Below are 144,179 nucleotides of genomic sequence, written 5' to 3' on the forward strand. Positions count from 1 at the left end.
CGCACAGTGGAACAAGACCTTAAACATTAAATGCATGAAATATGCTCTGATTTGAAACAATGGCGAAATATACATATAATAACATCAATGAATAACAATGGAATATAAATTATCATTTAAACTGTTGTATATTTTATAAAATATAGCCGTTCTGCATTGTACAAAACATATACAGGCTTATAATTTGTTAAATATGTTAGATATAGCACAGTATTACTGCTTTGTTCGTTCGTGTGTATTAAGAATAAGCTTTAAAAGAATTGCCTTTGAAAATACGCCCACGTCTTGTGCGATGCAGTCAAGTTGCGACAGGTCCTCCACAGCTCAAAAAGTAATTAACATTCAAATTGTAAACGTGAACTATTGTGACTATCTTCACATTAATGGGTACTTCTCATTTACACTCAAATTTGATGGTCACACAATAATAGTTCATAAACGGTATAACTTAGAACAATAACTTTGAAATCAGATAATAAAATATCTATTTAGCTACATATAAAATAAATTTTATCGTAATAGAAGCAAAAATAATATGAAAAAATCACATGAAACGATAAAAAACGGGGTGATTTTTCGCGTTCTCATCGTGTCACACCTTCGGTTGCAATGAAACATTTGGTTACTGCATTCACAATTTTCATTCAATTTGTGTGTAGCATATACTAAAATCATCGTAATTAAATATACTTTCCACATAATAGTCAAAAAAATATCTTCTTATAATTATTTTGAATTGAGAAAGCGAAATACGTTGGTCACACGATTTTAGGTACCTAAAATTTTGAGTAATAATACAAGATTGTCGTTAAACCGAACATCAGCAACCAATCACAGCGTTCTATTCGGTTAACGTCAGTCGCGCTTCGACCATTGGGGAGGTGAGACAGGTCGATCGTCGCTCCGCGAAAAAAATACGTAACTTTTTGTGATTATCCTTAAACATACCGTCGCTTGCTTGAACAATAATTTCTACCTCTAAAATTTAATCAATTTAATTGAAACTTTGCCATTGAAAACTTAACATGTTAGACTTATTTGTGTAGTATTCGACTTGAACCGTTAAATTCAAATTTAAGGATAATTCATAAAAAACTAAAATTTTCGTCACCTTCGTGGCATCACCTTCGTGGTGTTTTATACACGAAGGTGATTTTAGGCCACGAAAGTGATTTCTTGCTTTGGTTTATTTTAAAATTTAGTGACTGGTGTTTATGTTTTTACAATAATTTAATAACTAATAAATTATACGTGGTAAGTAGAGATCAGTAGGTACATCAATAAATAAATAAGGGTATTTTTTNTCAACAAAAGACGAAGTTATTATAAAAGAAGACAGAAGCGTACGGGAGCAAGGATGGAGTCCAGGGTATAGCCCGGCCCAGTTCCAGAGGTGTCCAGGGATATCCCGGCCCAAGAAGAGTTCGCGAAGAAGAAAAATGAAGTCGGAGTCCAGAATGCAAGCCGGACTACTCGTCGCAGTTGCAGCAGTCGTCATCATCTTCGCTGCCACGATGCTGTATATATCCTTTTTATTTAAAAACTAACTTTCTTTAATATTAAGTATTTTTAGTAGTGCTATATAATTTCTCATTTATTGATATATAGATAATTTAAAGCCAATTAGTTTAACAATAATAATTTTATTAGTTATTAATTTAGAACAATTAGTTAATCATGGGTACTACAAACACTAAAGAGGACACTATAATCGCTCAAACAGCGTCAGGTGATGCACAAGCAACCCAAAAAATTTCTCAGGGGCTTAGTACATCAGAAATTTTATTAGTTACTATCGTTTTGATTTTGTTAGGTTGTATCTGCTACTATATTGTAAAGAAATATAGGAAAAACAACATTAAGACACTCAGACGAGAATTGAATGCCATAGCTCTTCAAGCTGCATCCAACAAAGACCTTCAGTCTATTGTGTAGACTAATTTTGAATATGTTATGGAACCTGTTACAAAATTAACAGAATTAAATAACAAACTTCTTTCAATATGGGAATATATTCGTAAATTAGGACCAGAAAGAAGACAGACCGATCTAGGAATTAGAAAATTTAGGGAAGCTCATTTAGAATACGAGAAATTGGACTGTATTTTGTCTCACTTGAAAGGTTGTATTGAGAACTCAGAAGTAAGCACCAGCGACTTAACAAAAATTAACAACTTAGTCAGTCAAATTCATAGCATATATAATAAAATTATAACCTTATCGTATCCAAGTTCAATTAACTTAGAAAAAACCTCCAAAATGGCAACTGAAAAATTTGACTTAAAAACGGCCATTTCCTTGTTACCCGTGATGACGGGACAAGAACACGTCTCCAAGAGTTTAATCGATGGTATTGAGTTATATAGTAGTATGATTGCGACTGATACGCACCCACAACTTATTAATTTTGTCCTTAAAACTAGACTCTCATCAAGCGCGAAGTTAAGGCTAAAAACCACGTATGATAGCGTAGATAGTTTATTGTCTGACCTAAATAAATATATCTTGCCTAAAAAGTCACCAGTTGCTATGCAATCGAAATTACAAATTTGCAAACAAGGCAGTCGTTCTATTGAGGCTTTCGGGTCAGAGTTGGAAGACCTTTTTGTTAATTTGACATTAAGCCAATCGGACGGTGACAGNTAACATCCCGAAATTTGAAACCGATCAGCCAAGTAGTTTTTTTTGTAGACACAAAAAACCGGTTCCAAAACTTCAAAACGCTCTCCTGGAAACTTAACATTTTGCAGATACGTCGTTGTTCGACGACGCCGACGAGTTATAGATTATCGACAGTTAAATAATCGCATTCAAGATGATAAATTCCCGTTACCTAATATCACAGATATTTTAGATTCTCTTTCTGGCAGCATTTATTTTTCAAAATTAGACCTTACACAAAGTTATTATCAGCTCAATTTAGATGAAAATTCTAGGAAATATACTGCATTTAGCGTTGATAAAATATATCAACTTTCTTTAGATCAGGACTCACGTAAAGTAACTGCATTTACAGCGAATACTAAAATGTATCAAATGAAACGCTGTCCGATGGGATTAAAAACTTCACCAAGTGTTTTCTCACGTTTAATGACTATAGCTATGTCAGGCATTAATTATAATCAGGCTTTTATTTACTTAGATGATTGTATCGTTTTAGGAAAGTCAAAGGAAAACCACAATAAAAATCTGATAAGTGTATTAGAACGCTTAAGAAAAGTTCATCTAAAGCTAAATCCCTTAAAATGTGAGTTTTTACGCACAGAGATAGTTTATTTAGGACACAAAATAACATCCGAAGGTATTTTACCTGACGACAGTAAAATAAAGACGTTGCAGAATTATCCGCCACCAGCAAATTGCGATGACGTCAAACGTTTTGTCGCGTTTGCTAATTATTACAGACGATTCATACCGAATTTTGCTAATATTGTTTTTCCATTAAATAAACTATGTAAGAAAAATATACAATTTACATGGACCAATGAGCACGAGTCAGCTTTTCAAACATTAAAATCAGCCTTGATGAACCCTCCAATTTTACAGTATCCCGATTTCTCGGAAGAAAACATCTTCAGATTACAAACAGATGCTAGTAAAACATGCATAGGCGTAGTTTTATCAAACCAGAACGGCCAGGTTATTGCTTATGCTAGTCGTAATTTAAAACCTGCAGAAACTAGATATCCTATTATTGAGTTAGAACTTTTAGCAATTGTTTGCGGAGTACGGCATTTTCGACCATATTTACGAGGGCGGCACTGAAAATTTCGGGAATCAAGGAAGTGAAACAACATTTCCATTTAAAAATGTATTTATTGCTTTTTAAAGTATTCTCCGCGAAATTTGACACATTTTTCCATACACGAAACCAATCATTGAAGCAACCATTGCATTCGGAAGTTTGGGTCTCCAAAATGGCCGTTTTGTAGGCTTCCACAGCTTTTTCAGGTGATGAAAATCTCTGACCACGCAATTTATTCTTTATTTTNCTAACCGTGAAAAATATAAAAATCTGCGAAATCGCTGCAATACTATGTGTAGAGACGCTCAAAGACGCCATATCCACAAGTCTGTAGAAAATGGAGAAGCTGAGCACCTAGCCTATCTTTAAAAAGCGTCTGACTTGAAAATATTATGCAAGTACTTGCCCAGATTATTATTTGCTTTATTGTTATTTTCGTTTGAAGTAGTATCACAACAAACATTTTTATCCATTTGTAGCGGTAAATCTAAAATTATTTTCTTTCTTGATGATGCAGACATCGTAAAACATATACTGTGACACTGAATTTACACTTTTTATCATTAATATGACTCAGAATAAAGAAATAGTTTTAACCTCCAAAATCGACCGTCACTGCGGAGTACAAACTCGTGTCTGATGTTACGAGATTGTTCGTCGGAATATATTTCAGATAAGGTGATGTTCAATTAGTTATTTCATAAAGTAAAAATGATATTTAAAAAATAATTACACATATATATAGCTACTGTGATACTTATTACATTTGATCAAAAAACTATAAACTATATGTTCTACGGACCCGTCGAAATATATCTTGCCTAAAAAGTCACCAGTTGCTATGCAATCGAAATTAAAAATTTGCAAACAAGGCGGTCGTTCTATTGAGGCTTTCGGGTCAGAGTTGGAAGACCTTTTTGTTAATTTGACATTAAGCCAATCGGACGGTGACAGTACAAAGTACGATATTTTGCGCCCTATTAACGAGAAGGTCGCTATTAAGCGTTTTGCCGATGGGTTATCTGACCCACGTCTCAGCACTATCATTGCATCTCGCCAATTTGACTCACTTTCAGAAGCTATCAGAACTGCCATGGACGAACATTCAATGTCCACTGATAACCATGTCATGTCGTTTACGCGACCATTCCCACAACGTTCGAATTTTCCCAGGGATAACTAATTTTAAAAATAACTACAATCGTAGTAATATTCGCGGCAATTACTCTAGGCCATATTACTCATCGTGGCATAATCAAAATAACACGAGACCGACACCGACACGGTCAGAAGGTAACCAAAGTCACGTGAATAGGGGTCGCGGCGGGCGCGGCCAATATCGCGGTAAACGGGGTTTCCACCATGTTCAACATGCGACCGTTGACCACGACCACGAAGAGATAGTAGAAGACACACCGGCCACTGATGAGAAGGATGACTTATTAGATGAGTTTTTTCGTACCTAAAGTTGAGGATAAAAGTTTTTATATTCTTAATTACACATATATTATATTTCCAGACAAACGATCACGGGGGTAGGTAGGTCACCGATCATCGTATTTAGGAAAGTAGTAGCTTGACTTGATTTGACTTCTCATAGAACTGACTCTCTCCTCTCGACATAGCATTTAAGCACCACTATGATTGTATACAATTAATTGACATCGTAATAACAACTACCTGACATGATTATATTTTTAAATATGCGTAAATGAATTTTATATAATTAATTTGATCTGACACTGATGTATTTTATTTTGTTTATTTATTATTTTTGTATTGTGGGTATGCGACTAAAGCGCTCAAGATTATGGGCCAAACTGATTTAACTGATGCTATGAATAGCCACAACCACGCAGAATGGTTCGATCGATCGAGACTGTTTTGCGGACGCCGAGACACACACAATCACAGTATACACAAACGCACTTTAATACATTACAATTTATTATTATTATTATGTACACACACACAGTTTTGTTTTTTAAATATTATCTTTTTATTTATAAATATCTTATCACATCTTTTCTACTTCGTCTATATCGTATATTATTATTTTCTACTACGTCTGTATATACATTTAAAATTTATACGCGCACTATTATTATTATTTATGTATGTATATTTTATGCAGTATAGGTTAGTGTCCGTGACTCTCACTCGGCATGGGGCACACTGAAAACCAGCGTCGTGGCTTCCCTCACCGGGGGCCACGGCATATGCTGAGTGAGGTCCCATTGCGATGGGCATCGCTGTGCGACAGGGTGGCACTGCTTAGTTTATTCATTCATTTATTGTATGTTTTATGTCACCTCTGTCTTATTTGCTTTTTTTTTNTAGCGTTGATAAAATGTATCAACTTTCTTTAGATCAGGACTCACGTAAAGTAACTGCATTTACAGCGAATACTAAAATGTATCAAATGAAACGCTGTCCGATGGGATTAAAAACTTCACCAAGTGTTTTCTCACGTTTAATGACTATAGCTATGTCAGGCATTAATTATAATCAGGCTTTTATTTACTTAGATGATTGTATCGTTTTAGGAAAGTCAAAGGAAAACCACAATAAAAATCTGATAAGTGTATTAGAACGCTTAAGAAAAGTTAATCTAAAGCTAAATCCCTTAAAATGTGAGTTTTTACGCACAGAGATAGTTTATTTAGGACACAAAATAACATCCGAAGGTATTTTACCTGACGACAGTAAAATAAAGACGTTGCAGAATTATCCGCCACCAGCAAATTGCGATGACGTCAAACGTTTTGTCGCGTTTGCTAATTATTACAGACGATTCATACCGAATTTTGCTAATATTGTTTTTCCATTAAATAAACTATGTAAGAAAAATATACAATTTGCATGGACCAATGAGCACGAGTCAGCTTTTCAAACATTAAAATCAGCCTTGATGAACCCTCCAATTTTACAGTATCCCGATTTCTCGGAAGAAAACATCTTCAGATTACAAACAGATGCTAGTAAAACAGGTATAGGCGCAGTTTTATCAAACCAGAACGGCCAGGTTATCGCTTATGCTAGTCGTAATTTAAAACCTGCAGAAACTAGATATCCTATTATTGAGTTAGAACTTTTAGCAATTGTTTGGGGAGTACGGCATTTTCGACCATATTTATATGGCAGGAAGTTCAAAATCATCACTGACCATAAACCTCTTATTTATCTATTTAGTCTGAAAGATCCCTCTAGCCGACTTACTAAATTTAGACTATATTTAGAAGAATACGATTTTGAAGTCGAATACGTCCCGGGTCGAGACAATGCACCAGCAGACGCATTGAGTCGATTGCCTATGACGTGTACTGATTTAAAATCTATACAAGAACAAGTAGTTTCAGTATTAACACGCGCACAGAGTAGAAAAGTTAATAGTCATTCTCCCAACTTGCCTAACTCTTCTGAGAACTCTATCAACCGCGGGCCGGCTGACCAACCTGCAGTTGTAGAAGTACTCAAAAAACCCAAAGATGTGGTAGAATTATTACTGACATGTGACATAAATAGTCTTAAATATTGCGAAAATATTGTTTCCAAAGCGGGTTATTGTGTATATGTGCCGTCGAAGGCCGCGATCTATCTATGTTCCCGATCGTTATCGACCCCAGAGGTGTTAGCGAGGGACTTAGAAGCCTTGTGTATTAGGTTGAGTATCGCAGAACTATTAATAGTGAAATCAAATCATGTTTTAAATAAAATAAAACATCTTATAAGTGAAAAGAAAAGATTAAAAGTTGATTTCCCGCGCTTTCTTATTACAAAGAATGTAAGAAAAATTACGGATCGAGATGAAATAAGAGTTTTACTGAACGATTTTCACTTGTTGCCCACAAGTGGACACGCAGGCGCTAATAGAATGTTTAACAACATTAAAAAATATTTTTACTGGCCAGGAATAAGTAATGACGTCATAGATTTCGTAAAGAAGTGTAAACAATGTCAAGTTTACAAACATACCAACAGGAAAATAAAAGAGCCAATGGTGATAACCAGCACGGCCACCTCGGCTTTTGATAAAATTAGTTTAGATATTATGGGACCATTAGATGTAGATGATTATAACAATAAGTACGTATTAACATTGCAGTGTAATTTAAGTAAGTTCGTAGAGGCTTATCCTTTGTCATCTAAAGATGCTGTAACGGTATCTCAAAGTTTTGTAAATAATTTTCTCCTGAGATATGGAATTCCAAGTGAAATCTTGACGGACCGAGGTACAGAATTTCTTTCTTCAGTCTTAACCGAAGTATGTAAATTATTAAAAATCAAAAAGTTACATTCAACAGCGTACCACCATGAAACGCTTGGTTCTCTAGAAAATACACATAAATCATTAGGTGATTTTCTTAGAATACAATGTCAGGAAAACAGGTCAAACTGGAGTAGTTGGCTACCCTACTGGTGTTTTTCTTTCAATACTACGGTTCATTCTGAGACGAAATACAGCCCATTTGAATTAGTTTTTGGAAAAAATTGCACTTTGCCAAGTAACTTACAAAGTAGTGTGATTGATCCACTTTATAACTACGACAGCTATCCTAAAGAACTTAAATATAGGTTACAAAGAGCTCAGGCAGATGCAAGAAATAATTTGATTAACAATAAGTTACATAGAAAAGTATTGTATGACACTAAGTTAAATCCTATTGTATATCAGAGAGATGATCTTGTACTTTTGAAAAATCAGACAGGAGATAAACTAGATTGTATTTATCATGGACCTTACCCAGTAGTGGAAGATATTTCCCCAAATGTTAAGATATTGAGAAATGGTAAAGAATATGTTACTCATAAAAATAATACAAAATTGTTTTTTAATTAGTTAAGTCATGCTTATGTATTATTTGTAATCATTTTTTACAATAATCATTTAAAATTATGTGTATAATTATATTTCCTTTTAAATAATTAGTTATTATTGAACAAAAAAAAAATAGATATTTTTTTTTTCTTTTTCTAAGGGGGTTATGTAGTATAGTATGTAAGTAATTATAAGAATATTTTAATATCATAGTTTAGTGTACACCGCATGAGCGTATCTAGGTCGATGACATACGCGACCTCAGCGTGTGACGTAGTTTAAGTTAGAATATAATATTTTGTAATGCACTTTTGAATCCAATTTATTACACGACTATCATTGAGACAACATCTTTCATTCACCTATTCGATCCCGTTACTACAGTTTCTTTAACTTAATTCAAATTACTTATGACTTTAATACAATCATAATATATCTGCGTACAAAATAATAATTGATTATTGGAAAATAAGTGCTTTATTTCTCTGCTAGACCCTATAGGTCTTTTCGTTTACGCGCGACCGCTGCCGTTACAAAAGACCGCGCGCCCGCTTGAAGGTTAAACAAAAATGTACTAATGTATTTTGGCCGAAGGAGTTTTTTTTATGTATTTACACTACCTTATCCTTTAAGCAAAGAATTTAAAAACATTAAGCTTTTTTTTCGTCCCTTTACTAACCAAAAATTCTGATATAAAATACCAGCTTTCATACATTTTAAATGTACAAATGCAGCAATTATGACTAAGGTACTTATATCATCCAGGATATTCTCCTGTTTGCCTTTCGCATAATTTTCTTTATTATTGTTAAATGGAGTGTGTCTTTAGTGCCAAATAAAATAGTTTTCTTCTTCTATCTTTTTTTTTCTCTTAAATTTTTGTTGTAATTTAATGCCACAGTTTTTTGTTCAGTGTGATGATGTCCATTGATTGATGCGACCAGTCAATCAAGACGAACGAATATAATAGAGCAGCCTTGGAGTATCTTATTATCTACGAGCTGCCATCGGTAAATATATTGATCATTATTTTTCTAACAGGCTCTATTGGCAGCAAAAACTGCATTATTTCTGTTGACCCAATTATGGCCCATATATTACGTAGGCCATAATTTTTCTTTGACGGGTCATTACTGACATGGTCCTTAGCAGCAATCGTTATAGTAAGTTAACTAATAAATTATCTGTGTATCAATAATGAGCATTTGATTTGTTAGGGCTGTGTAGGACTCAAGATTCTGAAGTGATATAAAATACCTACTATTTTTGGATATTACATTTAAAATGACCGAATACTTGTAACACGAAGTAAAAATGTGTATAATGTTACATCTATTTTTGTGGTAATAAAATCTTTAATATAAAAATTAATCGCAAAATGTGTTGGTAAGCGCATTACTCAACAACGCCTGGACCAATTTTACCAATTCTTTTTCGTAAATGTTCTTTGAAGTTCAAGGATGGTTTATACGGCGAGAAAAATTCCGATTTTTATATATTTTATAAGGATAAACTTCAATTACTTATTTTATTCGTATACAAAACCCTGTAAATATAATCTTACCGTATTCTTGGTCGTGTTTAATATTATTTATTAGTTATTCCTAAGCGCATGCTTACTTTTAAATAAATAGTTAGCGTAGGTACTTAGCTTAAAGTTAACTAAGCAAAAAAGTGGATCTACTATAACTTGTGGACTTGGAAATAGAGGTCAATATCGCATGATAAGTTGGAACTAGCTAATGAGACAATGTACCGATTCTCAAACTGTAGCATAGATTCACCCAAAATTATTTAATAGATCATTTTTAATTCTTTTTAGGATTTCAAACTGGATACAGACCGTAGATTTTAATGTACCTACCTAATTCATTCACCACCAAGTTGTTTTACAAAAAATATCATTTTATCTACTATAATTTTTAAAGTTTATTTAACAGGAAAACCATTTTATTAATAATTTAGAACACATTAAATTAGTAAAACAACAATATTACAAAATGAAAGTGGTACGCAGTAAGATGCACCTAGTACGATTAAACATCGCGCTAGATAAGTCAGCTACGCCGGCTCTGTGCCAAAAGCGAGCCTTTATACCTATTTCCAAAGTGGTGCTTTCATACTAAAGTTTGAGAACCAGCGTGCCATACAGTTAGCATTAATTGGAGTAGATCAGCCAGAGATAATGACGTCTAATGAGCCTCAAGTAATGGATATCTTGATCGCAACCAGGGCTTGAGGTTCCATTACAATGTTTAGTTGCATTTAAAATAGATTATGAACTAATGTAGCTAGTACACATTACAGAATACACATTATTATTGAAAAATGGCATTTATGACAAACTTATAAGATACTTAAGTGTTCATGTTAAGGCTGGCATGCACTTAACGACCAACTTTGATAGCTGCATAATAGTAATTAATACAGCGACTTTATAGCGGTAACAATTAATGGATTTTATTAATTGTTATTATATTAGGTAGGTAACTGTGTGTCTGCGGTTTGTTTTGGCTCCAGATGCTGTTAAATAAAAACTTTGGACCAAGCTTCTTCTTAGTCTTCGTCAAATATTATCCTATGTTACTCATAATAAGTCGGCCGTTTGGTGTAGTGGTTCGAAACGGACTACTATTCCGGAGGTTGCGTATAATATGTATGTATTTACAAAAAAAAATTAAATATTTTTATATCCGTTGTCTAGTACCCATAGTACAAGGTTTGCTTAGTTTGGGACTAGAAGCGCAGTGTAAAATGTCCAAGGTTTTTTTTTATAATTTAGCTTTATAACAAACAGGTGATATAATTACCCAACTGCGCCAGAAGGAGGGTTATGTTTTTTCTAAATTGGTTTAATCGTTCCAGAGTTCTTGTAAAGTTGGACTAGCAAACCTGTAAACTACTCCTTTTATTAGCGAACAAAAGTTTTAGAATAGATGAACAAAACACGACGTGAATCTGCGGGCAATTCAATACTACTCACAAAACAAAAATATACTGAAAAGCTAGCAACCGTTACACGCCACTTTATGTCACTTCTATAGAAATTTGCAAGACTACCTACATTGTTATTTCGAGACCTCGTGCAGTCTTTGAATAATTTCAAAGGAGTGCATTGAGAAGTAACACTAACCTCCCATAAAAGGTGATCTCATTTTATTGTATGCCCGTTCGCTTCTCGGTTTTTATTTTTGCAATTTTTGGTTGAAGTGGCAAGTCGATTGTATACTACACTCCAAAGTTAATGTCTGTACTTTTCTTTTATGACAATAACATGTCAGAAAACCACTTTCTAAGGCAATAAACTACTTTATGGCAAGGACTTAGTGTTGTGGAATTTAAGACTGTCTAATTATGTTTTAGATGCCTCTCTGATACTTAATATTTCTTGTTCTATATACGTTTACTGCATTCTAAAAAGTTACTCATTAGTTGAAATAGGTATTGTGATGACAAAAAAAACATTGTTCTTTCGGTAAAAAATTAATTACGTAAACTTCAATTGGCGTATTGTTATGGCAGCAAACCCTCCTATAAGATTAATATGAATTACGCGCTAAAGTGCCGTTTTTTATGTGACAGGAGGCAAACGAGGAGACGGATTACCTGATGGTAAGTGATTACCGTCGCCCATAGACTCCCGCAGTCCCAGGGGCGTTACAGGTGCGGTGCCGGCCTTTAAGGTGAAGATACGCTCTCTTTTTGAAAGCTTACAGGTCGTATCGGTCCGGAAACACCGCAGACGACAGGAAGTTTCTAGAGAAAAGTACTGTTGTGGACTGCCAACCATCTAAGTGATGGTGATGAAAGTGCTGTCGGGTAGATCGATGGCGAAAAGTGGCAACATCAATAAGTCCGAACAATGCTTCGTTTCAAAGCCTAATTACCAAACATACATAGGTATATGTTTTTTACTTTTCGTACCTATTCGAAAATATCTGCAACAAACATCATCTAAACAAGCGGAACCGCATCATCATCGTTGATGAGAAGCAACTCATCAACTACTTAACTAGACAATGTCATAGTTTCCTCGTCATGTGACATCAATCATGATCATTGTGATCCATGGATCATTAGCATACTATACCACACTATACTGTAGCGAATCGCGTGATCTAACGTGGCGGGGTATTGTTTCGATGGCTATGAAATATGGGTTCCGTTGTGGTTTAATTTTAGTAATTAGGGTAATTTATTATGTAGGTACATAACAAAGCGGAAGGCTGATACTGAAGGATGTTTTCAATTGTCTAATGTATTTCAGTTGACGGCAAATCAAGCAAAAGACCTACAAACTGGAGCTATTGTATGTACAATTATGGTTCAGATTGAGGGTATTTTAAGAGGTAAAACTCGTCAGCAACCAATGTTAAATGTCAAAGATATGAACAAAGTCATGAACGTTTATGACGATTATAATAATCATTCTAGAAATCTATTTATGTAGTTATTTTATCCATTACCTAACTAACCTAGTCACCAAAGCACAAGCGTGGATTAAAAATCAACTATTTAGGTACCACTTTACATTTAAATAAGAGTGTGCAATCTGCCCTTTAAAATATAAAACAGTTCCTTAATCCATACGAACATTACTTCATAATCAGGTGATTAATTAACCACAAAGAAAAACTAGATACTTACGTAATTTATAATACGCATAGTATGGCGGGTTTCCTATTAATAAGCGCGTGTCCATTACACATCATCATGTGATCTCAACCGGTATTTTATCGGAAGGTCATTGATTACTCATTCGGCAATGAAAGGTCAGCTGACAGTCAATGAGTGCAGCTGGACAATGCAGTTGTAAAATCGTATACCTTTGCAAACTAGAGAGGTTAACAATTTTTAAGCAAGATGTATCGATGTCACATTATGATGTATGTAACATGACATTATTTCATCTATCAAATTTTTCATTTCATTTTTTTCCACAACGAGAAAGCTCTTGGCCTGCATTTCACCCGATGGTAAGTGATGATCAGTCTGAAGGTAGAAGCGAGCGTTACCAATGCTCGACCACAGAGGAACTGGCTATCTTACCTCTAACAGCATGCATACACACTAAACTTCTATATGTAAGATTTTCATGTAATAACTTTGTATGTAATGTTGTTGGTATACCGTAATAAATAAATAAATAAATAAACAGCCGGAACACAACAATGCTATTAACATTGTTGTTGTTTTTTTTATGTGACAGGAGGCAAACGACCAGATGGATCACCTGATGGTAAGTGAGTGAGACTTAAGTAAGATGGTGGTAGCTAGCCAGGCGGACTTAGGACAAACCCTATCACTAACTAAACAAAACAGAAAATAATCTGCCTCCACTGGGAATTAACCCGAACAATGTCAATGGAACGGCGTCAACTAGAGATGTCAATATTTTATGAAAAAGATGACGTAACAAAACATCTGGCTAGTTACATGTCTAGCGTCACGTATCCCGGGGTATTTGTCCTTGCCCCTAACAATTGACTATTTTGAACAATCATCACCAATATCTTTTCTCAGAACAGTGAATACAGTGATGCATTTTTTTAGACTGCGTATTTCCCGAGTCACGCTAGGTATGCGTTTAATTTACCAAGAATTGGTTTATCAATTTGTAGGTACGTTGCGGAAATGTCATCAAAAACTTCTCCGGGCGTGTAATTGTATACTAATTACTGGTTTCAACAATAAAACGAGTCTACTGGCATCAATGGATATCATTGGCTCGTGGCTGAGTACTTAGTGTAAGCGGAAAACGGTTATTATCTGTCAAATTGAATCACGTGCACGATGTACAGTTGACAGTGCATCAAACTACGCAAAATTACATCACTTTAGCTGCCATAGTGTTTAGCTTAACATGACGTCTGTACCATGATATATTTATAGGTATAATATGAAGGGACCTGTAGGTTCCCACTAAAACAGAACCTAAATCGCTATTTCCCGTCACTCAATTTTTCTCGATTACTGAAACAATTTATTATCATTATACCCATGGAGGCGTTCGTTTTTAAGAGTTTTAGGTCCGATTTTCAGCCTATTTTCTTATGTTTAAATATTTATTTTCTAGTTTGTTTAGGACATGGCCCACTGGCCCATTTACTGTCCCAAAACAGTGGCAGGGTAAATACTGGGACGTGTAAAAGTGCTTTTTAAAAGCCTACTTGCAAAAAAGGGGTTTTACGGGTTTACATTTTAGGCTTTTCCGGAAAAATATGGTTCCGTGCTCCGAGAGCACAAATTAAGCCGATTAGACCATAATCAGACACTAATATTAGTTTTTATAAGTGACACAATGGGTCAGTCAGTATGACTCATCCAATACAGGATACCAAACAAACATAATTCGTTCGTTTCAGCCGAAAGACGTCCACTGCTGGACAAAGGCCTCCCCCAAGGATTTCCACAAAGACTGGTCCTGCGCCGCTCGCATCCAGGCACCTCCCGCGACCTTCACCAGATCGTCGGTCCACCTAGTGGGAGGCCTGCCCACGCTACGTCTTCCGGCTCGTAACATAACAAACGTAATTATCGATGGTATATCAACTCGAGCAACACTAGCAGTCATGTGATGACTGCAACCGCACGCGACGAGTGAAAGCAACCCGATGCATTCTGATCTAATGCGCCGCTGCCCGTCACGTGATACGGAGCTGTGATTATATCACGTGACTGCTCCATTGATACAGTTCAACAGATCAGCAGTGATGGGGAGATAATAAATTAAATACGATATTTGTATGAATGCTCGTCACGTGATACGGAGCTGTGATTAATATCACGTAACTGCTCCATTGAGCCGAGTTTAACAGATCAGCAGTGATGGGCAGATAACAAATGAAATACGATATTAGTATGAATTTTCCCACGACTGTAAAAAACATAATTGAATTAAATTAGCAATGAATTAGGTATTATTGTTGAGTAGCTTATCTAATAGGTAGAGGGACATAGTTGTAAATATCGCAAGATGCATAATAATTTAAATTGAATAAATTATTATACCAAATTGATCAGACAAAGAGTTTTCATACTGAAAAAACTTTATTTATAAAGAAAGGTACACCAAAGACATTCGAAATAACATTAAAAGGGTTTTAGTTAAACCAAGGAAAATAACTAGAATTTGACTTTCTTAGTACAAATTAATCAATAAAGAATTTGAACTTGAAAACTATTAATTTTTAAATAATTTTTAAATTCTGTCCCAATCCAAGACAAATAATAATAGACAAATAGAATTATGTTAAATACTAGTGTGGACATAGGAGTTCCTGTGACTTGTTACATACCCAACACTATGATAGTAGTAGAGTGCATTAAATTAACCTAGTACGAAAGTACTCGACGGTGCTAGTGAGGTAACTAGGAAGGTGGGTTACGTAACGAAAAGGAGGATAACGTTCTACGAAAGTACCTTACCATTTGTTTCGATACAATTAATTGTTCTATAACTGGCATTGTAGATAACTATTTTATTGAATTTATCTAGTCCTACAATTTCTAAAGTTGATACTTAAAAGTAATTAAAGATAAGAGATAAGAACAGCTAAAGATCGATCGTTTCCAAACGACTTTTGCAAATGCCAGTGGATTTCGTCTGAGGCCCATGGCCCTACTCAAATTTTCTGTTTGACCTAAAGATTAAATGGTAAAGAATGTCACTCGGCTTTAAGTTCAATTCAATCATAATCATGCTCATAGTAGAGAAAAGTTAGTTACGAAGTATAACCGTTCTCTTTCTGGAAAAGAGTTTTAAATGCATATTTTACTTATTCATTTTCTTTCTTATCACAGTGGTATTGATGTGTATAAAAAATATAAGTTGACATCCATTTAGTATGTTATTGTATCAAATTAATAATGCATGATAGTCGTAGTCAAACGTCAAGTTTATTGCGTAGATATATCAGCATTTTCCTGTTTTTAATAATTACATGCAATTTATCCTATTGCAAACTCACATTTTATAATTTATTTAATACTCTGTGAATGAGGATGAGGATATTTATTTAATAGTTGATTTTAATATCGACTGGGAATTAAAATCATTAATTCGCTTTATGTACTGTGTAAAGAAAAATGAAAATATTTGGCGTTTTGTTGACTTGTGGTAATAAACAGAGTTTTTTTTCAATGCATTTTAACATCAATGACAGAAAAGTAATCTAACTCGATCTTATATTGATAGAACGTGTAAGAATCACTTAAAATTCTGAGCAGGCTATGTAAAAACGTGATTCGAGTTCGCAACTACTCTTTACAAAACATTTTTCAAAAATACAGATAATTTTATTAATTCTCTTCAATCACTAATATCCAAATTTTCATCTTTCAAAAATGTCATAGTGGTGGGGGATATAAATATTAATCTGTTAGATCCGGCTTCACCCACCACGACAAATTATATAGAAAGCCTTGCTTATCACGGTCTTTTGCCTGCTTATGATCTTCCAACTCGTGCTGGCAACTGTATCGACCACGTTATACTTAGGTCTAAGGCAGTATCAATGTCCCTGGTGCTAGACTCTACTGTAACGGACCACAATGCAGTACTTTTTTGTTTGGAACAATGTAGTTCAAATCCGTCCAAAATTAACAGGTTTAGACCAAAAATAGATTATGACGGTATTCTGCAAGAATGTCAATCGATTGACTTCTCGGATGTATATAATACCACGGATATTGACTGTGCCACTGAAAAATTGATCATCAGCTTACAAAGTTTAGTTTCTAGAAATACAGTCCAAATTAAAATGTCTAGAACACGTGCGCCTTTAAAACCATGGCTAACACCTGGTCTGGTCAAATGTATTAGGAACAGAGATCGAATGCATGCCAGATTGAGAAAAGATCCTTTAAATGAAATATTAACACAAACTTATAAAAGGTATAGGAATTTCTGCAACGATTTACTCAAAAAGGTTAAGGTAGAATATGATAGGCAACAATTTAACTCAGTTAAAGGTAACAATAAACTACTATGGAATACTATTAAGAATATTGCTAATCTACGTAATAAGACTCATTCAAACGATGAACTGCTGGCTAACAGTGAGAACAATCTTCAAACGTTGAATAATATTAATACCTTTTTTGCAACTATTGGATCAGAACTGTATAATAAAATCCCTAAAAACATAGCTTCTCTACCTTCATGTTCTGCAGGTCCTAAAGACTCTTTTGCCCTGTACGAAACGACTTTGAGCGAAGTTGAGAGTATAATATTAGCACTGAAATCTGATTGCTCTCCGGGCTGGGATGGCCTGACATCTAAGGTTCTAAAGTGCGTTAGATCTGTTCTGGTCCCTGTGCTGACCAATTTATTCAACCGTTGCTTCTTGGAGGGTGTGTTTCCGACTGCCTTGAAGAAATCCATAGTGATCCCTATTCATAAGGGCGGGGAGCGAGACTGTGTCAATAATTACCGTCCAATTTCTATCCTTCCGGTTCTGTCAAAAATTTTGGAAAAAATCATTAACAAACGCTTGACTCGATTTCTTGAACACAATAATCTTTTGTCGGCCTCGCAGTACGGTTTTAGGTCAGGTAAATCGACAAGTGATGCCATCCATGATCTGACTGATTTCATTGTAGATAAACTGGACAAAAAGTTGAAATGCTTGACAATTTTTATTGATTTGGCCAAGGCGTTTGACACAGTCTCGTTTCCCAAGCTTCTGGAGAAGCTAGAGACTGGTTTTGGGGTTCGAGGAGCTCAATTACATCTTCTAAAGGACTATCTTCTCAATCGCAACCAGTGCGTCAGAATAGGAGACTGCCTGAGCTCTGAGAGACCCATTGTTTGTGGCGTCCCGCAGGGCAGTATATTGGGGCCTACTCTGTTTTTGACTTACATAAATGAGTTAAGTGGCCTTAATATATCGAACTGCAAGATCACTTCTTATGCAGACGATACTGCGCTCACTTTCTTTGGGAATTCCTGGCAGGAAGTTTTCGATGCTGCACAACGTGGTTTCAACAGGATATGTCACTGGCTTGCAGCAAATCATCTGACTCTAAACGCTGCTAAAACCAAATTTATGCCTTTCTCTGTTGGGGGACATCCCCCTGATTGCGATGGCAAGATTGTGGCTCATTCTTGCGCGTTTCCGCCACCTACAGCATGTGCTTGTCCTACTCTAGCTAGAACTGACACTATTAGATACCTTGGTGTGATTATCGATGACAGACTGACATTCGAGCCGCATATTGTGGGTGTTTCTCAGAAGGTTAGGAAGCTAACATATATTTTTAAACAATTAAGACAAGCTGTCGACAAAAATCTTATGAGAAACATTTACTTGGCGCTCTGTCACTCGGTCGTTTCGTATGGTATTACGGTGTGGGGATGTGCAGCTAAGTCGCACTTGATAACTCTAGAGAGAGCCCAAAGGCTAATTTTGAAGGTCAGCCATAACAAACCCCGATTATTCCCAACAAAGGAGCTGTACAAGGAATGTAATGTCCTAACAGTGCGACAAGCCTACTTACTAGCCACTATAATGAAGCAACATGGTCTTCTGCATTATCACGAGGATCATGTACGTGCTAATACTAGGAGACATTACATGGTATGTGATCCAGCGACGGGCAGGACTAATTTATTTAGAAGGTCTTTTACTTATCAAGGAGGAAGGCGTCTGTATGACTGTATGTATGTCTGTATATGTGACTGTGTATCTGTTTGTAAGATAAATTTAATCTGAAGTTTGAATTAAAAGTTGTACAACAAAAATACGAGGCCCTCTGGCCTTAATAAAAAAAAATGTTGAGGGACTGATAATCAGTTAGAGTTCTTTTTATTGAGGTACTGATAATCCGTTTTTTGCTTCTTTAGCATTTCAGAATGCCACCAGTGTCACCCTTAAAACCAATTGCGTAGAATCTTGTAACTTAGTAGGCGATGTAATCGGTAAAATTTTATCTTGTATTTAAGTAGGTACCTATTTATATTATGTTATTGCTATTTATCTATGAAAATAAGACAAAATATATGTTTTGTAAACACTTAAGAGTCATTTACAGTAATAAAGTTTGAAAAAAATATTGTTGTGAAGTACAGAATCACTTTCGTGGCATCAAAAAATTCAAAACGTTAAAGCTCCCAAACGAGACTCACTATTTGACTGATTTACTGAGAATACAATCTTCACATCAAGCGCTACAATTTTTGTTTACAAAAAGTTGAAATAAGTTAGAAATAAAATTCGCCACGAAGGTGACGATGAGAACCGTGGCGATGAGAAATACCCTAATAAACCTACATTAATTAATCAGGTACAAATGCATGATATTGCCTCAAATATTTGATTTCCTGGAAGCTGGATTGTAAACTAAATAAACCATCGAATCGACTAGTGTCTACAAATACAGTAAGCGGTGAGATGTCACGGACCATTAACACCAATTAAATTGCAATATAGAGTTTGTGAAAATCTATATACATACATACATACATACATATATATAAAAGAAAGTCGTGTTAGTTACTCCACTTATAACTCAAGAACGGCTGAATCGATTTAGCTGAAAATTGTCAGGGAGGTAGTTTAGAGCCAGGAGAAGGACATAGGATACTTTTTATCCCGCTCGAAATAAAAAAAAAAGTCTGCTTGTTTATTGCCATTAAGGCGGAACAAAGTTCGCCGGGTCAGCTAGTATACATTAAAAATCATAACCGCCAAAGGAATATCATAAGGATTTATCTGCTTTTTATTCTAAGGCGTTAAATGGTGTGTTATAACATTGATAAGTACAAGACTATTCTCTACTCGCGTTCCCACCACTGCAACTCCTGTGCAACTAGGATCTGGAGCTTCACTGCCAATAAAAACCTAACCAGTGAAGGTCAAGTTTGACATTGACATCCTTTTGTAAACAAAATAAGTCTGCATGTTTTAAGTCCCTAGCCCTAGTCGGTTCGTTAAAAAGATAACCAGAGGATAATCCACAAGGGAGCGACATCTAGTGGACTGAAGATATAACTTATATGCAATGCATATGACTGTGTTGATTGATGTGTTTGCGTGATATAAAGGCCATTTTTGTTGATTCATCTTATTATTGATATTCATTCAGACTGAATAATTTTGTAGTTGAAGAGATCCTCACATGATTGTAAAACTCAAAGTCACATGATTTGAAAAGGCATACTTAATCACGATAGAAAGCTCTTCAGTTCTTTATCAGGAATTTTACTTTTCTGGCATAATGTCATCGTAGATTTAACCTCTAGAATGCCTTAATACACTGAACAGCGCATTTAACTATATTTTGCTGCAAAAAAGCATTAGATGGTACGGTTTGGCTTGATGCAGCTCGTCACGCTAATAGACGTTGATGATGACATGACGAGCGCTTTCAGCGAAGTTCTTGTTTTAGCGAGCTAGTGAAAAGTGACGGATGTACAGTCGCAGAATGAAAAGGTTCGTCACCTTAGTGTCGGTTTTCGCTTGCACTAGGTACTGTAAGAGTCAAACCTGCCAACATAACAGTGCCAGAAACAGTGCTGCTAACTAACATTTAAATAAATATGACGTTTGCTAACAAATAAGGTTTTGCTTGTTTATTTTTCTATCCCATCAGTGCAATGCAATGATGACATTGACCAATTTGACAATAGTTTTTTTTATTTAATAGAAATAATAATGGCAGGTTGAACCAACAAGAAGGTTTTAGTTTATCAATCATAATCATCTTCTTGACAAGATAAATCGTCAAACAACTTTGATCTGAATAATTTTGAACTTTACTGACGAACAGTTAAAGATTATTTTCTCTAACTCGAGATTATTCTGTAACATAGTTTCAAAAGGTAATATGTGCTCGCTGCTCGCGATTCGTTGAAGGAATCAATTTGAAAACTGACGAACCTTTTCATTCCGTGACTGTACCTACGATAAGAGATGCGTCTAAAAGGCATTCATTAATTACCATCTTCTCCCGTAATAACTGGCGCGGTTCCGCTGAAAGATTGCTTTGTTTCGAGCTATGGTTAAGTATCTCTTTCGATAGAGGGTTATTTGATATTAGAGCGAAGAAGAGAGGCATAAAAATAATCTTTTTGTAAATTGTATTTAACCTAAAGCGCAATACACACTGAGCCCGCCGGGCCGCCGACAAGGCCCGGCGACACAAGCCAGCGGCCTGTATGAAAAGAATCATGTTGGCAACATGCGTCCGCGCGTGTTACCCGCCGACGCTGTTGGCGGCTTGGGTACGCCTGCGCTCAGTTGCCCGGCGACGCTCGACCTTTGTTGACGTGCTTGTATGCTGAATGCCAAATAAATTTCTCATCTCAAGCCGCCGACATGCCGCCGACCAAATATTCCGACTTGTAATAAGTGAAGCCGCCGACAAAAAGTTGCCGACATAGAGCTACCGACTGAAGATACATATTAGATAAATATGAAAGTACCAATTTATTTGGGATATTCAAATAGTTTCCTGCGATTGTGCTTACTAATATAAATAAACAATTGTCTCGTTTGAAATTCGCATTGAATTTAAAACACACGCACTAAATAACACCCGTTACAATAGTCCGTAATTATTCAAATTCAGAGACGAAATGTCCGTTACTTAACAACCGAGTAATTGTCAATAACATTCGTGTGAAGAACGAGAGCGCTCGGACAACACCGGACAGCGTCGGACACTTGTCCCGCGTACGATTACCGCCGGACTAGCGCTAATTGACCGGATAACTTAGACCCGGACGCCCGGTCCGGATCATATTTGATGGAGCATTTTCCGCATCTTTTTGTGAATTCGCTCAAGCCTTTTAACATTCTGAGATCAAAGCCGGCGCGAAGAATTTAGACGGTTAGCTCTTTTTAATGAAAATTAAGTTATTTTACTGCTTTAAAATGTGTGTGCATGGAGATATAATAAGTTAAAAAATATAACTTTTGGAAATGTTTAAGATGGTTTTACTCAGTTTAACTCAGTGTAACTTTTTAAATCGTAAAATGAAAATCATAATTCCGCTGAAGAGATAATGTTACTATTTCGATTACTGTTAATTTTTTTTGCATACGTCATTAATTTGAGTTTTTCTGATCACAAATTCTTTTCTTCGTGTGCTTATTTTCATTATGCGTCTGCAAGTTTAATATAGTTTATCTCTACAACCTTTGCTAGAACCATAGGAAAAACGCTTGCTTGTCTACGCTGTGTCAGCACAGGTGAATTTAGGCAGTGCAGCTCGCCCCGCACCGAGGGTGTCCGGGTGCCGAGTGGCCATCGCTGATCGGCGGACAGTCTCGTGAAACACCCGCTTTACCCGTCCGACTACCGGACAAAAATGCGTAGGGTTGCCTCAGGCTCGCCGAAAGCAAACAGCACACCAAAATCGATGTTGCAATTTTTGTCGCCAAAATACACAACAACAAGAAATGAAGGAAGTATTCGATTCTTGTTTCGGTTGCAAATAGAGGACATTTTTTGCAGAGAAATACTAGTGTGGAGTTCCATGGCGAATCGATTTTGTGACAACAACCATCACAGCACTAATGAGCTACGAATACCGTATTGAAATAAAGCAAAGTTTTTATGAAATGTATCTATTATTCATACCAATGTGATTCCACGTCACCCCAGTACCTTATAAGTCTTAAATTATTCAGTTTCTTTTGCAAGGACTATATGCTTATGCTTTTAGTCCCTGACAGCTGTGACAACAACGTCAGACGGCGAGTGCAGAGGGCTCTAAGATAAGCAGTAAAATTGCAACTGTCTGAACCAACCGTACCAAAGATATCTGCCATTTTTTGACAAAGCTAATTTCGTGGGCAATAGGAAAGGTGTGCCGTTGATATCTTAGTGTCACAACAAGTATGAATCTAATAAATAACCGTATTATGTGGACAGTACAATGCTACCACATAGACCAGCAGTTAAATTAGTTGCCAGAAGTTGCGGACGAAATGACCGCTCCATCTTACGAAATGTATCAAAAATGTCGTCTTATTACTTGTGGCATTAACGGGACTATTCCCACCTCTCGTTCCCACTGCTGCAACTCCTGTGTAGCCAGGATCTACAGCTTGACCGCCATAAAAACCCCCCAACCAATGAAGGTCAAGTTTGTCCCGGGGAAAGTTAAACTGTCAGTGGACCCGCAACGAAATAAATCAGCAGAACATAGGAGGAGTTCGAAATTAAGGTTCTACTTCCCTCCATTGCAAAGCAGATGACAGGTGACAAACAAAGGTTTAATAACCTTTAAGAAAAGATATGCACCACGGACAATAAATATAAATTAAGTGGGCCTATCTTATGAGCAATGGTAGCTAACCTGCCAATAATAAAAGTTTTGGTTTTGTTTTAAAAGACTAACCAATCGGACCAAGTCATTGTATTTAAATCTTAGTTGAGGAATCACTGGCTACTAAGATACAGGTTGTAACCTAGTTTAGTAGTCATGGGACCCCCGATTATCATGCCACTTTTTGTAACTTTCGCATAGTAATACATGCATAATGTAACTTTTGGTTCAAATAAACGTTTTTTTTTTATATTTACTTATGGCATTAGCAGCACTTGTGGCCTAATGTTCGATTGTCCTATGTCCAAACTGTGGCGAAAACCCTAGACTGGCGTGGGCGCGCGCGACACGACCCGCCGACTACCGGAATCGCTCGTGAACTCCCGCGCACGATCGGCTTGTACATGATTTTTTCGTGATCGCGACAGTCATTGTTCAGTAGCATTTTATTGGAATGAAATTGCGACTGGGTGAAGCGGAATTCGCCTCACGTCCATTGACGTTACACCGAATGCGTGGTCCACGACTATTGGTTTCGATCGGTTAATTATTGCCTTTGTTTGGTGATAGATCGTTGGTGGAAACATACTTGTAGACGAATGTGGAAATCTATTTAAATCTACCAAAAATAATACCACTCCAAGTTATCCTAAAGTCATTTTGAAAATGTCGTTAAAACTTTACAAAAGTCCATAAAAAGTTGCCCTGAACAAATCTTAATCAAGATTCTCAAGAAACTAGAAATTCGAGAGTAAAGTGTTCTGATATGAGTAAACCAACAACTCTAAAGAAAGCCTAAACTAACGAGTAATAGTTCAGACAGTCATTGCTACTAACTTGAACATCATAACTCCCAGTCGCTTCATAATACAAGTATCACAGAACTCTTAACGAGAATCCTTATACATATTCCCCGAACAAAATCTTGTGGAAACTTGCCCACACTGTTATGTTCAACGGGACTGTCACAGTAACATGTTAAAAAAACTATTAGATAAAAACTCGAAGTTTGACATCAAAAATCCGGTCCGATTTGTACAAACTTCTCCGCCCGATAGTCACCAATGCAGACCTTCCTTTATTGTTAACTAGCGACCCGACGGACTTCGTACATTATCATCGTCTATTTCTGAAAACTGCATTAAAATCCGTTGCGTAGTTGAAAAAATCTAAGCGAACAGACAGCGAGCGACTTTTTGTTATAACTATGTAAACTTAAATTCTTGCTTCATAGAAACTTTTTGAAAATAAATATTGTTAGAACCTTGAGGTTAGATCAAGATTTGGAATCTCGTTTCCCAAATCTAAATTTCGCAAGACCCTGATCAATATAGGGTGTATTTATAGACGGCTGCCAGTAACTCCACAACAAACTTTACAGTTTGCAAAAAGAAAAGCAAAGTTATTCTCAGCTTCAACTGTTGATTATAGTTCTGCTTAATTGATATCAGGATTAAGTTCAAATTGACCTCTCTCAGAGGTTTGTGAGGTTTTTAAAAGTTTTAGAATACATATATACTGTTGGAGTTTCTATAAACAAGTAGGATGCCTTGGTATGTAATTACGAGGTAACCTTCGGAGGCTGCTGCGCTTGAAGGTAATACGTTCCCCTGCGGGGTCTAATAAGATTTTTTGCTGTGGCTGTGGTTGGTTTCCACACTCGATTGGATGTATCGGTTTGCTGAGACACCTTTGAACTTCTTTCGTTGAACGTAGATTAACTGAAGCAATTTTATTGGATGCTGAAACTGATTGACCTAATTTGACTAAGTACTTTTTTTTACTCTAAAACATCATTAAAGAAAGACCTCATTGTTATTTGGGGCTTAGGACTGAACACTTTAATACAATTTATAGTTAAATTTTGTTTGATAAATTAACTGCCATTGAAGATTTTTAGCAACAATCGAACAGGGGGTTTGATAATAACTAAATAATTAGAATTTCTGAAATAATAATAATTTTAAGTAGGTATTTTTGACTATTTACATTAATACTTTGTTTGCTTCTCCTTCAGTAACTTGAGCTCTTGACATGACTGCACGTCATAGATTGCCTTCGGCATCGACATCATAGGCTAGGCACTTGCCACTTGTATATTGGCTCCATAATGCGTTTGTAAGTGTCTCGTTTATTGATGTCGAGTGTAAAACTATTAACCTTTCGACGCTGGTAGTGTTGTGCACCGCTTTTCGCGACAATTGCGGTGTTCTCTAATCTGCTGACATTCGATATTTTAGGGATGGCGCAAGTGGACGGTACTTTTCTGATAAATCTGGGACACCTGAGGCAAAAGAAATGAATAACCATTAATTTCAATGTATTAAAATGGATAAAGCAAAAGTGAAACAGTTCCATCTGTTTTTGCTTAACCCTTAATTGGTCGCGTGGGGTGTCATGCACCCCAGAGCAGGTTTCCAGCCTCACAACTTTTTAAAATTTGAATTTAGCGCGCTGGCCTTCTAGGTAGCTTCGTAAACACGTAGAACGTACACGATTCAGTTGCGAGCGGCGCTCTGTTGTGGACGGTTGGGCTCGTAGAGCGTGTTTGGGGTGCACGACACCCCAGGTGACTGTTTGTGTGGTCTAAATTTCGAGCTAGTGGATGATGTTAATTTCATTATTTCTGTTTTAAAACATTGTAGTAGAGAAAAGAAAGCCCGAAATTATTTATTTTTACAATAAAACGAAAGGGGGAGTTGATACAAACGACCAAATATGCGCCAGTAATAATGTAGGAAGACGCACCAAAAGATGGCTGATGGTGATATTTTTTCATCTTTTCAATATCACAGGTATCAATATTCCTATGTGATATACAAATCTAAAGTTGACTCTAATATATCCCGAAGAGTTTTTTTAAAGGGACTAGCTGTTGATTTTGTCAAACCTCACCAAATATCAAGAGCCAGCATACCCACACTACCACGACCGCTGCAAAAACGACTAAAAACACAACATGGAATTCAGGACCAAGAATCATTTCTGAAGCAGGCCGATCGCAATCATACAACAGTCTAAAGGTGTCATGTATGTCCAAGAAGTAAGGACAGGAAGACTAAATGTTCGAAATGCCAAAAACATGTGTGCAATGACCATATGAATATAGTCTGTGAAAACTGTGATGATTAAAACTAGGATTAGTAAAAAAAATTTTTTCATATTAAAAAAAAGGTTAATTTTGTTAAAAATACGTTCAAAAGTTGATTAATACGTAAGTTCAAATGTCCTAATTAATAAAAGTCTGATTTTGCATGTATTTCGTATTTTATTTAATATCCTAATTCTGGGGTGCCAAACACCCCACGCGACCGCTTATGCAACTTTTTAGGCGCGCCCAATTGAGGGTTAATTTGCAATAAGTACAATATATTTTTTAGAGAAATTCTTATACGGTTACCATCTCAAAAATAATCTTCTTCTGTATTTTCATTCATTTTTAATTTATTTTAAACGTTAAAGTATTCTTTAGAGTTTTAATGTTCAGTTCATTAAAATAACGCTCTTACTTATTATCTGGGTTAGCAGTACGGTGTATTCTAATAAAAGTTTTTCTGTCACAACGTTTAGATATTTTATAGAACAGGTAAAACAGTTTAAGTACATCCATACCGCGACCCATAGTGTTGTTACGCGCGCTCTTACGCAAATCCGCCCTTTGTTCCGCGCTTGGGACAGTTCAATCGTGTTCGCTCTTTGTACAAAAATCTCTCGCGGGACATCTGTTCCTGCGCAACACTACAACAACACTATGAATGAAACTCGAGTATGATAACTTGTGACGAACCGGTTAATGTCTACCCCTTTGTCAGGGCTATCTCTAGGGATTTTTTATGAAATTCCATTTAATAAATCTACATAAACTTATAAGAAGCCGCAAGGAAGATATAAATTCGCGCGGCCATTCCACGCTATGGAGGCGTATTTTTGAATCATTCGAGTTCTAAATCACAAACGAAGTCCTACAATCGTATCCTTATCGAATGCTTCTACCGGAATATGTACGTGTAATGGTCAGAAAATGACGTTAAAGCGATGTCATGAAAAGGCTGTGCTGTTTTACGGCGAATTTCATTAATGGTCTTATGGCTATGGCTGTGCTTTGTGCCATGGTGCTACGGGAGTTTTTAAATAACCGAACGTTTCCAATATGTATGAAATTTGATATCATCGCTCTGCCGTCGCCGGTCCGCACTAATGGAAAACGCCCTTTCCCTGTAATTACTTTATTTTCCCGTAGCTTTCCACTTAGCCATGTAAAAATGTGTAGTTTAATTGATCGCACTCACAAAGTTTAAAAGAGATACTTCCGTGTGCTGGTTAGTCAAAAGAGCAAGTAATTTGCTTGCTTTTTTACAGGATATTGGTTAATTGTTTCAAAGCCTTCCGTAGTAGAAAATACGATTAAGTTTCAGATACATAGGTAGGTAGTGTAAAAAGCAATACTGAGAATTTGGAGGCTCATAACGGCACAGTATTAATAGTCAAAGCATAATTCACTTCAGTGAGATACAATGACACTTGTAATATGCATGGTCAAAATGAGGCCCATGTTAACAACCCGATCCCAACTTTAAGAGCGGTTGGTAACCTAACGTTAACTCCTGTATCCTGAGTGCTGGCCTAGTTCAAACGCACGCATTAAAACACTCGGCAAGTGGATTGTTAGTTCGCAGTTCAGCTAACTGTGTGTTATCTTCATGAGCTTTTAACTAAATTCAAAATTGGCACTTTTAAAATTTTCTGCTGCTGCTTCTTTGCTGGAAAATTTCATTACTTATTTTAATGGAGTCAAAGTCTTAATTTGAAAAATAGCTTTAACCCTCCGTGTACGAGGTGACTAAAAGTTACGTCCCGTACCAGGTGGGGTATGACACACCCCAATATACAAAGTGATTAAATTTTCATTCAACATTTTTTTAGGTGGAATTTAATATTTAATATTGATTATTTACGTATGCTAATTAGGTTTAAGAAATGCTCTGTGCTGAAAATATGTATTATAACATTTTTATCATAAAAAAACAAAAAGACACAATTTCCGTTGTTCTTGTAATTTAGGAATCAGTTTCCTATGTATAATTTTTAATTAGTGCCTTTAATTATGCCAACCGTTTTTATTTAACAAAGTACAAGTATTTACTTATAATTTAAAAGTAAATTAAAAACTGGAAGGGTATAAATTTGTTTTGATCATCGGTTTTCAATTTACCACAATTCTGATGAAAGAAAATGAGTATGCTCAATGCATAAAATGGGAGCGTAACAATTTTATTTATTTATAAATAAGTTATTCCATTTCAGTAGCCCATAAATTGTTTCACCAAGTATAAATTGTAGCCCATAAGTGTATGTTCACATACATCTTCGGATCTCAGTACTAAACTTCCAAATTCGCACTAAAAGTCATCTCATTTGACTAAAAGTGCTTGAAAATTTCAGATACCTTAAAAATCACGAAAAATAATATTTGTATGGAATTTTATTCAATTGACAAAGCTAAAAATATATAAATTACACCAAAATTGTTAGATTTTTTTTTAACTTTTTAACAACGTCCCGTACCAGGTGGGGTGTGTGACACCCACACGCACTTTAAAGGCATGTAACTCAGTTGGTAGTCACCGCTGGACTGATTTTGCAACGCTGATCGAAGCAGCAGTGTCATAATTCCAGCTACTGAGAATTTCAAATTCAGCACTTGCAAATTTTTAAAATTGTGGCTATTTTTAATGGACTGGGGTGTGTCACACCCCACCTCGTACAGCGAGGGTTAACCAAAACGAGCCCTGGGGCGTTTCAATGGCTTATAATAACTGACTCAATTATCCAAGTTCGTTTAGTATGGAAACGTGGCTCTTATTTATAATGCCATCGACATCATCAGTCATCGTGAGACTATGATCATCTTCGAGTCTGGAACCTGTACAACTAACCCTCTACAGGCAAATGTTTTTAATGTTTTTGATTAGTTTCGACTTTATGATTACGCAATAAGGTTCAAATTATAGTGGCAGTATGAGACAGTGAGTAAAGAGTTAAATCAACTCACCCAAAGAATGCGGTCGGAAAATATTGCATACGGAACTCCTCGTATTCCTAGTCTAGCAACCATACTTCATTCAGTTTATAATCGCTGTCGGTTTATTAATAAATGCATTTGATTGGTCCCTCATTCGAGCGTTCAACTGGTGGTGGGTGTGAGTTATAAATACGGCTATTGAAGAACAAAGCCCGGACTATAAATAAGGCAGCCTGTGACGATTTGCATTTGATGTGTGTGGAAAGGATTTTATTTTATTTGTTCACTTAATAACAATGTTTACTCATTTCAGTAGGTAAATGGTTGTGGTCTATAAAATATTACAGTCAGCGTCAAAACAACCTTATTCCCTAGCCTATTAGGCTAGATGACAAAATTTCGATTATTTCATGCTTGAGTAGATTTTTTACTCAAGAGTGACGTCACGCGACATTTCAACTCAATATAATACCTACTGTAATTATTTGAATATGTAAAAATTTAAAAATATGTGTCCAATTTTTTTTTATTATCAGTCTGACGGACTAAATAGAATTTAAATTTCATTACCCAGTCATCATAACTATTGTAACAACGTGTTGCGAACTTTTTGACTACTTTGGCTGTCACGAAGTATTTGAAGCTAATGTAGTGAATAGTTATGTTGATGTCGCGCTCGCACACTCAATGCAGGCGCCCACAGATATGGATAGATGCAGCATGGGGTCCGTGGCCGAGTCCCCCAGTTTTCGACGCACCCGTGGTCGACGCCCCCGGTCAGTTAAATTAGATTTGAAGCAATTTTTAATCAAATGTACAGTCAGGCACAAAAATGTTTATAAACGAATAAATATTTATTAGGCCAGTAGAATTAAACACAAAAATGAATCTAATGAAATGAAAATAATTCCTACAAAAGTTTTTTGTTTCTTACTACTGCTAGTTTTGGGTTAAAATTTTGCTCCCAGATTGCATAAATAGCGTCAAACGTGCATAGTTTAGTATAATAATTAGCTTGTGAAACTTTTCTCGTTGACTGTACTTAGTGCAAAAGCCGAAAAAAATATGATATTAAATTTATTTAAATCGGGGGCGTCCACCACGGGTGCGTCAAATACTGGGGGACTCGGCCACGGACCCGCAGCATGTGTCAAAACTTGTATGAAGCCGAGCGTGCCACTTTTTAAACGTCATTAGTGTCATTTTAGCGAATTTTAGTGATTGCCGCAACGTAAAAGTAATCGTATCATCGTACTGCATTTGCATAGTCATCGAATGATATCGTGTGACTCGATTCGAAAATTAATTAATTCCGATAAAACTGATAATTTGTTAAATACAAAACCAAAAACATCTTTATTTACCTTTTTAAAATAAATTAATTCTTACAAATCGTCAAATCTCGTTATTTTTTTTACCCTACCAGCGTTTCAAGACATACATTTGTCAAGTGCATGAATACATGCATCAGTGTGTGTCTTATTATTATGAGTAAGTACGGTTCCTTGGGATCGGTATGAGTGCACCACATACAGGGACCATGGCTTTAACTCTTAAGAGTACATCGCAGGATATGTATTAAAAACAATGCTACTTTATACTTCTTCTACTGCTACTTTATTCTAATTAATTATTTGTTACTTGTGCTGTTTATTATAATTCTCAATCCGTAAATAATTTCTTCTTTCTACCGTGTTCGTACTACTGTCCTCGTAAAATCATCGTATCCGATTGTTGTAATCGGATTACATGAACATCACTCGACCATGTATGTCCATTTGGACATATCGGAATGGCACGCTTTGACGATCAACTTGCTGTATCTACTCTAATCCATATCTGTGCAGGCGCCCGTCGCACAGTCGAGACAGCAATATAATTACGCGCGAGCGATAAGGATGGGTAGCTTGGGGTCATTGGACAAAATTCTACGTGCTCACGGACCAGGCTTTACCTACATGTGGTAGAAGATTACTTTATTCCTTAAGTTTGAACAGTACACAATATCATTAACAGGGTAATTAAAAAACTGTGTAATGTAACCGTTTGTTGATGACCTCCTATCTAAGTGATATTCGAAAAAAAAAGGTTTAATTACATAATAGGTGTGTTTTTAGCATCGTGAAATTTAATTATGTTGCTTTACCAAAGCTTCTAAATGTCAATTATCAAAAAAACTACGTATAATAGTTTCAATTTGCAATTTATTGTAATAAAAACTAAATTGAAAACTGTTTAAGTAATAACTACATTGCATAATTACCAGAACGCCGCTCTATCTATACAGGGTGTCTATGAAATGGTGTTATTCTGTTAAAGTAATTTTCTGCAGTAAATGCGCACCTACAAGGAATTACACAATTTGAACATACCCTGTAGTTTAATACTGCAACAAGTTTAGTTATTAAAAATGCGGGTTATTATGAAACATATTATGTACTTGGTTTTTATTAAATTCTCAATAGCTTATTTATAATTTTGTATTATGAAAATGCCAACGATTCTTATTATGAAGCAATAAGCACCGAACGTACTCTAGTGTGATAGAAGCCTGTTGCATTTATAGACTAGTTTTATAAAGGTATTAAGTAAATGGACTAGCTAGGCTGTTATTACGCATTTAAACTTGTGAATAGCATTCCCCTTGTTATTTAAAATAACAAACATAAATAGTTTTATCTACTTTTTACCGTATTTATTTTACATAAAATATTGTAAATAGAGTGATAATTTGCCTGAAAACCTTAGTGTAATTTAATATACAAGCTAGCTGTAATATGAAAATTGAAAACGAATAAGAATTTAAGTATAATTCATAGTAATAATTTATTATTTTAGCCATTTTATATGCAATTTCAGACAAAATTATTGTGATCCGTAAACAAATTCGCGTAATGCATTTACGAGAGTGCACACTAAATTGTGTTAAAGGCGGCAGGTCGCGAAAGCTGGTATATTGGGATAGACGTGCTCTAAGGGGCTGAGTAATTGTATAAAATATACAGGTGAAGTGAAGTGGCAGCGGGCTGGACTTATTTGCTTTAAATCTAAAGGCTAGATCATTGGTTCCCAAAGGGGGGGCGCAAAGACCTATAAAGGGGGGCGCGGGCCATCTGTGTACTTGAGTATAAAAACCTGCGACCGCTGAGAGAATGCATTCCAGACTGCTCGATACAACCAATAAATAATCCTGACTGGAGGAGGCGCGGAATTTTTTGAATGGTCGAAAGGGGGCGCGACTCAAATAAGTTTGGGAACCAATGGGCTAGATGGTATAGTAGCGGCGCGGCGCCAGCGTCTTTCTAAGAGCACAACAACGCCCCTTGACAGGGTGTAGAATAGTCCAAGATTAAAGTGTGCAAACACACTTTAGATAATTTTATACAATATACAGGGTGAAGCGAAATGGCAGTGGTCTGGTCTCATTTGCCTTAAATCTAGAAAGCTGGATAGTTAAGCACCGGCGCCAGAGTCTGAGAAAGAACAATGAGCCACGCCCCCTGGCAAGATGCAGTCGAAGATTGAGGTGTACTTACGAGGCAGGTTTTAGTTTATTTTAGCTAGTCAAATAATTTTAAACTACAGATGTTCATCAATAAAATACAACTCAAAGCACTCTGTAATTACATACATGCACCGCACACTCCGTCCAATAGTCATGAGAATCATTTGCCTGTAATGTGATAACTACGCGATAAATGTTTGATACTATCTTAGAGGGATTAAATAGTAACATATTTTATAGTTTTGTATAACCGAACTCCACCCGCAGTGGAAAACCTGCACCCAAAATAATATTGCAAACCCTAGAACAAAGTTTAACACTTGACACACATTACGGTCGCATAGACCACCGGAGGCGGAAACTATATTTTTTGAATAAAAAAAATGTAAGTCACATTGAAACTAGTGAACACAAACGGCAATTATAAATATTGAAATGTATTTACAGAACAAAATACCATACGTCATCGCCTCCATGGCGCCTCTAACAATAGTCGGCACAGATCAAAGCCGGCCGTGTTTATGCTTGCCGGCGAGCGGCCAATCAACCGACTGATTAATTTAATTAAACATTACGAGAAAGTTCTGTTTATTTTACGTTTCCTCGGGCCCACATGCGAGTTCAAAGGAAACTCGGCAACGTAAACAAAACTCTATTGTGTCGGAGCCGGAGACAATTCTTCCGTTTAGAAATCTTTTGTCTAGATTTGTAATTTGAATCAATCTAATCTATGTTCGACAAATTGTAAACAACGCGTCAGCGGTGGCAGTGCATCTTGGCTTTAAGAAACGCGTGTTTTTAACAGCTGAAGATCCTACATCGGAAATACGAGTCCAACTGTAGAGTCAAAAAAGGCGTAATCTTTTGTAGGGTTATTGAGTACTTATTAGCAGCCGTTGCCTCTTCGATACACACCAAGTACGGCAACCCTTTAATGGAATCAACTGTGTTCTGATTCACTGTCAAAATATAGCTTTTTCTCATTACTCTACAACTTACTACACCATTGGAAACGATTTGGGACCCGTTTAAGTTCCCAAAATAGCATACCATTTCATAATGGATTATCAAATCAAATCTACTACTTACAAATTTCTTTTCTATAACTTAACGGCACACAAAAAAATATGAACGCAAAAACCTGTAAGAATGTTTCAGCAATTCCGTAACTAAGCATCTGATATTAGCTTTGCTCTATACGCAATAATCTGTTTAGTGGTAATATGGTCTGATTGTGTAGAATTCAATTAGGTGGTTACACATAATTTATCCGAAAACATCACGGCTCTTGAACTGATTCCCGACTCCAATTAAATCCAGCCCATCAATAGAATTGGAAACCACCTCTCAAAATCTCTAACACAATAACTGAATCATATTAAATTAGTATTTACGTTGTAAATTCACGGAATATTTGCGAATATGTAGCCAATTTGTTTGCGGCATATTTGATCGAAGATTTTAAGCGCTATTGATTGTAACTATTAACCAATAATGTGGTGTGATATAACGCTGAAGAGAATCTCCAATGTTCAGCTCACGCGCTACGTTTGTATTGTTTTAGTAAATTTAGCGAACCACGTACATGAACGTAAATTACAGTTGTCTACGGTTTGACTTTTCGTCTCGACATATAAACTGATTGATTCGCATCTATCCTTATGTTAGTTTCGTGAAATTAATAGAAATCCAATTTAAATGCAGAGCTAAATGAGCTCTTCCTATGTAAGACGAGAGTTTGGAAAATTAGCGACTTATGGCTTTTCCAACGGTACCTAATGGTGTTGCTGCGATACCAGTCACGACTCTGATCCGGTCGGAACCTGTTTAAACCGGTTGGAACTAGCTAAAACAACGGACACACCGCCCCTTAACCCTAATTAACCTGCTAAAGCGAAAGTGCAAAAAACAACGAGTTTTAATTCGTCAAAGCCAGTTACCCCTACGAACTGGCTCTTGCGTTTTGTTTTTAATTAGTTGCCTGTTAAACTTCTGCGCGTTTCCTTGCCTTTTTAACCCCTTTTAGCCATAAAGGACAGTGTTCAGTGGTGTTGCGTTATGCGAATTCGCGGTCGCGCGTCGCGGTTGTCTTTTACTGACTGACACTTGACGTCTATTTCAAAGTTCTGTAACACTTTTAGAGTGGGGTCTTCAATAGGTACGTGTCAAGTGTGGATTAAGTAGGTACTTATTATTTTCCTTTTTAAATGAAAACTTAGACGTATAGTAGGTAACATGTTTTATTTATGCTACAATTTGTAAGTTAGTAGATATTCATAAACGTTCTTAGTAGACGGTTGATATTCAAGATTGCTTTCTTTAAATCTATATTAATTAAATAAAACATAACAGCGTCTGTGTACATACATTCGCGAGAATGTAATGTAATCACAATGATTTTATAATAACACATGGCACCCCCAGTTATGTGGAATCAAAACATGATTCGTTCTGAGCTAGCATTTGATTAATTATAAACAGGCTTCTTTGCTGGAGATAACTGCTGATGTTATGCTTTAATTTCAGTTGTTGATGTACGTTTCTTGGTGTTTAACATTTTAGGGTTATTTTTATTTTATTTGATTATTGCATATCCATTGAGATACAGTTTAAAAAAAATACTAAGTAAAAGTTGGTAAATTTCTATTAACGCTACCTTAATTTTAGAACAGACACCTTTTTTACCTTTTCCGCCATTAAAAAAGGTAACGTAATATCTGCATTTTAAGGAAAATTACACGCTATGTCATTTTCGATCACGCGACTATTTCAGGGTTAACTCAATATATCTCCGGGCGCATTCTCATAAAAGTAATAAGGGAAAGCTACGTTAAACATTGTGTATTAATATTTTGCAACAAGGTGTAGCTAAGAATGCTTAGTTTATTTTTATTCCAGCTCGCACTTACCTCTGCTTGCTCATTGGAGGAAATCATTATTTTATTTCGCATTTTATCGAAGTACTGAACAACTACTACAGAACAAAATCACCCTTAAAACACCAAGAATAAAGTTCAGTACGTTTTGCAACCTGCATCGCTACTATGTTATGTATTGAATTTATTAAAATTTCTCTTCGATAATTTTGTGTAAATTGCTATTACTGGAACCTATGTAGGAAACGCCCTCTTTGATTGAAAAAGGAAATTAATGGATATTAATTCGAAGGGCGCTCGTACTCGTCTGATAAAATTATGACATTTAAAATTAATTCAATTTTGTTCTGTCATCTTTGGATGGAGATAATTCTAACTTATTAAAAAATTATAAACGATATTTGATGTTGTTATTACAGAGATAATAAATTTACTTTTAAACTTCATTCATTTCCTAACATAATTTAACTAAGTTAGGAGTTAAGTCCTAACAACATCACACACCTTGCCAGCGATTGCGACATACAACATAATAATCTTATAATAATAATCTTTGGACAATTTCACACAGCGCCAGCTAGCCCCAAAGTAAGCAACTTAATGCTTGTGTTATGGGTGCTAGCTTAACGGATATACTACTTATATACTTTTTTTTTTTTTAATACATAAATATTATACATAGTCACACCCAGACCCGTCACAGAAATTAAAATTCATCATTTCAATTTCTGCCCGGCCGGGAATCGAACCCGGGACCTCTCGGCATAGTAGTCCGTTCTGAACCACTACACCAAACGGCCGACAACATCAACATATAAAAATCTATTTAAAACAAAAAAATGGATCAACTTCCACCGCATTGTTCAAAACTCGCAAATAATTCTGTGCCACAGAATTTATCGTTTCATTTTTCCAACCGGCACATATGGATTGTAAATCTGACCAGTTAGGCTAAAGTTTAACAAAACGACATCGCTTCGATATAGCGATCGTGCAAAAAGTGAGCAAACCAACACCCCGCCTGATTGGAATGACGTTTCGCACTCTCGAGCGCGGGACGCGTTGACATTTATAAATCAAGATCCTAATCCTCCATTTTTTAGACTTTTCGATTTTGAATGTATCCGCGCGATTTTGCGCGTCTTGCAAGCGCAACTTAGGGGTTTTCTAATAAATTTGCTAAACTTTCGTATATTACTTTCAGTGAATTCGAGTCTTGTCTAATTCTTTTAAACAGGATCTTGCTCTGTAGTATACATTTACTGTTAGGTTAAGACACCCCGCAGGCCTTTAGTCGGCCGATAGTTGGATAGTTTGCGGGAAGCCTGACACATACACGATAGAGTCAAGTATACAAATACAAATATTTTATTATGAAACACATGTTACATTGTCATTACAAATTAGCCTTATCACACCACTACCATCATGTTATCTGTTAAACTTTACAAGAACACCAACATCTATCTTCGTTCGCTACAACGAATTTATTTTATGTACCTAAGTTTAGGTACAACTGTCTCCAACTCAGCGCCTACTTAACAAAACTTACCACTACTGTACCGCTATTACAACTTTACAAACTTCTCTGAACACTTTTCAAAGGAATAATGTCTCATTTTTATAGGTACTTCAGATTGTTTCAAAGTTAGTTTAATATCTTGCCAAAACTTTAACTTTAACATTCTACGAAATATTAAGTCTGTGAATAATGTAACAAAAAACTAAAGATTTGTTTTAAATTTTACAATACCTTCATTGGGTGGTGTAAACTGGCTTAAAAACATCTGTTTAGTTTACGTTGGCTGATTCAATTCAATACCAAAAATAATAAGTCTTTATTATTGCTCGAAATTTAAATAAGTTAGGTACATTCTTTAAAACTATAATTACAATAGCTTCATTGGGTGGTGTAAACTGTCTTAAAAACTTCTGTTTAGTTTACGTTGGCTGATTTAATTCAATATCAAAAATAATAAGTCTATTTTTACTCGTAGTTTAAATTAAGTTACATTCTTTTAAACTATAAAAAGTACATAATTAATACTCACATCTTAGGAACTTCGTTACTTCACAAGTGTCGTTACCATAATAATATATCTTAAAACTGTTCCACGCTTTGCCTTTCTTCGGCTAGCATCGCTATCTCCCAATTTGTGCACTGAACATTAACTGAAGTTGCAACGAAATTAGGTCCATGTTAGGTTCAGAATAATCCGATTGACCCGAGCAATGATGCCGGTGGGATTTAGTAATGATTTCATTCGCGGGAATATTGTTTTAATGTAATACGCGATCGTCTGAACCAACGGTGTATCACATGCTACTAATAATGACAATGATCAAATACTGGCAGTGTAGACAAAATAAGTTATTAAAAAATAAAGTACAAGTTTTAACTGTCACATGTACGATTAAATCGTTCTAAAACAAAAAACAAACGCGATCGCAACAAAATACTTCTTCAATTGTAATCTAATATGGCGCTTACACACTGTAATTATTTATAAAGCGACGTACACTCCGCGCATTTATTATACACACAAAACGTGTAAAACGGCTACACTGCCGGGGAATAACGGATTATAATATAAATAATATAATAACGAATGCCTCCGCCCGACGCCCTTGCCCGTATAAATATTTCACGGAGACATTATATGAAACTACAATTAATAATTCCACAGGCTGTCTACAGGAAGTTACGTGGTTTAGGCTAGCGCATGAATAATATAATCGTTTTTGTAATTTGTGATGTTGTACGTAAAAGTGGTATTAAAAATAAATGTTCCCCGTTAGTAATTCAGTGGGGGGAGGCCTCCTTGATAATTGGGAGTGTTAGAGATCGTTCCCATTTTTTTTGGGAACCGTTTAAAAGTCGGGTTCCTATGCTTGCTAGCTATGGTATAATGCCTTTAGGTCCTATAAGCTGCAAAATATTGTTTAACTGTCTCTTTATTGTATCAGCATCCATGAAAAAGTTAGAGATAAAGCTAAAGCATAAAAAGAAATCGTTTTGCTGAGAATAACAGTAGCAATATTAAAAGGCTTTTGCATATGACTCACAGAGCAAACTCTTATGTCTTTCCTTTTTGGGCAGATAGAGCCAGTATCGGTTGCCATGGATACGTGAATCACCCAAACCTTCACCCTGCCGGCTTTTTACCGTCTCCAACATCCGAAGATGGGAACAGGGTCGCGGGGTGTGGGGCGAAAATTAACATGTTTGCCTTGCTTACATCGTCGCTGTGCTAACTACGCCGAAGTCAAATAAATTCCGTGCCGTTTTGCATAAGTACATGTACTAATGTTGAAGTTACGGCGCCGAGTGTACCGTTTGTTCGTACCAATTAATGCTAAGAATTTAAAGTTTAACGTCATATTACTTCGCGCTGGCTTAAGGAGACGCCAGAGATGGTGCTCTACATACTGGCAAAAAGTGTGGCCATGACCGTAACATAAAATAGAAATTGAATACAAAGGTCGCGGGATCGATACAGACATTATAAACGGTTTGTATTGATCTAGGTGGTTTCTATTATTTATGGATGCAATTAGATAGATAGATAAATCGGTTATTTACTAACACTTTAACCCACATTATGTATAGTTGCAACAATACAAAAGTGACAAAATAGCATTTCTCAAAAAGTATGTATATTTTTGCATTATGCAGTGCCCATAATTAGCGAGACTAGATGGCACTGTACTACGTCATAATATTATTATCCAAGACGAATGTAGGCACCTGAAAATTTTTCAGCGGCATAAATTCCAAATCTCATGACCCATTTCCACCACGGTAAAACTGAATCAGTTTCCGTTTCCTGTTTTGCGTTATTGAAAAAAATGTGTGGCACTTATCGCCGCACACATTGTACGTAACAATAAGAATTTACAATCGCAAAAACCTACATTGCGTCGACGGCGAACCAATTACAAAATTACATGTAATCTGCGAATACATGCTGGGAATGAAGGAGAGCACGCAGCACGGCAACATTTTTCCTTAATGGTGGTTGCCCAGCGGTGGTGCTAGTGTACAACCCTACGATGGCAAGGTGTGCATGGGAAAATGAAAGCTATTTTACAGGCAATAGCATCGTTTATTGAGATTCAAGTTAAGCTATATTTGAACCTAGTTGAACCTGGGTGGGCATACATTTCTAGGGGGTATATAAAGCCAGGAAAAAAACAAATGTTAGCGCGAGCTAAAGGAGCACAGCGCCATCTGTTATCCCAAATATAGACTATGTTTTACTTACCCATTGTTCTTGGTGGACTTGCTTTTTACTTGACACTCAAACTTATACAGCTAGGCGAGGCGAAAGCTTGGGCTGGTCCTTAGTGACCTGCCACACTGGCGGATTGCGAGCGTTTTCAAAGCGGAGCGACTTCGCGGCGAACACGAGGTGTAAACGCTACGACGACGATTGCGACGTCTCTGCGGACACGCAGCGTGTTCGCCGCGTCGCCGCTCCGCTTTGAAAACGCTTGTAATCCGTCAGTGTGGAAAGGCCCTTAACAAAATTTTTAAGTTGTAAACTGCTAAATAGACTAGCTTTTCAGAGCATTGTGAGGGGAGCAGATATGCCGCGAGGCTAAGGTTGTATTTTACAAACTACTTAGTGCCTGTAACCAATAAAATGTTGTAATTAATTACTTACGTGCACAATTCCTTTACATAATTACTTACATAAATTAAACTTGATGAAAAAGGATAGCTGCTGATATTAGTTAATCGAAAACTAACCAAATAATGCAACTTTCAATGACATACATTTCAACATACAGTTCAATTACAGAGTTAGCATAGCTTTGCCACTGGACACAAGTCTAATAAATAGTGGTGACGTTTCAGTCTATTTAGATTAATCTTTACTTAATTAATTCAACAATAGGTGATTACAATGTGATTATTGATATAAAAATTTCAAGTTTTTACAAAAAAGAAGACTCGAGCGAAGTTGTGGATTTTTACGGATATTTACTAAATGTATATGTTAAGCTTGACTATACTTCCGACTATATATGCACGTAGGCTGTACTTAGTTGAGCTTCATTGCTTCTTAATGAAATTCACTCGGACGAAATTACGGGCAGCTAAGTGGTCACATACACTTAATGGAATCAAGCCTAAAGCTCAATAGCGATACAATATTCAAAAACCTTGGAATTTAATTGGTTTTTCCAATCCAGCTAACATATAGCCTAGTGTGAAAGGGCAGACTTCCTTCATGCAAAATAGTGCAATTCCTTTGTTGATGCAAATACAATATTCAAAAACCTTGGAATTTAATTGGTTTTTCCAATCCAGCTAACATATAGCCTAGTGTGAAAGGGCAGCAGCCTTCCTACATGCAGATTAGTGCAATTCCGTTGTTAATGCAACTTATTTCGCATTTCGCGGCCTCTAATCAAAACATGCGCGCGCGTCCCTTCCGCATCGGCCGCAATTACGCGTAATGCGGGTAATATAGTAATAAGTTGATATCCGCAAGTACTTACGGTGCATTACAATTGGAATTACAATTGTAATTTCAACTGGGTTTTACAAACATGTGTATTTTTTTTCGATTTGTACAACCCTTTAGCTTTTGATATTGTGACGTTCGAATTTGACAACTGTGAAAATGTATGCGCCTGGGCATTAGTAACGTACCCAAGAATTCCCATTTTAAGCAATTAGATTTATCCAAGTTATTTAAAAGACTGAGACGCACTCTTATTGTTAGAAAGTTTTAATAACTAAGTTCACACAGAGTTTATGCCCGCTGCGTGCGTAAGAATATAATCCTGTAATTTACACAACAATATTACAAAGGAGAAGTCGGTTAATGAAAGAAACTTTTACTTATTTAGAAAAGTTATAGTAACTTTAGTTGAACAATGTTTTCCCTTCTTTTACCTACTAATTATGAAAGGACATCATCCACGTTTCATATATTTTTGGTCCAAAATCAAAAGTGCCGGCCAACAAAAAAAAGTGCTGTATTCTGACAGAATACGTCTGCCTTAGCATTTGTTACTATGGCACCAAAGCCGTAGCTCCACTGTGCGTCGAGTATTTGAGATCTAAAGTCATCGATTATTTATTCATACATTTTTTGTTCAAAATCAAAAGTGTCGGCCAATAAAAAAAAAGTGCTGTGTTCTGACAGAATACGTCCGCCTTAGCATTTGTTACTATGACACCAAAGCTGTAGCACCACTATGAATCGAGTATTTGAGCTCTAAAAATATATGAAACGACTGACTTTGATCTCAAATACTACGATGCACAGTGGTGCTACAGCTTTGGTGTCATAGTTATTTTTTGGCCGGCACTTTTGATTTTGGACCAAAATGGATGATGTCCTTTGTCTTTCAGCCATAACATTTGTGAACAGAAGGCTTATCAATAGTTTGCGCAACTAACTTAACGGCCTGTTTATAAACTCGGCTAAGTATTATCCCAACTGGAAACAAATTTGGAAATTGGTTCAACAAAAGATGTTTCGAAAAACTCAGTACAATGTACCTATTGTTACTTAATTAGTAATAATTCAGGCGAACAATTACACAAACATGGTTTTCTTCGTTTTATTGGTTTCTTTTGAGATTCTTTGTAAAAAGAATTTCACAATATCAGAAGTAGATCTATACCAAATAATGGGTACCACGAGTACCGTTCATTATGCAATCAAATTCCAATTCTTTCATATTTCTTAAGACTTCTTAAGCTCTTACGTCATAGAATGTGGACCGACGTGGACCGACGACTTTATAAAGGTAGCAGGAAGGCGCTGGATGCAGGCCGCTACCAACCGTGCGATGTGGAAGTCATTGGGGGAGGACTATGTTCAACAGTGGACGTCCTGTGGCTGGAATGATGATGATGATGATGTAATATGTAGAGCTCAGTAAAGTATTTAAAGTAAGACTCGAAATTTGACGTAACTTTTACGTATGTACAGTCACGGAATGAAAAGGTTCGTCAGTTTTCAAATTGATTCCTTCAACGAATCGCGAGCACATATTACCTTTTGAAACTATGTTACAGAATAATCTCGAGTTAGAGAAAATAATCTTTAACTGTTCGTCAGTAAAGTTCAAAATTATTAAGATCAAAGTTGTTTGACTATTTATCTTGTCAAGAAGATTATTATGATTGATGAACTAAATAAAACCTTCTTGTTGGTTCAAGCTGCCATTATTATTTCTATTGAATAAAAAAACTATCGTCAATTGGTCAATGTCATCATTGCATTGCATTGATGGGATAGAAAAATAAACAAGCAAAACCTTATTCGTTAGCAAACGTCATATTTATTTAAATGTTAGCAGCACTGTTTCTTGCACTGTTATGTTGGCAGGTTTGACTCTTACAGTACCTAGTGCAAGCGAAAACCGACACTAAGGTGACGAACCTTTTCATTCCGCGACTGTACTAGTATTTATTCTATGACTTTAGTTCTTTCTCTCTGCCTAAAATGGACTGCCAAAATGTTATTTATTATTCTCAAAGTAAATTTTAATATTTTCTCGTGGACACCAACATCACACGTCGGGACTCACATTTAAAACCACAAGTCACATTAACGTATAGTTATTGATTCCAATTGGCCGGAGGGCTTTGCTATTTTCCTTTTAATAAAGACAAACTGAGTCATTTGTTTGCGCATTGAGCCATTGAAGAATAGAGGGGAGGGTGGAGGGACGAAGGATAAAACTAATCACACATCCTCTTCACGAGGGCTCAGGGTGGGGGCTTGTGTACGAGAGCAGCGGGGGCGGTCTCATAGTCCAGTCATTATAGTAAGTTCACCTCACCTAAAGCTTATTTACAACAAGTAANTTATTTTCCCGACATCACAAATGAATTGTCCGCTATTGATAATATCGTTACATAATTAAGCAACGAACTGCCTTCGCTGTCCTTTAATATTGATCGCAGTCTTACACGCTTCGTCTCACCCAATGTTATTTACAAATATGAATTTTTTATTTAGTTTGCATAAGGACGGCGCCTAGCGGGCCTCCCCACCACCCCCTATTAATAACCTAAACGTCTACTAAATGATACCCCCATATAATAACGGCGCTTGGAACGACCTCCGCCGACGAAACAACCTACTTACAAACAACAGGGACGGACTTAGGCTGCACCAAATAACGCTGCTCAAGAGTATTTTATTTCAGGAATTCAAATTCAGGGAAGAAAAATTTAAAACACGGTTTTAGTTGATTGTGTTAGTATTTGTTTTGTTCTGTCTGTCGATATTTTTGCAGAACTCCCTTTAATTTTTGTTTACTAAATAATAATTTTCTATATTTAGGGACCTTTTTAATTCAAATTTCAATTCAATCAAGTTAAAAAAAAACTCAGTATCTTTTTGATTTAAGCACATTGCGGCATGTAGATCGTTTCATCCACGAAGACGCGCCCCAGCATTCTTCCGCTAATGTTTGAGTGTTATCGGTACACGCTATATTAACAGTGCTAACACGCACACTACAATAATGGCGCTCGGATCAAACTGCCCGCGCCCCGCACCCCGCGCTTCGCTCGACCAGAAATTGGTATGGCGCGTCTTCGTGTATGAAACGATCTATAATATTGAATTTCGTAATACACTCGTTACACTCGTACTACCTATCCGTCATTAAATTATTTATGTACGGTATGAATAGGTGGCCAATATTTTACTTGATCCAGTTCCGTAGTACGGCCCTGTGTATTAATATACTTTGAATATATTTTTACTGACACAACTCTGCGACGAATTGTTTGCTGACGTAAAAAGCCTCTGCCTAATTTATTTCGTTCTGCGCACTTTTTTGTAAATTAACGGAATAGTATTTGTTGTTATACAAACTCTTGTTGTCAGTTTGTCCGAGTTATGTCCAACTATTTTAAAAAAGGCCTAGGGGCTTTAGGGGGAGGCCTATGTTCAGCAGTGGACGTCCTGTGGCTGAAATGATGATGATGATGATTTTAAAAAAATGTTCATAATATAGTAGTATACAGTGTATACCCTAGAATTAAAAAAAAAAGTATTAACGTTACTTTAAATGTAAATCCAAATGAAACAACTGCCTTCTTTTTTTAGTAACTTTATCCTTTTTCAATTAATATTAAATCTATACTTATAATAAATCTGTAGAGAGGTCAATTCTGTACATGAAATATATTTTCAAAATAACTATCAGGGGGTGATTAGTGATCGATACTGATGCCAAAAATGCAATCAGTAAAATTTTTGTCTGTCTGTCTGTCTGTCTGTCTGTCTGTCTGTCTGTCTGTCTGTCTGTCTGTATGTTCCTTATAGAAACAAAAACTACTCGACGGATTTTAACGAAACTTGGTACAATTATTCTTCATACTCCTGGGCAGGTTATAGGATACTTAGGAATTCCCACGGGAATGGGAATTAGCGGGAAAATCGTTTTGTATGAAAAATCTGAACCGCTTAAGTTAGACGCTTGAAATTCGGCATGCAGGTACCTTAGTAAACTTAAAGCTTAGTTACAATAGGATATTGCAAAATTCCCACGGGAACGGGAGTTAGCGGGAAAAAACATTTGTATGAAAAATCTAAACCGCTTAAGTTAGACGCTTGAAATTTGGCATGCAGGTACCTTAGTAAACTTGAAGCTTAGTTACAAAAGGATATTGCAAAATTCCCACGGGAACGGGAGTTAGCGGAAAAAAACATTTGTATGAAAAAATCTAAACCGCGTAAGATAGATGAAGGGAGTAAAACGGGATCTACGCGTACGAAGTCGCGGGCGGCCGCTAGTACTAAAATAAAGGCAAGGTTTATCCAACAAACCCGTTTTTGTTTAAAAAATTAACAAAGTATTGAGAAATTGTTCATTAAAATTTGTCACACACTCTATGTAGCAGACATTGTCATAAATTGTAAATTCCAATACTATCCCCCTAAGGAGGGGGACGATGCATCGAATAGGTATTCTTCTAGTGTAACCTGTAATCCAAAGAAAATACAGGTTTACTCCACTGAAAGGAAAATAGCTGCAACAGCGAGTTGAAAGTACCTATTGTCGGTTGAACCGCCCCCTAACCAAGGGAAAGCAGCCACTCCATTTCAATAGAGTTCTCCGCCTCCGCTAAGAATGGCCACACGGAAATGGAACGCATATTGTGCGTTGACTGTTCCTGGGAACTTTAGTACCGGTAGCTTTGACATGGGTGGGTAAATTGCCATACAGTGTTTATTTTTCTAACCCTGAGTTGCATCATCTTACATCAACTATCAAGTCAAGTCTGTAACACTTTATACAAAAACACCATTTAAAGTTATAGTTTGGGTTAAAGTTAAGGTGTTGCAACTGAGGCTAAGTTACGATACTTGATTACCATCAAAAGAAAATCGAGTTAGAAATTAAACAATAAATTCAATAAAAAATGTCGAGAAAAACTTTGAAGACGGTGTGTGAATGTGACACAAATGACATCATTTTTTTTAAACTATCCAAGTTTTATATGTCGTAATTTGTCAATGCCAGCTAGGTATGTTGGCATTGACATGTAGGTATGTTGGTAGGCTGGCTGATCTATTTGCCTGTATCGTTGACTGTTTTTAATAATAGGAATCGCAACGTGGCCCGCCTCTAATCGATGGGGCTTTACTGGCAATTAGTCAATAGCTACAATTCACTCTATATTGTTTAATTTAAATAGGTAGCGTTTGTTGATAATGTTAGTACTGACCTAGATGTTTAAGAAAAAGATTCGGCAATAAATTTTAATTAATCACCGTTAAAAACAGACAAGTGTCTGTCAAAACTTGACAAAAGTATTTATCGAAATATTATGTTGTGTGATGATGGGATTTTCTAATATTCAACTTGTTATTTTGAACTAATTTGATAAAGCAATATTAGTAAAGTTAGCGGGGAAGCGCTGGACGCAGGCCGCTACCAATCGATCAACGTGGAAAGCATTGGGGGAGGCCTATGTTGAGCAGTGGACGTCCTGTGGCTGAAATGATGATGATGATGATGAATATTAGTCTAAAAAACACTTGATGCGCTACATCATTCAGCGATTCTGATATAGAGTACGTCGACAAATTGACTGCTTTGCTACGTTCATCATCACGTCAGCCTTTAGACAAAGCCTTTGTTTTCTATCAAGAACGATTCGATTTGCTTCGCCGGTTTTCATTTCACTGCCCAATCGACTTGCATCGACAAATATACCTAACTTTTCTTTAGCCATTTTTAATGAGCTGCCAAAACCGATACTGTATGAGTGGACGTGCTAAAGTCGGCCATCTGCAAGGTCCATTTGAAGCCTCTATAAAATAGCTAATCAACTTTCTATCGAAGTTTTTAATTGCTCGAACCGTTCATTTTGCAGTAGAGTCGCGGAACAAGTTAGAAATGCTCCTGTCGGTAAATAATTGTTGTTTATAACGCTTGTGTTTGCCGCCTATCGGCATTATCACGCTTATGACATTTTCAAACAATTAATTAAAAATTAAATAATTATCCAATGATCATTTCTTGACATTATTTTACCTTCAAAGACTGACATAAAACATGCCCTTTTTCAATTGCGAAGAGATTATTGTCCATCGATCATAACATAAATAGTCAATTATCATTAATTTAGCCTTTAAAGACGTCACTCCCAAGTATTTTTATATTGTCTAGTAAAATTAATAGATAATTGGTATCACTATTCTGAGCATTGTTACGTCTTGTTTGAATAGTGTAATTGGTACTACCGTTCTATTCATGAATAAATAAATAAATAAATAAATCTTTTCTAACTCAAATTACCAAGATAGAGACTAAGGCTGAATGGCACCACCTAACTTTGGCGATTACCGGTGCTTTTTGTATGGAGTTTGACAGATTTTTTACGTTTGTCAAAGTTAAAGTAAGATAGTGCAACCCAGCCTAAGCCTGAGTTGCACCCCCTAACTTTGACCGTAACTATAACGATAACCGGTGTATTTTTGTATGGAAATTTGACAGATATTTGACGTTTTTCAATTTTAAACTAAGATGGTGCAGCCGAATTCAACCGATGTTACGTAGCTTGGATATTCGCGTTAACTTGCGCTGGGTCCAGCCACATGGAGTGCACCGCGAATGGCTTAGCATTCTTCATTGCTAAGTGCGCCTATTATTATGACGCCCCACGCCCGGCCCCTCCCACGCGTACATAAATCTATTTTATCGTACCGGCAATAAATTTTATTTTGGGATCTTTAATTCTTTGTTATTGAATTGGATTTTAGTGTTTTATTCGGGTAAACAAACAATACATCGGCGTTCAACGGTACTTAGCGCACGTGCGCGCAGTAAACACGACAAGCGGCGCGCGCGGCGACGCCCGCCGACTTAATAAAACAATTTTATTTGTAGATTGGCCTGCGTTGCATTATAGCGCCGTAAACCCGGCTTTTGTCTGTACAATTAAACCTTCGATAAAGTTTAGTTGTAACGAACAAAGAATGCCGCTCGAACAATCCGAACGTAAATACGGCGCGCGCGCGTGATCCACAGTAGCGATCGATAAAATATGCAACCGTAAACTTCCTGCATGGATGGGGAAATGTAAATTTACTGACGAATTGTTCTTTTTATCTGACCGTTATAACTATACGGCTGCTCGACCGCCTGCGAAATTAATCGCCCTATCAATATAAGCTCGACAATGTTTCATTAAATACAGAATATCGCCGGAGCCGGACTGATTGACGTTTACATCGTTTTATAGCATTTTCAATAGTTTTATTACTCTGTTTGCTTTGTCTTTACGAATAGCGCACGGCTAATATAAAATCTGTTTGGTTTGAACTATCTGATGTTATTTTTGATGCTTTTGTGGGACCGGTTCCTAAATGGGCGCTAGTTACACTGAAGGCGGCGCCCACAAAGCTTCAAATTTACTGCAAAGCAAACCGGAAAATGTAGACAAAACTCGCAAAACATTTGCAAACAACCTGTCGAAACTCACAAATTAACTTGTAACCGCAAACAATTCGGCATCACGATTTTTCTGACACTAAACGAATTTATAGCAAAGCGCATTCCGAAAAAACGGTACAAAGCTCTACGCTCGTTTAGCGAAAGGTTCCGTGCAGTTAATACAATTAGTTATTTGTGTCTGCAGTATTTAACTTATAGGTTCTCAGTTTACATCTTTGTTCGAATTTATTTATTTAATTTTAAGAGCTCCGCTGCTAAAAGTGACGTGACGCATGAATGGTCCGCTTCAGACACTGGCTACGGGCCCCTGAAAGGCGTCGGCCCACACGTCGGGAACACTCGTTATAATATTGAAGGTAGATATTCTGTGGTGGGTAACCGCTGGAATACAAAAATACTGTCACATTCCGCGTGTTGCGGGGACATCTTGGCGCGCCGGCGTGGCGGGAAAAAAGCTGCCGGAAAAAATACCCCCTTTTGAAGTTAACATTTACCCCGAAATTGAAACCCTGAGTTCGGCGATACAAAGGATGTCATATCGTTTGGCGTGCTTGCGCTCTGTTTTAAGCAAAGGAATACAGTTCCACTATGCTAGTGTTGCAATGGACAGTGATATTGCAGAAAATGCAGAATCTTTAAGCAACTGACAACGCCTGAAATAAAAAATTCTCTTACCTCTTTCGATTTGAGTGGCCGTCATTTTAATTAAAGATGTAGAGTTAAAACATGGCTTCCGTTTTAAGAGTTATTTTACGCTCTAAAATGGAAATCTGATTCAATTCCTTTTTTAACCTTAAAATGGGAAACTAAAATCAGATTTTTCTTTTTGTGATTCGAGCCGTTAAAAGGATTTATGCTACAAACAACAAAAATGACAGATTTGGTACGAAATGCTTGTATCCTTTTTTTAAGCTCGCGTTTCGCTTACTCTGTTGTTTTATTATTTAAAATAACAGTTGGAGTTTGTCAAAATAGTGCGGATTTTTGGCGCCATCTGCTTACCGAGCTAACAGTTGTGGGTTCAAATCCAGCAAGGGGTAAATGTTTATGTGATGAGCACGAGCATTTGTGCTTGAGTCATGACCGTTTATTATGTGTAATGTATGTTTATCCTTTGTTTAATCGCCACAGAATGGGCTCTGCTTAGTTTGGGCTAGGAAGTGTGTGGTAGTTGGAGTAATCCATAATTTATAAGCTGTTTCGGAGACTTACTCATATCTTTTTCATTTTATAAGCATACATCACTAAAAACAAATGTATATCAACTACTTACCAAAAATCAGTTCACGATGTAACCATTGTTCTTGAATTATTTATAGATATAGGTTACGATTATTAACAAATTCCATTTCTTCTTGTTACAGGCAAAGCTTCTGGAGAATTCTCATGCTTGGCTGGGCGCATCCACCTCTTCTATTGCAGGTCAGTTGATGAGGTTCCTCCTCGTGTTCTCATTATTCGTGCACCTTTTTTTTTTAAATCACCGCTTAAATTAATCACATTGACGTTACGTATATTGACGACATTCTACTGGCATTTTTTTTCTTCCTTATAGATGGTTTATTGCTTTATAGGAAAGTCGATCAAGATGGCTCTTAACTTTATTAAAGTCGTAGGAAGACCTAATTATAGTGTATTAAAATATTTTCACGAAGAACCTGGACTTTTTGATGTAACCTTTATTATTTGTCTTACGTTTTTCAATAGGTTATAATTTTCCCTGTACTTTAAAGTACCTAAGCAGCAGTTTTAAAACTCTATTGGGCTTTAAGTTATTGTTATTGGTCCGTTTGTCCGTTGCAAACGCGCCTTTATTCCAGTGCACCAAGAGTTGTCTCAATTTTGATAACTTTATTTTTTATCTCATTACAATCAAATTTTCCACTTAACGTTTATATTGTTACATGCCATAGGATAATAATAACCTTCCCACGTTTCCCCGCATTGCAGTTGCCTTAATATACTACATCGCTAAATGCAGTATTGAAAATTAGATTTTCGCAATAAGCTACAAAAGACTGTCTCACGTTTAGCATTGCAACAATAAATATACTAAAACACCTGTAGAATGTCAGTATGTGTTGCGTCATGTGAAATTTCACATTGTTTGATACCGCGCTATAACATTGTATGTGGATGTGTGCATGGTTATACTACCGTACCGATGGCTTAGACGAGATGCCGACGATGTGTGACTCTTCTCTTATCGTTATAGACTGCGCGAAGTCACGTGACATTTCTATTTCAATGTTAATGAACGTGGAATTTTAATTTCAATATATGAAATTTTGGCATTCGTGTTGAATTTTTAAGTAGACAATTTATTGGACATGACTGATTCATAGCAGAGAGCAATCAATAATAAAATGGATTTTATCAATTGTAGTTTCTACAATCATCTATTGCTTTCTTTTAAGGAACTTTTTAATGGAGGATTCCAACGCCACATATTTTTCGTTTGATCATTTTCACAACCCGACATTACTGTGCTTTCTTCCAAATTATTAAGAGTAATATTTCTGATTTTGCTTTAAATTATCAAGTCAATTGGATGATTCCTAGTAGTCGAGTAGTTCTGAAAAAGTTGGCAACTAAACGATTTAAATTAACTACATCGCGATTCTATTGACTTTAACGATATACGAAAGCATCTCGTCTAAGGGCTATAGTGATGCAATATCTACGTATTATTCATATTCAATGATAAGTAGGTATGCTAGTCGAGCTGATTATGTCGTGGGAAACGCATTGCGAGGAAATAAGCCGGCGCGTAACGTAACGGCAGATACGAAAGTATCTATGGCTGAATGATGGGGTACAGACGAAAGCACATCAAGCTGCACTGAAACATCTTATGTAGTTATAATAGGTGTCATTTTTCCATAAAAATGTGTAGTCTGATGTGCTGTCGATTGAAATAATCGCAATGACCAAAACTTCTTTCAATAATAATCAGTCTCAAACCTATTTTTCTTTTAATTTTCATCTTCCTGCCACGCTAATGAAGAGTTACAAAGTATATATTGCATCACACAATGCGCGAGCTTTGTAGTATAAGTACTTTACGTTAGTGTTGTTAATTTTATCTATAGAATTCCACGGTCATGCACTGAAGTTGAAAGCACCAACGTGGACACAAAGCCAACTTCAAGAAGCGATTCAAGCAGTGGTCACCCAACGGATGAGGTTCACGCAAGCATCGACGCATTTCGGCATACCTAAGGGAACGTTGTACGATAATATATTAGGAAAATCTAAAAGAATGGCCGTCTTAGACGACGCAGACCTACTAACAAGTGAAGAAAGAGCAGTGCTAGATTTTTGCTGTGAAACTAGTGTTTCCCCATATAATAGAAGAACCAAAAAGTCATTGGCAGAGGTCTTAACATTTGTAGAGAAATTAAGAAAAAATAGAGATCCCAATTTCGCATTTGTAGGTCTAACAGGGTTCAGGTGGTGGTGGGCGTTCTGTAAGAAGCATTCGATAGTGTCGCTTTACTACGAAGGCGCCGGTAAAAGCAAAAATGCAAAATTTAAAGCTGAACATCCTACAGATGATGAATCTTAACACGAATTTATCAAACTAACTCAAGTAAAGCCATTGCCTTCAATATAATAATATTCACGGACTGCCGCAAGGGAGCCAACCTGTGCCCTATTTTAATAACATCCTTGTTTCAAAGAATAAAGTAATAAAGTCAATTATAGTCTTATAATGACAGGATTTAATACTCTATTCGTTTTTATAAACCATTGTTAATAATCCATTTAATTAGTGCCATGTGTATAGACTCCGATACATAAAAAATGTACGACCCTTCATCATTGATTTTTATAATTCCCTTTTAAAATGAAATCACATTGAATTATTTATTAAGTAAATGTGTTTCACGGCGATATTATCCAATTAGTGAAAAAGAGTTTGGATAGTAAAATTAGATAATTAATATTTCTTATTGCATTTATACGGTGACGACGTGGTTTCGTATTTTTGTAAGTTTATTAATGTACATGTACATTTTCTATATTAGTATTAGGTACTTAGATTTAAAATTGTTAGTGATGTAATAAATGTACTGAATGAATTAAATACTGTTGAATGTATGTTAGAACATGTGAAATTGGGAGAATATAACGTCACAAAAAAGGTCGCACATGCTCTTTAGATACAATAAATTCTTCCTCTCGTATTAAGTTACGAGGAACGATAAATATTGTAGACATGCGCAATGTTCCGCTGTTAACGTTTTAATAAGTTTTCCACTCAAAAGAGGAAAAGACTGAACAAAACTGAACTCTTGCTAAAATTTTAATAAATACTTTAACGACGAATATGGCTTGGTACTTAATTAGAATAAAATCAATAGTAATTATTACGGATATAAGTACGGAAGGTCGAGGTGCCTTAAAGCTATTGTGATAGATAGGTACAATCAGGTACATATCGTTATAATGAAATATAAGTGTGAATTTTAGTGTTTTAATGCAAATTTTTGGATTACTTTTGGAGTTACGTTAACTGTTAGGAATTCTGCTCGAAAAGTGATCTAATACACCATGTCTGGTGGAACATAGGACATGATTTTACGAGGTGTTAACTCTATTATGGGACCCATAGCGACAGCCGGAGAGAAAATCAGGCGAACATTTTGTTTGATCGACTAGAAAACTTGATGCCCCACTATCGACATTATTGCACTCGTAGATGCTACTTTTAGCTTAATTTTAATAAACTTTAAGCTTGTTCCCAAATTATGTGATCTTAGTGTGAGTTTACATCAAACAAAACTGAAAGTATCCGCTAGGGACACTGTACAATCTGTCACACATTTCGCACCTTCGGTAGAACAAGGGCACAATTGCACTTTTTGCAATTTTACAGGAGAGCTATTTTAAGATTTTTATTGGATTGAATATGGTCTAGCTCTGATAATATTCCTGTAAGGACCACTTTACAGGAATATTATCAGAGCTAGACCATATTCCTGTAAGGACCACTTTACAGGAATATTGTGCAATTGTGCCCTTGTTCTACCGAAGGTGCGATTTAATGTCATTTTTTTTCGCAGTCGCTAGTGAAGACCTTTGATGTAAACTCACACTAAGCCCTATGGCTATAAGAAAAAAAACGAAAGAGGTTGAAGTAATATTTTCAAAAGCTAGCGTTAATTTCAAAAGTTTATGTTTTTTTTTTTTTTAAATAACTGGCACATTTTCTAGTTGACTCACTTTTTCGGCGTGCGTGGTGGCATTTTTAAGTATAAGAAAATTATCTCTTTATTTTTGTATTCCTTTTTGCAGTGTTCTTGGCATATTTGAGGCTGTAAGCAGTATGATTTGCTTTAAAAATCACCACCAGATAAGTTCGTATTTCCTTCACGAATAAACTTGTTATTACAAAAACAATAAAAAGTGTTAATTGCCTTAAATATTATAGACAGGACGAAAGTAGTAAACTTCATACAATGTTACTTTTTAATATCATAAGAGTATCATGTCGCAATTTTTTATGATTCATACACGGTTCTTTGATAAATCGATTTCCTCAATTATGGAACATCGATACGATGGTTTATACACAAAAGCGGCATTTAAACATTTCGATTACAAAAAAGGGCATGGAACACTTTATCACAATAATTATTGAACTTGCTTACATGAACCTACTGGTATCTTGTAAGTTCCGTCCATTTAAATATAGTACAATTTATTATTATTTATTGTAGAGATAGTCTTTGTAGATAAATTTGCTGTTAACCTATGCCAAATTAGTAATCCACTTTCAATTACTTATTTGTTTTAATAACAAGATGTGCACCGGCAGATCTATAGTACCTTTGATAACAGAATAGAATACAATTTTAAAATTGTGTATAGTAATCTACCAACCTGTATAAAATAAAGTTGTAAAAGCTGTTTGCAACAGAAATGTTGAGTCTTCAGTTCTCGACTGTACAACATTTGGTGTCAGATTTAAGCCGCCATCAGCGTCTGACATGGCTAAATTGGAGCGATGAATAACTTGCTTTCAATGGAATCATATAAAATTTTCCTCGATTTTTCATAGGATATCACACCAGAGAATAAAATCAAGCACCCTAGAGCTGAAAGAGTCTCATTTCCAATTTATTGAATTGAGCTATAGAGCCTTTTACTAGTCATAATCATCGAAGACTAAAGTGTTTCCATTTTTATAATACTATCTGATGACCAGTTGACAAGATATACTCACAATTTCATTAAACTTCAGAGTATAAAATAGCGATCTTATTGAGGTTGTATCGTGTTTTAAATGTACTTAATTCCCGTCCTTAAACGAATTATCTCGTGAGGCGACTACCGAACGACTGACATTTAGATTTCACTTAGTAATTGCATGGTAGCCTTTGCGGCGATTTTTCAGCCGATTTTTAAAGCAAAAAATATCGATTTATTATTAAAATTAGGTATATTACTAAGTACGGCGCAAAAAAGAAAGCTCAATGGACTTTAGACCGTATCTTTTGTCTTTATTCCGCCATTACTCAGGACTCACATTAGACAGGAGCAGCCTACTGCATAAATAAGCGACACTAGCAGACGCCCGCGGTTTCGGTCACGCGATGAATAAAATATAGTACGCTGTTAACGGTTGCGGTTTGATGTTTGTATAATTTGCGACAATCGAGCTAAATCACAAATTGTTATTCATTAGTGATTGACGCACAAACGTATATTAAATATAAGTATGTCACCCCTCCTTCGTCACCGGGGTGGCATTTGACCCCATGTTTTGTAGAAAGAAGTCTTTTTAGAAAAATGTCAGTGCTAACAATGGTTGGCAATTCTGAAAGTATTAATAAGGTAGTATGTTTATATCAGCATCAGTCAGTTAAACTAAGATGTATAATATGTCATTCCGCTGACGAAGACGGACTGACATAAAGGACTATTAAGCGGAAGGAAAAAGTGTGTCAACTCAAAAAAAAATCGCGCCTTCCACCTTAAATTTTGTAAATATTAAATCGTAACAATTCATTACTTGAGTACTTATATCATTCCTCTTATAAAATGATGAGTAATTAATATATTATTTTGGATAAAAACCTACCACCCTGTATAAAATAAAATTGTATATCACGTATTACTTTACTTGAAAACTGCTTCATTTCATTAAGTACTGGACTCTGTACAGGCCTAGAATACAAAGTTGGTACAAGTTGAATTTTCTTGTTTGCATTAAAACGTCATTAATGTAATGGACAAATTATTCAACGCAATATTTCTACATGAAACACTGATATTTATGGCACTCAAATGTAATTAAAATTCTTTATCTTTGTGTTGATTGATTCTTTAGATATCAGCTCCAGTAATTATTTTCTTATGCAAAACCGTTGTTCGGTATTAAATTTATATTCCTTTTAGAATATACAGTGTTATTTTTATTAATATGTAAACGTGCCCTATTGAATAATAGTGGGTATTAGGTATTAGCTCTGATCAACTTCGTTTGGAATTTAATCATAAATTAAAATAATTAAGTATTTGTTTTTATCGCAATTTTTTTATCGCAATATGACGTACTTAATATCAACAATGAAACTCGTTCGCGAATTATAATTTGTTATAGAACACAATGCATCTGCCAAAAAAATCTCTAAACACAGAGAGGGTTGATCTTATACCTACGTTTTGACCAGCACAAGAACTTGCAATGAAATAATAAATAGCAGTTAATTTTGAACTATTACTTAAAGTTACAAAGTTCAAAATCGATTAGGCAATATCTCAACGTTGAGATAATTTGACCAGACGACTGTACGTTTTGTACAGTTTGCACACAGGCTCCTGTTCAATCCTACTAATATTACAAATGCGAAAGTTTGGATGTTTCTTTGGATGTTTGTTGTTTGATGTTACTCTTTCACGCGAAAACTACTGAACGGATTTTGGTTATTGTTTATAACCCAGAATAACATATAGGCTATAATTTATGACGATCTGTGACAAACGAAATTTCACGCGGGTGAAGCCGCGGGCAAAAGCTAGTGACATAATAAAAACAAGACGCCTCCCTCATGTCCGCCGTTTGCCTGGGGCTCTCTTTAAAACGAAAACTGTGTAATTAGCTATCTTATCGTTATAAATTCAATGCAACACTACGCATTTTGTTCTTTTGTAAACACTTAGGGCACCTGCTATAACGCACAAAAACCTTGGGCAGCTCTGTTACGAATACTTTAATAAGGGAAATTGCTGCCTCTCGACGTCTATAATTGGTGTCAATATATACCTACTTCAAGTGGCTAATTAATTAAATAAAAAAGCATTCAGGTCTAGCCACATTGTGGCGATATAGCATGCGAGTTATAACATTGTAAGAACGCAAAAACTCCTTATAAGGTACAATCATATGCATCGCGTACACGCTCCGTCTTCACACTAAGTACGTTTATAATATTATCATAAATGATAAAAAGTCGAAAGGTGTTTGAAATGTAGAACTATGTATGTTATGCGCAAACGCAAATGACAGTGCAGGGTTGTCATTATTTTGTTTTAGGAATATTCATTTCGTTTTGTTTATTTTTAATACTTTTGTCTCGTACAGCTCAAGATAGAAACTACTAAAATAGCTCTCCGATAGTTGGAATTAATTTGGAGGTCTACAATAGACGAGTGAACGGGAAAGTTCATTTTAGTATAAACTCTTGACTGTTCGGAAATTAAGCTTGTCTTCAGAATATTTTAAACGCCGTATCAGCCCTTACAATGTCCAGTTAGAAATAACTTATGACTGACATTTTAATTATGTGTCTATTTCTTTACTTATGGGCTCTACTTCATGTCTAATTCATTTGCGACTCTTCATTCATTGGCATATACTAATTTGAGTTCTTATCACAAACATTTTCATTTATGATAAGAAGTTTTCATTGTAACCACATAATTTCAACTTAAAATGTTCGTTATCATTCGGATGTGACAGCTAGATTCCGTAATACTTACCGTTGCCTGTATAGTATGGTAATTGCTTATTATCATAAATACTCTGCCTTTTCACATTTAAATATTTAACATAGATAATGGTAATGCAAAAACCAGAACTTTCGATGCCAGAACGCGAGCGACACAAGTATAAAATGCTAAATAATATCATTACTTACATGTTCAGTAATATTACAAGACCGTTTAGCATTACTGCACATATTCCTGTGTCCCGATGTGTCTGGCCCCCGTGGTGGACGGACCCGATTTCATTTCAGTGGTATCTGGTACAAATTACTTTTATTTCGACGATCAGCTATTATAACTCAATTCAAATCAGTGTGCTTACCATGAGTTTACGTTAGCTGTGCTCGGTAGTGACTGCGTCAAAAAATCTATGAAGATTTTAGTTCTTGAAAGTAGCCGCTAGGGGCGCTGTACAATTTGTCATTCATATAACGCACGCTTGGTACAATAACGTCACAGGTACAATAAATGTTTTTTCGTATTTCTGACGTTATTGCACCAAAATAACGTCACAAGTGCAATAAATGTTTTTTCGTATTTCTGACGTTATTGCACCAAGTGTGCGATAATGTCATTTTTTTAACTAGTCGCTAGCGAGCACACCTAACGTAAACTTATGGTAACACAGGAGCGTCCACCACGGGGCAAGACACATCGGGGGCGTACCACAGAACCATCTTCTCGTTTCTCTGAAACTAGTCTTAGCAAATGTTTGGCTGCCCATACCATAAAGTTAGCAAGTTTGCACCCTTTAGTATTATTCCAATCAAGGAGTGCCAATCTGAAAGCGTTCTGTGCTCCCGAATTTATACAACTCAAAGGCTATCAGTGCAAGAGTGAGTACACGTATCTTGGGCAAACTCATGCATCATAGATTAATTTAAACACATCACTGTATGCGATTCTAGCAATATCTTAGCAGTCACAATATTTACTTCTTTCAAACTAAGCTTAAAAGCTTGTGTAGGTACAGGGTGCATTCACTTCATATGTCTATGTACCACTGTTATAAAAAAAAGTGCCTGGAAATACATATTTTCATATCGATACACATCACTAATTATTTTTAATGCATCACTAAGTATTTGAACAATATTAAGTCATAAGAATATAACAATCTTTAAAAGTTTATTGTATTAAATACCTATAAGATAGAACTATTTTTATAAATGCCTACATTTTTGTAATTGAACTGCCATATCGATTAAGTTAAAATGTTGTTATAATGTAAGTTACAATTAAGAATAAGATACTTAATAATACCGTTCCCATTTTTCGGATAAGAGTTCATCAAACCATAATTTTATAAGCTTTTTTCGCATTAGTACCCATTTCTGATACTTGCCGATTCTTAACAACATATAAAACACGCTGTTAGTTCCTAAGTCAGCAGTTAAGATGGGACATTTTGTTATGCGATCGGCGAAATCAGAAACTGGATCTTTAAAGACCTAATTTTGGAATTTAAATTTCACATGCGATCAGTGGGAACGGGTCTGATGTAGCATTAATATTGTAATTAATTACTTTTTAACTTAAACTAATTCGTAAACTTGTGACTTGCGTAAGACTGTGAACATTTATTTAATAAAAAACTTTAATAAAAGTTGTTCATTTATTTTGCTAATGATGTTGATGTTTTCTTCTGTTTTTATAATAGGTAGCTACAGGAGGTCAGTATGTAGTATTTATATCTTATAATATTGGCTTGTTTGTGTCTATACTTATGCATAATGTGGTGAAACCGTCCTATGTCAAGCACCAGATATCAGTAATAACATGCAAGAACTTATTATGTACTTTATTTAATAATATGCAAGTAGCTTGATGTAGAACGAGCTCATCAGCTCAACGAGCGTTAATTTTATATTAATATTAAATGCCTGTGTATGTTCGGGAGCGTAGTGTAATTTTATTCATAAACATCTTAATTTGCTACATTATTGAATATTCGCAAAAAATATTATAAAACGTGTATGTTTCATTGCATGGCGCTTAGATTTTTAATAATTATCACGACCCAACTTTAATTTTGATTTTTAATCAGCGCCCATGATCATTACTGGATGACAAAGTGTAAATCGGTTCAAATCCGAGTATTCTTCTTCTTATGGGTACGAACTCTACAGAGAGCCATCAATATAGTAATTTTCCGTTTCCCAGTTCATAATGGACAGATCAGACATGGTGAGCATTTGTTTGAAGCAACGGTTGATCACCATCATTTATTCGACATCATTAGTTCGTTCGTTCATCATTCTGCATAACTTTCGTTTGGACATCACTATCGTGTGAATTCCAAAACGTATCCTTGTTGATGCAACCTTGTTTACTAACAAAGCTTATCAATATCTGATACTTTTGCCAATGTGGAGCTTTTAACTTTGTCTCAAGTTTTTGGAACTGTCTCTCCCTCTCAAATCTTTGAGCTCTTGAGCGATAGCAACAGATGGACCCGAAATTACTAAAGCAGCGTTAGGGAATATCCCCGCTGACTCCATCCGAGATTGCAAGCAAAAATACTAATGCATGTCGTTTCTCTTTTCAGCAGACAGCTACCAATACCAGCTGCAATCCATGTGGCAGAAGTGCTGGAACACCAACCAGAGTTTGGTCCACAACCTGCGTTTCCGCGAGCGCGGCCCGCTGAAGTCCTGGCGCCCAGAGACCATGGCCGAGGCCATCTTCTCTGTGCTGAAAGAGGGACTCTCGCTGTCCCAGGCTGCTAGGAAGTACGACATCCCGTACCCGACCTTCGTGCTGTATGCCAACCGCGTCCACAACATGCTGGGGCCCAGCGCCGATGGTGGTGCAGGTATGTTACAATTACTTCTGTGGTTACAATAGGGTTGCAGGTTTCTGGTTGTGTAACTCTTCGATCGAGGTTGTGAAAGGATACCAAGTACAGTTTGCCATTGCTGCTGTTTTAAAAACTCTACCTAATTATACTTAGGTAATCTGTATTTTTTTCTAAAATTGGGAAGTTTTTTGGAATACTTAGTTTGGATTGACTTCATGAATTTTCTAAGAAAATATACAGATAATAATAATGAATTTCAACTGAAGACTTCTTATTCTATCGTATCCTAAACTGACTTGCCGGAAGACTATTAGTTTACTATTAGAAGACCTTAGCTGTGTTTTCTAATACTATAATAATCTGTACACTACATAAGGGAGAGTCCGCTAATTTGGACCAGTTTTTTTCAATCCCATTTTACACACAGTTTTCTTTTGTTTTTGCTAATGTCCATGGTATATAATAAAAGGTACATTATTCAACTTACTATTTCATAAGTATTAATTAACATGATTGTTGTATATTTAGCACAAATCAACAAAGTACGAGTTCAGAGCTTCGGTCCAATTTACCCAACCGGTTGGATAATTTGTACCACAGGGTTACTAAATTGAATTTCAATAAATTTCAAGCCTATAAAAAAACTATGGCAAAATATTATACGATACATTCTTAACAAATTAGGAAACGAAAAGGAACAGTAGTTAATAACATAGACAATCGATATTATTTTACACGTTATCACGATTTTGAGTACAAGTTTTGTAATTCCAATTATCGTAACGCACACTTGTACCTAATCTACTTTGCCAGTCTTTTGCTTTCATTTATTGTTAGTCAAACATAACTACGCTATTATAACTTCAAAATATGATTTACTAAAAAAAATTTCAAAATCCTTTGGTAAAGTTCCATACAACTTGGTGTGGTCCAATTTAGCCGACTAGGTGATAGTGCTTTTAAAAAATCGGTAAAAAATATAGCTTATAAATACCGAAAAATGTTTCAAATAATTGTAATCCACACTAATTTACGCTTCTAAATAATATATTAGAAACACCCTGTGATTAAATTTAACAAAATTACAAACTAAACATGTATTGTCAAAAGTTACTTGAAAACAATGAAAAAATACTTTTCAAAATAAAACACACGTGTTTGTTGTCACGGCAAAAACCACATGGCCGATATTAATTGATTTTAGTTGTGTATCGCTGAGTGTTGCAATTACAGACATTCAATAAATACTTTACGAGATATGAGGGTGGTACAATTTACCCGGCGGTACAATATACCGAACTCTCCCCTATATCAGATAATTTAATCTATCATTAAAATTTGGGATATCATATACTGGTCATCACAAAAATCTACATACCTACGTTTTACAGGAAAACTCGTTTCTACTGACACAATCATGGTGCCCCAACAATATTGGTGTTACAAATAACATAATAATAATTTGAAAGCCCAATAAATATCCTTAAAGAAAAACACATTTAATTTCTTAATAAACGATTAACATAAACGACTTGAAAAAAGACCTCACTTTGGGCTCACCTCTGGGATCAATTAGACCAATTTTTATGGTTATAAAACCAAATAGTCATCTCACGTGTCCTCTTTAACAGATGGATAGCGATTAATTCCAACTTAACAGTTTTATAGCCATAAAAGTTGGCTCAAGCGTAACTACCTATTTTTTAAAGAAGTGACTCTGGATTCTTCTACAGACACATTTTTGGGGTAAAAACCTTTCCTTTAATGAAATGAAGTTTAGAACTAGGCTTTTAAATGGTGCCAATATTAGTGGGAAGTGGGGATGCATACCTTTGAAAGTGCTTGTCGCGGGAGGGTCGATTTTTTTGATGACCAGTGTACTAGGGCACTATTTAAGTTGTGAGCCTCGACAACATAACGTGTTGTTAGACAATATCTGATACTTTTAATGAAAAGTTTGACATTTTTGACTACAACCTTATTCAAAACTTTTTATCATTTGAGCACGTTTTGTATTATCAACATTATATTGAAAATTATCCTGACTACAATAACATGGAATTGACTTGCGGAAATTTTCGCGCGAAGATTTATTATGACTTTCGACGTGGTTATTCAATACAAAACTGAAGCGGTCAGCTAAATTTCACTTTAGGTGATAAAGATCTGTCCTTTACTATTGTAAAACGCTAATTTAAGAAGTATTATATTGTATGTCATTGGCTCACCAGTGAACTTTGCGAAAGTCGTCCAAAATGACTAATAGTGGCGGAAAACATTGACGTTGTCAGAAAACTGGAAGAGAAACCTTGTCATGTGATATATCGTAGGACTGAGATAATCCTAGGCATTAATTCCACTAGCAGTAATAAAATATTGTATGACCTTATAATGGTTAATACGTTTTTTTCTCGCTGGATGCACAAAATTTTTCAAACGCTCAATAGGACGCTTGTGTAGTTATAGTCCTTGGAAATGTTTGATAAATACGTTTAAAAAGCTTTACAAGCCGTTTTTAAAATTGTGACAGTTGACGAATTAAGGATTTATGCATAATGATCCTGAAAATAAACAGCTATCGACTATGGAGGTGTTTTAAGATGAACCAATTCCAACAAAAGTCCCATGCGCTCGGAACACTTTGAAACTTACGGTCGCCTATTTTTCCGTAATATCCGATTATATGACAGAAACGTTACTAGAAAAATTTAGAATGGTTAATTCTTAATAGTAAACAGCCACTGTTTTTCCAAAAGTCTTCAGATTAATAAGGGAAACTGACCAGCATAGTCGAATCGCCATTCGTGACGAAAATGTGAGCTTTTACACGTCTCGTCAAACAACTGACTATTTGAACACTCAAAATATAAAATAAACAGGTCCAACGCTACAAAATTGTTGCTTGGAATCTAAACACTTCTTTTGGTACCCATATATTAAAATTAAATGTGTTAAAAGCGATTTAGGTAGCCAGAAGCAACTGTCGGTGCGGTCAAAAACCTTGCTTTGGAGGTGCCTCAAGCTGAGTGGAAAAAATGCTATGAAAAGTGTTTCGGACACATTAAAAAGTATATAAATCATGAAAGACAATACCAATAAACGCAATCAATACCATTTTAATAATAAACTACTTTGTTTTCATAGTTAGGCTCACAACTTAAATAGTGTCCATTTGATTGTTTACGATTAAATGACACTTTATTCGTAACAGTGTTACTTAAGTTAATATTGCCCAATATTAAATTGCTACTTCAATTATGTAATCTCAACACAGCCCATGATAGCAGTATTTAATTTTACGACCAGAAACCTACGATCCTCACACTGTCATCATAATTAAACTTATTTAAAATATGCTTAAGTATGTGGACTTAGTATTAAGTTACTTTTAAGCAAAGCGAATACGTTTGCCTCGCGAACTTTTACTTAAGTTAATTTTAATTTATTGTTATTATGATCTTTCGGTGTGGCTGGTGTAAGTAATCTAAATATATAAAAGGAGAAACTGACTGACTGACTGACAGATCAACGCACAGCCTAAACGGCTAAACGTAGGCACTTGAAATTTGGAAGGGACGTAGCTTAGGTACCGTAGAGGTGCACTAAGAAAGGAATTCCCGAAATTACCACGGGAACGGGAATTAGCAGGAAAAACGGGATTCACGCGTACGAAGTCGCGGGCGGCCGCTAGTATTAAATGTGCGTGAATGTAAACCAATTTAATTTTGTTACTATAAAATTAGTTTATATTCACGACAATGCCACGGTAGTTTATTTGACTCATTTTAAAATAGCATTTACTTACCATACTTTAAAATTACTAACAAGAAACAATAAATTAATAATTATTAAATACTAATTTAGCGTCTGACTTTTTCTTTGTATGTATGTAATTGGGGTAATTATGGGACAATTGAAGTTGTAAATGCCAATAGAATTTACAACAAAGTCGGATACTTAATTTATAATTATTCTTAATTGTTGTGAAGTTGTGAATAGGGTAGCCAATATTTAGGATATTTTATTAATTTCTTCCCGTTTTGAGTTGATGATTTTGTTTTTACGTCTTAAATATAACTATGTACAAACCTAAATCATAAGGGCGCTTGTTCACTTATCAACAAGGGGTGGCAACGGAAAAACTCGCCTCTTCAGTTTTCAGGGTATTCCGTGTTCTGGCCGCGATGCGAGTAAATTCAGGTACAGGCATGTAAAACAATCAAGTAAATCTTCTTCTGGTTTGGCACAAAAATGGTCACAACCCTCGTGTTAGAGGTTATGGTGACTGATGATTGTTAAGTCTACCTACCCATTACAGAGAACTATTTACGCCTAGTACATTTCCATCCATTTGTCCATCAAACAGTCAGATCTTTCACACAATTTACAAAATAATGGCAAAGTGCCAAACTTTCAAAATTTTAGGGATGAAAATTATAAAATCACCTTTTTCAAAATTATAAATATAAACGTACTACGTCATAAAATGACGTAGGTCTGGCGTTCACTAGCTCTTAGTCTAATGGTTTCTTATTTAATTAATTTTCTTGACGGTCACTAGGTCACCTGCGCGGCGCACGCGCACCCTAGTATTTTGTCAATAGTTAACTGACCGAATCAATCCCGCTTTGTTATGCCATCTTACTTATTCGTCTTTGCCAAATTTTGGGTAAGTCTGGAAAATTGGAAGACGTCCAAAAACCTTTACCTTTTATTTATTACCTTTCAGATTCTGATTTAGAGGTTCTACGAGCTAAATCGGTCAACATTAAATATTGATTAATTAAGTATACTTACCCGTAGAGTTCATTCAGAAGATAACCTTCATGTATTAGTAAACAATTATACCGTGACACAGCCGTAAATGCCGTGAAGGGATTCGATCGGGACACGGTGATTTAATCTACCCTGAAGAGCTAAAGAGGGAAAGGCAAGCCGTACCTGATCCCATATTGAGATGATAAGTGTGCAACAACCCTTAATCGGCAGATTAAGTCAGCTTCGTTTAAGAATGTTTATTAAAATTATTATTTCTCACAAGTACTGTATTAATAAGTAACACGAGATGTCGCGTGTTGTTCTTTGTCCACAACAAAGTATACGTGGAAAGTAAGTGTAACGATTTACTTTAATTGAGCTAGATTGGCTTTTGGAAAGTTTGCTCAATTCTGCATTGCGGCGGATCACCTTTGGCTCTCCCGTTGGCTCTTACATTAAGATGCCAGGTAAGCATAGAAGCAACGACCATGAAGGGAATAGAGAAAGGGATTGCCAATACGCTGCCGAATTGATTGTAGTAAAGTTTGGCAAACACTATCCAGTATCTTCATAATTCTGGTTTGTTTCACGGAGTTCACGGAGTTCACGGTCTCACTAACCTAGAATTTGTTGTACCCATTCTGTCCAGGCTGTCGCTCGACTTCAGTTTGCCGTTAGCCGATCTAGCTCAGTTGCCCAAAAACCGTTTGCCATGGTGTGTGTGTTCACGTTTTACTATTGTGTGACGTTCCAGATTTGAGGCCGAAGGGGCGCGGGCGGCCGCAGCGCATCCTGCTGGGCGTGTGGCCCGACGAGCACATCCGCGGCGTCATCCGCGCCGTGGTGTTCCGCGACACGCACGCGCCGCACGCCTCGCACCACATCAAGGAGGAAGTGCTCCCCTACCCCTCGATCACGGTCAGTATCGGGACTTCCTATCGCTCTGCGAACACCCCTGCTCCGCGACTCCTTGGCTGGCGACTCGTGATCTAACCGTACTTCTGTCCTCACGGGTATTGTATTCGGCGGTTACCTGTTTCAGGACGGCATGAACGTGCCCAACGCGTACGGCAACGTCGCGTGCGGCAACGGACGCGAGGGCGGCGTGTCGCCGAACGCCGCCGCCGCCGCCGCCGTCGCCGCCGTGGCGCACGGGCTGCGCCGTCAGATGTGCAACATGGTGGTGGCGGCGCAGCGCCCGCCCGACCACCCGCCGCACCTGGGCCTGCCGCCGCTGCCGCTGCAGTCGCCGCGGCTGCCGTCGCCGCTCTCCGCCGGCCTGGAGTCGCCGCTCTGCTCGCCGCCGCCGCCCGGCCACGCTCTCGAGCCGCCGAAGCCCGCCGACCCGTTCCGCCCCTTCGCCTCCCCCCGCCCCGACAGCCGCTACGGTGAGCGCGACGTCGTCGCCGAGATGACCGAGATGGGCCCGCCCAAGACGCCGGTGTCGGTGGCCAAGAACGGCAAGGAGATGTCGTCGCCGGTGCCGGTGAAGATGGAGCCGCCGCCGGCGGAGGCGCGCGCCGAGAACATCTGAAGCGAGGCCGCGGGCGTGGCGCTGGCGCCCGGCGTGCCCGCGCACGCGCCGCACGCGCTGGCCCACGCGCCGCACGCGCCGCTCGCCGCGCCCGCGCCGCCGATGCCCGCCTACCCCTACTTCGTGCCCAACCGCAACTCCGTCGGCTACTTCTGAGCCGGCAGCGGACGACGGGTGAATGAATGTATTTATTTACCTAATTATCATAATTTCTATTGGCATTATTTTATTCATATTTAATTATTTAAAGTGGACTCGCTGTGCAATAAAATGCTTGTTGTTTAGTTATCAGTTTTGTATGATTATAAAAGAATATTTTTAATTTAATTATTATATTTTTTGTATACATTGACGTTTATGTATGTGTGCCGAGAGCACGTGGGAGTATTTTGTTAGTAGCGTAAGCGTAGGCGCGGAGCGCGGGCCCGGCGTCGGCGAGCCCGGCGGCGCCGGCGGCGTGCCGGCGGCGTGCCCGGCGCTCCGGCGCGTAGCATGTCAAACATAATGTAAGCTTATATTATACATCTTAGATCCATCTGTGAACGTAGGGATATCAAAATTAAAACATTTGGCCCGATTCAAAAGACTGTTCGGTATACCTATTCATTGTAATTCAGCAAATTATTCGTGTAAGACAAGATAGTCTAGATGTTAAAATAGATGTCTATCGTTTTATTTGTCGTCAAATCGATGTCAATTTCTCTACTAGCGGTAATAGTGGATGTTGCTTGCGCGCCACGCCTCTAGTTCACGACCGGCAGCGTTCACGTACGAGTAGACTTAGTGGTCGCCAAATGTAATATAGATTGTATCATTAGCCAGTAGTGATTGTTCCAAATGTTAGGTTAACTTAGATCGAGACTCGCCCGCCCTCTCGTTAACGCCCGCTTGCACGCGCTGCGGCGCCCTCATGCAGTAACCACTTGATCAAATTTAGATTATCGGTAAACAAAATATTAGTTCGGTGTCTAAACTAGATTATATTATTCATCAAAGTATAGTTATATTATCTCATTCAGTGTTAGTAATAAGGGACATATTATAAACTAAATGGATGTTCATCGTCTTTTATTTAGGCTCGCCTGAACCTATGTGTCTATGTTGTAAATAAGTACTGTCTTCTTGTCGGACGGACGTGCATCCTCGCATGCTATTTTCTTGTCTCTTCATGACTATTCAGATAATTCGTAGCTTCAGATCATACCACCGGGAGCAGACGAAAAAGTTGAACAACTTTTTTCCGGAAAAAAGTTTAATGGCAGCTTCTGATTTTCCGTAAGCTATTCGAGTTGCATTTGGAAAGTTCAGTTTCCTCAGTTAATGTTGGAGGGATAACCGGCGGGTCCATAATAGGTTTAGTAGCACTAAAATCGCCAAGCATTGAACGTACATCGTTGGAGAGTCTGCTAACCACTACCGTAGCTAGAATACTTCGGCGTAGATAGATGTAACTACGACGGCACCGGGCTGCGGCCTGCAGGTGTTGTACAAATTTGTTTTAAACTTCCCGATTGTTTCGTTACTAGTTTCGGCAGGAAATTCTCGTTAGGACGGCCTTCTTGCCGCAAGGGTATACCATTAGAGTGTTGGCGGACCTTCTCGGCGACCCGGGGGAGCCCTGTCGTCGCAACTCGCTCGCGAATGATTTTAAAATAAGTCTCCAAGTGGCCTTGATACTTCACTATTATTTGGTATTTGGATTATCCGTTTCGGTTCAAGTTTGGAATTAGTGTATAAAAAAGACCAAATTATTAAAAAAAAAATAACATTTGCATTCAGATCTAGTGTTGAAACTATTTGGCTATCCTTTTGGAATTAAAGTTAATATAGGGTGAGGAAAATTAAATTTAAAAAAAAGTTATATATTGGCCTATACGTTTCGGAAAGAATTGCGTAATTTTGGTAAATGTTACTACGCATATTTTCTATTGTATAAGTCTAGGCTAATGTGTTCAAAAAAAGTAATTTAAAATTTAAAATTTTTGAAAAAAGTAGAAAGTGCCTTCCAAATTTTTGACCACAGTAAGTGTTGGGATGGGCGCGGCGACGATGGCACGCGCGGGGCCCCGCGCCCGCGCCCGCGCCGTCGAGCGTGCTTAACTATAAAACGTTAGAATAATGAAAATTCAAAATTATTATATAAAAAATTAAATACATATGACTATATATAGGAAAAAATATACATAAAATTATATATTTGGCCGATGTGGTTATACCCTGACAGGCAAGCGTTAGCTGTGTATTCGGCGTCAAAATTGATTATCTATTATTTTCCCAGTGACTAATAAATCCATTACAATGCGACGTGCAAAGTGCCATTAAGTTTGAACTGAATTACGTGCGGTTCATTTTGTATCACACCGTGGATTTCGTAGTTATAATTAAACAATTAATTATTAATTTATTGTATCGAAGAATATACATTTCGGACTACATAATTAAGTACCTATGTTATTTTCGTGATAGTTAAGGAATGGACTTGTAGTATTATACCTATACACCTACAGAGGCGGTTTCGGTTGATAATTTATGTAATAGATTTTAATTTATGATTTTATAGTTTTTGAATCACTGGCGACTCGCACTTGTGTTTATTACTGCATGACAATTTCATAGGTATCTCTTTAGTTTTGCTATGTGATAAAATGTTTGTATTGTGTATAAGAACAATATTTTTTTCTCAAAATATCCTTATAGTTACTGTAAACCGTATTTATTTATTTTTTGTAGAGTAAAGTCTTACCGCCGCGTTGGGCTCAAAGTAAATGTAATTATGATACCTACCTTCGAAAGACATCTCGTGTACCAAATAATCTTCTTTTTTCAAAAGTATTAATTATTCTGTGTAATGACAAGTGACTGTTTAGTTAATAAGATTAAGCGCATAGCCGTACGGTAGGTATCAGCTAAGGTATAATAATACCGTCGCTTATGGCTCTATGGATATACTTTTAATTGCATATCATTAGCATTGAAACTCGTTTTATTTGTTGAATAAAACGGAACGTTCGTTGTTGTTACCATCGCGTAGGTCAATTTTAGTTTGAAGACTTATTTTTGTGATGTCTAACGATTTGTAATTGTTTTTCATTTGTTTTGCCCACTTGCTTATGAGTACCCCCTATGTATGTACCCTACGCCCTGGTAACAATAACGATTTAACCAAATTCATGTTTCCATGAAATGTTTAGTTCATCACATGTAAATTATAGTAACTAATCAACTAATCGTTAATAATTACCTAATTATGATTATGTTACTGATTCTTATTGTTGTTAAGATGTATGTCTTATTTTCCGTACCCTGTGTTCCTGTATATGTGTAATTGTATGACATTAAAACACTTATTTTCTGTTAATGTAAGCAGACGTATATTACATAATTAATCGCGTAGTTGTTTGTATGGACAAACGTTATCTAAATAATTTGTATGATTTCTCGAGTTTTATGTCTGTCGGAGACCTTTTGCGCGACTGCATTTTTTAAAGGGATAGGTTAGTTGTCGCGCATAAAATAAGATATTAAATAACATACAAATTAGATGATGACGGTTTGTCCAGTCAATTTAGTTACGCAATATCAGTGTTTATGTCAAGTACAATATTATCGAAATTGGTGTGTTTCTGTAATTATCTAAATGCATGTAGATGACAATACCCGATAAAACATAAAGATGTTAAATGTCTATCCATCTGATAGCTGTAGTCAGTCTCAACAGAATTCGGTAATATTTAAGTTCGTTATTGTCACAGTGTACCGTTGTCTGAATGAATATACAAAATAGAGAAAATATTTGCGTTTTATTTAACCTTATCCTGCATCCCCGATAGGTATCAAATAAATAGGTGTTGTTTTGTACGCCCGCGTTAGATTTCAGTTTTCTTTCTAAAATATAAACATAATATTGGCGCTATTGTTAGTCAAAACATGAAAAATACATTAATATTTTTCGCTCAAAAATATTTGCTTTATGCATTTTGAAAAATATTTTTTTTTTGTTCAATTATGAATTCGTACGTTTATTAGTTTTCATGGTTCTGAAAACTTTTTAAGCGCCATCTATCAGACGTCAAATGATACTTTGTATCATGGAGGAAGCAGTTCGTTCTCATTTCAACAGATGTCGTTATTTGGCTTTCGGAATTAGTGACATCTACAGATTTACGTAAGAACTAGATCGTAGAGGAGGGAGAAGGACGAGTGGTAGATAGGACAAATTTCGACCACCAGTTGCAATTTTGGTTAATGTAAATCACAACCAATAGATGAAAGCACTTTCGCTATTACTTTTCTGTGATAATTTGGTTGAAAGAAAATAAGATGTCCAACAAAAAACTGAACCACCCCAGCACTCCTAGCCAGTGGCGGCGTAGCATGGCTTATAGGCGAGCCCCCCTGCCCCCCATATGGTTGGGGGCTAAAGCACCCCAGAATGGTCTGGTCTGGTGCCCCCCAGGATTTTAGGGTTACCGATCAGTTACCGACGGACCGCTACCAGCTATGCCAGGAGGGCGCTACTATTAATACTGGGTTGTTAGTTTTTGATTTTTGCCACTTGATGTTTTTAAATTGTGGGACTATCTATTATCTTTGATTGATGCCACTAACTTGACGTTTCTGAAGCGTTGAACTTAAAAGGACTGCCTCGTGGTTCTCATTACAGAGCAATAGAGTATTTGGCTAAAAACAATAATTGAAAATAAGTGCTAGAATTATGAATTAGTTTAAAAATTATAATAATGGAAAGCAATTTACCGCTATTACTCCAATTTAAAAAAACAAAAACTGAAAACAATTGAATTTATTAATTAATAATCATACATTAAAAGCAAAAGGGAGTGACAAAATAATGTAACAACATTCGTGTACCACAAATCCTCGAGCTCATAAACCCAAAGAAAACTAACGTGTTACTGAAACAACCTGACTTTATTTAACCAGCCGAGTTCTGGGTCTAAAACTAACATACATATTCTTATTCGTCCCTACATCCGATCAACATTTGATTCGACCGTCTCTTTCTATCTTTGAGTATATAATTATACTTTTCCCAACCTTCACCCTGAAGAAACCTCAAAGTTTACGTTTTAGAATGCGCAAAAATAATAGTTTAGTAAAATCGGAAGACGAGAGCGGCTGAAGAATATAAAATTCGAGCATTTCTTTGAGGATTCTTACACTAACGTTTTATGGAAACGAATCAGAATATGTCTGTACAGCTCTGGATACATGGAGCCACGTAGATGGCAGTATACAAATACAACAATAATGTAATCACATACGGTACATAATACAACACAACTATATACAATTTAGACAAAATAAATTACAAATTCCAGAAATTAATTAGATGCAAAATATCGAACTGAAAATGCATTATGATTCCTAACACAATATGAATGAACAATACAGCACCTTAATCATTAGTTTAGAATACAAAACTTAATAATTAAGCAAAATACGTGTAGTGGCTCCGGCTAAATTGCGTAGTCGATTGTACATGCGTTGGTTTCTTTGATTAGTACACGACGTGTACGTTACTCCAGCTGGAAAGTAGCTCCTAGAGTGATATGAGTAGAACGTATAATTAGTTCCCAACATGGTGTAAATGTGCGCCGAGTTAGAGATTAGTGCGTGCTGTCGTTTTGGTACAAAACGAAAAAAACGATTCCTGCTGGAGTAACGTTGTTCTAGCNACGACAAGTAGGTATTGTTACAAGAAAATGCTACGATGCGCCGACGCACCTTTGTAGGGCCCATAATTTAACATGAACAGTAATAAATACGACAAACTACGTACATATGCATAACGTTTTGGCTATGCCCTAGTGCAACAGATATCTGGTTAGTACAGTAATACCCAGATTTACACCACCACATCTTACGCCAATTCCTTGAATAGTTATTGCTGGGCGTCACTACACACTCGTTTAATGTATTACTGTATTACACAAAATCAGCAGTACTACTACGAATTTGGTGCTTACGTACGATCTTACATCCTTAACAAAATGACACGGTTTTTAGTACTGGCCATTGATATTCGTTTACTCCCAGAATCATGCCTAAGCACTAAGTTTGTAGCAGCACTGTATTCTATACCAAAATTACCAAACTATTATGCAATCTTCATCAAACTCATCTGTTGCACTACACCGCACTTGTATAGCCTGCATGCTGTATTTACCGCTATTATGTTAACACGGTTGATCCAAAAAGATATCCGTTCCCACAGTGGGGCACCGTGAATCCAATTGAAAAAAAAAACTAAAATTTTATTTTACGAACGAAAATATTTTGAAAAACTAAATTTAATTTGGATAATGCCTATGAACTAAATTAAAAACTAATATTATTTAAATTCATTGACACTGTGGGCACGGACACCCAATGGGGAAAAGGAGTGGGCCCGGAAAAAGTCTACGATTAATCGTATGTTCTCTCCGTTACGACGGAGCTTATAAAGTATTGTACAAGAAAATACAGACGGAAGAATTACCCCTGCTTCCCCAGTTTGAATCCATCCCGTTGACGTGACGTATCTTAGATACGACTAAGGTTCGGAGAGCTGACGCGACGGAACGGACGCATCCGAACCAACGAAATATTGTAAGCCAACACTCGAACAACCAGCCAGCTCTCGCGACACCGCCGCCCTAGCAAGCGACCAAGAATACAGTTGATCGGGTCCCTACGAACCATAGTTTGACATAAACAACCTAACGTAAAACTAATTACAACTAAATCGTAACTAAACGGCGTGAACATTTTGCAGAAGTCGGGCCGTGGTGAAGCTGACCCGCAAGACAATACAGCGTGTGATGGTCGGTAGTACATAGTGACTACATTTTAATACTTTAAATATTACACTATACCTATTCTTCAGTCTTGGTTAATTATTTATTACAGCCATCATAGAAGAGAGGCGTGATGCGCCCTTCAATGACATTATTAATGAATAATATATACACGTTCAAACACATAAGTAGACAGATGCGGCGGGGGATGGCGCCGTGCGCACCGCTAGTTCGCTAGCAAACCAAACGAAAGACAACATTCATCGAGTATATTAACGAATAAGCGAAATACATTCGATAGTTTACACCTCGAGGGTTTACACCTCGGTTGTACACACAATAAGAAAAGTAAATTGAATCTCAATCCGTTTGCCCGTTGGATCATAATGGGTCGCAGTGAGCACGGCACGGCGCCGCCGCAGAGTAGTGGTGACAGACTGCAGTAGGTACATACTTAGTTCGCGTACTAACACCATCAAGTACTGAGGAAGATTAATCTTAATTCGGTAAAGTATTAAAATTCTGAAATGTTTACGTTATACCATTAGATATTATAGCTTAACTGACTATTTTATATGAGTTAATCGTTAAACTGCTGGCCATTTACATTTTATAAGATAATTGGACACAGTATATTCATTACAACATTAATAGCTTAACAAATAAGAAACATAACAAATTACAAATTAACTTAATACAGTTATGTGTATACAGACGAATATACACGCTGATGTGACCACTGAGTGTATAACGATATACAAATAACAATAAAACTAGTGGTCAAATTATACATAATAAATTCAAATCAAAGCAAATTGAATGAGTATATTACACATAATATTAAATAAATAAAAATGATGAATTGAAATACATAATGTCACGAAATAAATAATGAATTAAAATGAGGGGATAGCGAAATATTAGTAATTTGTACACAAATTACTAATATTTATTTTGATTAAATACATAATATAATATAATATTGAGCGAAAGTGGAGTTTATATTAAGGGGTTATCAAGTTTTCAATCTACTTTTTTTTGGTTTTTCTTAATGTTTTTTTTTTTGGTACACCGATTATATAAGTTTAAATAATGACTTATGGCTATTTCGGCTATTGACGACATTATATTAATAGAATATATGGTAAACATCCATAGTGTTTATTAATATATAAGGTATAAGCGTCATAAAGGTCGCTACGAGATATAGGTATATGCGACAGAACTACCATATTAGTACGGAGGGTCATATTTACAGGCGCGGTGCGAGGGTGCTACGCGGTGCAGCGTGACGCCAAGCGTTTGAGGACATGGAAAATATACTAACTACTAAAAACGAAAATAATCAATAATAAAAAATTAAGTACTCAAAGCAAAAAGGTAATTCAAACTGATGGATAAACTGATGAAACGTGACATTCAACAAATATTACACGCAAACAACTTTGTCAACAGAACTTATAGTATGGTGGGTCACACTGTGTGGCACAGTGACAAAACATTGTTCAGACTTGTCTCACCACCGATATTAAAGCGCGAGTTGGTCACTCTAGATATGTACTAATAATTAAATACTAACACATGAATAAAACGTGAATTTAGTATTTATTGCCATACGTGTTAGGATATACGTTACGTATTCTATACATCACTTATTATCGCAGTCGACCGAGATGGGGAAAGGCTGACAAGACCACCTCGTCACCAGCAATTTTAGATTTTACTGTTTTTGATTTGAACCAAAAATATGACCTTATATGAACTGCCAATGAAAGGTCATTTTGGCCTCCAGAGCCCCGTATTTATCTCCCACAAACTTGCCGCAGCAGTAGACGACATTGCACGTGAATTGACGTGAGGCAACATCGAGGTTTATGAAAAAGGTTGCATGACATGTTGGCGCACGATGTCGTAGACTAGCGACTTGTTAATGGAAGGCTTTAGAATCTTAAATACAAATGATAACACTATAATTTCAAATGCAAAATCAGATTAGTTATGTTTTTTAATATTTTATAAGACTCACTAGTGTGTTTTTATCTAGTGGTTGTTATGTTACTAAGCATACAGCATGCATTTCGTAAAATTTTGTAATAACTGAAATACTCTTAATAGAAGAATTTATATACAAATAACGTCATTTAGAACTTTGTGAAGCTGGTCTTGTTTCCCCCGGTCAACGGTCGACACTGAACACAAGCTTTAAAAGCTAACTCAACCCATTTGAAACATTTAAACCAAGTTGAAAACAATAACAGCTGATCAATACACACGTCACCTTAAATTACACAATAAAAGCTAAGATATTTAATTAAAGGAATGCATACATGAGTATTAGATTACTTCGCATAACCTTGTTAAATTCTGTCTTGAACGACTTCAAAATAAGCGTTCGAGCGACTTAATCTCTACGTTTCTAATAAAATTATAGACGACACTAAATACGCCAATAAAACGCTTGCAATATACGACACAGATGATATGTTGATGCTGCGATAGCCCCCCGCTAAATCACCGCTACTCGAAATAGAGTCTCGGAACACATAAATAGTAATATTGTCAACAGGTTATCAATACTTATCGTTTAAGACGCTAAATCGCTCCGACGCGATAAACTTCAAAATGTATACAAGACCATGTGAATACAGTACATCATTCAACACAGTGATTATTTATTATTACACAATATTTATAGTATAAAAGTCACACGGCAACGAGTGATTATGCTCTAATGGACAATACAAATAGTGAATAATCCAATCAAATTATAATATAAACTCCAAGAAACATCAGATAATAATAATGTCAATTATAATCGCCATATAAAATACGAAACATTACACATGTCAAGATGATAAAATGTTTATTGGAATACAAAAGATATGAATTATAATAACACAAGTCGTTGAAGGCACCTTAAAATATTAAACTTATAAGCTAAGTCCAATTGTTTCATAAATTCTTTGGAATAATGGAGCTTAAGACTCGTTACAGAAATTTGGCAATGCGAGATGGTCGGTAGCCACCATTCTATCTACAGAACAAATTTCAATAACACTATAACTATTGGTATTCGAATGTTCGTTATTAATTGTGTTCATTATTAGATTAATTAATTGCTGATGCACTTTGATATACAGATTACTATAATTATTAAAATGTCAATGTGTCCTTTCACTTTCACGTCGTACCAGCGGAGCGGTGGGTGGTTTGTGGGTTCCACTAGTACTCGCTGTCGCTGGCGCCTGCCGCTTGTGGATCGCTTGCGTTGTGGGCCGGCCCGAGCCGAGCGACCAGGCGTGTGACCGAGCCCGAGCGGATCGCCGACTTACATCTACTCGCGCCACATTGAAACCTCGCAAACATCGTTTATTGTAATAAAATCAACAGATCGCATACATAAAATTAAAATTACACGAAACGACAAACAGAACAAACTAACATAAATCAAAAATTATAGTGTGTTTGCGTCAATTTCAATTTGAATCGAGTATAAATTAATTGATATCAACATAAATAAATTTTTGGATTTGTCAAATGGTAATGAGGGTTTTCGCGTATGAAAAATCCGCCAGATGGCAATACGTAGACGCGAGGTAGGTCCAAATGCTGCATGATTGGTTATTTTTGACATGACATTGACAGATATGTCAAAATCCACCAATCACGCAACAGTCCGACCCCACATCCACGTCCCGCCATCTAGCGGATCTTTCATTCGCGAAAATCTTCATTGAATTATGTCAATAGTAAGAAATCGCTTGGCAAATGTCACACGTCTGCTCTAGTGAAGGCTGTCGCTTACGCCTGAGCTTGTGGTTCAGGCGGGCGCTCATCCGGCGCCGGCTGCTCGGCGCGCTGGCGGTGCTTCAGCATCGCCCGCTGCCTGATCTGGTGGAACAGCGTCAGCGCGTCTGGCTCGGGAGGGTCGCGGGTGGGAAACACGACTGTGAGTTGTCTGCGGCCACAGTCGCACCAGCCCACTTGCAAGCGCGAGTTTCAGCAATGCCACGGCGCGTAGAGGTTCGCGTATCGACGCAGGAGGCGCCGGTTGAGTCGATGCTATTCGTCGCACTTGCGGCACGCGCCGGGCACGTCGAAGTCGAGCACGAGGAGCTTGGTCTCCTCGGTGCCGTTGCGGGAGCCGACGGCGCAGATGAGCTTGGTGGCGGAAGCCCGGATGCGCCAGACGACGCCGCCGGTGCCGCCCGAGCTGAGCTTGACGAGGTTGCGGATGAACTCGCCGGTGCGCAGGTCCCACAGCTTGACGGTGCCGTCGTCCGACGACGTGATCACGAAGCGGTTGCTCGACTGCAGGCACGTCACCGCTGATTCGTGCTTGTTGGGACCTGGTGGAGAAATCGGTGGTTAGATTCAGCAATATTGTAGGATCTTGGAATTTGTTGTAGTGTTCCTTTTGTAACAAGCTAGAAAACTTGGTAAGGAAGGAACTTTGGTACATATTTAAACCAATTCACTTACTATACGCCAGAATCATGGCTTAGAGTAGGCGCGCACCGTTGATTTTTCGTCGGCCGATAGTTTAGTCGGGCAGTTGATCAGTATGGGCATGTATGGGAGTGCGCACACTACGCCGATTCGATTTGGCCAATTCTTCATACAATTTAAAATCGGGCACAACTATCGGCCAACTAAAAATCAACGGTGTGCGCCTACTCTTAGATAATAAAATGTCTCCGACTAGTCACAATCTGCAAATAGACTATACTAGACTACATCCGTCAACCATAATACACAGATTTAACAAAGAAATTATAAATAGACATTCATATCCCAGACTCGAAGAACTAGTAAGATCCAAAAGATAAGTAGACATGTAACCACACAAGACAACCTTTCTACATACTCTTGCCGCTCACAAATATCAAATGCTAAAAAATTTATAACCAATCTTTTTTCATACCCACCATGTTGTTACATAGAAATCATTCTCAACTCACCAGACAGTGTATGCAAGCAGTGTCCTGTAGTGATGTCCCACACCTTGACGGTGGAATCGGCGTTGCCTGACACCAGTATGTTGGAATGCAGCTCCATGCCCGAAGTCAGGGACTGATGGCCCGTCAGCGTATGCTTCAGCTGTCCCGATTCCACGTCCCAAACACGGATGGAAGTATCCAGGGATCCGCTCACTACGTGTATGCCATCAAACTGCGGATACAAAATGCCAAATTAAAATACAGATAATGGATAATATTTCTAACCACAGACAATTACGAACGCACGTAACGTGCCGATAGAAGAATCGTCTCGTTAGACTCACTATTTTTGTATCTTGGTAACACTGATCTAACGTGTCAATTTTCCCGCGCGTTTGCCATGTGTTAGGTCAACGTACCGTATAATGAAGTCAACCGTTCTCGTCGTATTTCATTTTTTTGCTCTTTAGCAGTGGCTAACCCCTGGTATCACATAAATTCTTATAAATAAATTATTCAGTTCAAATAAGTTCAGTTACATTAAAATCGACATCTATCTATCTATATCAGCCTTAGGGGTCGTTTTCGAACTTAGGCCTCCTCTTAACCTTCCACCAACTTCTGTCCCCAGCCACTTGTATCCGTTTGTTGTTGTAACAGCTTATTGCCGGATGTCATCTGTTCATCTTTTAGGTGGTCTTCCTCTGCCGCAGGTGTCATTCCAGGATCTCCACTCCAAGTCTTTCTAGCCCTTCGATCCTGAATCATCCGTGCAATGTATCTCATCATCATCATTCGGCCACAGGACGTCCACTGCTGAACATAGGCCTCCTCCAATGATTTCCATGTTGACCGGTTGGTAGCGGCCTGCGTCCAACGCCTTTCTGCTACCTTTGTAATGTGAATGAAATATACATAACTAGGTTTATATCCATACCTGAAGACTATACACCCTGTTGGTGTGTCCGGCGAGAGTATGCAGGCACTCTCCAGTCTCTGGATTCCAGACCTTCACGAAGTAGTCATAGGCTCCGGACACCACCACTTTTCCGTCGTACTGCACGCACCGGACGGCGGCCAGGTGTCCGACGAGCACGCGCAGGCAGCGCCCGTCCGGGATTGACCAGACGCGCAGCGTAGCGTCGCGGGATCCGGACACCACCCTGAAACAACCGGACGGTTACGTCTTTGCACGGCAACACGATAAGGTTATCAGTTTTGCACTGAAGCTTTCACATTCATGTTTCGATGAATACCTAAACGTGTCATGCGCTAACAATACTTTATGATAACCAGTGCCTCTAGAGACAGTATCGAATGTTGCATTGTCTACAAGCAGTTTTAAATTGGTGTTAGAAAACTGATTTCACTTGACACTTAAAACTTTCCATGACTTTTAGAAACCAAAATAAAATTAAGTATTACAATTTCATTGATATTGTCTAATTCTAATATCAGTTTACTGACCCTAATTAAAAACGGAGTACTGGAATGATGTAACTACAAACTAAGACCCAGATGCAACCAGCACGAACTAAAGAACATTCGCTTATGCACCTTAGCCAAGCATCGCAAGCAATACATACAAGTAATACTTTGAAAACCCGGCCAAAACGACCAAGTAAGACAGTGCCGTTGTTTTTGATGATACGAGTATGGTGGTACTGGTTAATTTCATGTTCAACAAAATTCTATAATTTGAACCATGAGACCGCGCAACTGTAGCATGGTCGTTTGCCACCATGTGGGCGGTCGGGGCCAAGGCTTCGCATTATCGTGGGCAATAAACAACGCCATTATCATTCGCTAAGCAAAAGTAAACAATTCGCCGTAAAGCAGGATAAAAACAAATGATACAACTGGCTATCGAGTTGGGCAATATAATTCGCAAATAAGATAACTGAGCTGTCTCGCTATCAACGTATTGACAAAGCTGAGTTACGCAAGCATTGTTGTTCAAACACTGTGTGGAAAAACGTTTTGTTGTGCGTGCAGGTGCAAGGAAAAGAATAATAGGTTATCCGTAATTACTAAACTAAATTTCCATTCCGTAGCTGATTAAAAAATTAACGGACAGGCAATGATTCTACTTATTCATAAAAAGTTAAGTGCTTTAATAAAAAGTAAACTAATGATTGCTTTGTTATTTTCTGTTAAACGTTGATGTCACTGTGATAAAAAGAGAAAAACAGTTTCAGTTGACACTACTACATGGCTCTTAGTTTATATGAATAAGAAGATAAACATTTACAAAAACAGCTACTAGTGTAATTTCTTGCCTACCTATCAAGTAAAAGCAACCTATACAGTGTGAGTCACGTTAAAGTGTACATATGAAAATAGATGAAACTAGACCTACTTTTATCGACAAAAAAGAGGTAAAAATTTTTTTGAGATTTTTTTAAAAAATTTTATAGACCTTTTTTTCTTCCAAGTACTTATTGTAAAGAAAACGTAGTAACTTTTAAACTAAGCGGTATATCCTGATAAAATAAAAACAGTAATAATGCTAAATAACAGGCGATACTAAAAAAATACATAAAATACACAAAAAATGCCAACAAATAATAAAAAATGATGCTTTTTGAAAAAAATCTGCTTTTAAATTCGTGTTTTTTTGGTTATTTGATAAATTTCTCCAAAAAATGCCCCTATAACAGGTAGTTTTTATTACTTTGTATTACTCTCTATCGTATTATCTTTGTAAAACCAAAAATTGCATGTCTCTATCCCTATCACAACATTTGCTATGATCGTTTGAACAAAGGCCTGCCACAACATTATTCTCCGCTACAGGTAGAGAAAATTTTAATTTTAACTAAAATGCTTATTTTACTTCGAAATCTTTTGTTTTTATTTGAAATCTAATTTGTCTTTATCAAAATTACAAATCTAGAAGCATTTTCAGTTTCGTTGTTAACGAAGCGTTGAATGGCGCGCCCGGAGAGGCTTAGTTCAAACGATCATTGCAAACGTTGTGATAGAGATAGAGACATGCGATTTTTGGTTTTACGAAGGTAATACGATAGAGAATGATACGAAGTAATAAAAACCACCGGTTATAGGGGCATTTTTTGGAGAAATTTATCAAATAACCAAAAAAACACGAATTTAAAAGCAGATTTTTTTCAAAAATTATTATTTTTTATTATTTGTTGGCCTTTTTTGTGTATTTTATGTATTTTTTTAGTATCGCCTGTTATTTAGCATTATTACTGTTTTTATTTTATCAGAATATAACCCTTAGTTTAAAAGTTATTACGTTTTCTTTACAATAAGTAATTGGAAGAAAAAAAATTCTATAAAAAAATTAAAATTATCTCAAAAAATTTTTGACCTCTTTTTTGTCGATAAAAATAGGTCTAGTTTCATCTATTTTCATATGTATACTTTAACGTGACTCACACTGTATAAAGTACGTAATGCAATTTGACTGTCGTAGACAAAACTGCTATAAAACAATCTAAACAAGTCTAGCGCAAAACTGATGGGAGCGACACGCGAGGGCTTTTTTGTGACGTCAATCATAATCCACCCATGCCTGTCCCATGCCTCAATCATTGATTCATGTATGCGCACTAGGCCTGTAAATACCGTCATACACATACACTGCCCTGCAAAAGTAAGCAAGTATCACCATTTTAAAGTTGAAATAACTTTTTAAGTACCCAAGATATACTTTAGAAATAGAAAGTACTAGAAAAAGAGATTACTAATTTACTACAGTTTCGAAGAAAGCTGATGAGATTTGCTATAAAATGTTTTTTATTTTAAATCTGTTCTCAAGTTTTGCAGGTCAGCGTAGCGTCAAGAAACAAACGAACGTCGTCGTGCATAAACCGTGCGTGGCTCACCTGTTTTGATAGAGGTGCATGCAGCGGACAGTCGACGTGTGTCCGGCGAGAACTTTGAGGCACTGTCCGGACTTGGCGTTCCAGACGCGTAGTGTGCGATCCGTGGAACCGCTGATCACCAGATCGCCCACCATCTGCGAGGACCAGACCCCGCCAGAGTGACCCACCAATGTACGGAGGCACTATGGAAAGAATAAACGTTAAGAACCTTAAGTGACAGCGCACACTGGGCGACAAGTCGTCGCGATTGTCAATTTCATGTACATATCAGCTTGTCGCTGCGATTTTCGCCCAATGTGCGCTGTTGCTAAATGGAAGCAACTGGCACAAAAAGTAGAAGTAGACATGTTTGTATAGTTATAGTACCGAAAAACCGGCCAAGTGCGAGTCGGGCTCGCGCACAAAGGGTTCCGTAGCAGCAAATATAATAAACTTATTATGTCAATTTAATCAACCTATCTCAAAAACTATAAGAGATACTTTGATCAAACCAAAAATCGTTGAAAGAGTTAATTAGCATGCATCACCTCTATTTTTTTTAGAATTTTATACCCCGTAGTTATAAAAATAGAGGGGGGGGGACATACTTTTTACGACTTTGAGAGCTGATATCTCAAAAACCGTTCACTTTAAGAAAAATGTTTTTTAGAAAACTTTATATCATTTTAAAAGACCTTTCCATTGATACCCCACACGGGTATGTACATCGAAAAAAAATTTTCATCCCTCAGTTACATGTATGGGGGGCCCCACCCCCAATTCTTTTTTTTACTATTTAGTGTCATAATTTTGTAGCGGTTCATACAACACATATTCCCATCAAATTTCATCACTGTAGTACTTATAGTTTCCGAGTAAATCGGCTGTGACAGACGGTCAGACGGACAGACGGACAGACGGACAGACGGACAGACGGACAGACGGACATGACGAAACTATAAGGGTTCCGTTTTTGCCATTTTGGCTACGGAACCCTAAAAATGGGACCTTCAAGACTCCACTTTCCCCGACTCAAAGGGTTCGGGCGGATATGTTCACCTCCTAACTAGTTGAAACAAAGCTACGTCAAAAATCGTGTTCCAAGCTTTTTACTCTGCATTTTGCCTGGTCTGGCCTTTACTACTATTCTACTACAAAAAAATAAAAACAATACGTAAAGTACGATCTCCTAAGATTTTGATTTTAAGAAATGAGCCAAAGAAATGTTTCGCTATAACATTCATCTATCGGCGTCATGTATTCGTCGCGTATTTCCAGCCAAACCCCATGATTAAAAAATGAGCACATCAAAGATTATAATCTACGCTGATGGGACCTGATACGAGGGCTGCACTAAAAGTATCGGGAATGGAATATTTCCACTGTTCCTGTCATATTAAAATCTATTTAATTGCAAACTCTAGGGTTTTAAAAATCGTATACCATTTATTTATTTAAAAAAAGATTCTCGGTCGTATCACAAGGTCTTGTCAAACTTGTTTAGTCGTTGAGAAAATGGAATTGACTCGAGAAAATTCAAGAGCGATGATATATTATGACTTTTGAAGTGGTTTAACACAAAAACAGTGTGTTGACCGGATGATTTCTGCATTTGGTAATGAAGCCCCATCCAAAACCACAATTTATCGCTGGTTTGCTGAATTTCAACGTGGACGTGTCAAGCTCAGTGATGATCCCCGTCAAGGTCGTCCAAAACTGTAGTCACCCAAGAAAACGTTGATGCTGTGCGTAAGCTGATTGAAGTAGATCGACATGTGACATACCGCGAAATTCAGGCAACTTTAGACATTGGCATGAGTCAAATACAAATAATCTTGCATGAACAATTAGGTGTAAAAAAGTTGTTTTCCCCATAGATACCGCATTCGCTCCGTGAAGAGCAAAAAGCGGCTCGCGTTACTTGGTGCGTCAGAACTCTCGAAAGATTACACGTAGGATCCTCAAATGCTGTATACAACATCGTATCAGGTGACGAATCCTGGATATACGCGTACGAACCCGAAACAAAAAACCAGTCACGAGTTTGGGTGTTCGAAAATGAGTTAAAGCCAACAAAAATTGTTCGTTCACGGAGTGTTGCAAAAAAAATGGTGGCCACGTTTGTCTCCAAAACCGGCCATGTTGCGACTATTCCTCTTGGGGGACAAAGAACGGTTAATGCAGAATGGTATGCTAGCATTTGTTTGCCACAGGTCGTTTCTGAACTCCGTAAAGAGAACTGCAACCGCCGCATCATCCTCCATCACGACAATGCGAGTTCTCACACCGCGCACAGAACAAAAGAGTTTTTAGAGCAAGAAACCATAGAATTATTGGACCATCCGCCGTACAGCCCCGACCTAAGCCCTAATGATTTCTATACTTTCCCTAAAATAAAGAATAAATTGCGTGGTCAGAGATTTTCATCACCTGAAGAAGCTGTGGACGCCTACAAAACGGCCATTTTGGAGACCCAAACTTCCGAATGGAATGGTTGCTTCAATGATTGGTTTCGTGTATGGAAAAATGTGTCTAATTTCGCGGAGAATACTTTAAAAAGCAATAAATACATTTTTAAATAGTATTTTTGTTTCACTTCCTTGATTCCCGAAATTTTCAGTGCCGCCCTCGTAGTAATACACAAATAGTCCAGAATTAATCGGAGAAAAAGTAAATTTATAAAAGAGATTTTACCTTGCCAGTGACAGCGGACCAGACTTTCAGCGTGGTGTCATCGCTTCCACTAAGAATGCGGTTCCCGTAGAACTGGAGGCAAGTGATGACGTGGTCATCGTGTCCTCGCATCACGATGGGGCTGGCGACTGACTTGTGCAGCCAATTGTTCTCGATCAGGTAGTGACGCATATAAGCAGCCTTCCAAGGACTGGCGCACCGCGGGAGCGATCGAGGCATCTTCTTCAGCGTGGTGATGCCAATCCGGCGGCACTGTTCCTTCCAAAGCAGGTTGTCGTCAGCTAGGAACCTGGGGAAAGGATGACCATTACATTATACGAGTTAACTGTTGTGATGCACCCGATAGGTTTCACCAGGCCTGTTCATCTCCGCGAGTTTACATCGAAAACAAAACACGCACGGTGGCCCACCTACAGGATACTATTCGACAAGGCCTCACATACGAGCGAACATTGACTCACGCACGCGTATTCGCATGTGTATGATGGAAGAAAATAAAGAAAATGGTGTACTAAATACTGTGCAGTATTTAACTGCCTAAATAATAATAAAAACAAAGAATGTACTTTTTTAAGTTGCCTCAAGACACTGAGAGATAAATAAGTAATTAATATTATTCATGATAATTCATGCTAAATCAAGTATTTCCTCCGCCATTTTCCGCAGTTTGGCACCTCACGTCACATCATTTTACCGAAGTCAGCCCTATAGCTTCGGCGCAGTGCCGATCACTGACGTTTGTCAACAAAATGGTGCTTGACTCTTGAGACAGACTAAATTACACCATATTGTTAATTACATTGAGCATACATTTTTTTAAATACCTTCGCGAAGTAAAACTTCTGTACGTAGTACTTATTATTCTGTGGTTTCACCGACAATATCAAGACACAACTCTTTATTTTAGCCCTGAAACTTTTCAAGTAACCGTGGTATTGGATCGCTTTTGAATCAGTAAGTGTTTAAATGAGACGTACAATTGAAGTTCCTATTGCCATTGATAGCCAAAGGAACAAATAAGGTATAAATAAATAACCATAACCAAACCAATGAGAGGATTGCATTTTAAGAGCTATTATGTCAATCGAAATTTTTTGAATTTGAATTTGTTCCTATGTTGGTGCAAAGCTATATCACTGAAAAATGCCAGTGATCAATCGCAAAAAATTAAACGTGATACGTTTAAAAAATCTTGCTCAAGCAGTCTGGAGTGTATTTGCATTCAAATCCAATTCGTGAACCGTATTGAATAATTTTCATATATCAATATTAGATGCAGGAAGTGGTGTGTGTGTTATTTTAAAAAGACATACGAAAAGAACAAAGACTTTCTTTATGTACTAAATTATCCTCAAAAACCATTCAATATCGAGTAGTTTGTCGATATATTCTTTCAATTGCATTCCTCAATGTCCAACTACTACACTTTCATACTATTCACTGAATGACCTACAAAAAAGACCATTTCGCAAAAATCTATCAACGTAAACATCATTGGCTATGATATATTGATACTGTGAACTTCTATTGTCGCGTGGACAATGTCCACGGCATTTCGAAGACTTTCAAGACTGCTTTGCTTTTGGACCTTTGTTTGGTGTCCGTTAACAATGCACAATATCTACCGGTCGGCAACCGTTTAATTTTTCGAATATAAACGCCATGTTGTGTGTGATAGAGTGTTTACTTGTATGTGCTAATCATGCAATATGATATTTCATTTACAGTGACTGATGTTACTGTGACCAAATGACAACGGGCTCTCCTTACGATATAGACACCGGTACGTCATCGTGAGGGCGATACGATCAACTTGATACATAGACATACATGGAAATGATAATCACTAACTGATATATCAAAAGCAAGTATCTTTATTACAGGTCAGTGTATCGATTTGAGTTCATGAACAGGCGTAGACCACGAAGGGCGTGAGACTATTTCCCGCGCGGGTTTAAAGCAAATAATCGTAGTGTGATTGCCTAAAATCAATGAATAGAAAAAATCATAGATCATATCGCACCCTTAATAATGAATGGGCACAACTCCAAAATTCAGTTTTTTGGGAAAAGCCAAAAAACCAATCGGCGGATCGCGGTTTTTTACATAATTGGCTNACGTGTAGAGTATTTTTTGATAAGTTAACTGACGGACTAATTAAAACTCTTGCTTTTAAACCCAGGCAACATCCCCATTAACGTATTTACATGATAATGATAGTATTTGTTCACTGAGTTATAGTTGTGACACAGAATACATGACTCTTCGTTTGATGTCATGGATTTATTCCAAAACAATTTAGTATGCTATTTGTAGTTTATATTCTACTTGCCAAGTATTGGGTAACTACGGGACTAACAAGTACTATGTAACTATAGGCTATTTACGATACTAGATTATACATATGATACTTTACTAGCGACCCGCCCCTGCTTCGCACGAGTGCATAAATAAACCTTCCTCTAGCTAGAATCACTATCTGTTGCTAAAAACTGCATTAAAATCCGTTGTGTAGTTTAAAAATCTAAGCGCACAGCGGGAGCGACTATCTTTTATACTATGTTTAAAATATTGTATTTTTCTTACTAGCCGTAAGTTTAAAAATGTAACTTTGCTATAAAAACTGTTATTCAACTGGTATCACATCTACAGTTCCTGGAACCAACTGGACTTCAATTCCAAACTGGTCGTGCATTGCATACCCGACGAGTCTGCTCCAATATAAGAAGTCGCCGCATAACGCCTGGTTCTGGAATATGGGAGCGCGCGCCTCCAGGAATTCTGGCGACATTCTCGTATTTACACTAATATTATAAAGACGAAATATTTTATTGTTTGTTTGTATTGATTTGGATCAATTAGAAAAAATCTTTCACTCTTAGAATTCTACGTTATCCCTGATTAACATAGGCTTTAGAATATGGATGGATAGAGTCTTGCTTGACCAAATGAATTCTACTCTGCCATCAACACGGCTTGGTGTGCCTACTCTTCCCGCGGGTGTCGTTAGAGGCGACCTCAGATCATAGAAGGGAAGAGGCGACTTAGGGACTACACATCAAACAGCGCTCTCTGAAAAACATCAATCTTTTAAACTGCGATCTCCAACCCGCCTGCCAAGCGTGGGGATTATGGCAAATCCCTCCACTATAGTGGAGGAGGCTCATAGTCCAGCAGTGGACTGTAAAGGGCTGTTGATGATGATGGTGATGAAAGTCTTGACCGAAATGAAGCAAAAGCTAGTTTTCACATAAAACATACTTTATGTATCGTATTAAATAAATAAATCCTTAAATATCCTTAGACATTTTATCGTATTACTATAACCGTGGATTCAATAACCGTTAGTGGCGTAATTTCAGTTTAGTAATAGTTACACAAATAGCCTAAAGCTGAATAGATGCAAAGAGACTGGAGCTAGTGTCTTGGAAAGACAAACTGATATGAAGTTTTGTAATACGGCAACAAATGATTTAGACCATTGCACAAATGCTGGTAAAAGTAAACGCGAGTAGATGGTTATTGTAAAAGGCATTACTTATACACTTAAACGGACCTGATAGATTAATGTTCATGAAATAAAGAAGGTTTATTCCGTTTGATACCACTTAGAGCCCGATCCCACCACAATCCAGCTTTGCGAGATTATCCATACTGAACTGTGGTGTGAACACACAAGTGTGACTGTGAAATTCGAATTCCAAATTCGAAAGGATCGGGATATTTTGCGGGACACTGCAAACGGGATGCTGGAAAAAAACAGTTCCTGCAAAAATGGGATGTCGCCCTTAATGTATAGCCTTCCTAACATAGTAAATGGTAAATAATATACAATACGATTTCGATTTCTTTTGAACACAAATGGAGCATGATTCACCAGCCAATAAAACAAAGCGAGAGGAACCAACAGTTATCTCGGGTTATCAGCCATTCGACACAATAAATAAACATTGTAACGCTACTGTTGTAAATAAAAACCAATATCGAAAATAACGCGCGGAAGCGATATGAAGGAAAAAGTAATTTGTATTGCTAAATGATTACAAATGCTAAATAAATATTGGAGGTGTTGAAGAACTTCAAATAGTACAATTAAAACATTAATATTTGAATTACGAGTAATAATTAAGTCATGTAACAATATTAAGTAATGAATAACACAATTACACGATACATTATACTAAACTATTACAACTGTATCACTTTCTAACTATCAACTGTAAATAAATAAAAGTAGATAAATAAAATACACTTCTTTTCCACTCCCAAGTATAATATTAACTCTACCAGTGCTCCGGGACAATAAGTGGGCCAGTGCTGAGAAGAAGCAGCACAGAAACTCAGTCACTTTTGTCAGCTTCTTTTTCAAAGGTTTCAGTCTCGATTTGAAAGAAAAAATCTCTGTAAAACGTTCTAATAAATTTTCTAACAAGAAGTTACGATACTCACGAAGTAGAATGTGTCAATCATAATACATACGGTGATCATTGTGACGCATGCGCCACATCGGAAGGAAAAAACAATTATGCACCTGCTAACAGTTGACTTCTAAAGAAGCACCAAGTGAATCAACCTATAATCAACTAACCAAACGCTATTCAAATCTAAACCTCACTGCTTTGAATTAAGACTCATCCAAGTGACTATAGTAAATGATTCAACAGGCTGCATACAGGATGTGCGTGGGCGCATATTGTTTCGAAAGCTGTCTAGATCTGAGCAGTATTTGCGAAAGGGACAATATTATTTGATCCTCTAAAAACTAATTGATCTTTTTTGTATGTGCACTTTTAAAAATAAATGATGTTTTTTATTATATTTTGTCCTTATATTAATTATTGGGTCTATATTAGTTGATCTACGGATAAATTATGAATGATCTTCATTAAAGGTAACATAATATTTATGTTTAACATACTCTTTTAATATTTGGTATACAAAAATAATATTTGATCCTCTTTTTTAGTTATTGATCTTTAAATTTGTTAATTTGATGATTTTTATATCAAGTTTGCCTTTTAATATTGATCACCTAATAAATACATTTCGATCTATGTATAACTTAACTTTAAAATATATTTGATCTAACAAAAAATATTATTGGATAATATTTTTAATTAAAAAATTTCTTTTAATTTACGCGGTACTTTGTGGTTGAGTGACAATCGTCCGTCATTGGTTACTGAGGTGGCCAAGGGCTTAGCGGCCAATAAGCAAGCAGAATGATACATTGCCATGTTTGTTTAAATTACAAGCTTTGCTTAGTTTGGGACTAGAGGCGCTATGTAAAGTATTTGTCGAAGAGGAATACTAAGGATTCGAACAATATTTTCATTGAATAATGTTTCCGACAAAGGTTGTCAAATTGACTGACATGTTTATCGTATAGTACAGTCCACTATGAAAATTAGCTATGGTTTGTTTCAACTACCTATTTTAAAAAATTTTGTCACTTTCTAAGTGTTGAATTTTATGGAATTGGGAAACAACTACTATACCGAGTTTGATGCGTTCATGAGCAGACATTGCAGTTGAATATTCAAGTTCTGAATTTGATTATTCATTATTAATCAAATAAATCCTACTAGCTCGATTGATGGTTTCATTTAATTTATTTAAACCAGGTTACCTATAATAATATTTTTTCGTTAATTTATGAAAATATCAAATTAGCCCGTAATCCTGAATCCTGATACATAAAGTTAGCCAATTAATTTAACACAGGTACGACTGTACTCAGTGTTGCACTATCAAATGCAATTGACGCGCCTCTATGCCAGGGTTTTTATGTTCCTGGTCAGGCTTATACATCCCAAGCTAAACGAAATCCGTAAAAAAGTACTAAAGAGGATAGTTTTAAAGATTTCATAGCCTGGATCGAATCGATCGTATTCCATCTACATTTATTTTTTCATTTTACTGTTCAGGGACTTCGTTAAACTAAACGAAATACATAATAATGGCACTAAAAAGGACACATTAAATGCAGATTAGTCCAGTCAATGAATGCTTTAACGACGGTGTAGAGAGAAATCCCTGGAACACAATTTCTGACCTCGGGACTTTATTTGGACTAGTTAGGAGGTGAACATAGCAAAAGTCCCCGCCCTTAGCCCTTGAGCCGGCGGGAAGAGGGGGGTTTAAAGGTACCACTTTTTGGTTTTTCGCTTAATCCTCGGAAACTATGTGTCCTAATGACATGTCTACTATGAACCAAAAAAAGCTTATTTAATTTACTACAGGTGAGACTGTCAAGTTTTTCTATATCTTGTATAGTTTTCGCGGTATCTGCTCTAGAAGGTCTGTAATATNACTATACTACCCACCCAGACGTGGTCACGAGAACACAGTGTCCGTGATTTTCATTTAAAATAGTGCGAAAAATGTCGAAATTCAACGTAGAAAGTGCGTTCAGTGAGTTGCTAAAGAAGATGACTACGCTCGCTGCAAAGATAACAACACAATCATCGCTAATTGAGGCGCTAACCAAGAAAATTGATAGTCAACAACAGACTATTGACAACAATACAGCCACCATAACTGAGCAGAAGAGGGTAATCCACATACTGTCAACGAAGGTGAACGATTATTGTACAAAATCTAAGAGTGAAAAAGACGTATCGGTCAACGTGTCAACCGCTAGACGTGAGAGTGCAAGTGCGAGTGAGACAACTGTAAGTAAGGAAGGACCGTCATCGCATCAGAAGCTCAGCGATCGGGCGCTCCGGGCGACTCAGCGTAAAGAACGGGTTGCAACGAAAGGTGCGGCCCCACTTCATAAGCGAGAGCGGTCGGCTGCCCGAACTGTAGCGACGACGCCTCGTACCTCACATAGCCCGGCAGGTCCCTCAGACGGTAATACAAACACACTATCGATGATCGACCAAGAAAAATGGCAACCTGTAAATTCCCGGCGAAAGCATCGCAAATCAACTAAACAGGTGATTACTGGGACAGGTGAAGAAGACGAACTACTACAGACGATAGAAAGAACTAAAAAGCTTGGTCATTCAAACCTGAAACAAGTACTGAGATGGTAATAAGTTACCTAAATAAAATAACAAAATGTGAAGATTACTACGTCGAGAAACGTCAACTAAAGACCGATCGACATGCTGCATTTATAATTGGAGTTCCCGAGAGGCTATTCGAGCAATTCAAATCGCCTGCAGTGTGGCCCCCGCGCGTTAAGGTATCCGAGTGGTTTCTTGCGCGACCCCGCAGTCAACAGCGGGGGAGCGAATGAGACGACATCAGCGGATACTGAGCCGAGCGCTCAACGAATGCGTATGCCCATTTTGGATTCATCGACGCCAGTGTTGCCGTTTTAGCGACTTTGTCGCTAGATCTAGCGGATTTTCAATGTGTTCAGCGACTTTTTTTGTGGATCTAGCGACAAAAAATAATTTAGCGACTTCTAGCGATATTTTGATTGCAAAGCTGACTTACTACCAACTTTCAATAGGTAGTTGAGTGAAATTAGAATAAAAGAACAAGCTACTGTTTCGCTATGAAAACACGATACAAAAGAATTTTAGTACAAATTTAAGTGTACCTGCTAGCAACACTACAGACATGCCATTCGGTTTTTTGGGGAATTCCCTTCCAGAATTTTGTTTGGTCTCAAGGTGCGTTCAATCACAAATTATAGCTGTTCATTTGTCATTCATTCATTCTTTCATTAGTCAAAGGAAAGGAAGGAATAGCGGACTATTGTTACTTTTTCGCAGAACAAACCTGTTTTACATAGTGTCTTTGTGTGTCTTTGTTCAATTTTCGTAATTAATATTCGAAACATATTGTGGATATGGAAATTCCTTTAAAAAAGAAGACATATGCTCAAAAGTATAGACCAGAATGGGAGCAACAAGAAGAGTTTAAAATGTGGTTAAAACCTGTCCTAACTGATCCTACTAAAGCTTTTTGCTCGTTCTGTCACAGTGAAATATTTGCAAAATTAAATGATTTAAGAAAACATGCCGATACCAAAAAACACAAACAAAAATGTGAATCAATTTCCAAAAATCAGAAAATATGTTTTGCTCCTGCTTCTAAAACAAGTAGGTAGACATTCCCAAAAAGCTGAAGGTAAGCTTGCTTTATACATAACTGAACACTGTGCAATTTCTCAAATAGACCATCTGACAGAAGTGTGCAAAGATGCGTTCGCAGACTCAAAATCTGCTGACATAAAAATGCATAGAACAAAGTGCACTCAGATTATCACCCAGGTTTTAGCGCCCCATTTTAGAGAAAACCTTGTCAAAGATATTGGTAGCCAAAAATATAGCCTGATTTTGGATGAATCTACAGATATTAGTGTGACCAAATTCATGGGCGTTATCGTGAGATATTACAGTACGTCACAAAATTCTGTCGTATCTGCTTTTCTGTCTCTGGAGCCTATAGAACGAGCTGATGCCAACGGTCTTGTCTCATCATTAGTAAAGTGTGTACAATCGCACAATTTATCTCTCAAAAATTTGGTTGGGATCGGGACTGATAACGCTGCAGTAATGACAGGGTGTCATAACAGCGTATACGAAATACTTAAGAGGCAATACAATCTACCCCATTTAATCCTTATAAGATGTATCTGCCATTCCCTACAGTTAGCCGTCAGTCACGCATCACAGAACTCTATTCCAAAACATGTTGAATTTATGTTAAGAGAAACCTACAAGTGGTTTTCAATCTCATCAAAGCGCCAGCATGAGTACAAGGAGCTATACGGCCTCATTAACTGCGGTGACGAACCTCTTAAAATTCTCAAAGTTTGTGATACTCGCTGGCTGTCGATAGAACCGACTGTTGTCAGAATTTTAACTCAGTGGGAAGAGCTGAAGTTACATTTTTCAGTTACTAAAGATAAATGCTACACTGCTGATTTATTGAGTCAAATGTTCAAAGACGAAACTAATCGCTTGTATTTCATATACCTGAAAAGTATTCTAAATGACGTACAAATGGGAATCAAGATCTTCGAAGGAGAGCATACAGATCCTGTTAAATTATTAACCTCACTTATGAATCTATTGCGATCAGTCTGCAACAGAATATTGATACCAAATTCCGCAACAACTGAAAAAGATTATTTGACAATTAAAATTGATAACCACCTAAGTCCAGTACCTCATCTAGGATATCTGTTTGAGTCCCACGTTGCTAAAGCCAATTTACCATCTGAAACAGTTGCAACTGTTAGAAAATGTTGTATTGATTTCACCGTTCGTTTGGCAAAAGAAATTCAAAACCGTTTACCCAGCAATTACGTGNTACAAAAAGTAAAAAACCAAAAATTTTGAGTTGTGCCCCTATATTATTAAGGGTGCGATATAGGGCATCTCATTCAGTCATAATAGGTTACGTATAAAGTATCTACATAAGTATATTCAGTCGAAAGAATAACCTGCTTACTTCAGAACAAGATACTTAGTACATTCGAAGAATAATTGTTATTTATAGCACTGACGGATAAGCCGTATCGTGGGATTCGTGTCACCAGGTTATTAAATACCTAGTATACAATATGACACAGTTTGTTTACGTGTTCGCACGAGTAGCTTCCAATTACGCGACTGAACGGAAAGAGGTGGGAGCCCGTGATAGCAGTAGGGGCGGGAAGTCTGAAGGTTAGCCAGGGGCGCAGGCGGCTGTGACGCCCCACGTGGCGTATACTCGGCGTCAAATAATCGCACCTCTGCCGCTACAAACTTTAAACATGTGTCACACAATCTTGGTGCACCAACAATATTGGTGTTATTTGAAAGCCCAATAAATAAACTTAAATAAAAACACATTATTTTTTTATAAACAACTAACTTTCCACCCGCGGCTTCGCCCGCGTGGAATTTTGTCTGTCACAGAAAATCTTTATCGCGCGCGTCCGTTTCAAACACCGGGATAAAACTATCCTATGTCCTTTCCCGGGACTCAAACTATCTCCCTGCCAAATTTCATCAAAATCGGTTCAGTGGTTTAGGCGTGAAAGCGAGACAGACAGACAGACAGAGTTACTTTCGCATTTATAATATTAAAGTATAGATTAACAGGTACCATAAAAGTGACTTGAAAAAAGACCTCACTTGGGGCTCTCGTCTGGGACCAATTAGACCAATTTCTGTGGTTATAAAGTAATGATCTCACGTGTCATCTTTAACAGATGGATAGCGATTAATCCCAATTTAACAGTTCTATAGCCATAAAAGTTGTCTCAAGAAGCGGAACTACCTGTCGCTTTAAGAAGAGACACTGGATCCTTCTAAAGACACATTTTTGTGGTAAAAATCTTTCCTTTAATGAAATAAAGTTTAGAAATGGTACCAATATTGGTGGGAAGTGGGGAAGCATTCGTTTCAAAATGTTTATCGCGGGAGATGCGATCTATTTGACGCCGAGTGTAGTTGTCTCGTGTCTAACATATTTGCATGTATGGTACTTGGTAATTGGTGTCGGCCGTTTGGTGTAGTGGTTCGAAACGGACTACTATTCCGGAGGTAGCGGGTTCGATTCCCGCACAGTACAAACATTTGTGTGCATGAACATATTTGTTTGTACTGGACTGGGTGTTTTCTATGTATAATAAGTATGTATTTACAAAAAAAAGTATTTAAGTATGTTTATATCCGTTGTCTAGTACCCATAGTACAAGCTTTGCTTAGTTTGGGACTAGAAGAGCAGTGTAAAATGTCTAAGGATAAAAAAAAATTGAGAAGAAGAATGACAAAATCTCTATATGAGGGTCACTTCAACAAGTGATTCGTCTTTCAATCAGTCAGAAACTTTTGTAATGAAACAATACTTAATCGATTGGTTCTCAATTGCGGCATCATTGCATTTGATTAGTAGAATTTCTTTAGACCAATCACAGGCTTGAATCTAGACTGTAAATGCATTCTACTACTAACAATATGAAATTGAACTCTACTTGGGATAAGACCTTGAAATATTGCCCTAATCAATCTAAAGGAAGTCAGAAAACAAAGTCTGAAACTAGATTGAAATTGAAACTCAAGAGTTCGATGCATTCCAAATCGAAACTAAGTTCAAAACTCGATTGAAACTGTTCAAAAATCCATTGAAACTCAATAGTTCGAACCTTTGTATCCCAATATTTAGGTCGTTTCATAATCCGCAGTCCTTGAACTACGCAGGACAACGTATCTCGTCCCACTCCATCCTTATAAGCCGAATATTTTCAGGGGCACATAATGTTACTCACCCCTTCGCCTCCGCAGTATTTTAATATCTGTGTCAAGAACACTGCCCGGGTTGGGGCCTTTGTCCTTCTACAACTCTTTAGTAGTATTTTTCGTCTCGAAATATGATAATATCGTCCTTGAACCACTACACATAATATGTTTGGTGACATTTTAGGCAACTGTCTAAGTTAGCGTCGGCTTTCTTATACTTTCTAAAGGTGCACCGAAATTGTAGAAAAAGCGACAAGTATTACTTTGAATTGTAAAATTAAAAGAATCAAAGTGATCATCATTATTTAGTCTAACTGCAGGAGGATAACGCTCTCTAATTAAAAGGTAAAAGGCCGGATGTTTGCATTATCCTGTAGTCGCTAACGACATCCACGGGAAGAACGGATATAGTTCAATACTCCACAACACCACACGGCAAAATCTAAAGTTCTAAACGGAATCACACTCAAGTGGGAGTCCACTTACCTCCAATAGCGGCAAGTCCTCGCGGCCCTGAGCAGATCCTTCGGCTGGAGATAGCCCAGCACAGCCAGCGCCAGCTCCTTAGGCAGCAGCGAGATGAAGTCCCGCTGGAACAGCGGCTCGATGGACTCCATCATATACCGCACGTTGCTGGCTGCACAGCGGCTGATCAACGCATCTATGGCCAGGTTCTTCTCATTGTTCGACCATGACTGGAACCTGCGGAGAAAAACATGTTTATGACAAATTGAGCTCGCGATGGTACACTCATGGTGATGTGAACGATAGTGCTGCAACTATTTACGTGTCCCTTTTTTATTTTATTAAGAAAGCAACGACGTAACACTAAATAAAGCTTAAAGTAAATCAACCGTTCGGATTATCGAAATGCAATCTCCAAAAGATAAAACTTAAGATATTAACAATTTTTCTTCTATCAGTATACTAGCAGTCCGTCCCAGCTTCGCCCGAGGTACTTAATAGCCTATAGCACTCAGGGATCACGTACATAACCAATGGTGAAAGAATTTTGAAATCAGTCCAGCAGTTCCTGAGATAAGCGCGTTTAAACTAACAAACTTCAGCTTTATAATAAGTATAGATTTATAGCTGAATACTCACAGATGAACTCGCATGAATGTTAAAAAAAACGCGGGAATCATGGTCACACACATGGTTACAAGTCAAAAGCGCGGCGCTTCGACAGTACGTACAGGTACACTTGGACAACGCAACATCTTACGTGGATGCAGCGCACCCTCGGGTTAACGATCGATTCGCGTCTGTCTGTCTGGCTGGGGCGGGCGTGTCTAGACATTAATTGGGCTATGATTGGATCTGTGTCAACGGGTGGTTAATCTTTGGGGGAGCCGAATTAGTTATCAGATTGAAAATATATCATTAACGTTAAACCTGAATGCTTTTTTTTTTATTAGCTGACCCAATGAATTTCGTAAATGTAGAAATTAATGTAGGAGTCTAGTGTTGAAATATTTTTTCAAATCGGTCCAGTAGATTCGGAGCGTTTCAATACAAACAATCAATCAAATCTATCCTCTTAAAATTAGTATAGGTAGATCGTCCTCATTCTTTATAATCAGGGTTCGAAAATATCCGATATTTATTATAAATATCAAAATATCGGATATTTATGATATATATCAGATATATATCAACTTTGATATACAACGTGTCCCAAAATTCAAGGATAAGCCGGCGCCGCAGTGTGGACCTAGTCATGACTGCTTTAGGAAAAATAAGAAAAAAAATCTATCTCAATTATTTTTTAAGTTACACAATAAATTATGAAATTCGTCGAAAATTGACACCCCTTATGATATTTTACATTACCACGACTACAATTTTTCAAATACTTCAGTTTTTTTGTTTGTATCGGCAACTTAAGTAGTGCTGCTGTCCACCCCAATTCTTAAAACCCTCAGAATCCTTGCAGTTTTTACACAAAAGTTAATCAAAATATGATATTTCCTTAAAATTTTGAACAATTTTTACTTACACTCGACTTTGACTCGTCGNATCTTAATTGGTTAAGGAGAACTGGTTTTAAATTCAGTTGCAAGATTTATCTCATACTAACTTACAAGCGAAATGCTTGTAAAAATGGTACGCATATCTTTTTTGCGACTAGTTTTCTTAGAGTATTATACCATTTCGGAATCTTGGATAGTTGCGTCAACTTTATAAAAAACTTGCCGCAGTAGTGTTCATACTGTTTTTTTACAAAACGACGAGTCAAAGTCGAGTGTAAGTAAAAATCGTTCAAAATTTTAAGGACATATCATATTTTGATTAACTTTTGTGTAAAAACTACAAGGATTCTGAGGGTTTTAAGAATTGTGGTGGACAGCAGCACTATTTAAGTTGCCGATACAAACAAAAAAACTGAAGTTTTTGAAAAATTGTAGTCGTGGTAATGTAAAATATCATTAGGGGTGTCAATTTTCGACGAATTTCATAATTTATTGTGTAACTTAAAAAATAATTGAGATAGATTTTTTTTCTTATTTTTCCTAAAGCAGTCATGACTATGTCCACCCTGCGGCGCCGGCTTATCCTTGAATTTTGGGACACGTTGTATATCAATTTTGTATGAAAGCCATACTATTATTTTATTGTATTATTCATGAATACTATTGCATAAGTGTTACATAAACATGTTTTTAATGTTTTTAAAACTTAAAATCAGACAAATAAAGCAAAAACATAAAATTTCTTATAAATACGACAAACTCCACTAAAAAAATAAAAATCTTATGTCAAAAAGTACAAATACAGTAACAAATTTTAAAAGTTGATATATATCATTAAAACCGGCTTGATATATATCGGATATATATCCGATATATATCAAGATATATATCCCTTGATATATATCCTCGAACACTGTTTATAATTATGTCTGATGGTACTTCTGTGGCACTATAACTAGCTAATTCTACTCTGAAACAACAAAATGTCGTCACGCGGCAGCGCGTCCAGCCAAGTTCAAATAAAAAAACCGGCCAAGTGCGAGTCGGGCTCGCGCACAAAGGGTTCCGTAGCAGCAAATATAATAAACTTATTATGTCAATTTAATCAACCTATCTCAAAAACTATAAGAGATACTTTGATCAAACCAAAAATCGTTGAAAGAGTTAATTAGCATGCATCACCTCTATTTTTTTTAGAATTTTATACCCCGTAGTTATAAAAATAGAGGGGGGGGGACATACTTTTTACGACTTTGAGAGCTGATATCTCAAAAACCGTTCACTTTAAGAAAAATGTTTTTTAGAAAACTTTATATCATTTTAAAAGACCTTTCCATTGATACCCCACACGGGTATGTACATCGAAAAAAAATTTTCATCCCTCAGTTACATGTATGGGGGGCCCCACCCCCAATTCTTTTTTTTACTATTTAGTGTCATAATTTTGTAGCGGTTCATACAACACATATTCCCATCAAATTTCATCACTGTAGTACTTATAGTTTCCGAGTAAATCGGCTGTGACAGACGGACAGACGGACAGACGGACAGACGGACAGACGGACAGACGGACAGACGGACATGACGAAACTATAAGGGTTCCGTTTTTGCCATTTTGGCTACGGAACCCTAAAAAACTGGCGACACAGCCGCCGTGTGTATTATAGGTCGCGCAACCAAAGTTGAGGCAAACACATAATACACACAGTAATGAATACAGAACACACAAGTCATTCAGAATACACAAGACGCCGACGTAAACGATACAAATCTTCGCTTCTGTTACGTAGGTAGGGCAAGCTATATTTGGGACGTGTATAAGTGCCCTACCAAGGGCCTATGTACTTAAAAACTATTTGAATTTTAATTTGATCGCCTCAATTCTTGCTACGCGAGCTATACACGAAACATTCAAGTTAGATTTCAAGACAATGCAAATCGTGCACAATGGCCCAATCAGGAGGCTAAGTGCGGTATTCGATTGCCCTGCAAAACCTACCTGCTAAGCCATTGTTCCATCTCCGGAGGTCCTTGCATGGAGCTGGTGGATGGCATGCCGGCAGCCAGGGTCCTGGACCAGGCCTCCTGGCTTTGCCTGCTGCCTTCGGAGCAGAACTTCTTGGCGCATTGCGGCGGCGGAGGTTCGTACCGTCTCTTCCTCTGCAAGAGACACTTTATAACTAGCGGCAACTTATAATAATAATTTGCATATAAGGTTTGGATTGACGTCAAACGTCAAAGTGGGTCATTGGATGGTTAAATGCTGGCTTCTGAAGCCCTGATCTAATAGATTTCTACAACAATCGCTTCTCCCACTATTTCTCACAGCAGCAAAACCTATTTGCAGGATTATTGCTACTTCAGGTCTTAAGCCAAATATCAGAGGTTCCAGACTATTCACAAAAAAAATCTTTGTCATAAGGTCTAGCAATATTGAGAATTAAATAAATTTGTCACAGCCTGATACAGTGCGCAATTCTTGATTAAAATTTCAAGAATGCCCCTAATCATAGGATTAATAAGTTACTGAGTTGCATTCTTCATATGAATCAAAGCTGGGGAACTACAGCTGTCTTGTAAAAGACCTATTAACTAATTAAGATATTGAAGTTTATGACAATTTATACAAAAGAACAATGCCTGATTAGTGAAATATTCCACAGTACCTAATTGCAAGGTTGCTATAAATAAACGAATAAGAAAACAACTATATTTTCAGTAAGTCGCTTCATAATAAATATGTCATCAAGCCTGGCACGTCTAAAAATAATCCAATTACATTAATATGATATGAGGATTACTAATTTAGTGCTCCCGTTTTTCGTTGATAATTGACTTACTACGTTAAAAATGAAGATGTTTAGAAGACTACAGTTTCAACCAAATTTTGAATTATCTATTTCCTTTCCATTTATTAAAAAGTTAAATAAAATATTACAGTTTTAAATAATTTGATTAGGCAATCAAGACGTCAAAGACGAAATAAGCAAAAGTTCGTCGAAATGTATAGAAAACAGAGTCAGCACCATTTTTTCCTGAATTTGATGATGCAGTTTCTCCTTATGCAATATCTACAATCTACACTCACTTGGTGTATGGTAACGTGGCATGTGATGTGGTATTTTCATTTTATAGATTTTTTATTTCTGCGGGGAAAAATACACTTAATCCCATTTTGTGTATCCCATCTGGAAACCAAACCTAGGGCCTACCAATACATAGACCCACAATTTCCCTATAAACCACAGAGATAAAAAAGAGATCAAGAAATAATCTAAAAAGCTATGGCCGAGTAAAATCCCCCAAATGCTAAATATGTACAATGATAAAATGCTCACTCTACTCATGGCAAACCAAAAACGTCCCACAAGTAAAACGACACAACGTAATATTACTGAAGAAAACTAATATTGTGTCCTGTCCCAACGAATCAGCATCTACCTCACGGGACAACACCAATTACCCTATTCCGTATCGAAATACAATGTTTATGTATCGGGAGAACTAAATTAATAATACATGAGACAGATACTGATTACCCGATCATATATGCAGAATTTAAATAATGTCGTAAGGCGTAACGGTTCATGAATGTTTGAGCAACCATTCACCTGGAATTTTCAATAAATTATACCGACTAAAATGTAAACAAGGTGGAAAATTGTTTACGTCAAACGATTTTCTTTCAGGATCAAACCTATTTGGTGGGATTGTTTTTATGAAGATCTATCAGTTCGAATTGAAGAAAAAATGCCTAAGTTGAAATTTGAATAAAAATATGTTCTGAGAGTTCGATGTAACTGAAAAAATTCGTTTTAAAAGAACTTTTACTAAGGGACTGTTATAAGTTATTGAACATTTGACTTACCCATAGTCTTTCCGCATCTGGATCGGGCTCATCATCGTCTTCATCATCCTGGTAAATAAAAAAACAAAGTTATTACTTTGTTCATACCAAATAGCGGTTAAAAACTTTGAAATACAAACCTCATGAGACGACAGGCAAGTGCACCAGGTATCCTCATTCATATCATCATCCGATTCATCGTCACCTTCACAGTACTGCTTGTAGTCCTAAAACAAATGTGTAGTTAAACAATAAACAAATGCTTATTAATTTACAACATTAGAAAGAAACACCAAAAAAAAAACTCACCGATGACTTTGAACTCCCCGGCTCATTCTTTCTACCGCTGTCACTGAGGCCGAGCAACTTGTCAGCGTTGGACGTTGATGGCACGCTGAAGTCTTTGGTGCTGTCCGACAGAGGGCTGTTGCTCAACGCATTGGAACTCATCCCCGCCTCGGCATCCCGACCGCATGCACCGCTTTCATTTTCGAGATCTTGGTCGGCTTTATACATTTTCCCTTTAGGGAAGTCTTTCTTCTCATGAGTATTACTGCTTAACAGCTTCTGCATAAAGTCGACTTTAGGCTCCTCCACCGCCACCACGTAAGGCTTCCGAGAGTGAATCATATTCTTAATTGTAGTATTGCTATCATCACAGTCACTGCTTTTGCTGCAGCCCGGCAAGCTGTAGTCGTTGGGCATGGGATATGTTGCGATGGCCTCCGAACTGGAAGCCAGGCTCGAGTTGCCGCTCAGGCCGCCTGAGAAGTGACCCGCAGCTGGGTTTTTCCCATCCACCAGCATGCTCGAGCATTGGTTGATGATACGATTCTCCTCCTCAAAATCCTCACGTTCTATGTCGTCGATCGGCTGCCTACTACTACTTGGACTGTTTAGTTCCTTGTCTACCATATTGGCTTGCCTATCAGTCTTATTCTCTGCATTGGAGAAGGGCGCCTGGCCGGGCCCCTCAAATATATCACACTTGGATTGTGAACATGATGGATCCATCCTGCAGTGGATATTGAACTGAAAAGATACATTTGTAAGAATACCAAATTATAACACATAAATGCACAATAAAGCGATGTATCAAAAAAACTTACTGTTACTTGTCTCGAATTTCTCGGTGCATGGGCGGGATGTCTGCAACAATGCAATAAAATAATATTAAAATAGACGCGTTCACACCACCAACACCACCAATCGACGTAGGTACTTTTTAACTGTCAAAACAAGACTCCCATAGATTTTGTATGGCAATACAAGCAAGTGACATCACTATTTTGCCAACTCAATATTTTCAATTACAAAAATGCAACGAAAAATCTTAATATACAGGTAATTTAAATTTAATTAAGTTTTTAAGACCAGAATGAAGTTCAGTGTCTTTTTTAAAAAGTTGTGATTTCGAATGATTGGGGAATGGTGTCAAATAGTCTATTGAGATAATTATGTTATCAATAAAATTATTACTAATTTTACAACCAAGATTCAGGATTACAACTGCAACATTTTATTAAATTAACTGAAATGTATTGTATTTTTTCCAATCCAGAATGTACCGGATCACTTGATTGCATACCAACACTATTCATTTACCTTGTTGAAAGTAACCCACTATTTTATGCACACTATGGTCACTGCCATGTAATAAGGTAAGCACAATTAACTGTTGACATAGTGTGTTCAAATGAAAATGCATGTTATCAGAACTATCAATTATTTACTTTGAAACATCATTTAATAACTGAGTGAATCCATTTCCAGCAAGCTAAACCTAGTATTATGACAGCCACAAGCCTAGGAAGAATTGTGGCTTTGGGACGTGTTTGAAGTTTAACACATAAGCACTTTTTAATTCAAGAATAATCTTTCTGTTAAGAATCTGCAGTTTATCACGACATCGCGGAATTTGGCGCGGAAATCACGTATTCAAGCAGAGCACAGCATGTAGTGGATAGCTTTGTGCACAAATTACAATGGATTGTTTGTAAGTGTGTAAATGGTTGGTATTTTAAGTGATAATTATTGTTTCATTTACTTTTGAAACAAAATATTTTATAAAAAATACTTTTTTTTAAATTAAATATGGTTATTTGATCAATTGACAGATTTGAGAAGTTAGTTGATGCATCTAATTTGCATACTCATAAAATTAACTGATGATTGTTAATTCTCAAATTCATGACTGAATACTTGATGGGAAATTCATCACTAATTCATAAAATGTAATTAACTTACAAATTACTCTTCACATAATATTAAAGTTTGATTTTGTCTTAACTTTATGAGATGACATTCACAGCCAATGACTGTAAATGCAAAAAGGAACAAAGAAATGAAGATGTTTTAGAATAAATAAGACTTCCAAAATTAATAGAAAGTACTGAAGAATATGATAATGCTGAATTGAAAATAACTGATTACTTGTGTTAAAAATTTAATCTAACATTAATCTGATACTAAGTTAACAGGATCACTAATTGAAGTATGGGGTGTGGGCTTATGATACAGATATTACTAATGAAACTACTGACTGAAAAACACAAACCAATGCTTCAAATTGATCAGCTAGAAAATGTTGAATGAACAAAAAGACTGCTCAGCTCCACTGCACATTTGCTGTATGCAATGCACTAGAAAATGTCCCCTTTTCTTGTTGCAATTATTGATTGATGGGCACACAACTGAGTAGCACATAATAAGCAGGCAATTGAAAGGAATTGCTGGGGCTACAGAGTAAGGTCAGAGCCGAGATCAACACCTAGCTCATTAAAACCATCTGCACCAATGTCATAATCAAGGCCAACCTAATTTATATGAGGTGCATAAAAAGTTTTCACACCACGAAAATAATACTGCACAAATTGCGACAGCTTAAGCACGCTGTAACTGCAACGAACTACATTACGAAAAACAACGACATACCTACGTGACAATAAAACGACCTCATATAATTTCCAACACGATACAGGAAGTGTACCACATGTGTCTCAAATCGTGATTTCAAAAAGAATTTCTACAAAGGACCCGCGAGCGTGAGAATATTTTTTTTTCATTCTACGCACAAGGATTCACTTGCATCTGTCCATACGAAAAAAAATGCACACTATCACACTTTATGGCGAAATTCACTAACCTTTGCATTTTTTCCAGCTCCAGCCATCCAGGCTAGCTCACTGATGACCTATACAAACTAGAGATAGCGGGATGCGCAGAAACGCATCCCAGCTAAATAGCTCTGTCTGGGATTTTGAAAGGATAGGTGTGAAAACATAAAAAGTGGGATGAGAGACCAATTACGTACTCCACGTCTGCGTCTCGTTTCACGATGACTTACCTTTGATAAGTTAGTCCGTTGAAGGTTTCATTGATTTTGCTTGATTTTATTATAGAAACATAATTTTATTATTGAAATGAACTAAAAAAATAATATTGCAATGTGCATCAATCTATTTCATTGACTTCAAACACCGTGGTCGGCCATCAGCCATAGACAATATAAAGGAGTGAATGTTGCCATCACTAAAAATAATTTTCCACCATTCGATGAGTTAGTACGTATTGTATCGAGTTGTTATCGTATCGAACGTACTGATATAACATAGAGTTCGACTCTAGCGCCATCTGCGACATCGTTTCTATTTTGAATAAATCATCGCATCTCTATGTATTGACTTTTAGGGCGCGAAAAGGATTCTCTGGAACGAAATCCTACAAGCCCACCTAACAAAACCCCACAGAAACCAGTCGATGGCTTTTTTTTTTACGTAAATTAAACATTTTGAACCTAGTTTATTTTCATCATAATCGAGAAATCTCAATATTTCAGATGCGATTTATGGTGAAGTAGGTTTGCAAGCTACGATATCAAAGATGTGTATGAATGAGAAACTTAAATGTTAAATTACCTACATTTTCAACACAGAAGAGTTAAAACTTAATAATAAAATGTTAGTTTATAACACACTGACAAGTTCCTGATAGGTGATCGTGGTCTTTAATATGATTAGTAATATGTACCCAATTCAAATTCCCATTGCTACCCATACTTAATTGCTTACCAGCTTAAAGTAATAGTAAAATTTTTGATGTGTTGAAACAAAATATAACTAACTTTTCCAAAATTTTATTAGTAATTTAACTTTTGTTCAAAGTTTCTTTTCAGTAAGCACAGGACAGTCGTTCACAATACCACACCAACGCCATAATCAAAAGGTAGCTTCAAACTCACAAATTCACCACTGTGAAAGTAAGTCAAAATCAGTTAGCCGCTGTAAAGTGAATCCCTTTTTCTTTGATTTCTTTTTTTCCTTCTCTTTTTCACTCTCTTTCGCACTTTCGTCTTTTCCCTTCTTTTTAGAGGGTTTTGATTCTGCTTCTTTGATTTTTTGTACTTCGCAGTCCATGTCGAAAGGGCATTGATCAGCAGGGTAAATGGGCATCATGATAACAGGTACATAATTCGACTTTCCTCCTTCTTTCTGCAAAATGTATAAAAAAATGATGTCAAATTTTCATTCTGGAGACGTGACTGGTTGATTCGTTTGAAAAAATAATAAAATTATTTATACCTGGCTGTCTTTAGCACACTGACAGCAATAGCTTTGAGCTGCAGACACAGCTTTTGAATTGACTAGATGTTGAACAACAGCCTTCAGACGTTCCTCATCTAGATTCCCTGGCTTAGTATTTTCCCATTTACCATCAGGGTTCATTTGTACAAGAACAGGAGCCGACATACCAAGGGCATCGAAACCAGGCTTTGCCAATGGTCTGTAAAGAAGATATCAAATAAATTATATCATCGTTTAAATTCACCACCTTTATTTCAACAACAATGCAAAACTTTGACTTACACATTGGCTAATTTTGCTAACAAATCTTTCTCGGTCATTATGATTATTAAACTTGTTTTTAATATTTTCAAATAAATAAATCACACAAAATTTTCAGACAATTTTTTTTATGTTTTGACCATTTGACACAAGTTTTTGAATTGTCACTTGAATATTTTTTTCTTTCACAAAAAAAGGAATTTGTTTTTTACAGAATCTTAAAGAGTTTACATTTACTAGACGTCAAGCCGGAAATAAAAAAAAAATAAATACCTGAGTATAGGTATGTAATCAAACTCAAGCTTATCCATTTTTTATTAAACCTACTCATGAACTGCGAGGACCCTATCTAAATAAAGCCTTTTAAAATAATACTACAAAGAAGTTAGGATTCATGATATTTATTTTTCACTATGGACGCTATAATGCTTATCATCTGATTTGAACCGAAACATTTTAATTGCACACTACCACTGTGATAGCAAGTCGAAGTCTGTATGCCTGCTGAGGAGCCAGGGCTTTGGCTTGTTCAATGGTCCTCCACCTTGCTTCAACTCTCCCTTCTTTCCTTTTTTGTCTTTCTTGCACGAATGCCATATAAATCTGAAATGGAAAATAGCCTCATAAGTTTTTGAAGTGTACAGCATTAGGACTACATGAGATAGTGTATGTTTAATATTATGTAGTTAATTTGAACTCAAAAAGTGCAAAAATAAAATATTAAATTACAGCCTGTATTCCAAAAGTAACAGTCGGCATACATACACCTTGGTGTAGTTTCAGAATGAAAATATAGATGGCGTTACTCTTTGAAATGTAAAGTACCGTATCAAAAAACTAGATGGCGCAGCAAGAGGCTACAAGATGGTTTCATTATGACAATTAGATGGCGCAGTTAGAGGCTACGAGAGAGTTCCTTCACGACAACTAGATGGCGTAACAAACATTTTATGAGCCTTGCTGTCACCAAGACAATTTTATTGAATTTCCCTGTGAGGTACCTTGGAGTTCTGATAGTTTGATTGTGCACTGGACACTGGAACTCCCAGTCTGGAAGCTGTAGAATGTAAATGATTTCTTCATCGTCATCTGCTTCTTTTCGTTTTTCTGCTTCTGTCTTTGCATACGGCTGTAAGAATAATAAGAGGAAGGTTAATAAATTCTTAAAGGTAGTTTCGAGACCTACGGATCATTTATCCTGTTTTTTTAAAAGGGGAATCGGTGACAGACCGAGATTCGCGCGGGCGAAGTCACGGGTAAAAGCTATACATATACCTGATAAACAGGATGTCCCAAAAAGTAGTGTCAAGACGAAGAAAATTCGCGGTGATTCGGGTAGCCCTAATGCTGCTCTACCTCTGGGCTTCGGCTTGACACTACTTTTTGGGACATCCTGTATATTTTATGACTACAAAGAATACTTACAAAGACGCTAGGAGCAGATATCGCCTCGCTCGGGTCCAAGAAACCGTCCAGTATCTGCTGGTTGATCTTATGACTACAAAGAATACTTACAAAGACGCTAGGAGCAGATATCGCCTCGCTCGGGTCCAAGAAACCGTCCAGTATCTGCTGGTTGATCTTGTACTTTCGGGCCAAGTTGAAGTGCTTCACGTCTTCTTGTGTCATGGGGAACGTGATGAGGGGGCGTCTGGAATACATACAATTGTCTCTGAGGTCAAGTGGTAGTAGCAGCTGAATCTAAGACCCAATCCAAGTCCTACTGTCTCAGATTCAGAGATTCCCGGGTCCTATTCCCAGTGTGGCAAAATTGGAGGACGGATCTCGCTTCTAACTTTGGTCTGATCATACTTTCCATTAGCTGAAATACAGGCCGCGAGATACCTTGTGTGAACAACCGAAATGCGAAAGTAACTCTGCTTTTCTGTTTGTCTGTCTGTGTCGCTTTCACGCCTAAACCACTGAACCGATTTTAATGTTTGGCATAGAGATAGTTTGAGTCCCGGGAAAGAACATATTATGATATTTTTTTATCCCGGCTTTTGAAACAGGGACGCGCGCGATAAAGTTTTTCTTTCACAGACAAAATACCACGCGGGCGAAGCCGCGGGCGGAAAGCTGGTGATGAAATAAATAGATCTATGCGTACCTGAATGGGTCCAAGTACAGCGAGCGCTGCGGCAGCTTGAAGTGCTTCTTGATGTAAGCCTCGTCGAGCAGCTGGAAGTCGCTTTGGGCCGTCCCCGCGGAGATCGGGCGCGGTTTGCCCGCGGGCCCGGGCCCGGCCTTGCCCGCGGCCGCCGCGTCGCGCGGCACGAGACATATCAGGGGCAAGCTCGACTGTGCGCCGCTGGATCCACCGGAACATGTACAACAACTGGAAAAGGAGATAATTAAATTATTAAAAGGGCAAAGCTCGTAGAATTGATGGCAGCAGAGGCAGAAAGAGTGGCAACCATGGCATGGACCAACCAATCAGGCCAACCACTCAATGGACAAAACAGAAAAGGTCGCGTGTAGGTAACACCTGAGCGGGCAACATAGGGCCAATCGTTATGGGAATCCGTGTAGAGCCCTTTGTCCAGCTGATAATAATGTGCTTATAAAGTTTACAATTGGTATGACTGTGGCTTGTCCCCATCCAATCTCTGTGCTTTAAACGGTTGTCAAACATGAATATCAACTTATTAAAAAAAATGCATTCGATAAAATCCATTAGTTTCACAAAACCACAATGGCCTTCTTTTTCAATCGAACACCCCACCACGCTCGATATTCGACAGTCCACAGTAGTTTTTAGAAAGGCGATACTTTTTGCCGTTGTTCACTTTGCCCTTTTGAAGTGCGTCCCCAAAAAAAGTACAGATCGTCGAATGCTTTCAGTTTCAGCCGGATTTTAGTCGGGCCGTTTAACCGTGTGATACTCGACAAACCCGAGCCGTGGCTGGTGTCTCCAAATATGCGGAACACCAAACGCTGGAATGGCATAGATAGAGGTAGAGACTACTTCTATAACTATTCTTCTATGGTTCACTCGTCATGTCTGTGAACAGGCGCTGCTTTCGGGGACTGGTCAATCCAAGTTATTCAAATTTATGTATGCGAGTCATTTCTACTAGTATCTTAATATGTAAGTCTAGATATTAGCACGTCACTACCTTGTTTAATATACCTCGCAATCTTGTATACCCATTCTTATAAGATACACCATACAAGAATGCATGGTAAATTCAGTGAACTGCTCCTGAATCGAATGTACCTACTACTACTATTTCTATTTATTTATATTAACCGGCAGACAGTGGTGACTGAGTTTGTTGCGGCGCTTCTTCTCAGCACTTGCCAAATGTTGGTCTCGAAGCGCTGGTAGGGTAAAAAGATTATGAGACATGTAGAGGCTCCTTAAGAGCAAAATGACGATTTGTAAGAACTATTTATTAGTCCAAACAAATAAAGAAATTTTGACTTTTGACTTTTATAAAGGTACCTATAGAAAGAGGTTTGCAGCGTCAACGGGTATTTATTAGAACGCTGAGCGAACCGCGGTTTTTGTTCTGTCGAAAATGCATAAAGCATCGCTCACAGTGCACGTAAATAAAAAGTAGTATCGTGATTTTCTCTATTTGTTTGGACGAATAAATCCAAGTCTAGGTATTTGTGATTTTTTAGAATTCGAACTGACTTTTTAACATCACATTTTATTGTTTGGTTAACTCATAGGAAGGGTGTTGCACGTTCAATATCGCTTTGTTTAGGGCAGCTTACTTATAGCAACATTATGACTTATCGCTTGGCAATCAGTGATTTAGTAGAAGTAACTTATCAGCAGAACTGCTTTTGGTTTGCGGTCTGTAGCTTTCGACACTTAAGCCAAAACCTAATCCCGAGAAACATTTGCATCTACATTGACTAAACCAACTGGTGTACCCGTACGAGCATGTCTTATTGATTTCAACGGCATGCAATTTTGATTTAATATATGATTTAGCTCAAGCATAGATGCAAGATTCCAATTTGCATCTAGAATATGCACCCAAATCGCAAGCTGTGCTTTCGATTAATTACGATTTTCTATTGAAATGTGATTTTAGATCTAGGATTTGATACGCATTTTTCTTTCTGACCGTACCGCTAATTGGTTAATTTTGTAGCTGAACTTTAGGCTAATATTTTTTTAAAGTTGAAATAATCGAACTTCCTAAGGCGGGAATTGAACCCACGATTTAGCAGTTCAATTTTTTCAAGTTGTTCATTTAAAAAGTTACTTAGTATTAGAATCTCAAACTAAAAAGAAAAAAGGAGCTTTTTAAGGAACTTCTTCTGGCTGTATCGAATTTAATAAGGTCATTTTACTAGTCTTTCTGATACGGAGGGTATCCAACTTATTAAACGCTAGAATATAATGTAGCTAAATGCGTTAGATCAGGGTTGGCGAACCAATGGCACGCGACATAATATTTTGGGCACGCCACCAATCACAAATTCAGTAATTCAATAGTAAATAATGTGTTTTGATTATGAGCTATCGTATTTGCCGTCATCAGTTAGTGCCACTGTAGAGTAAGGTCGTGTCACTCACCAGTGGTGCCACTTGATAGCATTAGGTGTTAATTTAATGGCACGTAGTTTCATGTAATGTCTTAAGATTCGAAATAGTGTTCAGCCCAATAACTATATGTAGCCATAGTTGAGATCTAAGCCAGTATATGCTTCGAAGCTTCTACTCACTCATGCGACCATTCAAATGAACAACTCTCTTCATGCGTACATTTCCAGGCTGTTATTACCCACCTCCGATAGTAGAATTCATACATCCTGAACGTACTTACTTCCCCTTACAGCAGAGCGAATATTGTTAATCTAACGCAGGGATGGCGAACCTTTAAGTTTGAACGTGCCACTATTTAAAAAAAAATTGAAGTAGTTATGAAACTGGTGTTCATAAAATTAGGTTTGTTGGTGAATTTAAGTATCATGGCCCTTTGTCTATTATTAACTTATTTAACTTATATTATGAACACGAAGCTGATATTTATATTGAAATCGTACCAGTACCGTGGCAAGTTAAAGGGTGAGAGGTTCCGGGTTTGATTCGCGTTCAAGTTATATTGAACCTTTGTATGAACGGAAATCGTCTCCGGTTAGCCTATACTAACTGCTTTAAGAGCATGACCATTGACCATACAGGAGTGTAGGTATATCTTAATTGATATAAACAAAGGTGCTACCAATGTAGTGGCGACAGTAAGTGTGTCATTTTCATCTATATGATCAGCAAAATCAAGCAAAATCGATATAAATGCTACAAATTATGGTAATAATACTGTAATTGACGTAATACCATACCTTGCCATTTTGCACCAATAGTGTATCTGCTTCCAGATAAAGATAAGTATGCTTAGTTTACTAGGGTATTACCATTTTTTTAATAGGTTTTTTGTGAATTTTATTACAAATAAAACATTTTAAATTTTCATTTTTGATGAAACGTCAGATGCTTTTAAAGTCTGACGTTTCACTATTTTGTTTCGACGTCAGCTGGAGACGAATATAGTTTTTTATGTCCTTTAGTCGTCATTCAAATAATGCAGATCACAAGAAGGTTCTAAGCAACGCGTAACTTATAAATTAAATAGAGAGAGTTTGGAATTGGTTGAAATAAATAAATTACCTATAGAAGATAACATTTAATTCTTCCTTCGGTAAAACTGTTCACACTTCGCTTGACTAAGCCAGTTGTAGCTGCAAAACCGTACAGTCAGAGTCAAAAAGGCACATTATGGTATTATTCTATTTTGCTTTTTAGTATTTTTTCTTAAAGCTTTAGTTTTTTTCTATTCACAAAGCATGAATGAATTGAAAATATTCTTTACGGTGTCCTTCAGGCTACATCAATTGGTTTTTGCGACTGTACAAAGGCACAGTACTTACTGCCCTCATTACAGAAGCAATAATTTAATTATTCACAAGGATGAATTTGATTTACTGATTGCCTCTACTTGACACCAGCGATTGGCATTTATTACTTTTAATCCCTTTCAACAAAATGCAATCTTGGTACGAGTAGTAGCGTGTTGTATCTATTGACTCAAAAATTACAAATAAAGGGCACGAGAGCAAATAGCTGAGTTATTAGTTATTACGCGGTATTTTATTGTGCGATTTGCTGAGGGATATTGGCCCTATGGGAGTAGTTATTAGGGTGATGGCAGATCATCGCCTGAGGGACGGAGGAACACGTTTCTGCCACGTGTCGACTCTTTGCACGGAGGAACGATTCGGAGTTCGCTGTTTAAATAAAACGGATAGTGTAGGGGATGTGAGTAGACGCAAAATATGTTTCCCAGATTAAATAAAAACAGTAAACTTTTAAGCAAATTGTCCTCTAGGTTGTTTGGAAGAGATCGTTCGTTCGTTTCAGCTAAATGACGTCCACTGCTGGACTAAGTACTCCCCCAAGGCTTTCCATAACGACCGGTCTTGCGCTGCCCGCATCCAGGTTCTTCCCGTGACCTTCACCGGATCGTCGGTCCACCTAGTGGAGGGCCTGCCCACGCTACGTCCACTCGATTGGAAGAGCTCGCTTTGTTGCAATAAGACCGTCTAAATTACATCGTCTATTTTATTTATTTCTTTCCTTTCTGTATGGTACTTCTACCCTTCTATCTATTTGCCCTTCTCTAGTCAAGCTTTCTTATAAACTTTGTAAAGCCATTTTTCCAAAAGGAGCGCAGGAGGCGCTTAAAAACTAATTCAGAGTATTTTATAGCTTTTCTGAACAAAATTTTAGTGAGGAAAGTAAAATCGTAAAGAGCGGTTTTACTCGTATAAGACCACTTACATCCTACTTCTAACGCCAAAGGACTATTTTATAGCTGACACCATTTGGCTAGAGTTTGCGATTTGCGTGCCGTGTTATTATACCTCAAAGTACTAATAAATAGCAAAAAGAAATCTTTAAACTATTATTGTGAACTAGCTTTTGCCCGCAGCATCACCCGTGTGAAACTTCAGTTTGTCACGGATCGTCATTAGTAGGGAATTTAGTGCAATGATTTGTATGAAGACCCCTCCACTTTGGTATAGAAGGCTCATTTTTGCACCAGTTGTTCTTTGGGTGCTCCTGAGTAGATTTCCGTCGGTAGACATCGGGAGCCCCCCCTGTGGTAGCAGGGGGAGGGGGGGCAAGTTTCCTTCTGCCGTGCTTCACTTTAAGGCCCATATCTTCAAAACTATGGGTATTAGGGCAAGTGTGGTGTCATTTTCGGATAATTAAAGGATGGCGAATTCATTTCTAGAACAAACTTTTTGCCTTTTCATACAAAAAAATAGAAATATGGAGTAAAATTCACAAAAACCAAAAAGTATTTTTTTATATAAACGTCGTTTACTTTTAAACCACTGGAGATAATCTAATAAAAAAAATATGTCCTGAAAGCTACATTTATCAGGATTATAAATATATACCATTGTATGGTACTTTTTTTGAAAAAAGTAGGTGAAAAAAAATTTTTCTTCAGGACACAGCGGGCGAATTTTAATGCGCGTCGGAAAAAAATATTTATCTTATCCATGAATTCATACTATTTGGTTCATAAGCAAGTAAAGATTATTATTTTAGAATTTATTTAGAGTTCCTGGCACATCATGCTACCATGATTTGTATTTTTTCTTCAATTAATTTTGAACTCTATGTGTAAGAAATAAGGTTCAAAATAGTTTAAATACATTGTATTATTGAAAATATCATAAGAAGAAAGCACTAAATAAAGAACTTGAATTTGTCTAAACGTCTAATGATGATGATTATTATTTTAATTAACATTTTTATTTCTACATACTATTGTACCAATGATAACGGAAAGGTAAGTGTGAGGAAAGAGAGGATTGATATTATCATAGTACGGGAGATTATTTTTAGCACAAAGGCTACGGCTGTGACCATTATAGTTGTTTTTTTAGACAGCACCAGCTTCTGCACTACTTCTTTCCAGGCAAGCTTCGGCAGCTACCGGCAATTGGTCCATGTAGGCTCCATGTTGCTATCGATTCTGGTCCACCCCCAACCAGTCGGGTAAAGGGAAGACTGAGTCGGTTGCTTGCAACTGACCCTATACGTGAACCCCTTGAACCAACTTAATTTTAAATAATTTGAAAAAATCATAAGGACATAATTACTGCCCTTGATATACTGATACAAAACTGCCTAGGTTGGTGGGCACTCACAGCACTCGTTCATAGTCAAGCATGTAGTAATAAACACAGTGAATGTTTAAGGAGGTTTGCTACAGTATTTCAAGCTGAATTCTACGCTATAATTATGTGTGCACTAAAAACAGGGGTGTAAGAAACGCAATATTTACATCCTTAGCCACAGCCAGGCAGCCATCGCCTCAGTGAAGGTTTAGTCTAGAATTAGGTATTCTAGATGCAATCTTAAAGATGAACAAACTCTGAAGGCATGACAAAGTGTCCCTAATGTGGGATACCTGGACATACACGGATCGAATGCAATGAGAGAGCCGACAGTCTAGCGACACAAGGGTCAGAACTGATAGTACCTTTATCTAAAAGCTTAGGTACCTCATGGCCATAATATGGCCATATCCAAGAATAACAGGGCTGAATGGGAAAGCTCCAACGATATAAGCCTCTCCAAATGATTCCTACAGGGAAATAGAGGGTCATAAAGAAAACTTTTCAAAGGTATGCCCAAGCAGTTACAGGTACGCAAACTGGGCATTATGGAACGAATCACATGTCCCACAAAATGGGCCTAACAACAGAAGCTCTCGAGCATGTGGAATACAATGTGGAGTCCATGAAACACTTATTAATATTGTAAGGATGGGTCTGCTTGGGTCAGCATATCCGGCATCAGAAGACTACTAGGTGGCTTTCACTCAGACGCTTAATTCACTTAACTAATGGACAGGATTTTTTTGGATGATAGGGAATAAAAAAGGGAGAATAAAGATCCTAATGGGTCGCTGTAGAATACGCTTAGGTGTGACCCTACATAAAATAACCCAGACAGCTTTGTATCAGCATTGGCTACTGGCAGTATATCAAGGGGTTCGCGTATAGGATCAGTTGCAAGCAACCGACTCCGTCTTCCCTTTATCCGACTGGTTGGGTGTGGACCAGAGTCGATAGCAACATGGAGCCTACATGGACCGATTTGCCCGTAGCTGCCGAAGCTTGCCTGGAAATGATGAGATGTAAGTGCAAGAAGTAGTGCAGAAGCTGGTGCTGTCTGAAAAAACAACTATAATGGTCACAGCCGTAGCCTTTGTGTTAAAAATAATCTCCCGTACTATGATAATATCAATCCTCACTTTCCACACACTTACCTTTCCGTTATCACTGGTACAATAGTATGTAGAAATAAAAATGTTAATTAAAATAATAATAATAATCATAAGACGTTTAGACAAATTCAAGTTCTTTATTTAGTGCTTTCTTCTTATGATATTTTCATTAATACAATGTAATTAAACTATTTTGAACCTTATGTCTTACACATAGAGTTCAAAATTAATTGAAAAAAAAATACAAATCATGGTAGCATGATGTGCCAGGAACTCTAAATAAATTCTAAAATAATAATCTTTACTTGCTTATGAACCAAATAGTATGAATTCATGGATAAAATAAATATTTTTTTTCGACGCGCATTAAAATTCGCCCGCTGTGTCCTGAAGAAAAATTTTTTTTCACCTACTTTTTTCAAAAAAAGTACCATACAATGGTATATATTTATAATCCTGATAAATGTAGCTTTCAGGACATATTTTTTTTATTAGATTATCTCCAGTGGTTTAAAAGTAAACTACGTTTATATAAAAAAATACTTTTTGGTTTTTGTGAATTTTACTCCATATTTCTATTTTTTTGTATGAAAAGGCAAAAAGTTTGTTTTAGAAATGAATTCGCCATCCTTTAATTATCCGAAAATGACACCACACTTGCCCTAATACCCATAGTTTTGAAGATATGGGCTTTAAAGTGAAGCGCGGCAGAAGGAAACTTGCCCCCCCTCCCCCTGCTACCACAGGGGGGGCTCCCGATGTCTACCGACGGAAATCTACTCAGGAGCACCCAAATAACAACTGGTGCAAAAATGAGCCTTCTATACCAAAGTGGAGGGGTTCTTGCACTAAATTCCCTACTACATAGATTATAGCACATGTTAGTCTGAGTTATAAACATTAATACTTTAAACTTTCATCAAAGTCCGTTCAGTAGTTTTTGCGTGAAGGGCAACAAACACTACTGACGTCTAAACAAATGTTGAATGGTTTATCGCAATTTGATTTGTAAAAAACATAACACTCCTTCTGGCGTAGTCGTGTAAAAAGAGTCTCTCGCCCGTTTTCACCCTCAAACTATAATTTTTAAGTGATCCTATGAAAACAAAATTCCTGTTATGTGTTACCATAGGGGTCACTTAAAAATTAGGTATTGATTGTGAAAACGTCCATCTGTCCCCTTGCCTACCTCCGTCGTGGGGTTCTCTCGCCTCTGGCTACGGCATTATTACTTTCTTGCTGCATCCAACTGCAGCTTCAAAGCTGAGTCAAAGACATTACATGTTGCGACTTGGCCGAACTTAACTTTTACCGTCTGACTGGAGCGGACATTTTTACTCGATAACGAGTACCTACATAAATGTGATATTAGTTAGTAGTGAAAAAGATCGTATTCTGAAATCACGCTCGAAACGTGACTAAAACTTCAGTTTGAATGTAAGCCTTACTTTAAGTTACTTGACTTAAGGTCCTATGTCCCCTAGATGGGGCAGAGGGCGTCCACAACAGTGCTCCATCGCGTTCGGTCTTGAGCTTCGCGTTTGATCTCGCTCCAGGTCTTGCCGATTTTTTTCGCCTCGTCTGCAACAGTGCGCCGCCTAGTTTGCTTGGGGCGACCACGGGATCCATTCGGAGAGTGTGGCCAATCCAGTTACACTTTTGTGATTATTCCAATTGAAGATAAAATTTTATCCACCAAAAACATTTTCACATAAAAATTATACCAACCGAATTGAGAACCTCCTCCTTTTGTTGAAGTCGGTTAAAAATGTTGCTTAGCGTAGAGACCAAATGGCTCACACTGTCTAAAAGGTAATTCATGTATAGCTAAACTACACTTTACACGCCCTAACTCTAGAATCTCTTACTTAAACCACTCTACACCTTATCTATACTATCTATACTAATATCATAAATGCGAAAGTAACTCTGTCTGTCTTCCTTTCACGCCTAAACCACTGAACCGATTTTGATTTTTTCATAAAGATAGTTTGAGTCACGGGAAAGGACATAGGATAGTTTTTATCCCAGTTTTTGAAACAGAGACGCGCGCGGTAAAGTTCTTCTGTGACAGACAAAATTCCACGCGGACGAAGCCGCGGGCGGAATGCTAGTTCAAAATATGTGGCTTGGAATTGGCATTTAATACTACTTTATACTTTATACATCGTTTCAGAATTAAATCCAACATTGTTTTTACACCGAAATTATGTCTGAATAAGTATTTACAAGTGAAGTTGTGCAAGAATTCGAAACAATTTAACACGGATTGGATGCGTATGTGAATTGCATTATTGTACCTAGATAATGTTTTAAAAATACAACCATTGCGTTCTCCATTTCTCAGAGAAGATTATTAATTTAGGTACCTACTTATTAAAATCACGCAATTAACGCAGAACGAGCAAAGAACGAGCTTCTACAAATGACATGAGTGCTACGTCTGGGTGAACGAAACAATCATAGAATGTACTCTACATCGGATCGAACACTGGAAATTGTAATAGTCGAGATATATGGCTTAAAACAATACGCGTAATAAGAGAGTGCAGGACTTTGGGATTCAAGTCAACTAAACACTTCTCGATAGCTATTTGATACCTACTTATCTAGCATTTGAAACATGTAGGGGAGACCGAGGAGAGTTGTAACAGAGAAGAGTTATGACATTGTCGATTTTGGAAATCTACCTTTGGCCCTATTGCTATCAGTGAGCTCGCAACAGAGCGTTTGTTAGCTCGAGACTTTAACTAAAACGCGCATGAGCTTGTTACGAGCTTGTTAGACTTGGTTATTACGTTCCAAAAATATGACAATGTCTCAACTCTCTTCGGTCTCCCCTAAGGGGTCCTATATGCTAGATCTTAGGTAGAATTTCAAACAAACAAAATTAAACATTTCTTTTAATTTGATTTTCGATGATTGACATTCTGTGATCTTAAACGAAACAATCTTTGCTATTCCTAAATTACTGCCTGAATCCTGATATTAACAAAACCTAATTTGTTGCTCTGTTGATCCCTGTAGCACCTAGTAATAGTCCAGTCAATAAAGCATTATAGAGGGAAATCCAATACAAGTGAAACTGCTTCTATGCTGTTTTATTGCAAAGTGAACAAACAACTGCGAAGGGATTGGTGTCGAGTCTCGAGATTTCCAAGAAAACGTGTAATAAACGAAAACATCTGCTTTCGATATTGATATCCACTAGACTGAGAAAATCCATTTTCCATTTCGACGTGAAATAGGAATGATATCTGATTAACCACATACACCGCGATGAGTGAAAGAAAATCTTAGGCTGAGTTGCACAATCTTATTTTAACATTGACAAACGTCAAAAATCTGTCAAACCCCATACAAAAAACACCGGTTATCGTTACAGTCACGGTCAAAGTTTGGTGGTGCAACTCAGCCTTAAAAAACGTCCTTTTTAACACTCAAGAGAAATTTTGAGAAATGAGATAGTAATATGTCTGGCCTTAATAAAACGTGATAAAGCGTTTTAAGATAAAACTTCAATTGTTTTGAAATAATCAAAATACCATGGCTGTCATTTTCAGCCCAACAAAAGCCTACAAAAACAACGGTAATGTTCGCCTCATCGGCTCCTACTTACCGATATTCCTCGGATTTGTTTACAAGCGCTCGGATATCCCGCACCTGCAAGTGTCGTCTATAGCGATCAAACAGCGCTTACTGGCATAATCGTATTTTTCTTTTACCACCCTTTTGGCATACAATAATAGGGTAGAGAAGGCTCGCTATTAGGTACATACTATCGCCCGTATTCACAAACGATGTGTAAATGAAGCAGCTAATCGAACGCTGAATAAAGCTCTGTGATTGGTTCATGTGTCACCTTGTGCGTCCACGCGCACTGTGACAGTTCGTAGTCATGTTTGTGAATACGGGCGTAACTTCTTCAGGTAGTATAAATCGCAATACAAAATGTACTTTTACATTGATAGCTCCGAAAAGCTTTTATACGAGTAGGTACGTTAGCTATTGTATTCTGGGCTAAGGATTCTAGGCTAAGGCATAATGATGACCTTATCTTCAGCAGTGTTCATTAGGTTAAGATGATTTAAAATATTTTCTGACTCTATATTTTCCTAAAAACCTACCACACTTCCCCTTAAACTGAATGGAAAGCTAGTTTCAAATAAAATGGAATCATTTGTGCATTTAGAGAGCTTTCAGTTAAGCACGTCTACTGCTTTCCTCTGTGAGTGTGTAATGCTATACGTATTCTGAAACTTGGCAATCGCTTAGCATTTTGTCTATTTGACCCGGTTAATGTTTGTCGACGATATACCTACTTTTATGTAATGCGATTTGGAGAGACTTGACGACGGTTGGTAAAACTTTTCAACCCGCGATTTTATGCTGATGGCTGAATCAAAAAGATTTTACGTCGTCTTTTTAAAAGACTAAGAAAATGTAAGTAGTCTTTATTCATCCAGTTTCCTTTAATAATACCTACTTTAAATTATTTCCAGTTGTAAATAGTTGATGAACAATCACTCTTCAGTATAAATGGCAATTGATTATATAGGTTACTCAGTCGCTAGCGAGCACACCTAACGTAAACTCATGGTAAGCACGCTGCATTTTGTAAATAACTGTACTTTTCTTTCACAGAGAAAATGAAAAATCCTGAAACTCCTTCATCGAAGATTCTTTCTGAGATTGGTCCATCTGCTTTTAATTAGAAAAATCTTTGTTAGGATATCAAAGACCATTCTTACACATAAATGGGCCACATAGGTACCTACTGTGTTAAAATGTCAAATAAAAATTGGGAAAGGGGTCTTTTTTCGTCACTGTGATTTAACATAACATAACTGTTCTTTTATAATATTGTCAAAATTCCTCAGTTTCCAACTTCTCCTATTGTCAATGTGAGTTTATAGGCTACCTAAACGTTAAGTATTTAGCTTTAAGTCCAGAAGCTAATTTACATATTTTCAGGCGTAAAAAAATGACATTAAATGTACGACTTATTGTGCAGCGCCCCTAGCGGCTACTTTCAAGAAATAAAATCTTCATAGATTTTTTGATGCACTCGGTAGCGAGCACATTTAACGTAAACTCATGGTAGGCACACAGGAGTCAGTTCAAAAGAGTATTTATAACACACGCTGCTTACTCCATACGGCTACTAACAAACAATAGACATGTCCTTCCACTTTATTTTGCCTGCAAGCCGTGATAATTTAATTATACAAAGGTATCATATGACTGAGGTCCGATTATGCATGGCGATCAGTCACAGGGTAACGCGGCGCGTTATACGCCTCGTTCGCCGCGTACGCAGCCTGACGGCCAATTGGAGACACGCAAGTGCACGGTACAGTCGCACGAAAAATTTGAATATTTATAACTTTTTTGCAAATGAACAGGAAGATAAAAATTAAATATTGTGAATAAGATTAGTGTATTCGCAATTCACAAAATAAAAAATAAGCTTTAATATTACTTATTTACTAGATTTGAAAGTATAGTAATGGTAAATTATAATCAGTTTACATTTTTCAATTGAAACAAAGTAGCGGTGTCACCTAGTCTACAAACATCTTCAAAAATCAGTCAACGCAACTTCTAGAGGTACAGGTTGATTGATTTGTAATTACAAATATTTCACATCTGTTGTGATTGAATAATTTGAATAATCAAATCATTTGTTGTGTATGTTGCTGATATTTGCAGTAGCGGTAATTAATAAATGGTAATAGCGCAGACATAGTATTACGAACTTCGTAGCACCACTAAATACTTCATAGCACTAACGTTTAACTCGAAGCTTTTAATAATAATAAATAATTTATTGTTCTAATTGTGGTACATAAAGTTCGAGTCAATTCATAAAGCTTCTCACAATAAATAAAATAGCAGAGGCAAAAATATTTATCATCATCATCATCATTTCAGCCATAGGACGTCCACTGCTGAACATAGGCCTCCCCAACGCTTTCCATCGGCAAGAATATTATGAGACATGTAAAGGCACAATTTAGTTATTTCTTCATTGTCTTTTCCTTAAACGACGATTTGTAACTACTTTAAATGTCTAAATAAACAAAATGTTCACTATTTTACAAGTGTGCGCGACTGTACACGTACCGTGACGCATTATTAGCGGATTGTACAAATATTTAGAGCGCCGCTGACTACAGGCCCGGAGCCCTAGCTGTTTGTCACATCCTAACACGGCGTTTCAAACTTCCTCTATTGTATAATTGTATTGCCAGTGTAATCAAAGCATCAGGTTTTGCACGTTGATCAACAAGGGATGAAATACTAATACCACTCTCGAGGGTTCTGAACAGTCCTGGAATGAAAAGGTATTAATAAATTCATAAAATTAATTTATTTTCTTTAGGCTTAAAAGAGCACTTTAAGCCACGGTAACACTAAGAACACTGTAAAACAGTTTTTCTTTGGTCCCTATTTATTTAGATTTAATGAACGTTGCTAACTTTTTCGTTATTTTTTACAATACAGAATGTTAGGGTCAATATTTCACCGGTTACACTAAATTTTCAAATATTTATCTGGCAGATAAAATATGAGTAGCGCTCTCTTAGAGACCATACAACATATTTTAACTTCATCAAGTTAAAATATTTTGTAGTTCATCTGATTTCCTTCTTTTGCTTAAAAGTAACCTAACAGGAACTAGATCATGTGATGTGTGGTGAAACAGTTAGCCTTGTAATGTTTGTCAAATGAAATGATTAATAAAACGTAAATATATCCCCTTCCCCTCCTAATTCCGCCACAGAGATGCGCCAGGCTGCAATATGCACCCGCGTCACGCTGGGGACGCGTTGGCGACAGGTGGACCGGGCTAATGTGTCCATAGTTTTGAAAATGAAAATGAAAATGATATTTATTTAGTCCAAAAATATTACAGTACATGATTTAGTTACTGTTACATTCTGAATAGAAACGGATTACAATTTATACAGTAAGTATGTACTAACAGCATCACTGGACTCCACACTAGGATTCCCTGTGTCGTGGAGACCAGTCTTCCCGTTGAAATTTCGAGATAAAGTGCGTGCATGACTTTGTATGTATTTTGAAAAATTTTTTTTTAGGATTCTTGAGACAAATATCATATCACATTACTTCCTAAGAGCCAAAGCACACGATGCGGTGTGGTGGCGGTGCGACGCTGCGTCGTCTTACGTAGAAATATCTGTGGCGGAAAAATTAGCTCTAACTTGTTGACAGTCTCAGAAGCTCAGTATACTCTTATAATTAAGTACCTAGTTAAGTATTAAATAGTTTAATAAAAACTTGATAAACCGAGGTTGCACAAAAACCGCAGAATAATCCTCGAAAAAACGGGAAAAGCTTTGCGAGAAATCAAAAGCTCAATGTTATTTTGATTTGCAAATCGGAAAAGGCAATTAATCAGTGCCAATACTGATAAAAATATTGCCGTGTAAAAGCTACGCGTGTCAGAATTCCTAGCCAGGTAAACATCTGCACGTTTACATGTTTTTTTTACACTTCAATCGCTGCGCTTTTCCGGGTATTTTCTCGCTGTACCTATTTGCGGTTTCATTTGTAACTCTCGCTGAAAATTGAAAACCTCACTATCGGAGTGATGAATTGGAAAACTCGGTTAAATCGTTATTGGCTAGCCCTTTGACAAAAAAGTCAAGGTTAATTAGTCATTTAAAGGTGTGTATTACAGTGTATTATCTTACAAGGTAGGTACATTGAAGACATAATATTTGGTTCTACCTTCCTTCCTTCCTCTCTTGTTGTGGTACCTTCGATAAAGTTACGGAAAAATATCACTTATAATGTATCCCAATAAGGAGTTATCTTAATCATGGTCACCCTGTCTCGCAGCACGTGCGGCGTAGACGCATAAATTGTACGCCATTGTGCCGTGACGTCACCCGACACGACGTGTAGCGAGGGCGGGCGGACGTAGGGCGCAAATACAAATCAGGGCGTGAAGCGTGAGCTTTTAATCTAGATTCCTCACTACCTACTTGCGTATTAAAAATTAAAATGTATATAATAGGCTGCCTTAGACATAATCAAGCCTTTAGTTGTTCTTGGGCGGGCCAATTTAGGAGTTTATAAGAAAGCAACCATAGGGTTGCTATAAGCTTATTATCATGTCAATAAGACAATGTTGCAGTTATAGATTTTACTTTATAACGGTATCTAGAGATAAAAAAATATGTATTAAAAATAATTGTCCTTGGACATTTTACACTGAGCTTCTATACTCTGATTTTTAATTCGACGGAATTTTGAAATTTCAGAAGAGTTGCCAACATTGAAACATTCCCACTAAGGATGGAGAGCATTTTCACAAATTAAAAAATAATTCTTTCTTGAATTTAAGGTTTCACTTAAAAAACTAAGGCTTAAAAATGTACTGATCATTTCAAAATGGTTATTTGAATTTTTATTATCATATTTTAGAAGTTCTACAAAAAAAATTGGGAAATTATTTTTCTATTACTGGACTCCCTGGCCAATAATCCATGGGTTACAAACCTTTTTTATGAAAATCCTTTTGTTAATAAAATCTTAGCTTCATAAAATAACCAATTTAACAAGATGCCAATTTTATAATCCAAGTTGATTATGATGACGATAATGATGGTTGATGAGCAACACATATTTTCGTTTATGATAATATGTTGTTTTACCGTGTAAAAAACACGTTTTTTTCTATTTAATCTCTAAAATGTACATAATAATTAGTGTACATTGATTTCACAAAACAAACAATAGTTCATTCTCGTAAGTTGTACTTGATGAAATTTCATTTCATATTATTTATTAATAATTCAAAGCAAAAAAGGCTTATAACCTCTGATTTGTCAAAAAATTACAGCTGTCAGAATTCCGTCGAATTAAAAATCGGACTTTAGTCACAAACTAAGCAAAGCCTAATTAAGTTCATGCACACAAATTCTGTAAATATTTGTACTGAGCGGGAATCGAACTCGCGACCCCATAGAAGTCCGTCTCGAACCAGTGCACAAAACGGCCGACAAAGACGAGAGAAGAGATAGAAAAATAACTCATATTAACACGATAATATTCAATTTAGGTATTATTGTAACAAATGACAGTTCAAACGCAGGCACGCTCTCAAACCTTCGAGTGGTTATCAGTAATCCACCGCCATATCTGCGCAGTACTCGTTATCATTTATTATCACTCTCCAACAGATCACGATAAAATACCAATTGATTTTCCCGACGTAATTCAACCTATTTGGATTATTTACGAGTATCACTCCGCATATTATTGAAAATATGCGCGAGATACGAGTAGGTGCCATTAATTAATGTTAGCAATGTGACAACTCGAACGTGGAATTCTCTAACAGCATTTCGATACAATATCACAGACTATCCGATGAATAACTACATATCTGAGCTGACACTCGTTATTGTATTACGCTACTAAAGAATTTATTTTTCACTTTATGTGTTCTATATATTATACCTACTCGTAATCTGTGTGTTACATAATATGTCGATCCACACATATACTGTTTACAGTGTTAGTTCAGATGCTAGGTACCCAAGGAACGTCTAGGAAAGTGCTCTGCATTTTATTAGGTTAACACATTATTGCACAGCACAGTATTAGGTATATCGCCTCTTGGTAAGCTCGCCTTCATGAACTTCCTACCAGGAAAAATGAATTGTAGCTCCAAGAAAAATGTACTCAGTACGAGTTTTATAATATTTTCTGCCTAACAGTACATTTAACTATTTAACACTATCTCTTTTACAGGTGTTAGGTAAATGGGTATATCATATACCCAGGTCGGCTCATATACCGTATATGAGCCGACCTCAGGAGCCGACACTAGCCCATGTTAACATGGGCATATAAATGGTATGGTGAAGTCAGAAATTTGATATCATCATTTTAATTTTCACCATACCGACCATTTATATGCCCAAGTTAATATGGGCTAGCGTCGGCTCATATACTCATTTACCTAACACCCTGTATAACTAACAGGACCAACATCTGATTTAGTTTTCAACCGCTTTACTAACCGCAATCTGCAACAAGTAATTATGTAATTCAGGAAGCATTGTATTAGTGCTGAACACAAATTGTAGGCACTGGCTAGAACTTAATTAGTTTATACCAGCTCTTTTAATTAATGCACACCATAGTTCGTTTTAGAGCAGCGCTAATTTGCATTCAATTAAGCAATCACATTGTTATTTATTTTGTCTACGCCACAGCAGACTTTATTTTAGAAAATACACAGGACAATGACAATCTACATTAATGAGTTTTTGTATCCTATTAGACATTTAGGTACGGATAATCCGTAAGACAAATATTATAATATAAGTTGCCTAGTTAATTTCTAGTTTTATAATTATAAAACAAGCTGTCCCGTCTTATACGTTGTCTTGTCTTAAGAAAAGTTAATATGGCCTTTTATTTACTCATATCGTTCATGCGTGATTAATTATACCTATGTCAAAGTCAAAGTCAAAATTTCTTTATTTGTTTAGACTAATAGATAGTTCTTACAAATCGTCATATGCTCTTAAGGAGCCTCTACATGTCTCATAATCTTTTTACCCTACCAGCGCTTCGAGACCAACATTTGGCAAGTGCTCATGAACAGCTCATGCCATTTGCGATTACAGTTCCTGGAAAATATTTCCGAGAAGTGGGCAATAATAATGAATTAAACGATTGTTTGAAATATTAATTTAATTTGGTAATACAATGGTACATTTTTGCTTTGTGTTCGTTCTCTGAAATCATGATTATAGTTTAAATAATTATGATTAATTCTTTAGGTTTTGAAATACCATGATGAGCTTAAAATATTAAAAGGTTTTAAAAATATAAATTGTGTAAACAGTAACGTAGGTATAATTTAAATAAGATTATTATTAAGTGAAGACTAGGTACTCTAAGAAAAAATTATACTTACATACATATAAAGTAGAAAAATTAACGTAAATCCCAAACTGTAAAGGACAAAATCACACTGGATGTGGTCTGCGGTCAGGTCGAAGTAATCATACTGCGTTTACTTTGACCTGACCGCAGATCGAATGCAGTGTAGCAAACCTTTAACTCCTACCCTTTCTTCCATAGATCTTTGATACAAATAGCTCGCTTGACAAAACTGAAAAATTACCAAGGCAATTAATACCCGACCCCATATTGGTAGAGGTGTCGACATCAGAAATGCGTCTTAACTTCGACGCCATACATCTTGAGAGAGTATTGGGCTCCAATAACTCTGTCGGTGAATTCATTTCGATGTTTATATCGAGAAGTGGTGGCAAAAAACGCCCATTAGTATTATTGGACATATTCAGGAGTAAGGGGTTTGACAGAAATAAATTAGATATCTTTACTAAAATAAAGAATTGAGTAGGTAGATCTGATAAAAATACACAAAAACCATGATGTTGTTTCATAAAGCTAAGTACCTACGCATAATTTCCCGGCACCCGTGCGGCGTGCGCCCCTTCCTCGAACCGTTTTCGAGAATCGAGTTCTACTATGTATTTGCGAAAATTTTTGGCTTAACCTGTATGTATATGTATAAACTCCTATTAAAAAAGTTCATGCAGCGACCAACACGTGTCTTGTTCTTTTGTATTCATTCATATTTTATTATTAAAAAAGCGCCATCACAATACTTTTGCTGATAACACTTTTTTAACAGAGCTAAAAACATTTCTCGTCCAGTACATTTGCCAAACTACTATACTGATCTAACAACTATGCTACCGAAACATTCCGATTACATACATATATTGAACTTTACATCAAAATATTTGAACACGACTGAGGAGGACACTAACCAAACTATCTGGCTGAGCCAATAGTTCGGTAGCGCAGTAGATCAGTCCAGCTAGTTAGTTAAGGTACAATAATGTGGTTAAGGTAACTGAAGATAAGTTAGTTTAGTCCTCCTCATGTTCATGTGAAAATCTCCGTCTAAAGCATTGGTTCCCAAAGTGGGGGGCGCAAAGACCTTTAAAGGGGGGCGTGGACCATCTGTAAGAAACCTGCGACCGCTGAGAGAATGCATTCTAGACTGCTTGATACGACCAATAAATAATCTTGACTGGAGGAGGAGGGGCGCGGAATTTTTTGTATGGTCGAAAGGGGGCGCGTCTCAAATAAGTTTGGGAACCAATGGTCTAAAGTTTATGTAGAACAATGAATAACTATATAATACTATGCTTGCAGCGAGCAATCTATCAACTAGCTTAAAGCATACTACACAATACCACAAGGTCTGCTTTGACTTTGGACAAGGAAATTCTGAGAATAGTATTCCTGCTTCGTAGTAGATTAAAGCATATTAATTTATACTACAACGGGAGAAGGTAGTTTATGATAAGCTTTAGGTATTTAAATTTTGTATGTGTAATTTTTGTTTGTTATTATTTGTTTTTGTTTCATCATTTTTGATTTAATGAGGGTATAATTATGTATTTGATAGACCACTGTCGAGTATAAGATCCTGTCACTTGCTTGTTCAAGAAACCCTTACGCCAATTTGAAAATATGTAATAAAAAAAATTAAAAAAAAAATTAAGTCCCTTAAGTTCTGGGACGAATAAACCTCGAATAAAACTAATTGAAAGATATTGTTGATGGAAACAATTATTCACTATTGAGACACTATTTTTCTCTCTTCGAGGAAGCGCTGCAATAAATACTGGTACAGAACAAAATAATTTGCCGATTGAAATTTTTACCGATTGTTTTTTCATTTCGAGTAGCGATCTTTGTGATCGTTCCATAGGAATGTTTCAGTTTGAAATCAATTTAATTTCACTATTATTAAAAGCTTATGTGATTCTTAAAATCAACTCCAGCTCTTTATTTACACAATTTTCAACCTAGTCTTGCCTAGTTTGGTTACCAACCCTGTGCAGTTTGCCTCCTAAATGTTGGCATAATTAAGCACGAACATTTTTATCGCGTCCAATGTTGGCGCAAAACATCTAAAGCATGAAACCACTCGACAAACCCGACTCTATTTGGTCCCTGACGTGACATTCAGATTATTATTTGTGTGAACTCAATCAGCGTTCAATGGGCCGCGTACTCGTATCACATAGCCCGGGGCAGCCAACACGCGAAGCCCTGGATTCATTTCATTTCCGTACAAAATACTTTATTTTATTTTGTGCTAATAGTGTCAAATTCCAGCGGGACTCGTATTTTGGAGCTTTCGAATGTTGAATTCGTGTACGGAAATCCTGTTCGAAATTCTCCATTTTGATTTCTGAAAATAACTGGGTAAACTTTATGCTTTTTTGGTTTCTCGCTGAAAATCTTAGGCTGAGTTGCACCACCTATCTATAACAATAACCGGTGCTTTTTGGATGGAGTTTGACAGATTTTTGACGTTTGTTAAAGTTAAATCAGTTATAGATTATTTTAATTTATTACAGGTATGATTTGTGATTAATATGAAATTTTATGATGTATAAATTAAATAGGCGGTTGAACCACCGCATCTTAACCTATTTGACACTTTAAATAAATAAAACATTGTGTTGTGGGCATCATGGATAAACTAAGTAATATTATGCAAGAAACATTCTAAACTCATTATGCCAAATTATAATATTATACTTAACTAAATCATCATCATCATCATCATTTCAGCCATAGGACGTCCACTGCTGAACATAGGCCTCCCCCAATGCTTTCCATGTTGATCGATTGGTAGCGGCCTGCGTCCAGTAACTTACCTAACTAAATATTCGATATTATTGTTTCTAATATGTGTCTATCAGTGGTGATATCGATATTTCCGTATCGATTCCATATCTGCAACTGGCATTGTTATTCACCCCTGCATTCCGATTACACGTGTTGCATCAGCGCGACTAAGTTCCATGACATTTCGACTTTGCTGTGTGTTATTAAATATTTTACTCTGTATTTGAAACTTTGTCAATACTTGCTTGATATGCTGAAGCTCCTTATTTAACGGTGTTGTGTAGTTTACTTTTAATACAAACAGAGCTTAATCTTTGTAATTGTAACTGGAGTGTAGGTGTCTTCGGTGCTTGCTGTTTCGAGAAAGACATTTTTATCCAAATAATTCCTGAATACAGTTCAGCTACGTATTTGTTTACGAATATACTAGCTACCTACCTTCGTAGTAACTGTAGTGCTCTGTGACAAACATTTTTATGATCATCAAAAACATTTAACAGTGTCCTAAGATGTTAATTATGTCATTGACAGCGTCTTTATTTTTTTACATGCTCTCTGACTTCAAATATTGTAAGAAATAAAATGTTTCACTTTGCAATTTTGTTAAAAAACTTTTTTGAGGAATTTTAAATGAAAGAGTAGTATAAAATACCTTGGCTAGCATAAAAAAAAAAACCTAAAAACCTGCAAAATATTGAAATAATATCCATAGTTGCCCAAACTGGTGATGTCACGCGACCAATAAACTATGGTTTGCGGCGAAGTTGACAGGTGATTAATTACGTGCCGGCCCACAAGTGCCCGCCCCCGTCGATACGGCGAATATAATGCGCACGCACAGACGTAATGGCGGCTGGAATGTCGAAGCGATATGGCGGCAGCGCGCGTGAGCGAATTCCGCGAGTAGGTGCGGTTCTCTTTGTATATTAATACTAGGTTACCTACTTTATTTCTTAATTCGTAAAAGGTTACATTAGCTACATGCAAATGCAAAAAACGCTCATTCAACGAAAAGACAGTAACACTGTAAAACATCCACTTAAACAGGGTGGACAAGGAGTTGACGTTCAAAGCTAAAATTTAGAACTTTATCCTTAAAAAAAACATCATGGAGTATCTTGTATGTTCTGCGATTTTGCTCAGTTTAGGAGATAGAGTTAATTATGTGATTTATCCTAAACTATCACCTATGGTTGGTTTTAAATTTTTTTCTCTCTCTTGAAAGAAAGAAAGAATAATTTATTTGGCACAGAAAAAAAACAAACAAATAAATATCACAATAATAATAAATATCTTTGGACAATTTCACACAGCGCTATCTAGCCCTAAAGTAAGCAATTATTAATGCTTGTGTTATGGGTGCTAGCTTAACGGATAATACCTACTACATTATACTTTACTAGCGGCCGCCCGCGACTTCGTGCGCGTGGATCTCGTTTTACCCCCCCTTCATCTGTCTTACGCGGTTCAGATTTTTTCATACAAATGTTTTTTCCCGCTAACTCCCGTGCCCGTGGGAATTTTGCAATATCCTGTTGCAACTAAGCTTTAAGTTTACTAAGGTACCTGCATGCCAAATTTCAAGAGTATGTCTTACGCGGTTTAGATTTTTTCATACAAATGTTTTTTCCCACTAACTCCCGTTACCATGGGAATTTTGCACTATCCTGTTGTAACTAAGCTTTAAGTTTACTAAGGTACCTGCATGCCAAATTTCAAGCGTCTAATTTAAGCAGTTTAGATTTTTCGTACAAAAGGATTTTCCCGCTAATTCCCGTTCCCGTGGGAACTCCTAAGTATCCTATAACCTGCCCAGGAGTATGAAAAATAATTGTACCAAGTTTCGTTAAAATCCGTCAAGTGGTTTTTGTTTCTATAAGGAACATACAGACAGACAGACAGACAGACAGACAGACAGACAGACAGACAGACAAAAATTTTACTGATTGCATTTTTGGCATCAGTATCGATCACTAATCACCCCCTGATAGTTATTTTGAAAATATATTTCATGTACAGAATTGACCTCTCTACAGATTTATTATAAGTATAGATAAATACACACATATTATACATAGTAACACCCAGATCCGTCACAGAAATTAAAATTCATCATTTCAATTGCTGCCCAGCCGGGAATCGAACCTGTGTGAAACCGAAGTGACTTTTCCTTTTTCAGATTCAATCAGAAAACCTATGCTTTAACATAAAACTTCGGACGAGATGCGATACTAATATTTACAGTTAATTAATTAACACTTCACAATTCCCGATGAAAGCCCCAAAAAATTCTCCCGCTGCTTTTACGAGTCGCAAAATTCCCAATAATTAAATAGTAGTGATTAATTAATCAGAAGCAAACATGTGTTGGGTGCAACCCTTGCCAAGCGGACAAGTGTGCAGTTCGTGCCCGGCAATGCATTCTTCATATCAAAGGCAGAATGCTTTTGTCTACGACACCCCATGCGCACGTGGTGACCTCATTCTGATTCTAACTTAGGGCCGTTTTATTGGTACGATCAATTTTAGAACGTCAGCGAGCTAATCATCGTGACTTTTTAGGGTTTAGTTTGCATTCAAATACTTGTAAAAGCAATTGAAAATACTTAATTAGCAATTGAAAATACTTAAAATAAGTACTATTGTTAATTAACTAAATTCTTTCATTTTCATCTGTAGATACTTCAGATTCAGAACAACGCCTATCCGGAACGTTTTCAGAGCAAAATATAGAGTAATGAAGTATGAATATTTACTAAATTACTTAATTGGATACTATAGAACTAACACTTTTTGTTTTTTAGCTGCTTCACTGTATCAATGCACAAATTCTGACGGTTGGTAGAACAGTTTTAAAAACATCCCTCACTATTAAAAGCAAGCTCTACAAGCTTAACCTCTTATCAAAACAAAACTAACATGCACTTCATTTATTGGACTTAAAGTTTAATCAATACACCGATAATCCTATTAGCAAACTGCTATGTTTGGTTACCTTTCATAATACTTTGAAATCGCATTACTCCGGTTTTTATATGAAATTACTCCGAATCTCTCACTCTCAATCTAATTGCAACCTTGTGGCAGGTTAATTTAGAGTTAAGGGTTGGTTGTTTCTATCCGAAAGGGACAATTTATTATTGGACTCAAAGCACGAGGGTGCCATGACTGGGGCCGTATTGTCCGTAACAGGTGTCGCCGAGACTGATCACCCTTAATTTTTGGGGATGATGCGCAGTAGTTTTTTAACGCATGCCACTATAACTGCTGGAGGGATTAATGATATATGATATAGCACGTCATTATTAATTTAATGTTGCCACAAATTACACTGTGTAATTGCAGTGTGATAAGTGACTTCTTTTTATACAGCCGTGGTAGAGGCACAAACATGCACAGCTTTGTCAGTTTGTATGGAATAGCAATGCTGATGCGGACTGAGTGGCAGTATTGTCGTTGTGTATCCAGTAGACTTTTTAATACACCTGAAGATCTTATAAATAAACTACTTTATTGGCCATATTGAAATCGAGACGTAACTGATCACCACTTTATACTGGTTATTATTAAGTATAATAAAGTCAAACTCTACCTGATTGACACTTGGTATTCTTATTATGTACTTAGTTAGAAATTACTATAGAAACTGAGCGGAGACCGTTTTGGTGCCGTCCCATTTCATAAGTTATATGTTTATTTTCTTTTCCGTTAGTTATTTGGTACGAAATAATTTTCATTCTTTACGTTAACTTAACCCACAAAGGCTCATTTAACTATAGCATTAGGCACAAGAAAGATAACTGTATCCGAGCGTTTGTCTGTACGTCACAGCGGCAGCCGCTTTGAGCCCGGCCGCGCGCATGACTCGTGTCGCCGTTTGATATTAAACTGTTCCATAGTTTCCCAAACCTTTGGAGCCCCCACAAGTTTTTCGACTTATTGTTATTTTTCATGTCATGGGTGTAATACGAGTATGTAAGTACTTACATGAGACCTTTTTTTCCCAACGACTTTTTTCGGGTTGCTTAGACGCTGCAAATGAAGCATCGATGTAGCTGATAAGTATAATTATTAATAGTCCCATTAGCCCCTCGTGTTAAGCTAAATAAGCTTGTGTTACAAGTAGGCTCACCACAATAGTCGAGCGGCGGTGGGATTCGAACCCGCGATCCTCGGATCTCGAGTCGGCCAGTCCGACCACTTCACCTTTGGGCTATCGTGGCTATATACGTGATAAGCATATGTCATGTTAACCAAAAACTTCAACGTGCTTCTGTTTAGTATCCAAAATCTATGACAAAAGTGACCTTGTGGAAGGGTAATGAAGAAAATAGTCAAGAAGTTTGGGAAACATCATTTGCCACCCTCACCGAGCTGTGGCGTAGCTAGACGGGATCGCACCAGAAAAATTTAATTGTGAAATACGACCACCCCCTCCTTGCCTTCTGCCCCAACTGACGGCAGGTGGGGGGGGGGACCCTACTATTTTTAATGACCAAATTGATCTTGAGACGGTGTCTCGCTTATTGAATTTGGGAACGGAGGATTTTTTTTATGTTTTTAAAGTATTACAGTATTAAAACTGTAGGTTTTTGAAAATGAAAAATCCTTTTTTTTTATAGAATTCTTAGGCTGAGTTGCACCCACTATTTAACCGTAACCGTAACTATGACAATGGCCGGTATTTTTTGACAGATTTTTGACGTTTGTTAAGGTTAAAATAAGATGGTGCAACTCAGCCTTAGTTCAAACCTTAGATTTTTTATTTGTTTACATCCCACGTCACAGAAAAGACCACGTTTTTTATAAGACTAATTGTGTAAAAGACTGTATTTATTGTCTTTAGGAAAAAGAACCAAATTTTTATCCATCATACCTAAATACAAGTACCTACCTATCTCTTAAACACTTTTATTTTCTTAGTGGACATCATATCACATATGTACGCGAACTATTTGTATGTATTTTTAAATTATTTTAATGCGAGTACCTATTTTGTTTAATCTTGTGTAAAGTTTAAGCCATAGCCAGATATCCTATCTGCAGCTTTGAGATGAATCTAAGAAAGAAAAAGAGTAGTCATACCTAGATTAATGGCGCTACCTCAGTTCTGGGATAATCCTGGACGCCGACGCTTTCAATAAAAAGCTCAACCTCAAGCTCCAGGTAAGTAGGAGCTTATTCACGGTGGACATAGGTACACAGCTGTAGAGATGAAATTTGAAAATAGCGACATACTCGTACTAAAGTAAAAAAAAAAGTACGTACAGAGAGAATGTTTCTCGGTATCGCTATTTGATATTTATTTAACTGAAATGTGTCTAGCAACTCGTGTTAGTTTTTACTTTTAGTGGATCTTTCAGAAACACTTCGGTTCTTTTTCAAAACTTGTGAGGTTCCATCTAAGCACTTAAATCCAGTCTTTAAGAGTAAAATGTTGTTTAGTTGTGAACGCTTTATATTAGAAAGTAAAGAGTAAAATTCTAGAAATTTTGTAAGCCGCTTTAAATCCTTTTCACGGATATTTTGTATACAGGTAAATCCGGGTCAGATGAATCTCATATTTTTCAAGAGTATCAACTTTCTATACACAATATTATTTGCTACTATGAACCTCCCTACCATGTATTTATTTTGAAAAACCTTGTAACTATATTATTGTATATTTTAGATTTCAATCCTGTAAAGCGGACAGGGGCTCTACCAACAGAGCTACAGGGCTCTTACTGGACAAGGCGAAATTGGTTTTTGTGTTTGATCAACCACATAGCAAACATTTATGAGAATGCTATACCTACGTATCGTTCTATTGATTTCAAATCTGTATTAATTTTATCGTAGTAAATTACTAGATTTATCATAATCAAAATATTAAGTGATTGTAAAATACATCGAAAAGAACACTAGGTACCAATTCAAATCTACTTACCAAGCCTAGTTTTATCTCAGGAGTAATATTATTATAATAAATAAGTATGGTCTATAAGCAAAGAGGTTAGGTTATATACACTCACAGAAGTTCAGAAAAATATTGTCACAGCAGGGAGTGCGTGGGAGGGTGACCTGAAATAACCCACGTAAATAATACGAGTAGTAAATTCATGAACGTCAGGTCATGTAAAAAACGGGTAAATATAAAGAATATCTTATTTGTCATATTCCGTTTCAGCCAAATGACGTCCACTGCTGGACAAAGGCCTCCCCCAAGGTTTTCCACAATGAACGGTCCTGCGCTGCCCGCATCCAGGCTCTTCCCGCGGCCTTTACCAGATCGTCGGTCCACCTAGTAGGAGGCCTGCCCAAGCTACTATACGTCTTATGTATGTATGAATGTTAGTGTGTTGACTAACAACTTTTTTAAGCTACGCAGTAAATAATAACAATAATATAGGAACTTTATTGTACATCACACACAAAACAAGAAACCAAGAGATACACAAGGACAGTACAATTATTAGGACTAGCGACCCTCCCCTCCTTCGCAAAAACCTTCCTCTTGAATCACTCTATCTATTGGAAAACCGCATAAAAATCCGTTGCGTAGTATTCAAGATTTAAGCATACATAGGGACAGAGTCATATCCAGCTTCTGTATATTATGTATATGGTCTTGAAAGCGACTGCCAGGGCTCCCAGGGTACGCTCATGGCTGCCTACACAATGTTTTTCGGCCCGTGGTCGCCACTCGAGAAATTTTCTTCACTAAGGTCATCAGAATATGGCCCGCCCTTCCACTGCCACTTAATTTTCCTCTCGAACGCTGAGACTAAAATAATGAGTTCACAATATTTTTATCAACAATCCAGCGAACAACTTTCCCCCGGGACAAACTTTACCTTTACTGGTTGGGTGTTATTGGCGGTCAAGCTGAACATCTTTTGCAGCGGGGAATCCCGTGACTGATTGATCAATATCTTAAAATCAGAATTGGTTTTTTAGCACTAAGTAGGCAAAGTAGGTACTCGTAATCTTACGACCCGTTCAAAAGATCACTGATATTATTGAAACAATAAGAGAAGCGCTAGCAAGATTTAATTTGGTGAAACTTAAATATTATTAATTGAAATATAAGCTGCATTCAGGCCACGGGGTTCCAGGGCACGAGCGTAATCCGATTACGCCATCTGCCGGAGACCACTGTGTTACTCGTCTCTTGCACTTGTTACCTACATTGTGCGCGTGCACAGTGACACGGATATTTGAGTTGAAATGAAAATTTATTTTATTTACAGCTCATCATTGTATCATTTTTGTTCCCTCAAAGTTTTATAACGTACCTATGCAATACCTTATGTGAAATGGCTTAGGACCCGTTTTCCGTCAACGCGGAAACGAGGCGAGAAGAAACTTCATAAACCACTTATACCGCTGAGCTATCGTGGAAATCGTTCAGCAAAGTAGATTACTTAGAGATGTGCAGCGTGTGGAAGAAGTCTCCGCGCTAATCCCACAAACAGACAATTTTTAACGACATAAAAACTTTTTTATTTTATAGTTTTCCTTATCTACCAAATCAATTCCCATTCATAAATTCAAAGCACATATTAAAAGTACCTCAATGAAAAAGGGCTACTATAAAGTCGACGATTATTTAATAGATAAAATGTTTGGGATCCGTAGCTGCCTAGCTTGCATAAATATTTATAACTATGTATATTTTAAAGTCTGTAAACCTTTGAAAAAGAGGCTGACAATAGTGACTGAGTTTCTTGCGCTGCTTCTTTTCAGCACAGGCCCATTAATTGATCTGAAGCAGTGGTAGGGTTAATACTGGGACGTGTAAAAGTGCTTTTTAAAGCCTATTTGCAGAAATAAATGAGTTTTTATGAGTTTTCAATACCTGCAATTTCCTCGCACTTGGATAGTCAAAATGAAAAAACAAAAACTTTCTTTTCCTCAAATAACCTTTGAATATTCAATGAAGTGCAATATCGTGAAAGTTAATTCACGATTTTAAAAGTCCAATTTTCTCAAGTCTTTTCATAAAGAGTAAAAAAAACGAATGCCATCTTGACGTGGCTTCCCATCTTAATAAAACGTCTCATTTAATTTTATTCCAATAAAATTAACTGTGAGATTAATAAAATGCTAATTTCCCACTCACTGCATAGCTATTGCGATAATTCATGAAATCTCATGGTTCATCGCTCTGACTAGAAAGTATGATGATGATAATAATCGGTGCTCATTGCTGCTTATCCAAATAAAACAAGAATACATTTTTATATTGAATTCTTTAAGAGCGAGCTCTGTCGAAGAAAAAATCTGCACATATTAGAAATACTTGTAGGGTAGTTAAACATACATTCGAATAAGTAAGCTCGTAAGCTTTCTTATTTGCAAGGAAGGAAGTAGGAAAATCGTTTTCATTTTAAAAAGTATTTGGAACACAACTCTATGTAATTTAGGGCTGATTTTACCATTGTCAGATAACTTTTAACCGAAGAATAAGTTTGACACATTAGCAGTTTCAGTATGGGAAATATGTCAAAATGACAAGTTTATTCTTCAGTTTAAAGTTATCCGACGATAAATGATTAAATCAGCCCTTATGGAACTTACATATGTTAAAATCCTTGTATACCTTCCTTACATAAATAAACCAAAGTATTAAAGCCTGTTCGTCGAAAAAGCCCGAAGTATGCATTTTTCCAGTTTATCATTTATTGCGTGGATCCCGTTTTATCCCCTTATTGGTTGAATCTTGCAAAATCCCGTCTTAGTGAGCACCTACGTTATAAAAAGAACACCCATGCAAATAAGACTACACGGGCGGGACTAAGACGGGATTTTGCAAGATTCAACCAAATCTTGCAAAATCCCGTCTTAGTGAGCACCTACGTTATAAAAAGAACACCCATGCAAATAAGACTCCTAGCAGTACTTTCTGAGATTTTGTGATGAGTGAGTCAGTCAGTGCCCTAATTTTCCCTTTGTTTGAGCGTGTTTTCAGAATGCTCAATTTGTTCGTGCCTTCAATGCCTTCACTTTGACCAAACACGTCCTTTGAAGCGTAGTAGGTACCGTTCATTCCGAAATAGTGCCTTACAAAGGATTATTAATTTTGGGAAATGTAGACCAGAATAGGCCGGGTTATTTGTAAAACACCAATAGACTAGATGATAGCTATCTACATATTAATATCGAATCTATCTACGAGTATATCTATAAAAGCGAAAGGTCACTGATTGACTGACATCACGGAATATCAGAAACTACAAGTGCTAGGAGTCTCAAATCACTAAGACGGGATTTTGCAAAATTCAACGTCTAAGGGAGTAAAACGGGATCCACGCGGAAGAAGCCGCTTGCGGCCACTAGTAGCTTATAATCGTTTAATATAATTTTGTTTTAACATAGGTTTACATAGTTACTTTAATTTATTATTGCTTCATTTATCTAGTTTTTAATTCAATAAATACTGATTGCCAAATCATTCCACTAAACCTTTTGAAGTAATAACGCAAACCTGCCAAACCACCACAAAGGGTGCGTTACAACTCCGACGGGGAAACGCAAAAAGAGCGCACCTAGTGAAAACAAATAAACTTTGTACGGCTAAGCGACGCGTCCATGCTGCATTCCGTATCGCGGTGGATTAGCGCCATTTAACGACTTACACCTTTATTTAAAAAAAGAAACAGATTACAAATTCACAACTCTAGTCCAAAAATTGATAGAGTTGATGATAAATACAGTCTACATCCACACTTTTAATTTTTATTCCACACCGCCCGATTTTACAACTGCGTAATTTGCTACACTTGACTAACGTAGCACTGAACATTGAACAATGAAAATTGCAGTTAATTGATAAATCGACGAAGGTAATTGTAACTTAAATATAATTTAGAATATTGACAAACAGCCAAATGTTAAACTAACGCGTTTCAGTCATATTTCTGAGAAGCTATTTCACTACAATAAAAACTTTCCCCGTATCAAAAAACCGAATAATAACGTTTTGCCACAATATTTATTTTACACGTTGTGAATTATTTTCGTTCACGCCGCGCGAGACCACGCTATCCCAACGTAAGGCAGTCTGTCCACCGAGGCGGAGCGAGCGAGTAAGGGAGTTAAAAGTATAACTCACGAAGCGGTTTTCACCTTCGCCCACCGCAGTTTCTCCACCTATAAGGCAGCAGGGCCAGGGCGGAGAAAGTAGTGACTTTGTTGCGGCGCTCCTTCTCAGCACTTGCCAAATGTTTGTCTCGAAGCGCTGGTACGGCAAAAAAAAGACCAACTATATTGTATACGTACCAAACCTGCTTACATTGTAATACTGCGAGATTTTTTTTTGTCCTACCTTCATTGTACCTGGTTTTTTTAAGTTTACCTATTGCACTGTAAATTGACTATGGTGAGAATAAAGTTATTTATTTATTATTATTATTACTAATTTAGTTAATTTATACAAGTAAGGATAATTTTGATTTTGAGTATGCGGAGAGAAGTTGCAGACTGTGTTTTTCTGAGTATTTTATGATTTTTTAAACGAACTCGCAACTTTATGATACTATATAATGATAGTATTACCGTGACTTTACTGACTGCCCGCTGAAGCGGAGCGGAGGTTTTATGCCATTCTATTGGTGGATTTGTACCTCGCTCACCGCTCCGTCACCTCGCTCCGCCCCTGTGGACAGAAAGCCTACCCTATGAAAAAATATTTCAGCAAAATATGTACTCGTTTTATTGATGGACGATTGAATTACATCCGCAGACGAGGTATTAACCACTCTAGGAACAATTAATAAATGCCCCGAGTTTCGATATCGTCGAGAGAATAAGCCGATTATATTAATTATTACAATATTCATTTCCAACCATAAGTTTCACTAATAGGTACTCGTGGTATTTTTGAGGTTTGTGCAATGCTATCGTTTTACATTCAAGCCTGAAAGCTTCAGGGAAGTATGGTACGGCAGAGGTGGTAAATGCTTAATGACAATTTTATTAGCTTGTACCCACCCAGACACTGATGTAAAATGTTCATGATTTGAGAAAATGGACGATTAGTCCCTTGGCCTAACATAGGACTATCGCCATATCTCGAGGCCAGTGCCACAAGACATCTGAGAAGATAAGGTTGACACCAAATTTATGTGGTTATAATTACCTACGTGTCTTAGGTCGGACGATATTGCGCAGTCCGACTTGAGAGAGATTGCAGGACACAATAGGTAGCGTTTTAGTCACCAAGATTTTTCCAGCAGCTATACAGGGTGTTGATTTCAATCCTCGCCATATTTAGGAAGTTGATTAGTAGCTTAATCTGATCACGAATCAGTGCAANGGTATAGCTTGAAAACTTTTCTGTTCAGTACAGCCACTCAGTATCATCTCCTTCAGACTCAGGTGAGTTATATGAAGTTCTCTTTCTTTTATTTCACTTCCCTTTACCTACTCCATTGACTTTTTTGTTTTAATTCCCAGGGATCATCTCGTACATATACAAAGGGATCATCTTGACCCAAGTCCCACTTTTTGTTAAATGTTTGCTAAAATAATCTACAAGTACGCGGCTACGTTTTTATGGCCAAAATATTAAAATTAAACATAATAGAAAGCCTAACGGCAACAGTAATTACATTTAACATTGTTTGAATAAAAGTAACATAAGCTCAAAGTCATGCCTATTTTAGATCAGAAGTAGGGGGAGTCCGGGACAGTTTAGCAGGTGGGAGACAATAGCCACTGCTCATAGAATTTTTATGGAACTAAATATTGCGACGTAGCCACACTTCTTAGACTCCATAGGTGCGTCCCACCTCGCTCATGCATTGCCGTTGCGATTGGTAGTTTGGTTTAGGAGTGACAAGTGATAACACATTTTCGAGCCCAAAAAGTAACTTTTTTCAATTTTCGATATTTGATTTCAGTTGTTTACTATGAATAGATTCCAGCAAGTCATTTATACACATCGTAAATGTAATTATCGTAGTTCCATTTACGGTAGACAGTTTTTACTTAAGTGTTATAGTTTTTTATAAAAATGTAATAATGGACAGCTTGGCCTGGGGTGGGAGACATTACCCTGGCATCGGGAGGAGACTTTACCCAGGGTAATCTGGTACTTTTATTGCAGATAATCATCCAAAATGCCTTTCCAGTATAAAAAGGAACATCTAGAAATAGGAGCAATTTAGATCTGTCAGTAATAAGAAATGCTATGGGTATGTAACATTGATAAAGGAAAATTAGAGGTGTTGCCCCAGTAGAAACCAGTTTATCCAGATCAACCAGTTTTAATAGAAAAAACGTTGCTGATTTTTTTCAAAACCTCAAAGAATTAAATTGTTACACATTTTCATTCAAGAAGATTAAATTTCTTTATAGCATTATAATTTTTATTGATTTTTTGCTTATTTTTAAACCCGGGTAAAGGCTCCCTACTTGGGGGGTCAAGTCTCCCACCCAGGCGGGAGATATTAGCCAAATATCATTTTGGTTAAAATTGTTAATTACTCTTAAACTAATAATGATGTATTAAACTTTCTTAGAAGAAAATATAGCTAAATAATGTAGCTTCACATACAATTAATAAAAAATAGCGATTTGTAAGTAAATAAATATTTATTAGCATTTTAGTGGAAGGCGGGTAAACTCTCCCGGACTCCCCCTACACAATTTTTCTTTTTTCTCGTCAAATTCGATGTATCGCTCACGCCACCATTACGATTTGACTGAGGCGGGGATGTGTCCAGAGCTATGTTTTACCAGTGAAAGAAACTAAATGACGTTAGTGGTTTCAGCACAATCGCGAAAGATCATCTTACCCCAGGGGATCAACTCGTACTACTTTCCCCTACATAGAGTTGTGTTCCAAATACTTTTTAAAATGAAAACGATTTTCCTACTTCCTTCCTTGCAAATAAGAAAGCTTACGAGCTTACTTATTCGAATGTATGTTAAACTACCCTACAAGTATTTCTAATATGTGCAGATTTTTTCTTCGACAGAGCTCGCTCTTAAAGAATTCAATATAAAAATGTATTCTTGTTTAATATCTGGCAAAAAATGTGGTTGTTTTTGCCAGATATTTTGCAGGAAAAATGGCTAGTTTATAATTACACTGCAAAGTTATTTTAGTTTATAAAATGATTTTATGTTTTTGTCTAACTTTATTTCAGGAAGAAGTGATACAAAGCATTCTTGTAGCGATGAGGAAGTTCGTAATTTAAGAGGCAGAATTAGTAACTTTTAGATATTAATAATGTTATAATTAGTTGTCTAAGCAGTAAGTACTAATGTGCTGCTTAAGTAAGGTTATCGGACGTCTGTAACAGTTTAATAAGAATCTCCTGCATGTTCACCTATCCAATTTTGTCGTGACGCTATAATTTTCCCACAGTGCTGCATAATTCCGTAATAAATAATTCATAAGCCACGTCTATTAAGCCACCACTACTAGCTATTTCATTTATCCTAGAACTCATAAAGCCAAGTGACAAGAACCACGTTCCAATTCCGAGCGAACTAATGAATTAAAGAGTGGCATATTGCGGATCCTTCAATTCTACACGCCATTTTGAACTCTAAATAGTGATATTATATTATACGGCAATTATAGGTAATTTTATTAAAAAAAAAATTGCTGTAGAAATGTGAACCTAAATAGCGAGAGGCGAGAGTGTTGTTCGGGTTGCTTTGAAGTTAGCGTCAGAGACGTCTCAATGTTTGGGGCGGCAAATAGACTATGGCTTCCATAATTGCTGTCATATTCGGGACAATATTTTTTTAGGAAATCCTGTAAAAAATAT

General features: G+C 36.9%; 4 protein-coding genes and 1 long non-coding RNA gene across 10 annotated transcripts; 2 read left to right on the top strand and 3 right to left on the bottom strand.

Annotated features, from left to right (window-relative positions):
• Positions 1–50,563: 50,563 nt before the first annotated feature.
• Positions 50,564–71,051, top strand: LOC114366040 (protein bric-a-brac 1-like). 3 transcript variants are annotated; one of them, XM_028322798.1, is made up of 4 exons: positions 50,564–50,617; positions 60,744–61,007; positions 66,505–66,668; positions 66,793–71,051. In XM_028322798.1, the coding sequence occupies exons 2-4, from the start codon at positions 60,770–60,772 to the stop codon at positions 67,282–67,284; spliced, it is 894 nt and encodes a 297-aa protein (XP_028178599.1). In that variant the 5' UTR covers positions 50,564–50,617; positions 60,744–60,769; the 3' UTR covers positions 67,285–71,051. The 3 variants fall into 3 exon arrangements, with proteins under 3 accessions (XP_028178599.1, XP_028178598.1, XP_028178597.1); XM_028322797.1 differs by having other exon boundaries at positions 50,565–50,617; positions 60,741–61,007; XM_028322796.1 differs by lacking the exon at positions 50,564–50,617 and having other exon boundaries at positions 59,872–61,007.
• Positions 71,052–77,733: 6,682 nt separating this feature from the next.
• Positions 77,734–106,046, bottom strand: ago (F-box and WD-40 domain protein 7). Of its 3 annotated transcripts, none has more exons than XM_028322799.1 (12): positions 105,706–105,791; positions 103,670–103,709; positions 102,870–103,592; positions 102,701–102,787; positions 102,582–102,629; positions 100,713–100,873; positions 97,227–97,442; positions 85,549–85,837; positions 82,876–83,057; positions 79,959–80,184; positions 79,043–79,253; positions 77,734–78,430 (listed from the first exon to the last, which is right to left on the bottom strand). In XM_028322799.1, the coding sequence occupies exons 1-12, from the start codon at positions 105,711–105,713 to the stop codon at positions 78,144–78,146; spliced, it is 2,478 nt and encodes an 825-aa protein (XP_028178600.1). In that variant the 5' UTR covers positions 105,714–105,791; the 3' UTR covers positions 77,734–78,143. The 3 variants fall into 3 exon arrangements, with proteins under 3 accessions (XP_028178600.1, XP_028178602.1, XP_028178601.1); XM_028322801.1 differs by lacking the exon at positions 105,706–105,791 and adding an exon at positions 105,907–106,046 and having other exon boundaries at positions 78,144–78,430; XM_028322800.1 differs by having other exon boundaries at positions 78,144–78,430; positions 102,701–102,775.
• Positions 104,172–105,834, top strand: LOC114366045 (uncharacterized). Its single transcript, XR_003656996.1, has 3 exons — positions 104,172–104,571; positions 104,872–105,604; positions 105,723–105,834. It is a non-coding gene; the product is annotated as an uncharacterized LOC114366045 (long non-coding RNA).
• Positions 106,047–106,341: 295 nt separating the features above from the next.
• LOC114366044 (uncharacterized) lies at positions 106,342–107,514 on the bottom strand. The gene is made up of 3 exons (XM_028322804.1): positions 107,426–107,514; positions 107,141–107,342; positions 106,342–107,050 (listed from the first exon to the last, which is right to left on the bottom strand). Exons 1-3 carry the CDS (start codon positions 107,461–107,463, stop codon positions 106,805–106,807), a joined length of 486 nt encoding a protein of 161 aa, XP_028178605.1. The 5' UTR covers positions 107,464–107,514; the 3' UTR covers positions 106,342–106,804.
• Positions 107,515–107,679: 165 nt separating this feature from the next.
• LOC114366043 (uncharacterized) lies at positions 107,680–113,821 on the bottom strand. Of its 2 annotated transcripts, XM_028322802.1 has the most exons (6): positions 112,712–113,821; positions 109,515–109,742; positions 108,986–109,055; positions 108,830–108,895; positions 108,406–108,533; positions 107,680–108,007 (listed from the first exon to the last, which is right to left on the bottom strand). In XM_028322802.1, the coding sequence occupies exons 1-6, from the start codon at positions 112,717–112,719 to the stop codon at positions 107,872–107,874; spliced, it is 636 nt and encodes a 211-aa protein (XP_028178603.1). In that variant the 5' UTR covers positions 112,720–113,821; the 3' UTR covers positions 107,680–107,871. The 2 variants fall into 2 exon arrangements, with proteins under 2 accessions (XP_028178603.1, XP_028178604.1); XM_028322803.1 differs by lacking the exon at positions 108,830–108,895 and having other exon boundaries at positions 107,681–108,007; positions 108,920–109,055.
• Between the last annotated feature and the right edge of the window lie 30,358 nt (positions 113,822–144,179).

This window comes from Ostrinia furnacalis, unplaced genomic scaffold (genome assembly GCF_004193835.3).
Source record: "Ostrinia furnacalis isolate ACB-3 unplaced genomic scaffold, ASM419383v2 OfSCF0519, whole genome shotgun sequence".
Classification (NCBI taxonomy): Eukaryota; Metazoa; Arthropoda; class Insecta; order Lepidoptera; family Crambidae; genus Ostrinia; species Ostrinia furnacalis.

What these genes read in the sequence shown, in the direction of transcription:
- LOC114366040 (XM_028322796.1), top strand. Translation starts at nt 60,722, where the DNA reads ATGTCGTTTCTCTTTTCAGCAGACAGCTACCAATACCAGCTGCAATCC. An exon ending in CAGCGCCGATGGTGGTGCAG is followed by an intron (nt 61,008 to 66,504) that starts GTATGTTACAAT and finishes GTGACGTTCCAG; the next exon opens with ATTTGAGGCCGAAGGGGCGC. An exon ending in TCCCCTACCCCTCGATCACG is followed by an intron (nt 66,669 to 66,792) that starts GTCAGTATCGGG and finishes TACCTGTTTCAG; the next exon opens with GACGGCATGAACGTGCCCAA.
- LOC114366043 (XM_028322802.1), bottom strand. An exon ending in CTGTACTTGGACCCATTCAG is followed by an intron (nt 109,056 to 109,514) that starts GTACGCATAGAT and finishes TATGTATTCCAG; the next exon opens with ACGCCCCCTCATCACGTTCC. An exon ending in ACTTGGCCCGAAAGTACAAG is followed by an intron (nt 108,896 to 108,985) that starts ATCAACCAGCAG and finishes TGTAGTCATAAG; the next exon opens with ATCAACCAGCAGATACTGGA.
- ago (XM_028322799.1), bottom strand. An exon ending in CGGGGAGTTCAAAGTCATCG is followed by an intron (nt 102,788 to 102,869) that starts GTGAGTTTTTTT and finishes CATTTGTTTTAG; the next exon opens with GACTACAAGCAGTACTGTGA. An exon ending in CAGATGCGGAAAGACTATGG is followed by an intron (nt 100,874 to 102,581) that starts GTAAGTCAAATG and finishes TGTCTCTTGCAG; the next exon opens with AGGAAGAGACGGTACGAACC.
- LOC114366044 (XM_028322804.1), bottom strand. Translation starts at nt 107,463, where the DNA reads ATGACCGAGAAAGATTTGTTAGCAAAATTAGCCAATGT. An exon ending in TTAGCAAAATTAGCCAATGT is followed by an intron (nt 107,343 to 107,425) that starts GTAAGTCAAAGT and finishes TCTTCTTTACAG; the next exon opens with ACCATTGGCAAAGCCTGGTT. An exon ending in AGTGTGCTAAAGACAGCCAG is followed by an intron (nt 107,051 to 107,140) that starts GTATAAATAATT and finishes TACATTTTGCAG; the next exon opens with AAAGAAGGAGGAAAGTCGAA.